The following is a 127,581-nucleotide window of genomic DNA, read 5'->3' as shown; positions in this document are numbered from 1 at the left end:
AGTTTTCTTCAAACTATCTTGCAATATTAAACATGTACAATTTTGAGCTTTGTTTAGAGCTGCTCTTTACCTGCTGCAACATCTCTCCTTCCCCACCATATAGCTTTACAGGGCAGAAGCTAAAAATCCCTCCTCTTTGCTACGCACATCTTAGCAGCCTGCCAGCCTTTGCTAGGAGCTGATCCTTTTTCATGCAGTTTCTTAACCAAAAGTGGCTCCATTGTGCAGCTGCATCTTTGCTCTGCAAGCCTCAGGGAAATGTAATTAGCCTGAGAAGACCTACAGCTTAGCTACACCAGGACTTCGTACTCCTCTCCCTTGCACAGAGCAGGACTGTGAAGTCAAGACCCATCTTTTAATGTTCACTTCATCATTAGCTGGGTGGAAAATGAAATAGCTTGCAAGAGGCAATATTCTTCTAGCAAAAAAAAACCTGTGCATGGAGGTCTAGAGAAAAGCAATCACCAAAATTTTACTAGCTGTTCCTATACAATTCTTCACCTTTAGCCTCTGATACATCCTGTGATTAAACAACTTCACGTCCAAGCACTAGGTAAGCACAGCAGTGTGTGAGAGCAGCAGAAGGGAAACCAAAGGTGTCACAAACAAAATCGCTCAACGGTGTTGCCTGTGTGTCTCAGCTAACCAAGTTCATGATTTCATCGGCAAAATGTGGGAATCAGCAGCCCCAAGCTCTCCTCCAGCCTGGGACCCTCGGGTCACCGAGTGATCCAGGCAAAACACAACTGAATAGTCATATCTAGTGGCCAGTTTTGGGTGCCCAAGCCAATATGTTCAGCCTCATTTTCAGAGATGCGGAGCCTCTGCTGTTCCTGCATATCTTCCTAACACACAGATGCTCAGTTCTTTTGAAAGAAAGTTCCCACAGAAGTTAAAAATGGCCACCCAGAAAAATAAAGCAAGAAACAAAAGCAAAAAATACAGCATCATGGATGACTTCTACTGATTTGAAAAATACGTATTTCATTTTTCCATTCGTGCAACCTCTCTGGACCTTGTAAACTGCACTATTTTACATAAATGGAGGAGCTCATTTTATGTTTCCTGGTCCATGTTACAAGTCTATTATATTAATTAACCTCCTTTGTAATATCCTTTAGAACTATAGATGATGACGACTCTGAAACTGCTAATCTTTTTCATATGTGTTATGTAAGACACATTTTCCAGTAGCTCTGAACTGACCACATACTCAGATGCACAATCATCTTTTTGTCCCAAGGATTCTGCCTGGAGCCACCCTACAGATGCACAAGGAACTTATTAGCATAAACAAGCTCTAATGATTTTGTTCAGGCAAAATTTCACTGCTGGGATCACTGGCAATTAACTTTTTTAGCAATTAATTGCCATTTTACTCATCAGAATATGGAAGACTAAAGCTGAAATAATGTATTGCTGGCCCAAGAATGCAGTGGTTCAGTGCAAGCTTTAGGGCTTAAACGAAACACATTAAAAAGGAATTTTAACAAGATCAACAGAATATGAAATGCCTCTTCATCAGTTATTGTGCATGAGAATTGGCCTTTGGCTTTTATGGCTTATATGATCATGCTGATTATGATTCAACTCGGGATGCAAAACTTCCAAGCAGCCGCTAGGTGACACTTGACATGAAAAGTTCCCACTGTAACATTTCCACAGAGTTACAAGCATTCCTGTTCTGCTGTTGCACAGAGTTCATATAAGAAAGGCAATATTCACGGTCTTATAGAAAACTGATTTTTCTTGAGCAGTTTTTTTAATGAGAAAAGAAAATGCAGAGCAATCAAGTATATTGGTGGAGTTGGAGGCTGGGGATGGAGTGGGATCGGAAGAAATGAGACTTTTTAGCTACTCATCTCCACTTTGCTCTGCTGGGTGCAGCCACATCAGGTGACTGGGAGGCAGGGTCAAAGCTTCCAGTAGGCTTGACAGCAGCATGAAAGGCAGAAAGGTGAAGGACTTCTCCAAAGTGTCCCAGAGCTCTGAACCCTTCAAACACAGTCTCCATGTATAGTTGTGGCCAAGAAAAACAGTTATTCAGGTATGTGAAGCAGCAGTTTCAGAGAACAAAACCTTTTGATAAAGTATAGAAATTCAAGCAGTGTTCACATCAAGCCTCCTCAGATACAAGCACTGTGAAACCAAATAGCTTCCAGCAGCCACAGTGAAAGTGGGAAGAGGTGGGTACCTCGCTGAAAACACCCTGAGGCTTTTTAGCAAAACCAAAGAGGCACAACATAACAAGAAGAGCTGATTCCTGTGTATAAAGGACTTTAAACCATATTTTCATAGGACTTTATAAATCAAACCCAAATATCTTTGGCACTCAGCCAGCGGTGCCTGATAAACAAGACAGAGAAGGAAGGGAAGGTGAGCGTGTGAGGGCAAGGACAGCAAAAGGACAGCAAAGCCAGCCAGGGTCAGCAGTCTGATGACAACAAGGGAGGTGAGAAGAGTAAGAGTCAATGCAGGAGGGCGATGACCTGCAATGAGCAGTCCCTCAGCAGAGATCAGCCCAGGATCCAGGCTACAGCCACATACAGGAGCCCAGAAACATGATTGTACAGCCCGGGTATTCAAGAAAAAATACACAAGAGTTGCTGAAGGATGAGGGACCTATATCTGCCCAGCTTGTAAGAGTACCACTGAAGACACCAAAATAGGGTCACTGAGAAGTCCTCTTTGCCTGATGGAGGCAAAACAATCCAGCAAGTGATAGATTTCAAATGGCTGGCAAGCTGGCCTGGAAACAAAAAATTGCAATCTGATCATAAAGGGTAGGAGAGGACACAAATGTTCGCATGGATGCTTTAAGGGGGCAGGCAGGGTATAGAGGAAAAGAAGCGATTAGCGTAGGCGAGGGTCAGACTGTCCCTTCCTTCGGCTTTAGGACATGTAGTGAGAGTTGCAGCAGCTTTGCAAGTATCTTCTGTTCTTACACAGGTAAAAGATGCATTTTGTCAAGGAGGCAATTTCCCTGGCAGAGGGCACAGGAGCGACTGCTAAGAAGCTGCACCACCATGCCCACTGCTACCCCATGAGACTGGGAAGACCCACAAACAAGGTTGTGCTCGTGAAAGTACACCCTCCTCACCACAGTGCCTCAAAATACCACCGGACAGCACCTTGAGGCTTGAGGAACAGTCACCAATTATCTGTCTGTTCATCACTGCCCTGAGGGGAAAGGTATGCAAACCATAGTGCCTGGTGCACTGCAGGAGTGTGCTGAGGAGGACTTTCTTGGCCAGAAAGGTCCATAAAGGGGTGCCAGACCCTCAGGGACAATCATGGGCAAATTAAAGTCTTCAAAATTGCAGTTTGCTGCAGCCCAACCCCTGAGGCACCAAGTGCCTTAGGCACTTATAGGCCCATCAACATTTCTGAGCGCCCTACATAATGCCTGCAGGGTTCACAGGGCTTGGAGGTGAGCACCCAGATCCAGCCCAAACCTCACTGAGAACGACCAGCAAAGTACGTTGCATCCCTCCTCACATCACCCTCCTGTAAGTGTCCTCCCAGGACAGCTACCAAACAACGTCCTGCACAAAACACAGGTGTATCGGGTGCACACTTGTCCAAAACTGAGCCTACATGCTCTGCCTACTGAAGGTTGCAGAAGAGGAACCACCAGCCAAAGGAAGACCTGAGTCCCAGTCTCTGCTTTGTTCATGTAATACACTTGTATACTCACTGGGATGAGGACTGAAGCCCAGGTGGGTACCCTGGTGAAAAAAAAGGGCATAATGCAGTACAGGAATAAATTCTTCCACACCGCATGTCAGATACTGCAGCTTTGGTGGCTAAATGAGTGCTCTGGGTTTGGTGAGAGCTCTGCAGCTCTTGAAGCTGCCTCTGATGCCTGTGGAGGGGCCTTAGCTCAAGTGCATCCTCCACACGCAATCACCCTTTGCATCCACACACCAGATTTATAAGCAAGGTCGCCTCTTTTGTTAGAGCAGCTAGGTTAGCAGGAAAAAGGAGACACGTTTTCAGTGACCAGAAGAAAGCTCTGCGTGCCTGGATGCCTGTCTCTCTCCTCCCAGTAGTACTACAGCTAACAGACCAACCGCTCTGACACAGGGTATTACCCCTCTCCCTGTGAACCGCACGTAGGACAGTGACAGCATTAACACTAGTCCCAACATGTATACCTTCATCATCTTCAGAGAAACTAACATTTTCCCAATTCAGTTTCTGGATAACATCATTATGAAGCAGCATAAGTACTTCACTGAAATACACTGAGTTCAGAACTATATTTCTTAAGGTAATCATCTATAAAAAATCTAGCATGCTGCAGAATAAAAACTGTTCCATGGGTATATAAAACGTCTTGTGGGGACTTCTACAGTAATCCTGTAACATATCTCTCCTACTTAATCATATTTAACCTCAGCCCACACTCTGCTTTGGCACACTTTTCAATCTCAAGGCTTGGTTATGATTAAAAATTTTCCAAGTGCTAATCTCTTCCTTGCAAGTAAAATGTGGATATAATTAATACTGGTTTGTTTACTTTGAGTTTGTTTTCTTTGCCAAACAAGAGTTTATTTGTTTGTTTTAAATCTCTTTTTTTTTTTTTTAATGCTTTTGGCACTTGGATCAAAAAAAGAAGCATTTATTTAATATTTTTCTTCTTGTTAATCTAAAAAAAAACCACTGGTATTTTCTAAATAGCAAAACCTATTTGATTTCAGTTTAAAGAGATAAGTCACTAGGAATATCATTCTCAGCTTGCCTGCAGTTGAGGCTTTGGACATCCATGTTCTGCAGCACTGATACTTCTTCTGGGGTCAGGCTGGAAACAGAGGACTCCCCTCCCAACAAACAGGGACATGCTTTCGCGTGGGAGCATTTTCCTCCTGTTTCTATGCAAAAGGAGCCATCTCAAGGCTGAAGAACCGGCTGCTGTTACGGTGACCTGTAAGTGTCTATACCTACGAAAGCTTTTTTGCCATGATAAATGAATGCATGAACGTAGGACAGGCCATGACAGTCTTGCAGTTAAGACAAAAAAAAAAAGCTGAGGGCCTTCTGGGGCTTGAACCTACTTCACATGAATGCAAGTCCAATTCAAGTGCGGAGTTATTTTATTTGCATAGGGACTGCAAGACTGCACCACTAAATACAATCAGCCCAGCATAAAGAGAAGGAAATCCTCTATTTAAAAAAAACCCTGAAGAAGTCAGGACATCTTTTTCAGATGTCTTCTGAAAAAGAAAAATAACAATTATTCTAGTTAACAATTATTCTAGTTAACAATTATTCTAGTTCTAGGGGTCCTAGTGGACAACAGGATGACCATGAGCCAGCAGTGTGCCCTTGTGGCCAAGAAGGCCAATGGCATCCTGGGGTGTATTAGAAGGGGTGTGGTCAGCAGGTCGAGAGAGGTTCTCCTCCCCCTCTACTCTGCCCTGGTGAGGCCGCATCTGGAGTATTGTGTCCAGTTCTGGGCCCCTCAGTTCAAGAAGGACAGGGAACTGCTAGAGAGAGTCCAGCGCAGAGCCACGAAGATGATTAAGGGAGTGGAACATCTCCCTTATGAGGAGAGGCTGAGGGAGCTGGGTCTCTTTAGCTTAGAGAAGAGGAGACTGAGGGGTGACCTCATTAATGTTTATAAATATGTAAAGGGTAAGTGTCAAGAGGATGGAGCCAGGCTCTTCTCAGTGACATCCCTTGAGAGGACAAGGGGCAATGGGTGCAAGCTGGAACACAGGAGGTTCCACATAAATATGAGGAAAAACTTCTTTACGGTGAGGGTGACTGAACACTGGAACAGGCTGCCCAGAGAGGTTGTGGAGTCTCCTTCTCTGGAGACATTCAAAACCCGCCTGGACGCGTTCCTGTGTGATATGGTCTAGGCAATCCTGCCCCGGCAGGGGGATTGGACTAGATGATCTTTCGAGGTCCCTTCCAATCCCTAACATTCTGTGATTCTGTGATTCTGTGATTCTGTGAATTATTAAAAGCTGCCTAAACTGCCTGATCTGATTCACCGAGCAGCCTCATAAACACTTATGCAGAGGAAGATACAGCAGGAACTGCACAGGCTTCTGCCCAAAGAAAAATACATAAAAGGAGGACACCGCTAACACTGTCACGCTCTTAGCCACGTCTGCAACCCTTTTTTGGGGGTACTGATTGACCTCACAGTTGAAAGACACATCACAGCTGTTGGGAAGGGTGAGGTTATTTGCATAGCTTGGAAATAACTGGATTTTCTGCCCTTTTCCTTGAGAATAGAAATAAAACTAGCAGGTAGATTCCAGATACCATCTACCAGCATCCCTGGCTAGTCCTTACCATCGCTTCCATCCCTTTAATCCCAGACAACCATTCCCAGGGTCACACCGTGAGTCAAAACAGGTTAAAAAAAAAATTCCTTTGCTTTCGCAGGTTTTGCAGTGGGATCAGTTCCCCACTCTGGTCCTCAGCCCTGAAAGCAGCGTGTCTGTGAGACACAGCGAGCTGCAAACTGCTACTGCTACTGAACCCCAAGCCGGGTACCGTAACTAAGCAGCGTGCCATGGCCAGGGCAGCGGAGGGCAGAGCACAGACAAGCTCTTCTCTTCCCCCACGTCCCGCTGCTGCTCCCAGGGAGCAGTGTCACCGCAGCGGATGCTCGGCTCTCCCCATTTCTTAACATGCATCATCTGCTGCCTGTTTTAATGGCAAAGCACAGAAGTGTAAAACAATTGCATTTTAGGTCATTTCGGACAGATGGGCTACTTTCCAAGCATCACAAATTTTCCTAAGCTGAACTGTGTCACCACCACTTTAGTCAAATGCCACCTTTTTTTTTCTGATTACAGTCAACAGCAAAGATGACAAATGTTAGTACAAAGGGAAAAACATCCTGTTGGAACAGTACTCCCTGTTTTCTTCAGGAGAGAAAAGTATAAGCGACATTTCAACAACAAAACAATGTGATCCATTGCTGGAGGTTTTTTTTTTAAACCCATATCATAATGTGTAACTGAATAAATTTCAAGCTCTGCAGAAATGCAGTATTAAAAAAAAATTAAGGAAACTGCTAGAAATCAAAAATATGCAACTCTGTGCTAGTTGGGTTTGCATAAGGATTATCAGGGGTTTTTTTTGATATAAATACTTTTTTCACCTTTTCAGCATAAAACTTTGGAACGGAATAAAGAATCATTTTTTAATGGATTAAACAAGTAGACTGTAGGGAAACTCTGGCCACTTAAATATTAATAGATTTCTTCAATATTTTAAAACAAATAATATTCCAAAGTTAAGTTTTGTTTAACTCATCTTTTTTTTTTTTCATCTAGCAATACAAGATTTTCAGAAAGAATCGGTTCCTCAGCTTAGTGATTGCTGACTGTTGTAAAACAAAAGCAGCTCTGCTTTACTCAGCCTTCACAGAAGGCTCCTCACCCCAGTAAATCTCTTTTTCACAGCACACAGGGCTAAAGTCAGCTTGAAATTATATTTGTTCAAGTTTCTCAGGGCAGGGACAGATGTTCCTGGGTATCCACAGCCTGCAAAACAGCCGGCGCTATTTAATTTAGCGTCCTTTCACTGTCTTCTGCTGCATCTTCTTTGGAGAAGATGCTCCAACCAAACACCTTTGAAAGCAACGTCTGATCCAACACAACATAAAAAGGACTTGAGTAAACTACCGCTCTGGTGAAGAGGGTGGAGACACCTCCTTTTCCAGCAACAGCTTTGCCAGCTGAAGGAAAGGCCTCCCTCCAGTGCCTGGTGTCCCCACTCAGGTCTGTGAATTCCACATTTCTTTCTGGGTGAGGAGCTGCCCAGCCCAGCTGCCTCTCCTCCTCCTCTGCACTGCACCACACTGACCACGGGAGTTTCACTGCCTGGGTGATCTTCCTCCAGCCTGGTGTTGAGGAATACTATGATTAAATCACTTTTTTTTAAAAAAAAAAAAAAAAACAAAAAACCCACAAACCCCAAAACAACAGACTTTGAGTAGGGAAGCCAGGATGGGCAACAGAGACAGGCAGGGAGCAGCAATATCTTCAGGTGACACAGCTGAAGTCATCAGAGGAGGAGCACCCCTACCCCTGGGGTGAACTGGTTTCACTTTGCATTGAGACAGAGAAGGAGCACATACCAGCTTCCTCTGTGGCAGCTTAAGCCAAAACAGCTGTTTTGAAAATGAGTATTGGACTATAACCTCATGTTCATACCCCTGCCTGTAGGCAGCCTAAGCCTGCTGAAACATCTGCTTGATTCTGCAGATAATTCAGCATTTCAGGTTTTGGAAGGTATTGGATTAAAAAAAACAACACTAGGAAAGCTTCTGCTTTCATTGCTTCCTACTCTGATGCATTGTAAATAAAACAAATAAGCCAACTCCAAAGCCCTGCTGTATAAGGGCAGGTGGAAGCGCAGTCAGACTGCAGGACAGAGGGTACAGGGCAGAGGCGTGGGAGGCTTTTGGAGAGGTGGCAGCTTCAGCAAATGAACCAGGCCTGACGGTGCCATCAGCAACTGCCAGGACAGCACAGTAGATCAAGGGCACCCAATGTCCCATGAGTGTCAGAGCCATTTCCTACTGTCTGTGGGGGATGCTGGGACAGCTGGGCAGAGCAATGGAAGGGCAGAAAAAGATACCTTAGCATTGGGGGTGCAAAAAGAGACAAAATAAATTGGGAGAACAGAGCTCTGGACACTCCAAAAGGGAATCTTGCCTTCTTGTTCTCTCTGTTGCGGGGCTTAGAGGGAGGAAACCATCCTTGTGATCTCTAGTCTATTGTTAATGCTCTGTTTCAGTTGTACCACACAAGTCCAATATACGTTAAGGGACATTAAAAAATTAGAGCCTGTTTAGATGTATTGAATTTATGTGGTCAAGCATGAATGACCTAGGCAATGAATCCTTTTTGGACTTGGCAGCCAGCTGAGATCGAGACCCTTCAAGTTGTTTCCTTTAAGAGAGGACTTAAGACTGTGGCATCAAGTGATTCTTTAGCACAACCCTGTCGTTCACAAAGAATGTACAAAAAAATGCTGTTTCCCTGAGCAGGGAAAGGAATCCTATTGTTTTGGTTATCCAAGAGGCATTTAAAGGCTTCTTACATTTATCCTGAATGAAGGGCCATCAGCTCCAAGGGAATTTCACCCAATTTTATAGCAGTGATCCCTTCCCTCTGTCCCACCCCGAAGGGGTGACCTTGTCTCCAGTTTGCCTGTTGTCTTCACTGCCACCTTAGCTGTGCAGCCTCAGCATGGAAAGAAAGGAAAGCAAGCATTTAGAGGCAATAGCAACTTAACTATTTACAAAGTGTTGTTTCATCAGGACATTTTCTTCTCGCCTTCTCGTAGTGGCCATATTTTCATCCATGGGATGTTTTTGATTGTCACAGCCAAAAATCCTTTTGGGGGTGCAAAGAGAGCCTTTGAGGAATGACTGTCCTGTCCTAAGCCACACACTCAGGCTGCACAGAGCAGCCATCGTCCTCATCTTCCAGATCCCACCATGGTCACCTGCTGCAGGTACCAGACCCCAGACACAAGCTCATACTCTTCTTTCTCCAAAGATGGCTGAAACAAGCCATATTTTCTCTTTATACAACCTATGAAATATTTGAAATTAAAGTATTTCACCCAACATTCTTCACTGATGCTGATATAGATGAGGACCAGGCTGCCTTTGGCCTCTTCCCACCACCCCACTCATGTGCAAGGCTGTGCTCACATAACAAACTGCAGACTTGAGCAACCAGAGGGGTGGCAATTTGTTACAGTCCCTGCAGCTGCAAGCAGGGTTTCTCTGTCCCAGCTTTGGTAGCCCTGACACCGAATTTGGTGCAGGGCTGATCCCCTAGTCCCTCTGTTGCTGCCACAACACTGGTTCCTCACCACCATCCTGTTCCAGCTCCGGTAACCCCCACCTGCCCTTGGTCCATTCCCTGTTCTCCTGCCATGGCCAGAAAACTTTTTCAAGCTGTCACATTCATCAACAGCACCAGACACACACAGCTAATATAACTGACAAGGTTTTCCTGCAAGGGGAAAAATGCAGCAATAAGTGAGCAAATATTCTGTTAATAACCTCTACAGATATCTGTACCTGCAGATATTCTGTAGTAACTTCTATCTTTAAATTAATTTTATTCTCTTTGCTCTTTTTACAGCTATTTGTCAAGAGTGCTGGTGCTTCCTGCTGCATCAAAATCTCCTCCTGCCTCAAGGACTAGCACTTAAATGGGGCAGTTCAGAGCAATTCTGCAGAGCTGAGCTGCTAGAGTCAAGTAATTGAAAACACAGAGTATGCCATGGAGTGTCCCTAGGCTGTATTCCTCCCCTCTGCTTTGTTATGCTGTTTGCAAAGTGCTGATGGAAGTGTTCAGATCCTGTCCCGGGGTTTGCACAGGGCTCTCCATAAAACCTGGAGTGATTCCCTGTGGAGCCCATTCAGAGATGTCCTGCCTGCACCGACTCTGACAACTTCTGCTACAGCATGGACAAAGCCGTAAAATCATCCTTTCTTCAGGTCAACATGTTTCTGCCTTGCAAATTATCCATGTCTAGCAAAAGAATGACCTGGTGGGCTGGTTTGTGTGTAAACACAAGCATGTGGACCTGTCTGGGAACATCTCCTCATGGGTTAGTCCTGGCTAAGAGCATGTGTGGGCCAGCAGCCTAAGATGCACACCCTGCCTTGTCCCTACAGCCACCTGCATTTTGACACATGCCAGTACAAAGCCAGAAGCTTGAAATTTGGCATTAGATCAAAAAGCCTGTATGAACAAAGTGGTATTGCCCAGGACAGTTAATACATCCCAAGTTCTTTGAGCACCACAGGGATGAGAGGAAGGACCTTGGCTGAACATGCTGTTTAACAACAAGCACCAAGAAATAGAGCCGTGAAGAGGATAAAATGGGAAATTGCAGTAATGGAGGATGGGAGGTAGCTCCTGTGGGTTTCAGAAGAACAGCAGGATCAACTCTGGCGATGTTCCACAAATGATGTGCAGGTTTCTACACCAAATGGCATGGGAGATAAAAATAAGGTTATGTTCAAGGATGAGTTCCTAAGAATTCCTCAAAAAAAAAAAAGCAAAAGCCAATGAAGAGGCAAGCGATAGCAAAGCCAGAGATGACTTCCAAACTGAGAAGACTTTCAGGTTAAAGTCTTTAAATAGCCAAAAAACCCATGGCAACTGAAGATCGGAGGGTGAGAGTCCAGAAACATGTAAAATTGTGCACTATTTTTGTAGATATGAGGTCAAGATTTAAGGCTTCTGTATGGGGTGTCTGTGTGCAGGCACTGGCAGCGAGGGCTGCAGGGGCAGCCTCTGCGAGGAGAGGCCGGGCTGCCCCATGCCAGACACAGCACAGAGCACAGCTGAGCCCCGCAGCCACAATGGCAGCGCCTCTGGTAAAACATATTGAGCAAGAGGTAAAAAACACTGTGCAGGTAGTGAGGAGTGAGGGAAAAAATGTGAGAAACAGCCCTGCAAACACCATGGTCATGAAGAATGAGGTGGGGAGGTGCTCCAGGTGCCAGAGCAGAGATTCGCCAGCAGTCCATGGAGGAGACCTCAGTGGAGTGGGTTTATCCTGAAGGATTGCGGCTCGTGGAAAGGGCAGATACTGGGGCAGGGAGAGTGTGAGGGGGAAGGAGCAGCAGAGAGGGGCTGTTATGGACTGATCACAACCCCTCATGCTGCCCGGGGTGTTGGGGAGGAGGTGGAGGAGTCAGAAATGAAGGACTAAAGTGAAGCCTGGGAAAAGGTGAGGGAAAGCTGCTGTGTTTTAATTTGTCTTTGCTTCTCACTGTCTAAATCTATTTTAATTGGCAATAAATTAAATTAATTTTCCCCAAGTTGAGTCTGTATTGCCCATGACGGTAATTGGTAAGTGATCTCCCTATCTTTATCTCAACCCATGAGCTTTTCTCTCTTATGTTCTCCCCCTGTCCTGTTGAGGAGGGGGAGTGAGAGAGCATCTGGGTGGACATCCGGCAGCCAGCCAAGGTCAACTCACCACAGCTTCCTACTAAAAATCTCTACAAGATATCGTGAAATTGGATAAACAAAGGAGAAAGCTTATAGGTGAAATTTTTGAGGTACTTCACAATATAAAGAGTGGAAGGAGAGCATGAAGTGTCCCACAAAAATGAAAAGAGAGTGGCTGGACAAGAATTGTATTAGAAGAGGAGGCATCTCTAGACACAATTTATGTCCCAGTCACAGATGTAAGGAAGGTCCACCTGCAATAGGAGAAAAACTCTCTCTAGCTCAGGGTGAGAATACAGGAGCTGAACATACATGCTATTATTTTGTATTTTTAATTTATTTTCATCCAATTTTTCATGTACGGCACTAGCAACTGGAACTTCTAAGCAATGGAATTTAAACAGTACACAACAGCAAAATAGTTCTCCAATGCTGATAGAGCCCATATGTATTCATTTCTATATTTACATTTCTTTGTGTACCGAATGGACAGTGACTCTGTTCTCCTTTACCCTAAATGTGTGGAGTTCACACAGTTTCATGAGTTTCGAGACAAAGAAAGCCTGTGAGATCATTTGGTCAAACACCCTGCAAATATAGTCATCATTTCACCCAGTGAAGAGCCCAAGGGAGTGTGCATCCCAGCTGGGCTGGCACGGCTGATATGGCGAGAGCAGCGCTGGGAGGTTCAAAAGCCCATGTCCCGCAAGGTGCGGCAGAGGTCAAGGATGCCTCCAGCTTTGCAAGCACATGAAAACTAGTTTGTGTTACTGGTAAGTCAGCAATAACAGGTTTTGCTCTGTTTCCATAAGCGACCCATTAATTTGGTGAAGCGCTATAAACGAGCACTTACAATAGCGAATGGGAATTCGGACGAGGTGGTGGTAGCCCCAGTGCTGCCAGGAGCAGTCTCATGCCGCCACTTTTCATTCATCTCTCAGAAATATTCATTACCTCCACTTCCAGTTCAACTAATATCAAAGGATTACATTTGGCGTCCTTGGGTAAAGGCTGCTATGCGAGCGCTGTTACTAACAGCTACAGCTTTCAAGAATGATGCTAACATATCTTTAGCTATCTGGCATTCAAACTCAGCTGGCATCCTTGATGAATAATTGGAAACCTCCCCGCTGCAGTGACTTTAAACTCATAGTTTAACCATCACATTACATCCTCTGAAATAAGGCAAGATTTTGTAGGATAAATATTGCTACACAAATGGAGCACTGTTTTGTTTTCTTAACATCCTACACAGGCCAGCCTGCTAGGAGGAAACATTTCTACAGCCTTAGACTTCATGAGAAGCCCTTTCTTAACCTAAAAACATCCGTAGCCATCCCTGAACAGTTCAGCAGGTCACCTGTGGGCAGACAATGTTAGGGGCAGAGTCAGCCTCTTCTTTCTTTTAGGTACAGGCAGCCCCCTGCTATCTCTCCCTACCCACCAGGCACAGCCAGTGCCCTCTGCCAGCCCCAGCCCACCTCCCCACCACCCCACTGCATGTCCAGCGGGGAGGGCTGGAGCACTCATGTGAGCTGAAGACAGAGCCTGGACACCGCTGCGGTAACATAGTCTTTCAAATCTGCTTCGCAACAGAAATGCCCTATTTCCCATTTTTTTTTAAATCCAACAAGTCAGCACCCCGCTTCGACTTGCAGAGCTCAGCATTTCCATCACAGACGTGGCGGCAATAAGGAGCAGCCCGCACAGCACTGACGCATGCTGACAGGAAGCTTGCGGAGATCAGTAGCAATGAGAAGCATATCATAATTAAAATCTAAGCAAATCAGAAGCAAGAGAGACTCAAAGGAGGGACCCAATGATTAATACTTCAAAATCAGAGTAATCAAAACCATTATGAGCCCAACCGTATGGAGGGGAACTACAAGGCATGCACTGTTTTATTAACTCCTTATCAATTTGCCTCTCTAATCAGCACTTTACATCTGTGGCATAGGGAGTTATGAAAAAAATTACAGATCCTTGAGGTGATACTGCCCTGATTAAAGAAATCCATGTATTTCCTTTGGAGAAAAAGGGTTAGGTAGAGCTGCCTGTAATAGGAACCTTATTTAGACAGATTGCCTTTAAGCCCAGGACTTTGCCAGTGAAGCTCCAGACACTGGAAATTTTAATATAAATCAAAAGCCAAGAGATGTGGGAGTTTTAAACTCATAATTACGTATTTGCATAATATTAATAATGTAGGAGGTAAATACAAACAAAACACAAGATACTTTGCTTGTGTGTGTGCTGGATGCCAATTTAACATTGCTATAAGGTAACAATATATACGAAAGGCAGTTTATATTAAAAAGATTAAGAGAGAAGACATCTTCAGAAGGCAAAACAAGCTATGAGAGATCTCCTATTATTTTTAAAATACATTTGCTTCTCTGTGCATTAAATAATACTTTTTATTTTACTTACGAATCAGAGCACTTCCAACAGCACCCTGGACGCATGTTGAAAGGGCTTCCAACTTGCTAAATCCCAACCCAAGCTGCACTTGGCAAAAACACATTCACGCTACTTCATAGCCTGACTTTGCTTGTAATTATATTTATTTAAGGCTACTTCAACAAGCCAGAAAAACACACGGGGCAGAAGGGGAGGGAAGATGCGCCTACCGTACCAACGGGTCTTTTTTCTCCATGACTTAAGTTTGACGTGGAAACTTCGCTTCGCCTTGGCCCCAGCAGCAGCTCCTGGCAGATGCGCTTGTCCGGGGAGGTTGTGGGCTGCCTTGGCCCTGGGCCGGCTCCCGGGGGGCTGCCTGGCCACCCTGGGCCTGGGATCCCGATGCTGCGTGGCTGAAGTCAGGGTGCCAGCTGCCCCGGCAGGACAATGGCTCCATTGGGAGATAGCTGGGGGACAAAGGCGCTGCTTTCAGGAATGATTTTATACGCACGCATGTGACCTTCGCCTGAAATGACTCTGTGGAAAGCGGCCCTGTCCTGAAGATCTGCTTTCAAATGCAGCACTCTGAGGCGCTTGCTTAATCCGTCCTTTTTTTTTCTTTTTTTCTTTTCACCACAGATGCCTCAGGAGTGGTCATGTGCAGATAACAAGGTGGTGCCGAGCTCTTTCTGATCATTTCATGGAGCTATTCAGTAATGGATAGGATTATTTTCTTCACTTTCAAAAGTCCTTCACCAGAATCTGCAAACTGGAGTGCTTTTATCTGCTTTTAGCAATTTAACTACAAAACCAGAGTACCCTAACCTCCAATCCCGTGTCCTGAGTCAGCCTACGAGCTGCTTCCAAGCTCAGGCCACCTTTGCTAGAATGCATATAGATTTAAATTCATGCATGGAGATAAGAACAGCAGAGCCTTTGGATTTTTAATGGACTGGAGGAACTATTTATTTATTTATTATAAATTCTTTCATTGTAAATGTGATTTCTAAGTATACTGAAGGCTTCCTACTTGACTGGATATAAAATAGGAGCTGTCAATATGAAATCCAAATATTGCTATAGATAGATAGGAGGTGTGGGGGGGTGAAGATGGAGTTTATTTCCCGTACATTGGGATACCGTAGTGAACACTGCAGCTATGAGGTCAAAGGAAGGTCCCTCAGAGCGGTTCTTTGTTAGGTTATGGGGAAGGTTAATAGCAGTGTGCATCTTTAAGGTTAGCCAACATTTTCCTTAGTAAGATCTTGATTTTTGCTGCTTATTACTCTGACAAACTAACATTTGCATTGACCATTTTTGTGCTGGAAAGAGTGGGGAGTTTTAATCTATTTTTAATTTAAGGAAAAATATGCCATCCATTTTTGAGAATAAAGCAAAAGATTAATACTTTGCTGTACTCCTGATGTTAAACAAAATTCTCTGTCCTGTCTATAAACACATCTCAGGCTTCCATACCCTAGAGGAACAGACTGGATTTTGGAGACCAGGAAGAATGGCCTTTGTTAAGTGAATATGTTCATCCATCCCTACCAAATTCCACCCAGATTTGGTCAAGTTATAAATCTTTAAGAGATCTTTGTGTATGCTCAGAACTGCATGCAACTTGCTCACACTTAACAGCTGAGCTCTCTGAAGTTCATCTTCTCTGGGTGTCTTTGAGCCCCTCACAGACCACACTGTAGGTTTATTTTGAGGGAAAGGAGTTTTAAAAGGTGCTCACAGTCACAATGGGATCCAGAAGTAGGGTTGTGTCCATCTGTCATACACCTCCCGCCACCAGCACAGCTGCGCACAGAGCCCACATCTCTCACGTAAAAAATTGTGTGCTTGTGCATGCTGGGGAAGAGGATTCCTTGTCCTGAAATAAATCCTGCCCCGTCCCTCAGACAAAATCAAACCCCACTGTGAAATCTCCCCATGGCCTCCCCATCCATCCTCCCTGCTCCCTACAGCCCCTTCTCTCAGCACCAGTCCTTCAAGAGAAGGAAAAGGAGAATAAAATCAAAGTTTTGAAGAGCTGCTGAATAGGTGGTGGGTCCTGTGTTGTAAATGAAACAGAGCTGCTGTTGGAAGGACAGCACAGAGTATGTGATAATGCAGAGAGAACACAGAAGTGGACAGATTTCAAGTGTTTGATTTAGAAATCCTAAAATACAATGTCAGTATTTTTGCATGTCAAGTCAAATAATTTCAGATACAAATCCAGTTAGAGTGAGTTATATAAGCACTAAATGCAAGCAATTTTTTTAAAAAAATATTCTGCAATATCTAGAAGCAAATTATCTGAGCATCTTAACACAGGGGAGCAAAAAAAGTACCGAAGAAGAAGAAACAAATTAGCAAACTCACAGATCTCCCCACCTCATAGCAGGCTGTTCCCAGTATTGTGCTCCCTCATACTTGTTTGAATTCATTTAAAAGATGTTTCTCACTTCCCTTAGAAGCCAATGTGCAGCCTGACATGCTGTTGACAATTTCTTATCCTTTGATCCCCATCCTACTTTAATATAATTTTATTTTTTTTTTAATTTCAGCTTATCACTTGTAATTATTTTGTTGCCCCAGAAGAATACATCCCTTCTACAGCAGAGGGGCTTAAACTCGTCCTTACAAGTGCTCTGCTGAATAAAGACATGTTTACATAACAAACTAAACAGTTTCTCCACATTTACAGAGTTTATGTATAATCAGTGTTTGGGGACAAGCATAAGCTTCCCCACCCAGTCTCCTTTCAGCACCATTAGCAGGAACTAGCATAATTTAGTATTTCTCGATATATTAATTGCAATCTAAAAATATTTCGGTAAGTATTTACCGCTGTTTAACACCACAGCATTCTTAGTCACATGGCTATCGACTTCTTTGAGTCATGCTCAGTTAAAATAAATCTTAGCTAGCTCTCTCTCATTCTGTATAAACAAACTCAGGCTATTTAGCAAAACAGACGCTGCTGTCTCTAGATGTTATGGGGACCAGTGGCTCTTGCTTTAGATAACGCTTTGTCAGAATTAACGCACACCAACTAGCACAGTTCAAGGCGGGGGCAGTGGCCCAGGGCAGGGCACGGTCAGAGGAGCACACAACGCTGCAAGGGGAAGCCCGTGCCCGTCTTTCAGGGCCCAAAAGGCACAGGAAGGGCTTTAGGAATGGATTTTTACTCATAAACACATCCTTTTTCCACATACGCATCAGAAGTGGTAGATCCCTGAGAGGGGGAGCCTGTGCAGTGCCACCCCTACTCTTGTACAGACTCTGGCCATCACTGCATTTTCAAACATCCTGTGACCAGAGCTGTTGGATCTGCTTTCTGGACTTGGCTTTAGGCATCAAAGAGGCACAAGCTGCTCAGATCAGGGCAGGGCTGGACGCAGCTGCTGCACGGAGGAAATTTCCAGGTGTGGCAGGCAGCTACTTCCCATTTGGAGGGAGCAGCTCAGCTGGACAGACAGAGGATTGCAAGTCTTGGATAAGGAATTAAAAATCCACCAAAGTCCTATTTTGATCATGCAAAACATCCAGTCGAATGAAAACCAAAATGACAATTTTCCAGATATGCCATGTTCAGAAATGAGGATTTGAGAATTTGAATTTTCAACAAATGCACTGGGGAGAAGACTTACTGAGGGGCATAGTTTCATGCTTTCATATGTAGCACAGACCAGGCTGTGATGGAAGGTTAATGAAAACAATAAAAAATGTTCTTTCTTTTTCAATATTCAGAATTTAAGGAGATGATAGCTGGTAAGACTGAACCTCTGCAGCCACGTTGGAGAAAGATTATACAGGCTCAGCTTTAAAGCAGCTGTCCTCATCAGAATCAGAAATCTGAACATCTCTTGGTCTTGTGCAATCAGAAGGAGTAGCTATGTACTTAAAGCAGGCCACACATTGAGCACCTATACATGGATTTGCAGAGCTAATATTAAGATCCTATTTTTAAAAGCTGTGTTTACAGATGCCTCAGCCTGCTAAAAATAAAGACCTTTTGACCATTACTCCTTTTAATCCCTTCATTTTCTGCATTCATTTTTAAACAGTATTGTTGCAAATAAATTCATCAGAAAATTATACTGGCTGTTAAATATGCCATGAGTGGTATAGCACTAAAGTCAACCATAACAAAACAGTGCTTCAAAAAAAATCGCACTGTAGATAGTCACAAATAAAAGAAGATTGTGACTTACAAGAAATATACAACCCCTCCTCCTGTTAATCTGTTCCATATTTGACGATTGAGCATGAATTACAGTTGAAAAATATCCCAGGGGATTACTTAATATACTGCCTAATCCAACCATCCACCCCCTGCAAAGTACAACCTCATGTGGTTTCGCTTCATTAGGAGTTTCTCTGCAGCTCCAATGTCCCGGCTCAGTTTTACCTCCTGCAAACAGGTCTGAGCATGAAGAAATGGCTTCTGTGGCCAGAACTGTGCAGAGATATGTAATTCTGTACAAGCCTAATTGCACAAGCTGAGCTAATGGAAAAAACATACTTTGTCCGGCTACCTTCTAGGCATGGCTGGAGTTACCCCTTCTGCAATCTGAATGGATGATGTGGTCTTGTATCTCTGGTTTTGCTTTGACATGTTTTCCTTTTGTTAACCCTTAGTTTACAGTATTTGGGCTGGATAACAGTTTTGCTCAAACTCCAAAGGTTTACCATTTCTCCTGTTCAACAACATTTTTCCTGCCATGAAATGTTTTATTTCCAATAGACTCTGGCCACCAGCAGGGATGTTATGGTATCCTTTATCCTGAGTTTATGCGAAAATATATCTTCACTTTGAAAAGTCATCAGATCCAGAACTTCTAAAGAGCCTCTGTCAAAAAATTAATCCTCTTCTCTTGAGCTCTGCCAACCACAATATACCAGGCTATGAGCAGCTATAACATAGCACAGCTTTACAAACCTGCACCAGCAGCATCCACTTCCTTGAGGGTGTCTGCCACAGGGAGCTTGGGATACAAGAGAAATGGCCATAAACTGGAATTGTGGGTAAACCTGTGCGGGGAGATGAAGCGTGGATACGTGAAGAATCATAAAGATCTTAACTAAAGTTCAATTCTCCCCGACCAGCACGAAAAGGCTCTGCATGGGCTGAAGGTTTCCACTGAGAGAGCATGAACTTGCTGAGATATAACTTAAAGCTTTATCACTTCAGCCACCACACATTGTGCTCCAGATCCTGGATAAGGCCAGAAAAGGGCCATAGGGGAGAGCAGAGTATTACCAGCATCACACAAGATCCTGCTCCTTGGCTTGAGGGCTGACACAACAACTCCTTTATCTACTTTCCATATCACTAAAACATTGCTTTCTACACCTCCGATCCTTCTCTTCTCCTACTGGTTTTCTTTCCCTAAGCCAATCCCTATGCCCTATCCCAAACAATATCTCTGTAATCTAACACAGATACAGCTCCACCTCATTTTGAAGTTCCTGGTCTTGTACAATATGTACAAGTTATGCCAAATTCCACATTCTGAACAAGATGTACAAATTTCTGAAGTGAAACGATAACTCACAAATCGTAACTAGGGACCAAGTTAATAAAATCCTTCAAGAAATTTGACATACATATGCCCCAAAAGGGAACACCACAAATTTCAAGGCTGCTCTTATCTGCTACAGAAAATCCAGTGTTGAAAGCTGGCTGTCAAGGTTTGAAAAGAGATATTTCAATAGGAATAAGGGATATGTACATAAATTTTAAAAAAATTATGAACTAATAGCATAGCTACAAACTCCCCACAAGCTGTACCCTTTTCACCACAGAGCAATGCACCAGATAACACCAATCCATAGGTGAGGGTAGCCAGCAAACACAGCCACAAATATAGCCAACATACCCTACAGAACTGGGAAGTCAGGAAACTCCAGAAAAGGCTTACAGAGGAAGGAGTGATGACTTCCAAGGGGTCCCACTGCAGGACAGTGTTTGGACACACAGAAGGATTTGCAGGTCATACAATAAGACCAACCTTTGAAGCGTGGTGAGGAATTTTGACCACCCACCAGCTGCTGTACCAGCAAGAAGCTGTTGGTCCAACAGCCGTGGCATGACTTGGGTTGTTCATGGAGAGTTTGTAATTCCAGACCAGCAGGCTGGCCACCATTACTATGGTGCCTGGATTTTCATCTTCCTGAAAAGAAGGTTCTAATCTGGAGAGTACATAAACATTTTGATCTTTTGGGGGTTGGGGAAGTTGGTTGAAAAGGAGGCTGAGGGGAGACCTTATCACTCTCTACAACTACCTGAAAGGAGGTTGTAGTGAGGTGGGTGTCAGTCACTTCTCTCAAGTAGCAAACATAGGATGAGAGGAAACGGCCTCAAGTTGCACCAGGGGAGGTTTAGATTGGATATCAGGAAAAATTTCTTCACCGAAAGGGTTATCAAGCATTGGAACAGGCTGCCCAGGGAAGTGGTGGAGTCACTATCCCTGGAGGTATTTAAAAGAAGAGTAGATGTGGTGCTTGGGGACAAGGTTTGTTGGTGGACTTGGCAGTGCTAGGTTAAGTGTTGGACTCGATCTTCAAGGTCCTTTCCAACCACAATGATTCTATGATTTTTTTTCGAAGAAAAAAATAATAATTTCTTACTTCTTATCGCCTACGATTGGGGTATAAAAGATACTTCAAGTGAATGAACAACCCATCCTTGCATTTCCAAGCACTTTGAGTGAAGCCCATAGAAAATCCCTTGTGAAAGGAAGTTACAAGCCTAACTGCGACATGGATTAGGGCCTTCTCAGTGCTAGACTGAGCAGGCATCAATCACGGTGACAGCTGTTCCTGCACCAAAATGCACTGAATTCTGGGGAAAAAACTGAGAGCAAACTGGCCTTCTCAGTTTTGGATGCTGCAGAGAGGAGCTGTTGTGCAGTGAAGATTTTGGGGCTAAACAAATGATCTCTGACTTGAATTTTACATATAACTATTTGAGACTTCTAAAATGACTCCAGTTTGTTCGCAAAGCTTGGCTTATATTCCTGCTTGTAATTTATTTTCTGCTTTTGATTCTCACAACATCTGTGTCCTTTTTCCAGACCCCCCTGCATGGTTTTATTCACTAAAGCTTTCAGAGTTTTGTTTTTGTTCTAACGTCTTTGCCTTCGAAGTTGTTTTTATTATGATGTACACCACACTGAGCGCTCTGGCAGCCTGCGAGGGGTGTTTTCTAAGAAGAATAAATTATGGGCATTAATAAAAACAAAGCACAGAGCTTTTGAACATTTGGTTTCAACGTGGAAGGATTCTCTTTCATATGAGAATCGTGTTGAGGATTTATTTCTAGGGGGACTTTTTCTGTTATTAAGATCCAACAAAGCAGTATTTTACTGAAGGCTTTTTGTTTTTTCCTTGCCTGCTCTGTCATGGTTATTGCAAAGCTCTTCTGCTGTTTCTCATTTTGCTGCAAGGTACCTATGTGCATATGAAAGGTACACTGTGCAGGGCTTGCTTTCAAGTTTTCAGTTGAGTGGGGGGGAGGGAGGTTTTAGAGGTTTTGTTTGAGCTGCTTTTGTGGAGAGGGATTAAGGTAAGGATACGGAAACCAGGGGCAAAGTAGTTCTTTAAAATAAATCCAGATCTCCTCTCTGTAAACACATGCCAACCAAATATACAAATTATGGCAAATTGGTTGGCTGTGTTCACAACTGGGTTGGATAGTGCTGAAAAACAAGAGCACTATAAGCATGAGTTACAACACCTATTTGGACCTCCTTGAAAAGTCTTCCTTTCAGTAGGCTCAATCCTGCTACATAAGCAATTTAGCTCTCCTGAGTAGTACCATTGACTAAAAGCAGGGCCTGGATTTACAGGGTCACCTAAACCAACAGAAGAGTTCTGAATGCAACATTTTCCCATAAGTCACTTCCCATTATACCCTTTTGCCACCTGGACTCCATCTCCTTAAATCTGCTTTATTGGTCCCATATGCCGTTATTCAGAAAAGTGCTCCAGCTTTGAGGGAATGGAAGGGATGTAAGCAGACACCGAATGGATCCCCTGAACCAGCGCTGCAGCCGCACTCCCGATTAATGCCTCCTTTCATAGAGCTGCGTCCCCACACTACACGCAGGGAACAGCCTCCCACTTGTAGTTCCTAAACACGCTGGCTGTCCCTTCCAAACCCGCTCGCAAAATCCACTGCCTCCTGGCTGCCTCCAGCTCGCAGCTTTGCACCGTTATCTTTTACACGATGGAGGAGCATTTTGCTAAGTGCCATTGAGTGCTCCACACCAATAACTGCTTAAACTCCCACGGGGTTGGGTCCCCGCTGGTTCCCAGGAGCGGGGTCTCACCCACAGCCCAGCAGGTCTGGGGGCTGGCAGCCCCCAGCTGGCACCGCTGCCCCCTCCTTGTACCACCTCTGGCCCTCACTCAGCCCCCAGGGGATTTCATTTAGGTCCCCAAAAGGCACAAAACACTTTCCCCCCCGATTTTGGTTGGATTTCGTTTCTGGCTATTTAGCAAGCTGACTTACCCCATCAAGGTGAGCCTCTGGGCTGACGCATGGGAATCCCCAGAAGTGGAGTGGGAGGAGGACAGGACCACCACGTTCAGCAGTACTGGATCAACTAATTGTAGAATTATACCCTAATTAGGAAAGAGACAGCAGTAGCTCCATATATCCTTCCCACAGTCTGCCTCTATGCACCTTCTCCTTTGTGTCTGCATTTTACAATACAAAAATATGAGAAAATAGTTTAGTGTAGATTTCCTGATAACAATGGCAGTTTTGGCACCTGGATGGATTTTCAGCAGCATCTAAGCATATTTTGAAGCCAGTATGTGTTAGCTATACACCTACTTTTAAGTTAAATATGCAAACAGTTTGATTACATCATACTCCAGATCAAAACGTAGGGAGTGGGAACCGTAAACTTTGCAATGTTTGACTTGAACTCAAGTGAAAACATCTGAAGACTTTTCTGGGTGTTTGTAATTCCCAGTGACAGGAATCAAGGTAAAAGTGACTTGATTGTTTCTTTTTATCACTTTCCAGCTGTGGTACAAAAACAGGAATCCGTTAATTACTTCGGACACCGATGGGGACAGATTGGCAGAAACGAGGAGCTCTGAGCATTTTCCTTGTGACTGCTGTCATGAAAAACCCCTGTGTGTTTCCTTCTTCGCCGCATGTCTCACAGAGATTTACGGCTGTGTTTTAACCATGTGTCAATGAGCCATTCAAGACTTACAGCAGCAAATTTGGAGACTTATCTGTGACCGAATTTTCCCACTCATAGGCCATAATTTATAATAAGTGCTTGCATATTTAATTAACTGTATGATGAGATGAAATACTACAGAACGGTGGCCTACACCACTTTCCTAGGAGGGTGAAGAGTAAGCAGGACCTGAGGAATGAGATCAGATTGCTTAGCTGTGCCATGCTGCTCACAAGCAGCAGCAAGTAAGTGTATAGGAATACCAAGAAATGGATGTTTATTTGCATGGCCTGAGGTTTTGCTTTAGTTCTTGCAGGATGTCTTACCATCAATGCTACTTCTGTCAATTTGTTTTCAGCTGGACTCCCAAACTTCCCAGCAGAGACAAGGACTTATACAGTGAATTTAAGCTGTTGATCATGTTGACTTGTTTAGCCACCTTTTACTAAACAAAGGGTTTGAAAGCCATTTCTCCAGGCTATTTTTTTTTTTTTTTTTTTTTTAGTCCGGGTGCACAGGACAGGGCTCTGTGAGGCTGGAACAGAGAGAGGCAATGGGCTTGTGAGAGGACGCCAAGGAAGAGGCCTGCACAGGTCAGACCTGAAAACCCATATTTTCTTTACATCATATCTCTTGACATTGTGTTTCTTGACAGCTCTCAGCCAGGTTCACAACAGGCACGCTGGAGAATGGGACAGCATGGCAAGGAGTCCCTGCAGTAGGTCTAAGCAATACAATTTCCTGTTACCAGAGATGCACTTTTTTCTCAGGTCTTCTCCCAGCTGATTTCTTTTCAGCCAATGAAAGCTCAAATCCAGCTAAAGTGGTGTCAGCTCCTCCCTTTCATTTTTTGGCATGTGACCAGAGTATAATCTTCTTCCATGTTTCAAATATCAAAGCTTCCATCAGGGCTTTGAGCATTTCCAGTTTAAGTTGTTGTAATCTCTTCTGCAACCTATCCACGTAGCCAAAAGAGCATATACATAGAATCATAGAATGGTTTGGGTTGGAAGGGACCTTAAAGATCATCTAGTTCCAACCTCCCTGCCATGGGCAGGGACACCTTTCCACTAGACCAGGTTGCTCAAAGCCCCATCCAACCTGGCCTTGAACACTGCCAGGGAGGGGGCATCCACAGCTTCTCTGGACAACCTGTGCCAGTGTCTCACCACCCTCACAGTCAAGAATTGCTTCCTAATATCTAATCTAAATCTTCCCTCTTTCAGTTTAAAACCATTCCCCCTCATCCTGTCACTACTTGCCCTTGTAAAAAGTCCCTCTCCTGCTTTCCTGTAGGCCCCCTTCAGGTACTGGAAGGCTGCTATGAGGTCTCCCCAGAGCCTTCTCTTCTCCAGGCTGAACAGCCCCAACTCTCTCAGCCTGTCTTCATAGGAGAGGTGCTCCAGCTCTCTGATCATCTTTGTGGCCCTCCTCTGGACTCGCTCCAACAGCTCCATGTCCTTCTTATGTTGAGGGCCTCAGAGCTGAATGCAGTACTCCAGGTGGGGTCTCACAAGAGCAAAGGGGCAGAATCACCTCCCTCGACCTGCTGGCCATGCTGCTTTTGATGCAGCCCAGGGTACAGTTGGCCTTCTGGGCTGCAAGCGCACATTGCCGGCTCTTTTTGAGCTTCTCATCAACCATCATCCCCAAGTCCTTCTCCTCAGGGCTGCTTTCAATCCATTCTCCACTCAGCCTGTATTTGTGCTTGGGATTGCCCTGACCCACATGCAGGACCTTGCACTTGGCCTTGTTGAACTTCATGCGGTTCGCATGGGCCCATCTCTCAAGCCTGTCAAGGTCCCTCTGGATGTCATCCTTTCCCTCCAGCATGTCAACCACACCACACAACTTGGCATTGTTGGCAAACTTGCTGAGAGCGCACTCAATCCCACTGTCCAAAGATGTTAAACAGCACCAGTCCCAATATCAGTCCCTGAGGAATGCCAGTAGTCACTGGTGTCCACTTGGACATCAAGCCCTTGACCCTAACTCTTTGAGTGTGACCATCCAGCCAATTCGTTATCCACCGAACGGCCTATCCATCAAGTCCATGTCTCTCCAATTTAGAGACAATGATGTTGTGTGGGACAGTGTCAAATGCTTTGCACATCTCAGACACCACAGCAACTTGCCAAGTTGTGTTCAGCTGAGTTTCTCACTTCCATTTGGAGGTTGCTGTTATGGATCACAATATTGAAATAAGCATATGTCAGACTTCATTAATTAAGAGCTGTTAAGCTGACTCAGAAAACTCAAAAAATCTCTCCATCACAGCCTAATTTCAGGTTAGATTTCTTTGGTTTATCTCTAAGATTCAGTAACTCCATTCCTCCAGGTCCATTATTCTTAGAACAAGTGTTGATATTCTTATCACCTCTTTTGGCTGAAAGGGTGAAAACACCTCCAGGCTCAGCCTCCTATGCCTCTTATTATCATCCCACTCATAAATTAATTACTTCAGAGAGAGAAAAAGAAGCATTTAATAAAACAAGTCTAGGGAAGCCTGACCCAAATTAACAGGTGACAGCACCAGTCCTTCTTCCACTTTCTCTTCTTCCCCACTGACATTTCCATTAGTGTTGTAATGCTTGGCATATAAACACCTCGGTGCAAACATCACATTTTACCTTTTACGAAGTGCTCACAGTACCTTCAGAAAACATTTAATTACTACGGAAGTAGAATTATGCTGTTTGAACTACCACTCCTCACACTTATTCCAGGGGACCCATATGAATTTCAAAAGTAAAATGAAACAAAAAATAACTTTTAAAAGACAACTTTTCAAGGTGCCTTCCTACATCTTAAAGGATTTGAGAGCACAATCCCATCTTGTTTCCTTCTCAAGTTACCTGCAAGACACTCCAGAATTCTTGAAGCACAACAAAAAATTTACGTATAAACACAACACAATCATAACAGAAATAAAACAAATAATCCATTTTTAAAACTTATCATTGGAGCACGTACTCTCCAGCAGTTTCACCCCTGTATTAATTCAGCCCATTCTTTACCAATAGATAAAACCAGCAGGATCAACATGGAACTGTGCAAATAAATAACAGCAGCAATAATATAATGTGCAAAGGGTTCCAAGAAGGTGTTGCCTCTCTCTTGCAAAGCAACAGTCTTCTCTCTCTGATCCTTTATGCTTTTGCCATTCATCTAAGGCTGGAAGTAAGACGAAATTGTTAAATCAGAGGCTGGGGAGTGTGCCAGGCTTCCAAGCCCGGGCTGTGAAAGGCCCCCTCTGTCCATTGCAGAGTTTTACAGGGATTGCAAACAGCAGATCTCAGACAGCTTTTCAGGCCTGTCTTTATCAGCTGAATCTCCTCTTGTGCTCTGGAGGAGCTCCCTGGAGAGGCTTCAGTCCCCCAGCTGTGCCGGTGCTCGGGCTCGGTGGTGCGCGCCCCCAGCCAGCCCGACCTCCAGCCTGCCAGACTTTCCCTCCACGCAGCCACTTGGCTCTCAAGCAGCACTGGCCTCCCTCTGATTGCAGGACTTCTCTTTCTTACACCAGTTTTGATGTATGGAAAAATAAGATACCTGTCCAGAGAAGAAATTAAGCCCTTTTCAGTTTTATTACATTCCTTCCATTTTATAGGTAGGCTGTTTCTTTCTCATTTGCTTTGCAAGACACATTGCAATAATAATTAACCAGTGGAAAGAGTTTGCTTTTGATTCCTTTGGATGAATTGCCTTAGAGAGACTGTGTCTGAAGTAGAAGAGATTAGTACTGTATTTACTAACATGTCACAGGTCAGTGAGAGAAGGGGGGGAGTAATCCCTCAAAAAGGGCTGTTGGTTATAAAACCCACCACAAGTAATCAATATACCCCAAAAGAGCAAAGACAGCGATGGAGCAAACCCTTAATGTGAACCAGACCGAATAACATGAAACAATCAGCTTGATGGGTGAAGTAGTGATTTGGCAAGTGTTCTGACACTCCTTGCCATGGGATTTCCAGACAGTCATGGTGAAAGTAAGTAAACACTCCTCATCAGAAATAACATTATCAACAGGCACAGCAGTAACGCACAGCTGGGCTGTTCATTCAGAAAAGGGATTTCTTCCTCTACCTGACACTAAATCTTACCCTCCACTTGGTACCATGAAGCAACTTGGATGTAAACTTTATGTGGGGTTCACTTCCATCAAAATACTTTTGAGCTGGAGGTGCAACAACATGATGGCAGAGTTCACACTTCATGACAAAACTGAGAGGTTGCCTGAATGAATCCATACCCATTATGAATGTTTGAGGAAACAATCCAGGAGCTGGCACTTTCTGGCTCCAAATCTCATGCTCTAACCATTACACAAAGAAATTCTGAGTTCCAGTGACAGGATTACCCAGGCCTTTCTGGGAGAGTTAAGCCAAATCAATTTCCTCACCTGGAAAACAAGAATAAGAGGGTTAAAACATGTAAAGGGTTTTAAACATTCACAGTGAAAATGCTAATTGGTATTCTCCATGTAGCAACTGAATCTTGATTTTTTTGTTTATATTTCATTGAAGGAACTCCTCCCATCCCTGGGGAGCGTGAACTCTGCAGAATGGAGAGAAGCAGAAAAGGGATGTCTCATTTTGTCAAGAGAGGGATTCAGCCCCTCCAGGAAAAGGAATATAATACATAAAATCACTTTATAAATCTTCAGCTCCAGAGCTACTAATCCAGGGTTCCTTCAATGCCTTCAAACTCAGATGTTCTCCTAATGCCCAACCCTTCTCTCTGATTAGCTGCAAAGAGATGTGAGCTTTTTTGGTGACACCAAACTTGGGCAGAATTTGAGAAAATCCTCTAGACTGGAAGTCAACAGCAACAATTGTATACAAAGGTTTGGATTTTTGGATAAAACATCAGGGCCCATGGGGAACATTTCAGCTTTAAAGTCAGCATTTGATTCCAAAATTTGACATCTTCAAGATGCTAGAGAGCTTTCCAGAAAACAAGACCATCACTCAAAGTATGACAGGGGCTTCTAATGATTACAACATCATCTCCAACAGGCATTAACACTAAGCTTTAAACATTGAGCACTGGGGTTTGATGCAGCTCCAGGAAAGTGCTTTGCTAAGCTCCATAGAGGATGTGCTAAATTTGGAATATTGTCCAAAGAGAAAACCAATTATTTTCACCAGAAGTCCATCTAATGTTTTGCAATGACCTTAAAGAAGGCAGATACAACAAGGGATGGCAAGTAGCCACTGACATGAATTATATTTCATCCCAGCTCCAAGGTCACTTGTCAAATACAAATAGTGATCAAATACTGAGAAGACACATGGTGCTCAACATGCAGCACAAGGCTGAGGGGAGGTCGCAGTATGGCTGGGGGACAGCCTCCTGCCTTCTGCAGAAGGAGCTCCCAGGTGGTTGTGTGTTTCTCTGCTACTGAGGACCTGATCAAGACAGTGACCAATTTTGTGTTGCAGAAGACACCAACGTAGGCCAACATTTCTCCTGCACTTTTTCATATATTCATGACTCTGCAACAACCAGCTTTAGCATGCTCTAGCGTATGTATCAGTGTGGTCACCTAAATGCAAAATACATCACCCAAAATGTACACCAAGTCACTCAAACCAGGGTAGATTCCCACTCCCACTGGAGTATGTCCTCTGGCAAGCCAGATTTATGGCTCTGCTGCTCTGACTCCAGTGTGTCCTGTTTATTCAGGTGCTTTCTGCACAGGTCCTGGTGCTGTCGACCTTTGTTTCAAACTACATCACCCACAGCGACAAGCAGATGTTGCCCTTGCTCCATCTGCTTCCCCAAATCAACACCACACTGCAAACCAAGTCAGGGAGCTGTTCCAGATCAGAAGTTTTGAGCCAGCTTGCTCTCAGTCAGATCCATTTTGCAATGCTAAATGCTGCTGAGAAGAAAGGGGCACAGTACCACACCCTTGCTGTTCGTACGCTGCATAACTGCATGTTGGGGCTGCAGGACCAGCTGAATCTTCCAGGTGCTGCCAGTGATACCAACAGCAACACAGAGCAGCCCATCACGGTCACTGCATACGAATTCCTGACTTCTTTATTTATGGAGCACCATTCAAAACTGTTCTCTGGACAAGAAGATCAAGAGATGTTCTTGCAGTAGTGTCCAAGCAGTTTCCAAAATATTGTGGCAACACTCCTTTGAGGTAAAGGTAGCATTATCACTGTTTTCAGATGAGACATTAACAAACTATTTCCACTAATTTTAAGAGCCTGCCTTAAGACTTCAGGAATCGCAGTTTCTAGAATTCATAGCATCATATAGCACTACTACTACAGTCTGTTACAGGCACTACCAGAGACTTGCTGTACTGGATGTGTGCAGCACAGACCCCTGTTATCCCTAGCTGAAGCCATCAAGACTCAGCAGTTCTCCTAATCAGAGCTGTGCGTCTCAAGTTGAGTGCTGAACAGAGAAGTTAAAAATGACCTTTTCTGAAAATTATAGCTGAAATGACCTGGCAGCATCCCACGATAATTCTATCTGTGGAGACACAGAAACAGGATTCAGCTCTCCAGAACAAGATTGAGCTGATCTGAGCGTGACCTGATTCCTTCTGCAGCCTTATTCCCTGCTCAAGACACTGCTTTGAGATCCTCGCATCATACTTTGATGCCAAGAAGCTGAGTAAAGTTGCCTAGATGGTCTTATGTCCACTTGAATTGCAACCTTAATCATATTCTCCAAAGAGTATACTTTGTGGGTTTTTTTAAAAAAAGATCGAATTAGAAGAGCAGCAATTTCTAGTGTGTCGATGATGTGATGCATGTTGACTCTTTTGTGGTTCAACAGCAGCACTGGCAAACATTGGACTCACACAACGTAAGAGACTGGCAACTAGAAGCTGATGTAGGTTGCCAGCCTTTTGGTAACTGATACCCACAGAGGAATAAAGCATGCATTTTAGCAAACAAACAGCTATGAAACCTAGTGCCCAGGAGCACTGAGACTCCTGAACCTCTGGTTACAACCCAGCATCTGGGGGGACTGTGATTCAAAGGGATTTTGTCTTGTCATTTTTGCCCATTGTCCCTTGATGCTCAGCTTCTCCTCATTGCTGTTCTTACTCAGATCTTCCTCTGACTTTATTCTCTGTCATTGGTTCCTTGTTCCAGTTACTGATCCATCCACTTAGTTCCCTCGCTCCCTGGGTTAGCTTAACTTTCTATTTCACGTTTGACTCGTGTTCATCAGGGGTCAGTCTAAACCACCAGACCACTCTGGAACGGCTGAGCCCGAAGTGCCCATTCCCTGCTGCTGCCTCTGCCCTCAGGGCAGCAATTTTATGAACTGCTTCAGCTGTGTATCGAAGTGGTAAGTCTCACAGAAATTCACAGGGCTTTGATTTCGCCATGCTGGAGTCTCTTCTGGAAATTGAGCAGAGACTTCTAAATCACCTGGATGGTTTGGCCAATTCTACCTCTCACATCTACTGAAAACTGCAAGTCTTTTCATTATTTCAGGCAGATGTCAGTGGATGATTCAGGGAGCAGATACACATAGTTGCCAGCCACTGAGCTGAAGAAGTCCAACAGAGAGTCCAAGGGATGATAAAGTTGAGCAGAACTGAGAGTTATCCAAAGCTTGTAGCTTGTGCTCAGCTCCCCTGGGAACACACAACACACACTGAGCAATGGATTCCAAACTATTAAGAAATAAGCTAGCATGTAAGAAAAATAAGGATCTCCTGTTGAATTAAGGAGTTAGGTCATTAATGCTTGGTCATATTACATTACTCACACTTGAGAGACAAATAACTATCTGTTGCCTCACTAACCCACATACTTATTTGAACAAATATTTCCCCAGAAGTAGGGAGAGAGAACCATTTCAACAGAAAAGTTCTATATTATGGTCTTATCATAACAAGCCACTTCACAGTATGCTGATGTGTATCGTACACAAGCATCCATTGTAAAAAGCTATTAAGTGTATCTCATTTTACGGTGCTGACATATTCGTTCATTCACAGAGGTCACTAGCTCACAACGGGGCTTCTCATTTCCATATGCCCTACTAAGGCTTTGCTATATTTCAGAATCAAACCCTAATATGAGCATTATTAACTCCAAAGGACATGATCGGTGCCACATAAAGTCAATTTATATAAAAATCCTGCAATCATTCAAAACAAATTTTATATTAAAAAATCTACAGACTCTGAGTGGAAAGGACATAGTACATGATTAGCTCAACTTCACGTGCTTAATATGTTTAACAGAAGGCTACCTTTTAAAAAGAAAAAAATACCTAATCCTAAACAAAACTACCTATTTTCCTCTAAGCTGAAAATGCTGCTCAGTTGCCTAATTACAGGCCAGCCTGTAAACATGGTGCTGGACGCAAGCGGTGTGCGGAGGTGAATCGCTGCTTACGTTGGGATCAAACAAGTCGGCTGTTGCTGCTGGAGTGCCAGCGTGACCCTCAGCCCAGGGAGCAGAGCCGTGACAGGCAGTGGTGCTGGCCCCTCTCCCCCATTGGCTCCACCACTCCAGAGCTGTTCTGGACAGCCAAGGGCACAATGCTACCCATCTGGGAAGGAGAAAACACACAGGAGAAAGTCAAAACCTCTGAAAAAGTTAAACAACACGCTACAGGAGAAGGCAGCAGCTAAGTAGCAGGCTGCCCTCACCCGCACACATGTACATACAGTTTTAACCATCTCTGTACTTGCCTCAAGGGCACAAAAGACTACTTGGTGGCATGGACTGATACCTTCTGCATGAATATACGTCCATCTTCTGGTTCTACTCCTCATCTCAATGGGGTTTGAAACCTTGACACCCTGAGCAGCTTATGTCTGAGGCTGTAGAAAAGGATAAAAAATAGCCGAGGAAAAGAAAATGGAGAGAATCACAGAATGGTTGGGGTTGGAAGGGATCTCTGGAGATCATCTAGTCCAACCCCCTGCCAAAGCAGGTTCCCCTAGAGCATGTTGCACAGGATTGTGTCCAGACGGGTTCTGAGTAACTCCAGAGAAGGAGACTCCACAGCCTCCCTGGGCAGCCTGTTCCAGTGCTCTGTCACCCTCAAAGTAAAGAAGTTTTTTTCTCATATTTAGATGGAACTTCCCATGTCTCAGTTTGTGCCTGTTGCCCGTTGTCCTGTCACTGGGCACCACTGAGAAGAGTCTGGCCGCCTCCTCTTGACACCCATCCCTAAGGTAATTGTAAGTGTTGATAAGATCCCCCCCTTCTATGATTCTATGTTTCTCAGTCTTCTCCAGGCCAAACAGACCCAGCTCCCTCAGCCTCTCCTTGTAGGAGAGATGCTCCAGTCCTCTGATCATCTTTGTAGCCCTCTGCTGGACTCTCTCCAGTAGTTCCTTATCTTTCCTGAACTGGGGGGCCCAGAACTGGACACAGTACTCCAGGTGTGGCCTCACTAGGGCAGTGTAGAGGGGGAGGATAATCTCCCTCGATCTGCTGGCCACACTCTTCCTAATGCACCCCAGGATACCATTGGCCTTCTTGGCCACAAGGGCACATTGTTGGCTCATGGTGAACTTCTTGTCCACCAGAACTCCCAGAAGGAAGGGGGGAGACACACAAGCAAGGGGAGGGGGGCGTGAAGAAGAGAAGGAGCCTGAGAACTGATGGAGTATGAGGTGGCCCTTGTCTGTGCAGTGAATTGAGCTTGTGAGAGCCAGACAACGGTTCACCTTCCAGTGTCTCCCCCTTTCCCAGCCTGGCAAAGTGCTGGTACAGCATGAGCAGGCGCATGAAATGTACTGAACAACTCACCTGAACAGCAGATGTGGCCGATGAACAGATCGGTCACTGTGCAGAAGAAGGGGTTGGAGAAAAAGTTAGTGTGGTTACAACTGCAGCTCAGGTAAGCTCAAGTATTTCTTGTCTATCTTATCCTGCCTCCCTGAATGGGCAGAGAAGTAATTTGCATGCAATTAGAGGACTTGAGCTGTAATTTGAAGGAAGAGAAGGATGTTGCCTTGACAGAGAAGAACTCTGCAGATGCAAAAAAACCCACCAGCCGGTATGATACCAGGATCCAAAATGCTGGGATAGTCATGTCCCTCCGGTGAATGTAAAAGCCCCAAGAATAGTAGGTATTAGACATGCAACAACTCACCACCTGGAGCTTCTTTTAACAGTATAAGGTATTATGGATGCCTTACACTAATTCATTTTCACTTTAAATAAGAGTTTCAAAAAACTGCCCTAAGATTTACAGCTTCTCTGCTTTTCTGTAGTAGACAGGTAACTGTCAGGAGTCGCTTTAGGAGCCCAGTGTGTGGAGTAGGATTGTCCCAGCCTGAAAGTCTGCCCAGACTGGATCTTCCCATCATCTTTGGGTGAAGACTCCATCATATTTAAGTACAAGAAAGGCAGGTGAATGAGAAAAACCAGCACTCAAACTGGGGAAGCTGGAAGGGGCTCTCAATGGTAATAACTGCTCCAACTGGTGACACTGATTACCTAAAATTGGCCCAGACTCTAGGGACAGGTACGAGTCATTGGCTTGACTCAGAACCACGACCAGAATCACAGAATCAACTAGGTTGGAAGAAATCTGGGATCATCGAGTCCAACCTTTGACCTAACACCACTGTGTCAACTAGACCATGGCACTAAGTGCCATGTCCAGTCTTTTCTTAAACACATCCAGGGGTGGAGACTCCACCACCTCCCTGGGTAGCCCATTCCAATGCCTAATAACCCTTTCTGTGAAGAAATTTTTCCTAATGTCAAACCTGACCCTCCCCTGGTGCAGCTTGAGGCTGTGTCCTCTAGTCTTGTTGCTAGTTGCCTGGGAGAAGAGGCCAACCCCCACCCCACTACAACCTCCTTTCAGGTAGTTGTAGACTGCAATAAGGTCTCCCCTCAGCCTCCTTTTCTCCAGGCTAAACAATCCCAGTTCCCCCAGCTGCTCCTCATAGGTCAGACCCTCCAGACCCTTCACCAGCTTTGTTGCCCTCCTCTGGACTTGCTCCAGCACCTCAATGTCTTTCTTGAAGTGAGGGGCCCAGAACTGGACACAGGACCCAGGGTGCGGCCTCACCAGTGCTGAGTACAGAGGGACAATTACTTCCCTAGTCCTGCTGGCCACGCTATTCCTGATACACGCCAGGATGCTGTTGGCCTTTTTGGCACCTGGGCACACTGCTGGCTCATGTTCAGCTGGCTGTGCACCAATACCCTCACGTCCTTTTCCACGGCAAATTTTTATATCGATAAAAATATAATGCTCCTCTGTGCACAAAGGCCAATTTCCAATTGTATTTCTGTGTGGCCCAAATACACATTACATATGTAATTATAGAACAGGTACATCAGGTTCAAAGTATATTTGATTTTTGTAAAACAACTGTACATCACATATTTAGACGCTTTCCCTATTCTTAATAGCATAAATCATTAATGGAAACTTAAAAGAGAAAAGCTAATCTCTTAGTTTCAGGTAGATGACAGGTATTCAGTCATGATAAATTGCTTGACTCTGGAACAGAAATGGAGCTCTTGCTATGTTCTCCATTAACAATAAGGAATACAGCACTCAAGGACAACAACAGTAAAGCAGCTGTTATATGTTATACACATTATCAGTGTCTTGTTTTCACTTTATAAATGCATTTTTCTCCAATCAAATTGTTGAACTTTTATTGAAAAAAAGAGTACTGTGTTCAACAGCCCTCTCCACACTATTTTATTTAGATTTTCACATCTTCTGCATTACAGCAGTAGTCAACAACGAATTCCTTGAAGTCCTTTATCAGTTCTCTTGTAACATAATTGCACTTCTCTCTTCCATGAAGAGACATACAAAAAAGCTTTGTTCTCTCTCTTCCTCTGTGCCTTGTCCTAGCTTGTAAGTGCTGAGCATTTTATGAAGTACCTAGATTTTCAGTGCTGTAAAAACAAACGTCTATTTTTAAAAATCTGAGTCTTAAAATTAAAGCAATTGAAAGTGTTCAGTGTTTTGAAATTAGTCAAGTACTCAGTAACAAACATACGAATTCCAACATTTTAAAATGACTGCATCCTTTGATAAGAGCCTTTGAGACAGAGAAACATTTTCTATACATGCTGCTCCAAACACAAGAAAAAGAAAGAAAGATGCTTGCGCAGACTCTGGAACTGTAAGATGTCCATAAGGGACAAGGAACATCTATGCCTGGAGGAGAAATAAGCTATAGCAGCCTCTGGCCACACAGCTGGGAACAGACCATGAAAAACCAAGACAAGAGACTCAAACGCCCATCGTGGGGCATCATCCTGCTCCAAAGCAGCTTAAAGCCCCTGCTTTGGTGGATGTCTTTGAGTGATCTTTCTTGAAGCTTAGACATCCCTCAGATGACTGTTACATCAATAAGCTGGAGTAAGAATTGAAGGTAAAGAACGAATGGAGGAAAACAAGTGAAGATGGCAGCAGCTCCATATTTTCTTTACATCATATCTCTTGACATTGTGTTTCTTGACAGCTCTCAGCCAGGTTCACAACAGGCACGCTGGAGAATGGGACAGCATGGCAAGGAGTCCCTGCAGTAGGTCTAAGCAATACAATTTCCTGTTACCAGAGATGCACTTTTTTCTCAGGTCTTCTCCCAGCTGATTTCTTTTCAGCCAATGAAAGCTCAAATCCAGCTAAAGTGGTGTCAGCTCCTCCCTCTCATTTTTTGGCATGTGACCAGAGCATAATCTTCTTCCATGTTTCAAATATCAAAGCTTCCATCAGGGCTTTGAGCATTTCCAGTTTAAGTTGTTATAATCTCTTCTGCAACGTATCCACATAGACAAAAGAGCATATACATAGAATCATAGAATGGTTTGGGTTGGAAGGGACCTTAAAGATCATCTAGTTCCAACCTCCCTGCCATGGGCAGGGACACTTTTCCACTAGACCAGGTTCATATCAACTTGAAAAGCTGTAGTTCAATATTTCCAAAACTGCTAAAAAACTTTCTTCCCATGTATACTTCAATCCGACTCCTGGGTAGGAGATGAGCAACCAGAAGACCAAAGTCTTTTCTAGAATGCCAAAGTTTAAGGCATTAAAAAACTTGGAAGATTTAGCAAAACAAGTGAGTAGAAGCTCAGCAGAACCAGCAGTGTAAGGTGAAAGAGGTCCAGGACCGCCTCTACAGACGCTGTAGCTGGGTGCTGAAGGAAGACTGTGGCCACCTTTTCGTTGCTCTCACGGTGTCCCCTTGGGTCCTGCGCTGAAACTCACAGCCACAGCAAGGCTTGTCCCAAGCCGTGCCAGCACCCACGAGAAACAGAGGGTTACTCACATGAATTCAAACAGCTTTTAAATCATGAGCGAGTTTGTGTCATCCCTCCTTTTCCTTGAAAGGTGAGGAACAGATAAGCTTTTTTTTCCTGAAGTAAGTTTTTGAAAAGGGGAAGAGTCGATCAGGTCTTGAAACGTGCTTTCATTCCTAATGTGCTTTTAAATGTGCATATTTTCATTTAGAAGTTTTATCAGCTACTTATATTTTACAGCATGATTTATTTATAAAATATAGGAACATTTAGAAAATGAAAAGTGCATTTTCAGAACAAAATGCTTCATATTAACGCTCTTCTGAAATTCAATTCTGCTGATAAAATAGAATAGAATAAAATAGAATAATAATAAATAAAAAAAATAAATAATAAATAATAATAAAAAAAATAATGTAAAAAGCCCTATTTAACCTGAAATGACCTTTGGAGTAATTTTTGGAGCGTGTTTCTTTTGCCTTTATCATTGAGACCATTCCTTTTTTTATTTTTAACACAGCAAAGAAAAAAATAACTGCCAGTCACGTAAGCTCAGCTCACTCCAGCCTTCCAAAAGTTCCAAAATGAATCCGATTCAAAACATTCACTCAGCCGATTCACAACAAAATTAAGACTCCCAAAGAGGCGCAGATGTCAAAACTTGAATTCACCCTATAGTGCTGTTTTCTCGGGGTGAAGTCGCAAAGAGCCGCGGAGCCAAACAAACCGGCTGCTGTGGCCAAAGAGGGTTTTGCTCCTGCTCGCATCCCTCCCTCCCTCTTCCCACTCCACCCTCGGCTGTGCATCAGCCTCGCTGCCTACTCAGCCTCTGCCCAACAGCTTCAGCATGCTGACGTAACACAGCAAGAATGAACTGGATTTTATTTGCAAGTTAAAAAGTTGTATCAGGTCCCAGAAGAGCCCGGTTAGCACCCAGAAAGTCCAACGTGGGACAGCGGGATCAGGAGCTGGGGGCAGAAACAGCTCCTTGCCGCAGGGGTGGGAAGCTGTTCGAGCAGCCCAAAGCATAGCCACGCAGTTTCTCTTTTACTCAGAAATGAAAAAGCTCTAGCTAAATATGCTTTCAGTTTTTCCTGTCACTTTATGGTGTTTACCACAAAAATATTCATGTTTTTCTTCCTCAGCACCACACTAGGTGCAGTACGCTTCAACACAATACTAAGGCTTTCTAATGAAATCCCGACGCACCTACAACAACAAAGGTTACTAACATTGTAGATTTATCCGGAGAAAAATAATAATAAAAAGAAAACCTTGGAAATGTGTTTAGCGAAACTATATTTAGGATATCAGGTGACTATGGAATAATGGAAACTTTATATATTAGCTGGCATGGCTTAATGTGTATGCAAATATTCTTATATTATTATTGCCATTTAAATTATAAAAGCTGGAAAGAAATATTATGAATAATATATTTTTTATACATCAATATAAATATATAAAAGCAACTAAATCTCATGCACAACTTTTATATTTACTGTGTATATTTTAAGGGCTCCTATGCAATACTGATGCTGCATAAAAAAATAATGTTCTTAATTTTCTGTGACTTAGCTGTCTTAAGGAAGTGAAAATATTGACACGACTAAAAATTCCCTATAATTTACATATCTGATGAATATGAAATCAACTGAAACTAAACAGTTTTTATACCCTAAAAAGCTAAACAGTGTAAGAATTCTTTGCTATCATTGACATGAACCCTAATGCCAGCTGGAGTACTTCACAGGACGGCACAATTTATGGTAGCAAGACAGCACCAGCTCACCAAGAACTCAGCGAAGTGGCATCCTGCTGTCCTTCCTCCACAGCACCAGGACAGACTGACAGGGCCTGGCAGTGAACCGATCACAGCTGAAACGCGTGCTCACTCAGACACCTACGGAAAGAAGCTATAAACTAATTAGATACTCAAGCATGCCCAAGAGATGCAGCAGTTAATTCATGGACGTTTTATTCTATAATTATGCTGAGAAATAAAGAAAAACAAGAAAAATGAAGTCTGCATTAAAAATGCATATAGGTCTTTTAATATTACATACTTGCCCTGCACTTATGTGTACTATAATGTTTATAATGAACAAAATAAAGGAATTCATGTTAAAAACTGAGATGTCAAAATAAATTCTTCAGACTTTGACCTCTTTGTGTGCATTTTAAACATATGCTTTTCTACTTATATATGCGTAACGCATATTCTTCCAGTATTTGGGTACTACTCCACCTAAATCAAATATTACTCCTTTTGTTTCAAGGAAAGTGCACTATAAACCAGAAGTTTTAACCCAAAATCAGAACCCAGACCAAAATCAACTGCACAGGCTACAGCCAGCCTACGAGGTTTGAAGGTGGTGGGGATAAAGAGCTTAACCCTCCGTCCAAATACAAAGTTTTAATTTGAATTGATATCAGGTTATAACTTTGAAATAGTCATCGATTTTTCCGTAGAATAAAAAGCTGAGTTAAACTGCAATCGTAAGGTCTGGAAAGGCAAAGCCCTCTGTGCCCTAAGCTTCCCACGAGTGCCCATCACAGCCAGGGAGCCACGGCAGTAATTTCGCCAACAAAAATGGAAGATTAAAGAAACGATGAAAACGAACTATAGCAGCAAGGTCCCTGCACTCTGGCAGGGCGACGCATCCCATAAACATCCCCTGCAGACATTTGCCAATCTGCTGCTTAAAAACCTACAAGAAACGAGCCTTCACATCATCATTAGGTGCCTATTGGAGTATTTTCCATCTTAACACTCAACTAAAATATCTTTTCTTAAAAATAAAGCTAATTCCCTCCTTCCCCCTGGAAATATCAAGGACAACTGATAAACATTTTTTGTTGTAGCAATCTTTAAGGTATGAGAAGGGAGAGCTCCCTCCTCAAACTTTTATTCTAGAACAGGAACACTCAGTTCCCCTTATTTTTTTCCCCTATATGCAATGTTATGTGTCGTTTCCATTTGGGGGAATTTGCCCACCTATTTCTCAAAGTGTGCTGCCCAAAACACATAGTCTATCATTGGCAGTTGATAGAATAATTACCTTCACATCTAATATAAAAAATTCCTGCTAACCCTCGAGTTTTGCTTTTTGCAATAGTATCAAGCTGCTCACCTCTACGCAACCAGATGACTTTTCCCTCGCTTCACCTTGCAAGATGGGGGAATACCTTGTTTTCATGCACTTCATTTCCCCTCAAGTTCAGTGTATTTCACATTCATTCCCACTGAATTTCAGCTTGCTGCTTCTGGATTACCTGTGCAACCTGCCTCATCCTTCTGACTTCTGAGCATACCTACTGGTTTGCGAGCGCTGCCTGTCCCTGTAGTAACCCCCGTGCACCTCAACCTTACTGTGCACTCCATCAAACATTTTAATGAAGATTCTAAATGAGGACCATGGCATAACCTAAGAAACTGCACTGGCAAAGTCTTTCCAGATTTTTTTTTTCCTTCCAATTTTCGACGGACTGTGTCTTCACCATATTTCCTTAGCATATATTCAATAGTTCACTTAAATCATGCAGCCAAACAGATGGTGGTAGAATTACCATGTTACAGCTCTGCCTCAGTTCTGTGCCCATATCACTAAACAATACGTTTCCCCTCAGCATGAGTGTAAATGCACGTCTCCAAGAGTAGAAACGACACCCACCTAAATTATCCGTGACCTCATTTTTAAACCATAAACGCATCTGCCTTCGCTCTCCCAAACAATGCCAGCTTTCATTGCTTATTAGCCCAGGTCTCCCACAAACACCTTTGGCACTGTTACCTCACTCCTTAGCCAAAGGAAAAACACCTAAAAATCTTTCCATAGCTCTTACTATAGCCTCCCGACCTCTCCCAGTGATTCACGGTTCATGATGCTAACATAACAGCTCGCTGGCTCAAGCGGGGTGGTAAGCTGAGCTGCACACACGGTGAGCCTCCCCCCAAACACGCTCACTAGCTCGTTCTACCCACGCTTTGGTGTCTTCCTGTTCCTGTTGCACCTTTAGCTCACCCAGGCTGTAAGAGCTTGCAGTCATTGCTAGAGAGAAAACAAATCACACCAAGGTGGGCTTCACCTCATGTGAAGAGCTGCTGGCGTGGCAGCAGATGGGGAGAGGCTGCGATACTGCCCAGGTCCATCATGTCCAAATCCAGCCCAAACATACCTTAACGTGTTCTGAGTACAACAATTAGCACAACTATCCACGCAGTATTAAAGAGATATGGCATTTGAATAACAAAATAAGTATACAGGTATTACAAAATACCTGAGTCCATCATCTTTCCATTCTACAGATAATTTGTTATTACAAAAACTACAGGATTCAACAGCAGGTATAGAATATAAAAGTATTTATTAACTTTCATGAAACAGAATATGGCTTAAAAAAAAATCTTCTTGGGCCCCTGTTGAGCTCTCTCTTCACCCAAAGAAGGAGAATCAGTGTCTCACAGGAATTTGGGAAAAAAATGGTAAAAAATATTTAACCCAAATACAACCATCTTCTAGAAAGTCAAATGTGAAGTGAGCTCAGGGCAACAGAAGTCAACCAGTGCATGGAAATAAAACCTCTGCCTCTACATACAAATAAAAACACATAAAAAATGGCAGAGATTATTTATCCCTATTATCAAAACTGCTAAAACCTTAAGTTTTAAAATAAAACATTTGCTGAGTGTAAACAGTACACTGCATAAAACACAGCTAAAGAAATTTAAATTTAAAGTCCCAGACCTAGACTAATCTACTAATGTATTTCTCCTGTGGATTCCTGAGCTGATCGTATAGAATACTTCCAAAAACCACCCCTCAGCAGGAGGAAATATATATTTTTCAATCCTTTAATTTTTAAGCTTTTCAAAAATATTTTTTTAATTTTAGCAAAGCCATCATCCAAAAGCATATTCCAATGTCAAGCTTGAAGAAAAAACTCTGCCTCTGTCAAAATAATTTGCAAACTTTATTGAATTTTTAAAAGCCTGATTACAGGACAAAACATGCATTAAGCATTTTGCTAAAATTCCAAAAACATAACTGCAGAATGTCATTATATTCAAAGGGTCATGTCCATAATAAATACCTGCAGCTTAAAAGCAGCTTGGAATTTTTTAAGTTTTAGTATCTGAAAAAGGCAAATGTTCTATATATGGGTCTTAAAATTCTGACATTACATTGCAACGGTTAAAGCAAGAAACAGCTCAATTGAGGACTACAGAAAATCCGCGTCTTCTCAGGAGGTCTACACTTGGTTATACAATACTCCTCTGGAAACAGCACTTCACCAAAGGTCTGGCAATTGGCTTCTGCTTAAAACATACTCTGCCTCATAACATTCTTCAAAGGATTAAAACATAATTGATTCTGGCAGTACACATGGTCAGCATGATGTGCAGGGGGTTGCCAGTAGACATGGGGCCCTTACATAAAGGGCTGTTTTCTTTGTTTAAAATGGAAAAAAGAGTGGGAGGTGTGGAGAAGAGTGAAACACAAAATGACTCAGAATCATAAAACATATTTTTTGAATCAGATTATTTCAACAACCACATATGCAAATAGAAGGCTTCAAATGAGGACGGTGGCAGAGCTTCTGAACTGCTAAGGGAATTCACATATTCTTATTTCCATAAAAAAAGATAGAAGCTATAGTTGTATACATCCTCCTAAGTATTCAGAGAATATTGCAAGTTGAACTCCAGAGAAGCCATCAATATCAGTCTGAAAGCGACGGGGAACGGATTGATCGTGCACTGGCTGGACTGTTAGAGAAAGCAAAGGGATCCTTTTCCTTTTCTTTATTATCATGTTTATGTTTATGCTTGTGCTTATGCTTGTGTTTCTTCTTCTTTTTCTTGTGCTCATGGTGGTGATGGTGATGGTGATCACTATGTTTTGAGGAGTTTGATTCTTTACTAAACACAGAGAGCGGAGCTGCTGAGACAGGGTGCATGTTCATCTCTCCTGAAGATTGTTCCTTACCTAAAAAAATGGACGCAGTGAGATTAATAAATGTTTAACTTGCATTGTTTTCAAACATAAGACGTTCTGGAATATTAGATAAAATCTACATTATCTTTTAAACATGCAGACACAGAATCTGTTACTATATTTCTACCATTAGCTTTTTGTTTTTTCCCGAAAAGGCTCTGAACATGCCATTAACGTTCCCATCCTACTGACAATTTTTACAGAGGTACTCCTTCCTCCCTCAAAAGTATAAATGTATCCCATACAATTACGAATTGTAAAGAGCTAAGAAACTGCAAGTTACACTAGCTTCTAGAAACTCATTTTTAAACAGAGTAGGAAGGCCACTGGACCATGAATAATGAAAATACAACTGCTTACGAAAACCATGATACAAAGTGCTGGCCTGGCATGCGTTAAAGTGCAGTTGTGGGATGTGAACTCCTTTTAGGCAGGAGCTAAAGCTCCCTGCAAGAACACACAAACCTTTTGATATGGAACAGAAGAATTAAATTGCTTTTTCCAAAAATTGCATCTTACAACCAGTTTAGCCTATTTGAAAGATTATACAAAGTTTTGTTATTAAACAAAAAGAAAATTCCAATGAAGACAATTACACCAGCTTTAGTAGTATATATTTCACAAATACACCAGAACTACTTACATATTGAGTACGCCTGGTATCTGAATCTGAGGAGAAAAAATCTGACCCATGACCTCTCAATTCCTGAACCACTTTCTCATTCTCTCTTTGGCTCATTTAATATTTCATTATTTCACACAAACTGCAATAGCTTCAATAGTAGAGATTAAAGTGCAATAATCTAAGAATAACATTGTTAATATAGGGAAGCACTTGGAAGGTAGGAAGGCTGAAATTCCTTTAGGCAGAAATTGAATCAAATCACTTACACTGCAAGAACATGCGTTAGCTACTAGACAAATGTAGAAAAGCACCATTAGATTTTTGAAGGCAACTACTCCTTTACATTTTACTTAAAATGGATTTTCCTAACAGGTCCTTCAAATGTGGGGTTTTTTCCCTCTCCAGTTTTTGGTGCAAATAACCCTGTTAAATAACAAGGAATTACATTATATACTTTGTAATTATCTTTTTCTGTATATTTGAAGATGGATTTTTTTTCTAGTACATCTTTTTGGTTGGTTGGTTGGTTTTGTATCTTTAAAGGCAAGAATTATTCGTTGATGATTCCTAGAAGTCTGAAGAACCATCTCCCTGTAGTACGACAAGCAAGCATTGAGAAAGATTTCCATGCAATCTTTCTAGCCTTATCCAAAAGATAAGAACTGATTCAATCAAGCATGCATATATATATATATATATATATATATATATATGAACGTTTCTAGACAGTACAGCTGTTCTGGTTTTTGGTTGTTTGTTTTTAAATATAGCTGGAAAAAACAAAATCTACATCTGCAAGCATTGTTTAGATGTCAGAACAGAAATACAAAACATTTTTTCAGTAAGGATAATGAATGACTTACTATGGGACATGGTGGAATCTCTATTGCTTAAAGTCCTAAGCAGCAAAAGTGATGTCTTTCTAGAAATATGTCTGAGCTTAACCACAAGATGTGAATATGGTGCAATACAAAATTCTGCTGATGTTACAAAGGAGGCTGTACTAGAGTACAATAGTTTCCTATAGACCTAAAATCTCTAATATGCAAGTATTTTAAAAAACTTTAATTTTTATTTCACCAGAACTATGCAGTAGGAAGCTCATGTTACCAATCCAAACATTTGTTGTCAGAACTCACAGTGACTTTACTTATTTATGTATATTATGGCAGATTGAAGATATGCACACAAATTCAAACTTCCATTTGCTGACTTCAGTGCACAGTTACTACAACTTTTTCACGTTGTTACCTGGAGCAGTTGTCGACAATGCAGACAGCATGCACGTATACTGTATTTGATGCAAAAAGGTACAAGATTGCTTCACAATTTAACTATTTCTAATTATATTTCTCTTAAGGAACTCCTACCTGTACCTCAACGTATCCCTGCAACCTGAGCTCATTCCTCTAAAGCATACAGCTTTTAGACAAGGAAGAAAATTTTCTTTAGCAGATGCAAGAATGCAAAACCAACCACCAAACAGAAGACAGAACCATGGAAAAAGAAGCGTACCTGACTCAGGCCATTAGAAAAGGAATGGTTGGGGGCTGTACATCAGAAAACCAAAGCACACAGTATTTAACACCATTAAATAGTTACAGTAGCTAAAGGTGAACTGTGGCAGTGACACAAACACAGCTTCTAGTAACACAGAAATAGAAGTTGTGGTGAAAAGCCTGAAGAAGACCGATCAGTGTTTGTCCATAAAAGATGTACAAAAGATTATCTAAGGTACGGAACACATTCTCACATGTTCTCAAGCTACAGGCACATAATGCATTAAAATATACAAGGTAAACTAAAGTCAACTTAAAAGAAAACAAAAAACCCACATACATGACACAAACCCTTAAAACTTCACAGCTCCAATAGTTCTAAATGGTGAAGTTATTTTTATGTGGAAACTGAACCTGTAAGTCTAGACACTACATTTGTAATAACCTCAAACCAAAGCTAAACCTCTGAGCTTTAAAAATTTTAACCCAGTATAACTTGTACAAGGACATGGGCTTAAGTTTGCAGGGATGATGTAGCAGTAGTGCCAAGTGCCAGGGAAGACCAAGGATGCAATCAAACAGGCCCTCTTGACTCTGCTGCACTACCTGCCACTTGTACAAATTTCCTACTGTTGACTGAGCTACCAGCTCTGCTAAGGCAACAGTCTCCATTATCACTCTTTACTTATTTCACGCAGGTTATTAAAAAAAAAAAATCTATTATTTAAAGCAGAGAAACACCATTGACTGGAGCAAGTTAGGGTCTAAGTACAACAGTAGCTTAAGCTAACAGGACTGATGGGGTGGTGATGAGCACCTGGAAAGTGAAAAAGGCAGGAAGATCTTCAGGAAGGGGAGAAATGGGATCCAACTGCAACTCAAGGGCTACTGACGCTTTGGGAGACAGTCAACATTGGTCATACGGCACAAATAAGAAATGAAAGAATGTCATTACAAAGATCTACTTTTACTGAGCCAGTACTAAGAGTACACATACACTTTCTTCATAGAGGTCAATGATAGCTATAATTTGTTGGATTTTTAAATGCAAAAAATAACAACTATCCAGAAAATTTCTTCCTACTGTTAAAGAGTGCTTTGAAATCAGGAATCAAATATATTGATCCTGGATGATGGCTCAGAAAGGCTATATGCAGACTACCGAACTCAATTGTCTGTAAAATGGAGAGACCTGTAAAAGCTCTATAAAAAATTTTACAGATCTGTACCTGTAAAATTCACCGTTAAACTTGCAGAACACATTTTCTTAATTTTAATTTCTTTTTAATTAATGTCTACTTAAAGCCCATGCCAGGAACCTGCCAAATTAGGAAAGCAAGGCTAAATAGGAATTGCTTTACAGGGCATTAATACCATCCTCCTATGAACAGGGGTTGCAGGACTGCTGCAGGGAGGCACAGAGCACTCCCTCTTCCTGCAGGGAACCCACTTCCTCCTGGCAGAGGGAACAGGACTGGAACCTGGGTTTCTCAAGTCACAGAAACACACAGTAAGTGGAGGGTGAGCCCAGGAGCTCGCTTCTGAAGTGGTTAGTAGCATTCCTTGGAAGAAAATGCACGTACATGTGTCTATCCACTTGGATCTCTCTCTGTTTGGGATGTGGAGATTCCAATGTAATTACTGGCTTTGCGGTGTTCCAGCTAGCTGGGTGTTTAAAATTAGACAGGATTACTGTCCCATGGGAGGAAGATCAGAAACTCTGTGCACACCTTGTCACGGGGATCGATACAAATGCTGTAGGTATTGTGAGAGAGAATAAAATATGAAGACACAGATCTTGTAGTTTTGTTTTAGAATGAAAGGGATTTAGGTCTTGATAAGCTTTAAAGTAACATTTTCTGTCATAATAAAAATTGCTGTCAGATAATTATAACATCTTGTTCATCAATTATCTAGGGTAAGTTTTCTTCTTTTTAAGAATCATTGGTGCATGAACATTGAACAATGTTGTTGGGTACAGTGTTTTACCTATTTTACTCTTATTTTGTTATTGAACCTTTACAATTTGGGAGCATGTAACTTGAGACTTTAACATGCCAACACACTTTCATTAAGATCTTCCACATGGTCTCTCCTATATTTCTGATTTTGTGTGAAGAAGGTGGGACATCACAGACTTACAGTCTCTGTTTCTTTGCATGTACAATCTATTTAGAACAGCTGGCTTACGTAGGACTTCTCCAAATTGACACTTGACAAAAACGACCCCATCTGCACCCTGATTTATTCAAACGTCAGAGAGGTCGAAACCAACTTCACAAATCACAGCAAAGGGTAAGGCCCATGGGTCCAGTGTTTCAGCTGAGGACAAGTGGGTGCTCCAGAACCTGACACTGAGCACCTCTGTGGAGAAGGGGACATCAACACAAGCATGCGAGCACTCAATACTTTTCTTCCAGCACCCAAAGGAAGATTGCTAATTAGAAAAATAATGCACTCTCTTTGCCTAACAGTCGAACTGCAGCTCTGGCTAGCATTTTCTCTAAAGAGAGAACACTAAAAAAGCTGAAAAGATCTTGAAAACTGTTTTGACAATCACCTTGTTTTTCCTTATTTCTACTTTTCTTTTTTAGTATTACCCTGGAAACATCCAAGACACACTATTTTTTAATTTAATGCTGTGTTTATGCATCTGTTGAACCATCAATAAAGCACATAGAGAAAGTTACCAAGCATAAATAATTCCAAGCTTCCAGAATGCAAGTGTCTTGTCATTTGTGTGAAGAAGCAGAATTTTCAAATTAGATATCTCTGAAAAAAAAAAGTTACTGATTTTCTGTCTAGTAGAGTGTTCTTTTAAGGACCATGTGACAAAATCTAAAGTTTGAGAGCGAGAAGTAAAGGTCTAGTTAAAAAAAAAAAAAAAAAACACCACACAAAAAAAACCCCAAAACCCACTCAAAAGTTTTCTGAGGATGTGCTAAACAAATCAGTTAATTTGGCTCCAACATAAAAATTTTAACTATTTCCAATTTACAGATTCACTTGACTTCATACTTTTTAGTAGGATGTATATACAGAGAGATAATTCCTTATACCTATACCAAAGGAAAGCCTCTGCTAAAGTGCTGTAAAGATGAGCTGGTGATTTAACTAAAATATACTTTTAACTGGTAACTGTTTTATTAATTTCCTCATTTGACTGTCATTTAACAACTATATTGCTTTGTCCTTACATTAAAATAATAGCTTAACTGTGTTTTTTTACTACATTTACTTTAATATTCTAGAAAATTCTAGAATATTCCCTACTCTAGACAAAAAGAACATTTCAATCAGTAAGTCAATTCAGAACAATTTGTGCCTCTAATAGTTTTAGGTAGTTCACTTGAAAATTTAGTTTCTAGCCTTATCCATCTTCTAGGTTTGAGAGTGATCAGTTGTTTTCTCAGAGTCAGTCACAGCTACAATATTATGTTGTTTTTATTAAATCATGTAGTTGACACACTGCAGCCACACACTGATGCAATTCTCATTTATGTTGTCACTTTATCTGCAGGGCTTGTGTTTCTATTCAAGCTGCTTTCACACACTTTAGGATAAAGCACTTGAAAACACCTTTCCTTTGTGAAGCGTACAATTAACCACACACTATTTCAGTGAGGCAAAATTACCCACAGAACCTCAAAGCCTACGAGTTACCAGTTTGGAAGCAGTTATATTTTGGGTAAGAAAGTCAACATATGTGTGACAGATACTATAAAAACAGATACTATATTAATATTATATGTTATTAAAGGGTAGTCTAACAGAACAGTTGTAACAGCTTTTCCCCCCTTAAAAAGTAAAGCAAAGATCTGTCATTGTCAGTGGTGTCCTTGTATCCAAGAAGTGTTCATTTATATATTTGTCTGTGTGCTGATGTTTCGGTAACCCTTTTTGGGAGAGAGACACTAACTAATGGCTGAACTTTGAGGTATTGGTGCTCTTATAGCTAACTCTGGTAACTCCGCTGAGCTGGAGAGTCTGGGCTTTTTACACAGTTCAGACTGAACTCCTATTACCTACAGTATCCACACTGGAAATGCAGTGATTTGCACCACAGGCTCAAATCTACTGTTGTAAATGTACTGTTTAAACACAATGACTACACTAGTTTCCCTCTACGCTTTACTGCAGTATGTGCTGTATCCAGTTTCAAAGCATTCCAGAAACAGTTCAATGTAGCTAAATCATTATTTCCTGAAACTGCAGACAATAACTGTGATAAACAAGACCACAATCCAATCAACACGTATGAGTGTGGCCTAGACCTTCAAAGTTTCAAGTACATTTGCACGGTAAACAGAGTGACCTACGAGGTCAGCAGTGGAAATTTCCCGTTTGATTATCCTGGAAAACAGAAAATGGCCAGAGGATTTTTCTGCTCTGAGTTCGAATGCTCAGGATATGTCCTCAAAGCCCAATGCTCCCGAATGTGATCAGAAAAAGGACTGCCAGTACACAAAGAGAACATTACTGTACTTTTTTTTTCTTTTGTAGAGATAAAGATAAGAGAGACTTGGATACTGCTTTGTATCAACCATCAAACTACCAAAAATAGTTGAGAAAATTCTAATTAAATGTTATGACCTGCTGAGCCATAACAATGTGCTACTTCACTGGTAGATCACGCAGGCTACAGCCGGGCATTTATTTCGGAAGCAGAAAAGAACAGGCCAATCAATAACCACTGACACATACAGCAGAACTTTTTCAAGGTTAATTTTGAAGTATTGTGCTTTCAGATGAGTGAAATATTAAAGTAAACAAAGAAGCGTATCTTAATCTGATTTCACTGAAGTCAACAACGCATGATAAGTCACATTAGAGTCTGAAATGAGAGTTCAAACCTACTGCCTACACAAAATCTGATCTTGAAATTCTTTTGATCTTAAGATAAGAGTAGGGAGTGTTACTACTATTCTTGATGATTCAGAAGTAAATAAAAATCTGTTCTCGCATTAGAAACGTGACCTTGCACAGCTTTAGAGGCTCAAAGAAGGCTACCATGTTTCTAGTCCTTAGGGCAGATGAATAATCAACACCACAGCATTCTTCAGACAGTTCACAACTGATGTTTTGTTTGTTTTAATAACTTACTGAAAAATGCTCAGAATCCCTTGTAACTACCAGAGTCCACAGTTCTTTTATCATAGACAGGATGCTGTAGTAGCATTTAAAACATTTTCTATATGAACACTGACAAAAGGTGCTGTAATTATAGTACTGAAACCTGTAATTCTGCAAGAGTTGTAGTACAAGACTTCTTTTATTGCCCTTGCAGCATGTCTCAACCCTAACCTTTCATATCCATGAGCAGATGCATACAGGAAAAAAAAAGCTTTTTAAAGGAAAATAATATTTTCCTGGCTTTATGGGGGTTACATCAACTTGAACTAATCCAAATTATCATTTGGGTTGGTGCAGGGAGTATTAAAAAAAAAAAAAAAAAAAAAAAGAAAGAAAGAAAGAATACAGATACGGCAGGACCTAGACCCAACATGAACTTCCTCCTGGCAGCGGCTGTTCGCAGGCTGTGTTTGGCTGATGACCTAACACTTCATGTGACATGTGGGGACATAACCCACAGCTGTGAGAGGAAAACAGTATGGATAAGAGCTCACTGCCTTCCAAGTAAGAGTCACAGCACTGAGGCAGACACAAGATCTCAGAGATTTACTAACAACATACTGAGACCATTTCAGAACCTGCTGTCAATCTGTTTCACAATAACCACTCACGGAAGTGAACCCATCCTCTGTCATTGCTGCAAAAACTCAAAGGCCCTCAGGAAATAATATCTGTGATTCTTTTGTAAAAAAGAACACTCCTATCTGTGAACAATTTTATTTACATATGCTTGTATTTTTCCCCATCTGTTTGGCATTTCTTCTCAGAAGTATGCCATTTCCTAAAGATTGAACTGTCTTTATTTACTCAGTCTGAAATTCATACATCTCTGCTTCTAAGAAAAATGCTATGAATAAGAAACAGGTGAAATTTTAGAAGCAAAGAATATCTGAAGTGGAACTGTTTCTAACTGCACAAACCAAAGAAAATGAAATTAATCTGAAGTGTTTTAAAATAATGCTTTTCAAAGGCTTATTATTTAAAATGAATTCTGTGGCAAAACCCACCATTTGTCTCATTTATTACCTAGGAAATGTATTCCAGTGTGCTGAATGCCTAAACGGCAGAGGTGAGAAGGTCATTCAGCACACAAGCAAAACTCGAAGTAGTTTTTGTCTGCTGTAGGTCTACAAAAGCAGCAGTCAACTAGTCATTATTCCACTCATGGTCAGACTTTACCCTTTCTGAACTCTAGTGTAAACTTAATATGCACCACTCCTGGAGCACAGAGCTGGCGTACAGAGGGTCCCGTAAGTCCTATTTGTGAAGTATTGGCAGAGTTTTGTTTATGACTTTATATTCCGTAGAGTGTGTAAATCCAGTAAAAAAATTTGTTGCAAAATACCATGTAAGAGTTATAAATACTAATTCTCAGTGGATCAGCTTCGCACTTGCGTGCCCTGGATGTGTCATTCTTTGCCGTAACAGAAATGTGATGGTTGACCATAACACTGGGGACAAAATTCAAAGCACCTACTGAGTTCAAAGTAAAGGCTGTGCAGAATTAAACTCCTAAGTTCATGAGAGCAATCTATATGCAGCCTTCCCCTTTGCTGAAATGCCTATGATTTAGGCAAAAAGTTGTGAGTTTTGCTATTCTATGTATCTAACAACAAATCCATCCTGGTGGAGCTAGCTGTACAGGCACATGTCATTAACCAAAGGCCATCTGGAATCCAGAAACTAGACCTCCCTGTGTTTTATGTCCCCATATGAACTTAATTTGTTAGCTGAGCAATGACAGCAGTTACCCTTTTTTTTTAAAAATAAAACAACAACAAAACCCCTTAGTGGCTAGAGCATCTGCCAAGGAAGTAAAAACGTAAGTCCTAGGCCCTTAGGGAGTATGAGCCTACAGCTTCCACACACCCAGCCAGCACCAAGGCACTGGCCGCAGCAGGACACTCAGAGCAGGAACATCCACCAGCCCTTCTCTTAAATGGAGCCACTAAATTGCCAGGTCACAGGGAAAGCAGATGAGGTCGCCTGTTAGACCTAGGACACTCAAGATGGAACCACCGTTCCGGATCCTGCTGCTAAGGTTTACTTGTGTTTTACATTAGGCAACCACTGGATAAAAACAGAAAACCAAGCAAGATGGTAATTACTCTGAATCTTACTTCTAAGGCCAAATACTTCACTTTTACACATTGCAGTACTACAACCTTAAAACCTTGTTTTGGATGTGCCGAAGATCTCTCAAAATGCTTGTTACATAGTCACACTACCTTAGCTTAGCTCCACTGGCACATTCTGGAACTAAACTTAAGAAATGTGGTTAAAATACTTTGAGAAAATGAGACTAATCACAGAATTTCTTTGCTAGTGATGGTTAAGCAAAGAAGGTGGAAGTTCATCAGTAAAATTCACCCTCCCTTAAGGTTTTTAAGAAACACTATTCTTTAAGAAGTAATTTTGCCAGATATTTTATGAAAAAGATACTACGCGAAGTAGTAAAGTGCTTGAAATGAAACCATTTTACTCATAGATGCAATCTTTTCACCTTTGAAAAGCTCTTCTAAGGATCTTTGAGGCTTGCATGTTTTTTAATTACTGATGTTAAGTTATAAATCATTAAGATTAGAGATTTTTTTTTACCTGAATAGTCTTGCTATTTTTTTTAAAGTTAATCTTCAAAATTACTATTTTTTAAATGACAACTACGGCAAAATAAATTTTACCTAACTCCTTATGGGGTTCTACTTCAGCTTTATATTAGTTTATTCATTCCTTAGCTTTTGACTTTACAAGCACGATACATACTTGCTTTACTTAGATATGTACGAAAATACACATGTCCACAGTTCTCTATAAATATACTGGAAGCTAAAGAAATGTTCTTATGCACCCTTTACATACTTCCTTGAATTCAGTGAACATTTAACACTTACAAGCACTGTATGTATGGGAATAAGCAGTAGCAAAAAAACCCCCACAACTGAAACAGTTGAAAAATTCATACTATCATTTTGCCAATAAGTGTACTCGTACCTGGTGTGGACGGTCTCTCCAACATATTCAAATGATGGTAAATAAAGGCTTGACTGTCATGAACTGTGTCCATATCAATTTCCTCCTCTTCTTGAGAGTTTGAGAACTAAGATATCAGGAAAAAAATAAGCAGATGCTAATAATTCATAGGAATATCACTAAATAGAACTTAAAATATTTTATTTTTGAGGTAAACTGGGGGTGAGAGGGAAAGGAAGTGATATCTACCACTGCAAAGGAATAAAAATTCAATAAAATTAAAAAGGGTCAGTGTCTTTTCTTCTTTCTCATTTACCATGAAGCTGTGTGAACAAGAGCATTAACTGTCAACTTTAGTTCTTGCCAGCCAATAAAGAATCTGATGGGAAATGATTTTGCCAAAGTAAGCGTAACAACTACTGTTCACATACACACAACACGTCTTTTGTTTGAACACAGCTTTAAGGGAAGTCAGCAGAAGCCACTGCTGTTATTCTGAATACCCTACATACTGTGCAAGTTGAATTTCCATTTCTTACTCTGATTTTGAGTTTGACTTTACTGTCTTCATTCTTCTCTAGTATTTGCCCTGGCTCCAATGGAGACCCGAGTGGCATATCAGCCTTCCTCTTCACCCCCTGCTGATGACCAGAAATGCTGGATGCTGTTTCCTTAATAAGATGATCATCCTCCTGAAGCAGCATTAAAAGATCAAAATTAGAAGACAGCAAGAGCCATGTTTCAGCCTAAAAGAGACCTGATAGCTGAAAACACTTCTGAGTAAAGTGGGTGATTTGAACAACATTTTCTCTGTAGTTCTGGCAAAAAGTATTTTCTAAAACCCTGTACGGATTTGTGCCAATCTCTCCTACAAACATAGTTTCTCTTCTGTCCCTGCTCCCTCTGCATATCTAGCATTGGCATCTTTTCTGTCCCTTCTCACAATCATGGTACTGTTGGTGTGCAACAACATTCGCTGCCTCTGAATAGCCTTTCTATAAATCTGTGCCTCGCAGACTCTCCTCAGTCCAAATCTCAGTCGAAAAACTGTGATAGCCTCTGATCTACACATGGGATTTAGGTAAATCTTCTTTCAGTTAGCCTTAAAAGCTAATGCTTACTTTGTTGAATACAAATCATAACGAGCACTTGTAACTTGGGGTGGTTTTTTTTTGGTTTCACAATAACATTTACTAAAAAGAGTTAAACTGTTTTGTAAATTACTGCTTAAATTACAAAAAAAACAGGGTCAAAGGAATATAAAAATAGCAGGAGACTCTACTACGCTACACAGATAGTCATTAAAACAGGAGATAGGTGTTCCAACAAGTCCAATACACAAAATATATAAGGAAAAATACAGTACCCACAGGAGCAAACATAATTAAAAGCCCACTAAAAACTTGATAAAAGCCATATCATGGACTCTCAAGATCATATGCTGCTCCACTGAACTGCTCTTCCTCTATCCTACAAACGGCACTCCAGCCCCACAAACTCTTGCCCTGAAAAATTCAAATTCAATTTTATGAAGTGGGTAGCTTTCACTGTCCTCAGCAAATTCAGTGTCAAAAGTCTATCAGTACTGATTTTAATGTGTTTATGCTCTCAGAATATAGTCTGCTTTAAAAAAATCTAGTTAATGTGATGTATTTTATCACCTATTCTTTTTTCCCCTCAAATACATATTTCCCTTTTTTGATCCTTATTATTTAACCCAACACCCTGCTGTTGTGAAACACTTTTGGATAAACCTTGCTGATGTGAGAGGCAGCCTTTGTTTTACAATATTGGTTTGGGTTTTTTACAAGGAAAATCAGTTCCCTGAATTTTGGGGGAGTTACAATGAAAATGGTAACCTTAACAAAGTAAGGGGTAGGAAAATGGAGATGAGGCATAGGAGAAGATATGAGGGATGAAATGTGAATTGAGGCTTATACTAATGCTGTATTTTCAGACTAGTGTAAGCCAGTACCACTGCTAAAAGAAGCAGCCTCTTCCCCTTCCTCATGCACTTCTGTCCTGGGCACAAGCATTTGTGTAACTACATGATGAACTGGACCAGGAAGCTGACCCAGCAGGAAATACTTGTTCATCAAAAAAGGGATTTTTCAACCAGATCCTCCCCTGATCCAGCTCACTATGCAGCAACAACAACTGTGCTAGCACAAGGGAGAGGACAGTATAGGAAAAAGAAGAGTTAAGAAGAAATTTTTTGATTAAAATAGTCTGGTTGCTAAAAAAGTTTGGATGTTCATGGAACTGCAGCCTAAAAATCTACCCACAGAATGCCTCCTGCTATTTAATTCTAGTGTCTGTGCGCAGCAAATTAGGACTTATTACATGTTCTGTAAATATGTAGGACAGCTCTAATGATATTTGACTCCATCATAATTTTCTCCCCCTACTGTAAATAGCCTGCAAGGTACTGTGATAATTTGCACTCTCAGTATACTTCTGAATAAAAATGTTTTAGAAATTAACTATGGGATTGATAAAGTAACAGTAAACCTTTCCATTCAAAAGGGTGGATACAGTTTCAAACATGCTAACCACATATTCACATTCTCTTTCAGGATTTACTCCTAAGCAGTTTCAATCAAATATAGTTTTTGAAACTGTTAAGAAAATTATTCATTATTTCCATGTTTGTTGAGTTTTTCCCCTCATAATTAAATTTGTCCAACTAAAAGACTGAGCCTTGCAGCAGCAGCAGTTATTCTTAAGAAAAGTATGACGTAAATAGCTTGTAAGATCCATTTTCTAACTGCACAATGGATTATGTGTTAGGACTGAAGCCTCCGAAGCCAGAAAAATATCGAACTTAACGTATGCGATTTTTCAGAAGTTGCAACAAATCCTTCAGAGCGCAGTGCTAAGCAGTCAGATTCAAGTGTTCAGTGAAGATGTGTTAATGTTTCAACTTTCACATCTCAAAGTGGTTTAAAAAGAGATATATCTATGTATTTTAAGATGTAATAAATTTACTGATAAAAGGTTTTGTTTTGGAAAATTGAATAACTTGCCTATAAGCAATATTCTTAGTCTAATAAAAAAAAGTTTTCATCACAGCATCAAACATTTCTGTGAATCACTTCACATCTCATAAGCAATATACAAAAAGTAAAGTTTTATAAAGAACAGAAATGATGAGACTAGAAACAACAAGTAAAAAGCTTGCACACTCTATGCAAAACAGTTTAAAAAGTCAAAAAAGTTATGGTATATGCCAGCTTTTCAAGTGGAAGGAATAAAGAGTAACAAGGCATAAAGGTAGCTTAGGTAAAGCATAAGAAGCTTGAACACAATACAAAATTAAATCAGCAACCAAGGCAAGGACTCAGAGCCAGCTGAATGGGATGTATGCAGATGGCTTGTGCTTACGGTGTTCTGAAATCCTACTAACTGTCCGTGATTGTTAGTAGTATTCACAGGTTCCTGATTACTTGCAACTGATTCAGGGATAATCGTTGGATTAAGTACAGCCTTCTTTTCTTTCAGATTAAGAACAAGTCCAAGCTCTGGTAATGGTAAACAAGAAGGTCTGCTGAGGCCAAAAAGTGTAAAATAGAGGTCCACAGCACCACATCGTAATCTCCAGTCATGTGAAGTACCTAAAATCCAAAAGAGATTATTGTTAACACAGAGATATAATCTACTCCTCTTCCACAAATAACACAGTTTAAATGATCTGGATCCACCAGAGCATGACATTTTCTGTGCTTAAGATACACTTCCCTCATTATTGCTGCCTCTTATTGACTCAAACTCATCTGCCACATCCTATTTGAAAGGAAGGCTTTAAGTTGTTTGGGTTGTAAACTGGACACGTTTAGTAGAACAAGACTGGGAAACTAAGTGCTATAACAACATAATGAAAAATAAAAGCGAAATAATCACTCCCTTATGCTTTTATTTTTAAAGTTTCACTTTAAGTTTTATGATTGGACAATTAAATAGAACATTTTGTTACCGAACTGGATTCCTGTATCAGTGGATTTGGTCACACTTGCCTATGTATTCCATGAAATGTAGTCGGAGCCTTAGGCATGAATGATATCTGTACCCTCTGGAAACCACACTGATAGAGAACACAAACCAGCGATCCATAAACATGCTTTGTGATGTCACTACTATGTCATGCACTTCACTGGATACTCAGTACTTTAATTTGTATTCATACTGGAGATATGTATTCTTATTGCACAAAGGAACGCTCCATCGATTTTATTTTTCACTGCAAACTGTGTACTGCTTTTATATGTTCATACACAAATGGTCAAAGCACATTTGGCACCAATCACAACAGAAAGACATCTAACATCTGGTGCAACACTGCAAATACAGTAACTCTGGTGTTAACTCAGCCCAGCTCTTGCTGATTGCAAGTTTATTGAACATATTGTTCCACAGCAGGAATAGAACTATATCTGGTAAACAAGACACAGATGTGCCAACTGCCATGTTAATGTGGCTGTGCAAGACTTAGCACAAAATAAAATTACAAGGTCTGTCCCTGTAAATACTAAGTTTCATGGGGCTAAATAGTGTTTTGAGTAAGCTTAGCTGCACATACACTTACCCAGTTACAAGTAACTGACGAGTTTCATGAACAGCTGGGTAAGGAGAAAGTGATATGAATATTAATCTGAACATTTCTAACATTAGAATACTCTCCAGAGAATGATACATTCACAAATATTAATTTCAAAACTATTCTAATGTTTTAACAATAAATAATTTACTCGAATTCTTAAACTAGTACATCTTAAAATGATATGACGAATTCCCATGCAGTATCTCTCTCCTTTTCCAGTGGAACAGCTAAGCTTAAATACAACTGGTTGCTGAATTTCTCCGCAATCTTTGGAACTTGGGAGCATTATCAATTTAATGCAGACTAAGACATAAGAAAAAAAAAGATTACATATATCAATAAGAGTCTGTTTTCTATTGCATGTGCTTATGTTAAATGAAAGCAACTCATGATTCTAGAATCATGCAGCTTTAAACCTGGTTACTAACTTGTCTCACATTAACAAACATTTTTTCAAGGCACCCTGGAATGATAGTTATCCCTTACAGAAAATAAATTGAAACATTATGTCATCTTGATGAATAGAATTTTAAGTACTTGGAGCTCCATGAATCATAATAAGAATGTATACCCTATTTGTTACTTGCAAAAAAAGGTAATGGTTGTAAGTAACACTGTGCACACACTTCTCTCAAGAAAAAGGAAAAACAAACTCTCTGATGAGAACATCAAAATTGCTTATTTTTTGTGCTTGACACTTGGCAAATCCTACAAAACTGAACTACTAAGTCTCCTCACTTAAACCCCTAGAGTGTAGCTCTAAACTTTTAAACACTAAAAATAATGATACACAGAGAACAGACAGCCTTCAATGACCTAAAAAGCTATATAAATGTTTATATGTAATCTATGTAGTAATGTGCCAGATGTTAAAGGGCAGTTTGTCAGGTCTGGATAAAACTGCTTCAGTAATGAAAAACAGGTCAATAGCAAAGATGCAAGCCCTTCTCTCATTAGGATCTTTCCTAATCACACGTGGCAAATTGAGTCTTAGGTTTATAAGACTTCTAAAAATCTCATTTAAATTATCTATACAAATGTTATCCTCTCATATTCTCTCAGAGTTTAGTAAAAGAGGACAAAGAGAGACTATCTAATCTAAAGCGAACTATAAAGAAAAAGGTTACGCAGACACCATCAATTTGAGGAAGCATTTGCTTTGAACGTCTGGGTCAAAGAATCATTCTATGCCAAAGTACATCAAAGAACACTACAGTAGTAGACAAAAGAAAACCAAGGTTTTTTCCTGTATCACTGAGAAAGTTCTGGAGGCATGTACATATCATGGCACTTCTGAGACTGAATTTTCAATTTCTAACTATCGAAACTAAAAGAGCTCTTGGCATATTCTGAAGCAAGTCTTTAACACTTATTTCAAAAAACCTTACAATAAAAAAAAAAAAAACCAACCAAAAAAAACCCCAACCTGAATTCATCAGTTTCCAAAGTTGATCTACCAATGCTTCATTACATAAAGGTGACTCCATGTTCTTGGTAAAAGGTGGATTCTTAGTCAGCATATCCAGAATCTTATGCCTGAAAAAGAAATAAAAAAACACCTTTATTAAATCCAAATGAATACACTAAGAATACAGTCTGTTCAGTTTGCAATATTCTTACAAACTTATTCAAATACAGGATTTCTTCCAAACTTTTAACCAACGTTTTATGCTTTTAGCTTTTCCTTCCATCCACAATATGCATGGACACAGATTTACCATCAGCAATATAACTTAAAGATAAAAAGTAAGGTGCAAAGCAGCAGGATGTTATTAGACATCATTTTAACAGTTCGGTACAAAACTGCGGGCTACATTATGCTCTTCTGTTTAGTAACAATCTTATTTGCACACTGACTTGACAATTACAAAGAAGGAGCACCACTGGCAAATAAATTCCCTACATACTGACACAAAAGAATTTTTAAATAATTTCAAACTTTTATGACTCATACAAAATGGCAGGACCAAAACCAGTGACTTGCACATTTTTCTGAAAAGGAACGCAGTCACCTTTTAAGTTACACTGCTGTATAAAAATTCTGCAGTTACTGTGTTTGCTTACAATATTTACACACTGAGCTTAAAGTAGATACATTTTTCCCCACTTTCTTTCTTTAAATTTGGCCTTGAAAACATTTTATGAATGAGAATAATTATTTGTTCCGTTACTTAGTATTTTAACTATATTTCCTGTACAGCCAGCTTTCCCCTTGCTGTCTTACACATTTGGGACAAGAAAACTCTTTTAGATATTTTTTTTCTTTTCTTTTAGAAGACGCTTACATATAGCACTCAATTCAAAATTTAAACTCCTCTTTAAAAAGATACAAATCAAACTAAATCTCCTTTCCAGACTGAAGCTAAACTTCCTCTAGTGAGTCTAACTGCATCTACTTTCATTAACAAGAACCACAGAAATAAAACAGAGAAAAATCTTGCAGCTATGATCTTTGTAAGAAATTACCTATAGAGAGAGAATAAAAGTAATATTATTAATCTTTGAAACTCAGTATTTTAATGATGGCCATAAGAAGAAAGTGTTGGGGAAAACCAATCATTATGAATCTCAGTGTTCAAAATTTTATAACGAATGTGCTAAAATATCCAATTGGTGAAAACAAAATTGAAAAAGGCAATAGAAATTACACCATATTTTCACGTTATCCTTTTACCCCATCTACAGTCTAACAATTGCTTTACACTCCTTGCTGGCAAAACATTGTGTGCAAAATATTGTGTCTCAACCTTTGTCTTTTCTAAGTATCAAAAAGTCTTTCTGCCATATGCAACATCAGATTTATATACTTTATTTATGATCAGGAAACAACCTCTAACGTCAGACTTCCACCACAGGGGTAGAACATTAAAGACAAAAATAATATAATGGAGAATAAGAACAGAGTATATAAATTGTTGAGATGTGAACTGTTGAAGCATCAAAACATGTTTCAATTTATATAAAATAATAAGAAGGAAAGACAGTTTTGTGATTCTAGCAACTCCGGGCCAAGAATTTACTTAGTAGTTCCAGCATTTTGTTAACTCACCTTATGTAAGGTACAGGATCATTCTGAACCATAGTAAGCAGCCATTGTAGTTCTTCATAGCTCCTATCAACTGCAAAGAAAAATATAATAAAATGCCTATAAATATACATAAACTGGAAGGATTTTCACCAAGAAAATCACAAGTTCCTGAGTTATCACACAAAGAGCTTGAATCACTGCAACTAAAGAGGACTTTCATTAATCATAGTGCAAATTCAAAGTAAAAGGTGGTTTACTTTACACTGAAATAAAAACGTGCACGAAACTCCTTCATGCCTCAATTGTTCAATAACCACCATTTTGACTATTAGCAGGTAACTCTGTCACTTGTGAGCATTGATTGGGAAGATCACAGAGTAAACCATCATCTTGATATTGTGTGCTTCCTAAAGTGAACGTATTCAAATATCCTTTCAACAATCAGAAGTGTAATATTTTCTATAGGGAACAGAGAATATACAATTGTCATACACAGGAATCTGTGACAGATTATTATCTATAAATAGGATAGAAAGAGGAAAACTACAGGGCTTACACAAAACTGCAATCATACTCCTCTCAGTAGCCTTCCTTAGTTTTTTAAATCAGTATACTTTGCAATTAAAAAGTATTTTGAAACTTATCAGGACATGCTTCTAGAAAATTGCTGCCTGACATCGTTGGAAACAAAATAATCTTGTTAGTTTAGAATTTAAATAACATTACAAAATTCCTTTGATTGTCAGAGCACCACTGCAAAACAGGAAACAACACAGGATATCATCATCGTTTACACAAAAAATGAAAGAATTTTTATGTAATCTTTTCCCAAGGTGCATAATTGTAAGATTTTACAGCATTATTCTCTTCTCATTTCTTCAAAACAATGAAGAGCGTGCTTAGGCTTTGCTTTACTTCAGAATTTGGGGTGTATTAATCATTCCTGTATAGATAGCTCCAAAACCATTTCTGTCGCTTTCCATTTTGTGGTCCTAGCAATGTATTTCTTTCTTCCCCAAGCCTACTGTATTTTCGGTTCTAAATACCTCAGTTCAACTTTGCTTCCTGACCTCCATCAGTTTTCAGTCAACAATTTTTAAAGATTATCTTTTTAGTCCAATCAATTCTAATGCCTATTATTCCCTTGTTATTTCACTAGGATAAGTTGCTTTTAAAGGGAGTGGAAATCATTTAAATTACACTAGGACAATCAGCACTTCAGTTCTATTAGAAGTTCTTTAAATACCTTGGACTAGAGCATAGTATCTCTTCCTGGGTTGGGAGGAGGCAGCCAAGAAATTAAAAACTACATTAATCTATTGCTTAGAAAATGGCTGAATAGTCTTTTGCAGGCCACTTACAAGTCAGCTGTGCTCTTAACTACAATCCAACCAGAACAGAACTGGTTATACTTGTGAGGAACTGAACTGGGCTGATAAGCCCTGTTTAGAGGCAGAATGTATTAGTTCACATTCTGTACCATTTAGACCACGGCTACACAGTTCTGGATGATGTCAGAGCATTTGTATCCATACACACCAGAACTGCCATCTCAGATTTGCCTTAAAAATAGGAGAAACCTTTTAAAAGCTATGCCTAGGACGTACTTTTAAGGGATTAGTGACTGCCTGTGCACAACTCCATGCACAGCTGCTTTTCCTGGCAGCTCCCTTGCCCAGGATAGAAGGCAGCTAGAACTCTGCATACAAAAGTTGTTTTGCGTGGAAGAAAAATAATATTGTATAACCACGCAGCAAAGACTCACAACATGGCGAAGACATTAAGTCACAATCATAAGCAAGATACAATTATTTTGACTGCTAACAAAAGGGATTTTAAAATGGTTTTTGATTAGACAGTAAGTCTAGGAGATAAATCCTTTAGGCTGATAGTATTGTATAACAGAACCAAGAAACATCATACTTTTGTGGTAAAAAAAAAAGTCTTTTTGGCTTCTTAAACTCATTTGTGCTTGAAATAAAGTAAGTTTTCCCTGCTATTTGCCTTCTAGTGTAAACTAGGCCTGCTAGACTTCCAAAGCTTTGCTACTAATGCATTTAACCTGCTCTTCACATTTATACAGCAACTACGAAACACTCTGGGGAGCAATGACAAATTAAACCTGACCTTAGGCAGAACAAGTCTTACTGGCCAGATGAATCATAGAATCATAGAACAGCCCAGTTTGCAAGGGACCTCAGAAGATCATCTGGTCCAACCTTTCATGGGAAAGGGAGCCTAGATGAGATTATCTAGCACCCTGTCTAATTGCATCTTGAAAACCTCCAGCGAAGGGGACTCCACCATGTCCCTGGGGAGGCTGTTCCACTGACTGATTGTTGCCACTGTAAAAAATTTCTTTCTTATATCAAGATGAAATCTCTCCTGGTGCAACTTGTACCTGTTGCCTCTTATCCTCTCCACCTGTCTCCTTGTGAAGAGAAAGACTTCACCCTCTTTGTAGCCACCCTTTAAGTACTGGAGTACTGTGATGAGGTCCTCCCGAGCCTTCTCTTCTCCAGGTAGAAAAGATCTAACTCCTTCAGTCTTCCCTCACAGGACAGGTTCTCCAGCCCTCTGATCATCTTCGTGGCCCTCCTTTGGACTCTCTCCAGTCTGCCCATGTCTTTCTTGAATTGTGGGGACCAGAACTAGACACAGTACTCCAGGTGTGGCCTGACAAGTACTCCAGGTGTGGCCTGACAAGCACTAAGTAGAGTGAGATGATCATGTCTCTATCTCTGCTAGCAATACCCCTGCAGATGCAGCCCAGGATCCGATTTGCCATCGTTGCTGCAGGAGCTCACTGCTGACTCACGTTCTGCTTGTTGTCCACCAGGACCCCCAGGTTCCCTTTCAGCGACGCTGCTCCCCAGCCACACAGATCCTAGCCTGTACTGGCCTCTTGGTTATGTTGTCCCAGGTGCAGGACCTTGCACTTGCCTTTGTTGAACTTCATACAGTTTTTGCTTGACCACTCTTCCACCCTGTCCAGGTCACTCTGTAAGATGGCTCTCCCTTCTGACATGTCTACCTCACCATCCAGTTTAGCGTCATCAGCAAACTTGGTGAGGCTGCTTTCAATGTTGTTGTACAGATCACTTATGAAGACGTTCCCTGGGGGACCCTACTTGTGACAGGCTGCCATCCTGAGCAAAAACTACTGATTGCCATCCTCCAAGTGTGTCCCATGAGCCAATTTCCTACCCACCTCACAGACCACCCCTCCTATCTGTATCTTGTCAGTTTGTCTAGGAGAAGGCTGTGGGAAAAGAAAGATGTGTAGATTTTCATACTTCTGGTAGACGTAAAAACAAGTGATTGCTTTCTGAAGTAAAAATCCTCTTGAGATATTTTCAAGTTACAAGAGATGCTATATCAGTTCTCAACTATAGCAGAGCACCTCTGAGACCCTAAACTTTAACATTCATGAGATTAGATAATCGTGGATATTTATTCAGAATGGTTTGCTGTTACCTCTTATAAAATATGCAACTGCTTTGTTGTATACATATATCTACTAACAGTCATATAACTATCAGAAGCTAACTTTAAAAACTTAATAAACTCTGTTCCCTTCAAGCCAGTTTAGATCAACTGTCCAAGTCCTTATATGCTGCCTCAAGCATTTTACAGAGTTACTGTGTCTCAAAAAAAGCCTTACTATTAACAGCAAAGAAAACAACTTACTCAGTTCCACGAAGAAATTACTTCTTTTAAAGTAACTTAAAAAAAGGCAGTGCTATTCCCACCCTGAGAGTTGATAGAAAAACATGGGAGTTCCACACTGCCCCAGAAAACACAGACTTTCCTTTTTATGGAAATTACAAAATCTGTCAGCTTCCTTTACAAGAACTGTTAAAAAGCCAGCTTTGGCACAAGCAACAGGCATTTGATAGCTGCTGGTTTACATCCAGTATGAACTGGAAACCAGGTAACCGGGAATAAGGAGAATTAGACCTCTTGGCAACAGATGGCCAATCCTTTCTCCTTCCAAAGCCAGGTTTAGGGCTCTGCGAGACAAGCACTGCTAACGTCTATATTGGTAGCTGAAGAAGTCAGCGCACTGAGCTTCTAGATTTACCCCTCCACCAAAAACGTATTAGTCTTACAGCAGAAGCAGAAGCTAATGTGTTCAGTGCTTGAAAGGTGAATTTGAGAAATGATCATAGAATCACAAAATGGTTTGGGTTGGAAGGGACCTTAAAGATCATTTAGTTCCAACTCCCCTGCCATGGGCAGGGACACCTTCCACTAGACCAGGTTGCTCAAAGCCCCATCCAACCTGGCCTTGAACACTGACAGGGAGGGAGCAGCCACAACATCTGTGGGCAACCTGGTCTAGTGTCTCACCACCCTCACAGTCAAGAATTTCTTCCTAATATCTAATCTAAATCTACTCTCAGTTTAAAATCGTTCCGCCTCGTTCTATCACTGCTTGCCCTTGTAAAAAGCCCCTCTCCCGCTTTCCTGTAGGCCCCTTCAGATACTGGAAGGCTGCTAGAAAGTCTCCTCGGAGCCTTCTCTTCTCCAGGCTGAACAGCCCCAACTCTCTCAGCCTGTCTTCATAGGAGAGGTGCTCCAGCCCTCTCATTATATCCATGGCCCTCCTCTGGACTCGTTCCAACAGCTCCATGTCCTTATGTTGGGGCCCCCAGAGCTGGATGCAGTTCTCCAGGTGGGGTCACACGAGAGCAGAGTAGAGGGGCAGAATCACCTCCCTCGACCTGCTGGCCATGCTGCTTTTGATGCAGCCCAGGGTACAGTTGGCCTTCTGGGCTGCAAGCGCACATTGCCGGCTCATGTTGAGCTTCTCATCCACCATCACCCCCAAGTCGTTCTCCTCAGGGCTGCTCTCAATCTCTTCTCTGCCCAGCCTGTATCTGTGCTTGGGATTGCCCCAACCCACATGCAGGACCTTGCACTTGGCCTTGTTGAACTTCATGTGGTTCGCACAGGCCCAGCTCTCAAGCCTCTCAAGATCCCTCTGGATGGCATCCCTTCCCTCCAGCATGTTGACCACACTGGGTGGTGAGGCTAGAGCACTTGCCCCTGAAGACTGAGGCAAAAAAGTCATTGAGTACCTCAGCTTTCTCCATATCCCGGGTAACCAGGTCTCCCATTTACTTCCGGAGAGGGCGCACGTTTTCCCTAGTCTTCCCTTCATCACTGACATACCTATAGAAGCATTTCTTGTTGTCCTTGACATCCCTGGCCAGATTTAATTCTATCAGGGCTTTAGCTTTCCTAACCAGGTCCCTGGCTGCTCAGACAATTTCCCTGTATTCCTCCCATGCTACCTGCCCTTGCTTCCACCCTCTTTAGGCTTCCTACTTGTGCCTTAGTTTATCCAGGAGCTCCTTGTTCATCCATGCAGGCCTCCTGACGTTTTTGCCTGCCTTCCTCTTTGTCGGGATGCATTGCTCCTGAGCCTGGAGGAGGTCATCCTTGAATACTAAACAGCTTTCTTGGGCCCCTCTTCCCTCCAGGGCTTTATTCCAAGGGACTCTCCCAAGCAGGTCCCTGAAGAGGCCAAAGTCTGCTCTCCTGAAGTCCAGGGTGGTGAGCTGGCTGCACGCCCTCCTTGCTTCCCTATGGATCTTGAACTCCACCATTTCATGGTCACTGCAGCCAAGGATGCCCTTGAGCTTCACATCCCCCACCAGCCCCTCCTTTTTGGTGAGAACAAGGTCCAGCATGGCACCTCTCCTCGTCAGCTCCTCTATCACTTGGACAAGGAAGTTGTCATCCATGCATTCCAGGAACCTCCTGGCTTGCTTGTGCCCAGCTGTGTTGTCCTTCCAAAAGATATCGGGGTGGTTGAAGTCCTCCATGAGGGCCAGGGCCTGTGAATGTGAGGCTACATCTATCTGTCTGTAGAGGGCCTTATCCGCTTGGTCTTCCTGGTCAGGTGGCCTGTAGCAGACGCGCACTATAACATCACCCGTCCCTGCCCTCCCTTTAATCCTGACCCATAAGATGTCCGTCAGCTCCTCCTGCATCCCCAGGCAGAGCTCCATGCACTCGAACTGGTCACTGACATAGAGCGCAACACCCCCTCCTCGTCTCTCCTGCCCGTCCTTCCTAAAAAGCCTGTAACCATCCATTCCAACGCTCCAGTCATCAGAGCCACCCCACCACGTCTCTGTGATGCCAATAAGGTCGTAGCCTTGCAGGTATGCGCATGTCTCTAGTTCCTCTTGTTTGTTCCCCATGCTCCGTGCATTTGCACAGAGGCATTTCAGTTGGACCCCCGACGAAGGTGACTTACTGCCTGAAATTCCTTTCCACTGCTCTTCCGGTGCTCTCCTGCTGACCTGCCATCCATCTCCAGTCTCTGGGCACCTGTTTCTGGCCCTGGCATCAGACTGGCTGAATTGGGATGGACTGAGCTTCCCCTCCCCCAGCAACTCTAGTTTAAAGCCCTCTTCACCAGCTTGGCAAGCCTAATATACTAATGATACTAATAACCAGTTAGATGGTAGGCTGGGTTGTGAATTGTAGTGACTTTATAGCAGACAGATATTTGCATCTGCTACCTCTGCATCAGAGAAAAAGTCGTGGGCAAGGCAGTTAGGTACAGTAAAATTCTAATCCATCTTTTCCAGATCTCACAGTGAGCTCAGTCAAAAAATATGTTCAGCTCAATCACTGATTTCTTCAAGTAATCTTTCTACTGCTTTTTACCATTCAAATTGTACCTTCCTGTAGAGTATTTCGAGCAACTTACCCTATCTTGCTTATACAGCAATCCATTTGATCAGCTGTTTTAAAGATGTACTATACTACTTTGCAGTACAAACACTTTCTTATCCCAGACAGTTATTAACTATACACACCATCCATAAAAGGTCAAAAATTTAATGAGAAAACATTATTTCTATCAGTTTGTCTTTCCAAAGGGTGGGATGAATTAGTGAGGAGATCATTCTAAAGGAAGTAGGCTGATGAGTAAGCTTTCCATTCTCCAGCAAATCTTTCCACTAACACTCTATGAAGGGAGGAACAAAATGAGCAGCCTAACAGAGAGATGCACAGCACCAGCAGAGTTCTGAATTCTGGCTGGGTATCACTCACAGTGTCACCAAACGGTACATGTGCAGTGGGCTATGAATCCAGAATGCCTGGTGAATTACAAGACTGAGGACTGAGCCTCAGAGTGACGCTCAGTGCACAGCCTCCCTTGAAGTTACTAGTTTTTCTGTATGACAGTCTGGTTTCAGTCTGTAAGCGCACGTCTGAATTCCACCAGAGGTATTCACTCAAAGACTCCAATTGCCTTAACACTTCCCATTGCCTATCTACTTTGAGAAGTCTTTGGACAGAATGACAGCAGTAAGATCAAAGTAATAAAGCCCTCATAAAAAAAAAAAAAGAGAAAACAATTATTCATGCAGAAATTCAAAGGAAACTCTCCATTACCCTGAAAATGAAAACATGAAATTTGAGGCAGAATAATTAAAAGTTCAGAATCACCAGACTGCGCACAGAGGAAGAACTGAAGGATGTGGCCACTTTGACAGAGGTAACACTTCAAACACAAGGACTGTCACAAATCTGCTGAACAGAGAAACGCTAACCCAAATAAATGAACAGGGCAATGCATTAGTAAATTAATTTTATAAAATGCAAATCATTAAAGCTATACTTTCTAACTGTCTCTAGAAAATCTGTCAGGATTGAATTTCAACTTCAAATGGCATTTAAGAAAGGACCTGCAACAGTCAACTGACATAAAGACAATATTAAAAGAATGGAAACATCTCACAAACATAAGCTATGTATAAGGAATGGCAAAGCAGAATCAACCAATAACCATTAATATAATCTAAGTTTCCAAAATTTATAACCATAAAATGCATGCAATAAGCAAAATAAAGAGATTAGCAAGGAGGTAAAGCAAAACCAAGAACTTTGACTAGCAATTATGGCTGAACTCAACTGAATCAAAATCACTGAAAATGAAGTGTTAAAAGAAATTACCAAAACCCCTTACGACTACTCATTGTGCTGTCTACTCATTATTTCAAAACTTAGGTATCTGATTTAATTTGCAAGACACTGAGAAACAACGTTCACTGCATCTTCATAAAACTTGCATTCTGCATTCTCTAGGATAAAGCATTAATAGCAATCTCAGCTTCTTATCAACACATCTGTCATCATACAAGCTCTTCTGGTGGACAGTATTTCAACCTAATACGAATGAGGTAACTATTACACTTTTCTACTATATCAAAAGTGTTACAAAGCGTCAAAATACTTGAAAAAAGTACCTTTTGTATAATCAACAACAGCCTCCAACGCTGCTATTCGGACATCTACGAAGTGCCCATATTCTGCATATGACTTGAAGAGAGCAGGATCACTTGGGACATGACCATTTTTCTGAAGCACTCGAATAGCTTTCAAACAGCTAGACGGGGTAGAAAGAGGAAAATTTACATTAGGTTTCTGGAATGCCAGACAAGAAGAATAAAATTACTTTCTTCAAAAACCAAATACTGCAATTTTCCTAGAATTATATTATCCAAATTAACATGTTACAGTTACTTTCACAGCATTAACACATAGCTCTCATTAACTCTGAATTAGGCAGAAACAAACAAAATTCCTCACCGTGTCAAATCCATTGTTTGGTTTCAGAACTGTACTAACTTAGAAAGCACAGCTCAGATTATGTTGTGTACTCTACACATATTGTTACAAGGCTACCTTTTGCAAAACTTTCACAAATGCTGTTCTTAAAGAGGCATAAGCACGATCAACTAAGACCCGACATTAAAAGTCTACACTGATAGAAATTAATGTTGAAAAATAAAGCAATCAAGACAAACTTGCACTATCAGCTTTTGAAAACTGGAAGGAATTTGACATTTAAGATTAAGACAATCAAGCTAAAATCTCAAATACTAACTACAGAAGGGTACATAAAAACTAAAAAAGTAGCATTAATGTGTCTGCTCTCTTCACGTGTACAACAATTATTAAACCACACCTGACTGTAATGGTATGCCTGTAACTGGGAAGAAGCTTCTCCATATTTAGGAAACGGGTAATTTCCTCAAGAATAAGTCGAACATCAGGATTTAAGTTATCCAATGTTCGAACTTCGTTGTTCACACTGACTGCAGGAGTTACAGAGTTGGCTAGGGCATCAATCAGCTCAGCACGGTAGTAGTTGTCTGAAAACTAAATAAAAACAGCATTTAAACACAAGCAAATATAACAACATACATTCTCTAAAAGCTACGAAATACTGAAGCACTGTTAGAGAATAAGATCTTAAAATAAAAACCATGTGAGAAACTGCACGAGAGAACAAAACAGGAATAAATTTGTTCTGAAACTGGATTTGAGAGTGATTGAGTAAGCAGACATACTATCAATCATTAATCTTCACTCTGTAATAAGAGCATATCAATAGTAAAATGAGCCTATTAACAGCAATACATTGTTTTATAAAAATGCAAAAATCAGGCACAGATATGGAAAATAAAAGCCATTATTTCTAAATGTGAACATCTAAAACTACCTGTCTGTTTCTGTATTCAGTACCAAGGCTAATGGGTGCTTAGCACCTCAGATAATCAGACAGTTTATCTAGACAGCAACTTCACAAGCTGCTGAAGTGAACTAATGGGCTCACTGCTGCTTAGTGAGGAAAATCTTGCTTCTTCATTCACTTCTTTTACTTGGGCTCACAGTTACACCCCTTCCATTGTGCTGGCTGTTGCATTTGTTGGTCGTGTTAATTTAGTAAGCAGCAAAAAGTATAAAAATAAAATTCAAAAAGCAGAAAAAAGTACCGGATTTTAATATTAGTTAATTTAATCTAAACAAACCCAGCAGCTGTCAGATCCAGCAGAAGATGTCAACTAAATGCATGGAAGGGACATGTGGAAAAGTGAGGCGGGATCTCTCCTTTGGTGGTGGGCAGATGTTAGCACAACTCACCACATTCTGAGACTACTGGTGCTTGCATTCACATGTCTAACTCTCTACCTCTCCACCCTCTGTCATCCTCTTATTTCAGTAATCTTGCAACAAGTGTCTTGTTACACTATGTGTTTCTACACACAAGGAAGTGAGGCTTAAGAGGCTCTAGATTTGTTCCACTTAACTTTGGGTACTTAATTGGGAAGATTATGCTAGGATCCTTGCAGTTCTAGACTTCCTCTGTAGCTAGGGAGATGGAATTTTGTATCATCTCAGGATCTTAAAGGTCCTCTAATCATCCTTCAGAGGTGGTTCTGTGTGGGAAGGAACTTAGATGACACTTCCAACTCAGATGCTTCAATTTAGTGATGAACGATATTAAACTGGGTTTCAGCTTTTACTTAGGTAGATGAAGACAATCTAGTTCCATGAGCTAGAGCTGACATTCAGAACCCAGAATCCCAGAGACTCGTCTATCGTTAAAAAAAAAAGATTATTTCCTTTCCTTGCTCTTTCAAATACTCTTCTCAAGGTGAAAAAAACCCCAACAAACCAGTGCTTAACTTTGCATGCTACACGTTAGCCTCATTCACATTTTCTCAGAACACATGGGTCTTCTGAATGAAAAAGAGTAAAGCAATAAAAGTATCTGTGCAAATGAAGACAGGCAGGTCCTTAGTAAGTCAACAAGTACAAAGAGCTTTGAAACATCCAAGAAATGCTGCCACAGAAATGTCAGCTACAGAACATTCTGTAACAACTACTGTTTAGTTTAGTATATCACCTTTTCATCAATTCTCCTAGCAGATATTTACATTACTGGCATAAAACATCATGCAGTATATTACTAAGACTTTTTTCAACAAAAAAGCGAGAAAGTAAAGTAAACACATTCTTTACCTTATTCTTCCTGTTATCGTTATACTTGATCAAATCCAAAATAAACATTAAAACCTCCTTAGGACAGAGGTTGTGAACATCTCTCAGTAGGGCCATGGCAACAGGCATAGTCTGTGTAATAAAATTAATAGTAACATCATTCTTATATTAGTGAAATGATAGTTACACCCTGAAAAGAGCTACATCCTGAAAATGAGCAATTAACAATTTTACAATAGCAAATCTCTGAAAAGTTGTGTTTAAATGCTTTCTGAAAGTCATACCATGTTATATAATTTTCAGATCAAATAAACCATGTAATTATTGCTCAATAATTAGTCATAGTGCAGACATTTGAAAAAACTGTATATCCAAGAAAAGACTCTCAAGTCAAGGCACTATCAAAAACATAACAAATGAAAAATAATGAAACACAGAAAATGATGATGGCACTAATTCTGAGACAGACACTGAATTTGGGTGTTTCCCTGTGAACATGGTGTCTAAGTTTCCATTACCATTGAGAGGTAAAGATCCAATACAGTCAGTGAGGCCTAAAGAATTATTAGCCAGACAGGTATTAGCCTGATTAGGTATTTATTTCAGAATGAGCTAAGCACCTCTCTTAGGCTTCACTCACATAGATTCAGGAATCTTACTCTAGATCTATGAACTTGGAACACGGGATTAAAAGAGAGAAAAGTGTAAGATTTAGTGGGAAAGAATGAACAATGACAAAAACAGCAGAAAAATACAAAAGAAGGTCCAAGAGAGAGACTGGTGGGCACAAGGATGAAGCAGTTTTGGACAGAGTAAGAAAACAAAATTTGGTTTTTCTCCATAATCAGGAATGCAAAATCTGTGAAATAAGAACTCAATCATCCAATAATTATAAAATGAACCTTGAGAGAAAACAACTGTCGTCCATTTTGTTATCCACGGTACAACTAACAACTACAGGTTCCAGTAAAAAACCCTGCATTAACATCAAAATAAGCTGCAGCAACACATGATTTTGACAACTAATAGAAAGGAGAGGGCAAGAAGGATTATGCAGTGCCTTGAACTAAAAAGACCACCAATTAAAGACAAGATTTATGAGATTTTATTTGCAGTATATCATTGCCATTAATGAATACAGCTGCTGAATTTACTTAAAAGATAAAATTAGTGGCTTTGTTACTGTGCAATAAATTCTATTTTAGAATAAGCTCACAAATATTTACAAGTAATTATTATATGTACTCCATTCTTCTGAAGAAACTGCTAATCTACCTTCAGCTACACAGAAGAAATTGCTAAAATTTTGTTAAATCATTTTTGACTAAGATAGAACAAACTGATGCCATATAAGAAAGAACTAGTTATTTTGGATTTTCATGAAGGGGTAAAGGAGGACTGTGCTATCCATGTTTCTGTAGCTGTCAACCGTAGGAACATTTTTGTATTTTGACATTTCTTTTGAAATGTTTGGTGAAAAAAAGAAATTTTACCTTTTGCAGAAAGTAGCTTTGAAAGTTCATGAAGTTGTTCGTCTTCACAATGTTTGGACAAGTCTTACAACAAAACATTCGGGTAAAGAGTGACTTCATGGCTGGTGGTCCTGTCCACGTACTTACCATGGAATTTGCAATCTGTACAGTTAGGGGGGAAGGGAAATCGTATTAACATCACTACTGCAAGTTTAGCTTGGCTGTAGAAAAATACACATTTCCCATAATCAAAAAGGATAACTGCCAAGAATGTACTGTCCTTCAAATAGATACATATTTTCATCAATGTTAGCTTATGTTAGCTAAGCTTTCACTGCCAAAAAACCTGCTTTTGTGCCTTCCCAGCATCCTGGGTTTCATACATTGCTGTATGGAGCAATGAAAGCCTGCAGGCAAGAACACTTATGCCTGATGATGGATTAAGCCTGATGACAGACTATGTATGTGTACGTGTGTGCAAATGGGGCCAATGCACCCTACAACGTAGCAGGAGTTGCCATTGTTACAGACCCACCACAAACTGAGGAAAAAATGTGGTTTCACACAGAAGAAAATGAATTTTATTATTTCCTCCCAAATTATTTAGCTTGTTTCAAAGGGTATTACGTATGCAATAAGAGAAAGAAAAGCAAGAGGCTATCTGAAGATGAGTAGCAATGCATTTCACCATTGCTCTGACATAAAATGGGTCCTTTATTATTGAAAACCATCTTCCCACCAAGTCAGACTTCAAAGCAAAGTCAGAGAGAGAAAATACTGTGGTCAGACTAGATGTTCCCTTTGTAATAAACTGATATAAACTAATAGAGTCTTCGAACTAAAGATGCAGGTATAGCTTTTTCTGTAAGCTACATAACGACGCTTCCTGCAGAGGAAGCTTAATCCCAAAGACTGCTTAGAAACCATGATGATGAACTTAAAACTGCAAATGTGAAATTTATGTAGCAGTGTAAAATAAAACCCAACCCCCCAAAATATTATCAAAGGTTACTATACTTACAAGATATTCACTATTCCATTAATATTGGGGTGTAAATTTTAAAATCTTTTTTAACTTCTGCTTATTTTAAGCATTTTATTTTGCAAAATCTATAGGTATGCAACAGTGTTTTCAAATTAAATCAACAGTAGTTAAATCATCATCTTTTCAATATGTGTTCTGACTCATTTGAATTTCTCTTTAAATACTGACAGAATCCAAGTTTTCTATTTATTCTACTGATATGCTATAGACTCTGCATTAAATGCATTTGCACATTGCCCACACCATAACACAAGTAGCCTGTCTTGAATTATTTCTGTTTAAAAGGCAGCAGGTATACTCTATTTCTGCATCCTTCAATTCAGTATAGCACAAAAAACTGGCTTAAGATCTAACTGTCATGCACATCTACGAAACTCCTCAATGTTTGGGGCAGGGAGTTTCTGTTGTTGCTTTTTTAAACCCTACAGCACATCACCAACACTGCAATGGATTTGAATGGAAAAATCAGCCTGCATACTCCAAGGAATTAATATTGTGACATTGTTTTTTCCTTTCTCTGTAGGGTTATTTGTGATGAACTACTCAGCAAAGCGTGTGTGTGTGCGCACACACACACATTTATTAACTTCTTTATCAATGAAGATTTAATATGTTACCTGGATACTTACGCCTGAGAGACTGAAGTGTTGTTTTATGACTAAGTATACTGTACATTTAGAAAGCGTAGTAAATTCAGTTTTGTAATTGCATTATCACCTATCATTTCTCTGTATCAACACGAGTACACCAAGAATGTTTTACAATAGTAACCGCAATCCAGCTAGAAGTTGCAAATCAACAAAAAAGAACCCTCCCCCTAATAAACGTGAGGGACTTGGCCTTTTTCCAATAAAGAATACAAATCCTGAGTATCTACAAGCTGTGAAAATAAAACTGAGTTAGGGACAACAGGAAGTGATTCTTACTAACACCCTGATGTTGGAACTAGTAACGGAATATATTACACTTTCCTCCTAGGTAACTTACTTAAACATATCACAACTCTGTCCTGCCATTCTCCTTCACCTTGATTCAATGTCACAGCCATACTTTTTGCTTAGCTTGGTTATGATTATCTGCAGCCCAACTGCCTGAGAATTCAAAGTAAAGACAGAAAAAACTATTGCCTTTAACATTGTAACAACTGCTTTTTCAATATTTACCTGTGGAATATACACTTTTAAATATTCCAAGTGAATTTATTATGAAACATGCATATTTTAAGTCAGCTACTGGCAGTACCAATACTAGCACACACACTGGCAGTATTATATCAGTGTTTCATACTATTAAAATACTTTGTCACAAACATTTCTTGGATTTTGATTTTCCAAATATGGTCAAGGGATTTATTTCTGTACAGGTACTGAATTATTCTCAACAGGTACACAGCAGAAAACAAGCTATATGCCAATAATCTCAACTCTACAATTGTCAATAAGTATGCCTTTATGTCCATAAAAGTATGTCAATAACATCCCTTTTCAGAAACTCTCATTCTTCTGTGTTTCCACCCAGTTGTTTCACAGGGTTCTCTAATTTTCACTGTTAATGCTAATTTTGTGCCTAAACAAAAAAGATCTTCCCTTTTCAAGGCAATTAATTGGGTTTTTAATATTTTATTGAAGACCAACATGATGTTTATTTTTTGCCCCTATTCAACCTGAAACAATATTGAGCAGCAATCTGAATTCACAGTAGACATACAGATGAATTTCAGCACTTCAGAGTTCTCAACAGACAGGCCAAGGAACTTCCCAGTAAAATAAAAAAATACATTTTGGCTCTGAAAAAGATTAAACAAAAGTCTTTTATTTCTGCCACTTAATGAAATCTGGAAAAATCCCTTGTGGTTTTCATGTCTGACATCTCAGTTTTGACAATTATGAAAGCCTTCTGCAGTCTCCATTTACAGACTAAAATAATACAGCTTTCCTTTCAAATCAGTCATGTTAAAAATACTTGGCAAACACTTTTAAGAGGCTAAATATCAAGCCAGTTTAAGAACTGTGATGAATTTTGACCCACTTTCAAACGTTTACAACGTCTAGTGGATTTCTTCCCTTACTCCCATCCACACAACCTCACCTTTGCAAGGCAGAAGCAGGCCAGCATTCTCACTCGGTAGAAACATTGTTCTTGTTCTAGTATATCAGTCAATGCAAGCCGTGATGCTGGAGTAGGGAACTTTTCCAATGCCAGAATGGCTTCTTCTTGTGCAACCACATCTCTCTCATATCGAAGCTGATACTGCCACATGAAATCAGATTGTTCAAATTCTACCTTCCTCAGTACTGACATATCAGGGTCTATTCTTATCCAGAGCAAAGGGGAATCAGCACTAAGACAGATACGAAAAACATTAATAGCTTACGACATTTCAAGACTACAGAAATTCAAAAGATGTTCTAACTTGTTATGAGTTATTTTAAAAAGTATTTAGAGTCAAAGAACCATAAAAGAATCTAAGTTAGAGGGAACTTTTGAAAGTCACCTGGTCCAATCTCCTGCTTCTACGATGGCAATTCTATAGCCTCCCAGGGTAATCTGTCCAAACCTCTAATATGTCAAAGTGAATACAGTGTGTTAGTATTTTTAACCTACACACCTGAGTTCATGGTAAACTACTGAATAATCTCAATATACTTAATTCTACTTCCTCAGACACCATAACTTTCATAGGTGAGCAGCACTTTATCACCTTCTACAGTTTGACTACCAAAAAAAAAAAAAAAAACCAACAAAGAAAATCTGGTGGTAAACATCCAGCTTCTTATATACTATTTTTCATCAATAGATGTGAAAGTGCTTTACAAACACACACATGCTATGATGTTGAAAGCTGACAAGGGTAACCACAAAATGCACAGAACAGTCAAGCCAAATGACAATAAAAGTGAAAGTATCAACAGACAGGATTAAAGTTTTAGTCCTACAGATAAAATTACTCAGTTGTATTCCACCCAAAGAAGCACTTTATACTTTGGTATTCACACAGCACCATGACTGCAGAAGCCATTTATGGGAGCAACAAGCACAAACTACATAATAAATTCTCTTACTCAGTTTTCCACATAAAACTGGTAACAGCAAAATACAGATATGGAATTAGGAGAGAGTTTGGAATAATGAAAAGACCATCATGAATATGATGCGTATTTCTATATACATTTGTAGAATATCTAGAATTACTGTCAAGATAGTAGCTAAAAAGAAAGGATAGTGAAAAGACGAGAGCATACACAGAATTTACAAGTACAGAAAAGAACGAACATTATGGTGTATGCTTAGAGCAGAGGAGTCCAAACTGAACAAAAGAATGACAGCATCGCAGATCAGAGGGTTAGCAGATAAACAAAGCATAAGTGACTTGCATATAATCATATACAAGTTCAATGGTAGTTCTAAGAAGATCATTATGGTCTCAGCTCAGTGTAATGCAATAGCCACCTGAACATAAGTGATCAGAACTACTCACAAATATTTATGCTAACTGCTCTCAAATACAATTAAAACCCTATTTATTCATATGTCAACTATCACTCAGAAATGATAATAATTACTTGCTCAATGAAAATATCCCTTATAAAATTATTTCTCATCATATTTTAGATGATGTTGAATTTACAGGAATCTCCAACACTTATACGGTGACAAGCAATTTATCCTTCAAAGAGGCACCATCAGTTTTCAAGAGTAGATTATTTACTTCCCTCAACCAGCACAAGGTACCAACACCTTCAGTATTTCTGAGAGCACCACCAGCTCCAACTCAAGGAGAGTAAAGCAGGTATTTACATTAAGCAAGAATTTTCTTCCAAAGAGCTAAATAGTTCCAACTGAAATTAATGCCAGTATGAATTTCAGTATGAAGCATTTTGTCACTTATTTTCAATCTAAAAGGATTCTTTTGGAATTAACCACAGATTTCAGGAACTTGTCTGGCTTAGTGCTAGTTAAATGGTCTTCATCGAGGTCCAACAAAAATTGCTCTTACTTTGTTTCAAGCAAATTCTTGTTTACATTTTACCTATAAACTCAGCTGAAAGGTATAATTAGAAATGTGTCAGAAAGAATCAAGTAATTTATTCTATCACCTTATCATGCCTAAGATTTTTTTAAAACTGATTATAGTAGTTAAGCCACACATTTTACACTTTGCTAGCATTTTCCCAGCTACAGAAGAAAAGTCTCAAAGAAGGCAAAGAAATGTGGTATAGTCTTGAGATTTGCCAGTCATATAATGAAGTACAACATTACTATCAAATCCTTCAAAATAGCATGCTTCAGACACGGGGAACATGGCTCACTTTCACACTGATAAACTCCACCAAGCTAACTTACTCCATGGCAGAAAGGTCCATGTCCACCTCTTCTCCATTCATCAGTGGAATCTTTTTCTTCTTATTTCTATCAAAAAAAAGAGAAAACAGAATCATAGAATGGTTTGGGTTGGAAGGGACCTTAAAGATCATCTAGTTCCAACCCCCCTGCCATGGGCAGGGACACCTTCCACTACACCAGGTTGCTCAAAGCCCCATCCAACCTGGCCTTGAACACTTCCAGGGAGGGGGCATCCACAGCTTCTCTGGGCAACCTGTTCCAGTGTCTCACCACCCCCTATTTTTAGAAAAAAGTAGGCATTTTAAAAATTTCCATATTAGTAAAGATATGTTTATAAATGGAGCTTAAGCCTGCAAAAGTACTTTGTGTATTACACCCACCAAAAAATACTGCTCTCTTCAGCAATATTCACAAGTCGAGCTGTGCATCAGTTTTGTTCAAATAATAATCACCAACACTTTACATTGGTTTAAACTTGACTCCCACCATTTTTACAATTACACATAAACATACAACTTTGAGAAGTAGAGGCCAAAGTAGTTATTAAAATGCATTAGGAAACTGAGAGAATCTATTCAGGAAGTATGTTACTTCTCTTGCTCATTAGGTTTAGTAAACAGCCCTGGCACTCTTAACAGAAAAGGAAAACTATGCGAGTACTTCATTCATATATCTTCACTTGAAGTATTCCTCTGCCCTACATTTGTCTTCCCTCTAATTTGTCTTTCCCGTTCAAAGGCATTTTGAATAATTTGATTAATTAGAGTCTTCGTTCAACTCATTCTATATAAATAAGCTGTTTATATAAGTTTCATACATTTTAAGACCTTTACTTATAATTAAGAACTGCATATAAAATGTAAGGTCTCTTGCCATCCACAAACAGTAGTAAATTCTATTTTCTCCCCTTACATCACAGGTAAATCGTATTCAGCAAGATCAACAAAATATAAACACAAAATTTAAAAAGCACATATTTATCATCAATGCACAATATGTTTCCATATATCCACACTAAAAATACTTGCAGTTTGTATTTTAACTCTTACCTTCTGCTTTTAGAATGGCAAGGTATATCATGTTTAAGACTGTTTTCTTCAATCTGCAATGTATGATTGAATGATCCATCAAGTTCTTGCACCGTCACTTTAAGAGGACCCTTCAAGTTCACAAGACTTTGTTATTAACATTAAAATTATGCTTATTACTGTATACATCATACTTGTACGTGTATGTAAAATATGGAAAATTGACCTTACCACATATTTCTGAGTCCCAGGAGATGTGTAGTCTTGTTTTATTTCCAATTCCAATACATTCCGTTTTCTATTAAATGCAAAGCTGCCATAAAATTTTACCACTCCACTCTGATCCCTAGTAAGTAGTATAGGAATTCTAGTGCACAATGCAGTAGTTATAAACAAACGTATTTCTCAATGTTTTCACTCTTTACACTTGCTTTATGCCTCTTTATTCCTAGAATTTCCTATCCCAAGAAAATCAGGAAATGAAAACACTTATTGCAGTTTTTCAAACTGGGTCATTGTGAGCGCTCACGTGTGTGTATATCTATATCACAGAATCACAGAATGGCTGGGGCTGCAAGGAACCTCTGGAGATCATCTAGTCCAACCCCCTGCCAGAGCAGGTTGCACAGAGTCACTTCCAGGTGGGTTCTGAATATCTCCAGAGAAGGAGACTCCATGACCTCCCTGGGCAGCCTGTTCTAGTGTTCTGCCATCCTCAAAGTAAAGAAGTTTTTCCTCATATTCCTCATTTCCTCATATATGAGTTCACATATACATGAGAGTATACAATATGACTGATAAAAAGTATCAGTCTTTAAGATCATTACTTAGATCATTATTAATGATCTAAGTAAGATCATTATCTTACTCTGCATTTTTATCCCAGGCAACGGTTTCTTCAAGTCAGCTGGTTCCTGTGAGTAACTTCATCATTCATTACTTGTATGACAGTCATTACTACACTTTATTTCTAGTAAAACTAAAACACTAGAATGAAGTCTTTCAGTCTAGTGCATGCTCCCAACAATATAAGTGCATGCTCTGACAAAATAAGACAAAAGCAGGGAAGGAAAACCTGTTCTTTCATGTCCTGATATTTAAGGGAGAAGCTGCCAGATTCAAAGAGGCTTCTTATCATACATGCATTATTAACTTTTCTCCCAAAATATGGTCATCTGGCTCAATACCTCAGACTGGTTCTGTTCACGGCGGCTGCCTTCATAAAGATCTGTGACTTTGTCATCAGCTACAGCTTAAGACATTTTTAGCAGTTTCTTCAGCACAAGGTTTAAACTCAGCATCAACACAGCACTCATTAATAGCATAAGATAGTGCTAGTTAATAGTAATAAGATATCCTCCCAAACAATACAAAGACCTGCTGTGGTCTTACAAGGTGGAAAATCTACTATCACAGGTGCAACAGTGTTTGAAACGAGGTAAGGGGGTTACAACCACAGGCTTAAACACAAGTTACAGTCAACAGGATCAGCCTTGGGGCCAAATTCCAGAGAAGCTGAAAAATCCCCAGATCTGAGACTTACAATTCTTCCTTGCTTACAGAACAGACTGAATTAAGATTCACCCAGCTCAGACAGTAATGCTGACATTTAGGTATAGCTGCAGTGTGAATATATGTACATATAGAACCCCAGTTTTCCTCAAGAGCTTGGCACAGTTAAGTATGGAAATTAGAATTATGCGTATTTATACTTTATGAATACTTTTGATGCAGATAAAATACTAACTTCTCATATTACTCTATAAATATTAACTATACAGTGTTTTTAGTTAGATATTGAGATGCATGAGCATTATCAAGTCAGCTCAAATAAATAACATCTAAATATAAATACCTACTTTTGTTTTCTGTTAGAACAGTAAGGTACGGCTTTGCTGCAGGCAGTCATATTCATTAAAACTACCAATTAAACCTGTTAAATGGAGCAAATTCAAATTTACCCTCATATCAATCAAAAATAAGAAATCCTATTTCTTGACTAATATCACTGAAATTTGAAGAATCAACACACAGAGGTTTATTTTACCTGAAATTGTAATATTAACACAAGCTACCAAACTATTAAATGTTAGTGTATTCTAAACTATCGATCTGTGGTTTAGGTTACTTATTTCATGGTGATTTACTGGAAATCACATCTTAAAATGCACCAGACTATAGCATTTTCCATGTCAGACTTCAACATATTTCTATGGGCAGTGTCCTCTGGAATCCCTTTAGTATAATTTGGCCTTAAATTCCAGCAGAGTTCTTGTGCTTTTTTCAAAGTAAAACTTAAAATCATGAAATCCCTTCTAGTAAAGAACACCCAAAAAAGCTAGCATACTCTAAATGACTATGAAAGGAGTGTGAACCTGCGGCTCACATCTATTTCTAATTTAAAGAATAATGTACTTAACTGTTTTAAGAAAAGATATTTCATACCTTTCTTCACATTCCTTTAATAGTGCCAATTAAAAAAACAAATTCATTCTCCATATTAACAACCCAGACCAAGAATAAAAAGGATACACCCACTGTTTTATTAAAGGTTGGATGTCTTTGCCAGAGACATTTGAGATAGATTTCAAAAACCCAGATGTGGAAACCAACATCTGACTCCACATGTGTGACTGGAACTTCTGAGATGAAGCAGTGCTGGCCAGACTCAACAACTTGTTGAAAACCTAAAATGATAAAAAGTTATTACTTTGTCTAAATACTTCAACATACAAAATAAGCTCTTTGTTTCTTTGCAGCTGAATTGCAACTAAAGGCCAATAAAATCAATCTCTGATAACTGGCCTCAAAAAAAAGTCTTTCAAAACAAAAACATTTCAGAAAATTATTTGCTTGTCCATATCAGAAATTATGATCTGCAGAAACAATTTTTTTTACTTAAGGCAAACCATCCACGATGTTGAGAAAGCTCTGAACTTCCAGCTTCTGAACATGAGAAATGTTTAGTGGTAACAAAATTAAACTAAAAATGTCTTCTTTGCTTATCACTGCTACGGGTACAACTTAGCATGCAAAAAGAGTTGAATTCGAAGTGGAATATAGAAACAATTTCTCGCATCCATTTTCTAGTTCTAATCACCTCTATGCTTCAAAATCATGTAATTTGTGAGGTTAGTCACTGCAAGCAGGTGTGGCCTTTATTTACCAAACTATAATGCAGAGGGTGCTTTCTTAATCAGTTCTTTCCACATGAGTTTCTTCAAAGAACCAGCTTCCTCAAAGTTACATATACATACACAAAATCCATTAAAAGACCATTAGCTTTCAAAAATTATCTACAGTAAAACAGATCACTGACTATATCTGCTTTTTAAAAATAAAACAGTCATCAAGTTCTCAGCTTTGCTATTCCTTTTTAAAAGCAGCAAAGAATAATTAAAATTTATGGAAGGAAAGCTTTAAATAATGTGCATCTGCTGTATTTTCAACCTGACAACTGTTTGTAATAGCTCTAGCACAAGCACATACACGTTATCCTTCAAAACCAAACCAAACCAACCCAACCAAACAAACCAAAAGCCATCCAAAAACCTGAAGCTGATAGGAAAAGGTATCACTCAGTTTCTAACTCTGTTTATTTATAGCACCCTATCTTTTTTAAGGCAAATCACAAAACATATTTAGTAAGGAAGAAAAACTACAACTCTGCAGAAGTTCAGTATTTCAGAATAAAATTACAATCTTCTATTCGACTGCTTCTTCTAATATAAAGATCTATGCTCCCTCTAGCACTGAAAATTTTATACAGTGGAGAGAGCAGAAGCTGGATTCCCATTACTTTCATTATTTATAATTTGATTAGATTAGCTCACAGCAACACCAGTTACGGTAAGTAAAACAGGTCGTCAGTGTTAACAACAAATCACAATAACCCAAAGCAAACACTACAAAGAACATGCAACATATAAAAAGTATTAGAAGTTACATGTAAGAACAATAGCTAACCTTATCCTAACACAAATGACCTACATTTTATGGTTGTTTTATCCTGCTAAAACTGAAAATACAAATGGAATCCTGTGAGGACCTGTTTTGTTCTTTCTTAAACACCACAATGAATAGAAATGAAACTAAAGACAAAAAGTTGTCTATATTCCACATAATCATTTAAATACCTACCTGTAACATGAACTCCATGCTAATCCTGTTCTCAATCAGTCTCATAACAAGATGTGCTTTACACTGGAACATAGTGTAATATTCCCAGGACAGTGTATGAGGGTGTTTGATAGAAAAATGCAAATGTGATGCAGGGCTGAAAAAATAAAAATAAATAAAACCAGCTCTCTATTTTGCATTTTATGGAATGAAACTTAAAATACACCTTAGCAACCAAGATTATAGCTGCACTGACAATTATTTAGGATCTCTTCGACTGCTTTAAAGTTATAACTTGTGACATGCTTAAAATGATGGCATGCTTGTACAGAAAGGTGACACAGGTGTATGTACCGGGCATACAGCAAGTACTGTATGGAGAATAATGTATAGAGAATACATGCTGTGCATTCCTGTAAAGACAGGGGTAGCAGTAGCAACCAGAGCAAGGAATCTGGGACTTGAGTCTGGAAACTAGTCCTGAACTGACATTCCTCCTCTTCCACTTTTCAAAGTGATTGTACATAGCGAATATTTTATTTTTAAATAAATAATTGTTGCTATTAAAGAAGAGTTTTAAAATTCAGAGCAGACTTTCATGTGATGAGCCAAAGGAATTGCTTGTTTTTTATTTTAGTTAGCAACTTTATGCTTTCAATACTTTGGCAAACCGATGTCTTCTAAATCAGGTAACATGCCAAGGAAGACTAGGCAGAGCATCATGTTACAGCCACCACACTGTTTCCATAACTTGAACGATCTATGGTGCTCCTTCACGCATATCCTTCATGTCTACAAGCAAAATATTTTAAATGGTTTAATTTCATTCCATATCAGAAGACAAACAAATAGTGAAACCCTGAAACTTTCAAAACCAGAACTGATTTCTGAGTAGCCTTCGTGGCTGTACAGCAATAAAACACCAAAAGACTTAATTTTGATGAGCTTTAAAATTAATTTTCTCCACCAAGCTTTACATTTCAGAACACAAACGTTCTGACCTATAGCCCAGTTTCAAAGTAGAAACGTAGCTGTAATATGGTAATTCTTGAGAAAATTAAGACCTTTTTGCCCCCTTTCAATTACTTGAGAAGTAGAGATAATTAGAAATCTGACTTTATTTTATTGATGAACCAAGTCTGTGACAAGTGTATTTTGCTGCGCTATGTTTTTTCTTTTAGTTCTTTTCACAGGACATTTGAGTTTTCCATGAACGAATAACAAACATCTTAAGAAACTGGACCCCCACCATGTCAGGTCAACTTCTTAAGAAGTGGGAATCAAGACTTATTTTCTGCTGTTTGGCAGAGAAACACAAATTGGCCATTGCGACTTAGAAAATGACAGCTACTTAAAATTTCTGGGCTCAAATTGGATTCCTCCCCTGTGATTCTCACTTACAGATAATTTAACTAAAACATTTCCAGATGGACCAAACACCTGATTTGTCCAAAGACTTTAGAAGAAGACACAGCAAGACAGAATGAACTAATTCATTAATTGTAACAATCAAAGATAAGTGCTATAAGCCTGATCTTTCATGCCAGCTATGTCAGGAAAAGACTGGTCTTGCAGAGCTTTCAAAGACCTATGAAACAAACCATTTTAACTTTGACTAATCTTTCGATTCTGTTGAAAAACGTACGCCAGCAAGAAGCGTTCTACCAGGACAGGATCAGCACTTAGCTCCATATCTGCAGCTCTTAAGATTTCAGGAGATGGCAAGAACCAAAGTAGCTGCAAGACCCTTAACATTTCACAGAATCACAGAATGTTAGGGATTGGAAGGGACCTCGAAAGATCATCTAGTCCAATCCCCCTGCCGGAGCAGGATTGCCTAGATCATATCACACAGGAACGCGTCCAGGTGGGTTTTGAATGTCTCCAGAGAAGGAGACTCCACAACCTCTCTGGGCAGCCCGTTCCAGTGTTCAGTCACCCTCACCGTAAAGAAGTTTTTCCTCATATTTATGCGGAACCTCCTGTGTTCCAGCTTGCACCCATTGCCCCTTGTCCTGTCAAGGGATGTCACTGAGAAGAGCCTGGCTCCATCCTCATGACACTTGCCCTTTACAGATTTATAAACATTAATGAGGTCACCCCTCAATCTCCTCTTCTCTAAGCTAAAGAGACCCAGCTCCCTCAGCCTCTCCTCATAAGGGAGATGTTCCACCCCCTTAATCATCTTCGTGGCTCTACACTGGACTCTCTCCAGCAGTTCCCTGTTCTTCTTGAACCAAGGGGCCCAGAACTGGACACAATATTCCAGATGTGGCCTCACCAGGGCAGAGTAGAGAGGGAGAAGAACCTCTCTTGACCTACTAACCACACCCCTTCTAATACACCCCAGGATGCCATTGGCCTTCTTGGCCACAAGGGCACACTGCTGGCTCATGGTCATCCTGCTGCCTTTTTTTCCATCCTTCTATTTACTAGGAGACTCCCTTGACTTTACTCATGAATGTCTGTTTAAACATCTTAAGAAGATACAAAAAGAAAAGTATTTCTAAATTTAAGCAAGTACTACCCTTCTGAGGCATACTGTGTATATAATAAGAATGTACTTAGGTTTGCTACTTGCTGTTTCTAGTTGATAGGCAATTGCTAAAGTTCTCCTTATTGAAATTGTCCTCTTATTTTGGATACTTCTCTATTCCGAGGTAGGGATGGGTTAGCAACCATGAAAGAATTGAAATGCAAGGAGGAAACTGAGGTTGTGGCTCAGACATCATATAATAATTTGGTCTCACTATAAAACTATTTATCCAGCTTCAAATTATACAGTTGATTGATTTTGGTAAAATTCTTTTCTTGAAAATTACAACCAAGCCAGGACCCACATTCTTAGCCTTCTTAAATTTACTAAGTGTCGACTGATTTTGGTACTGGTTACATTATTTAACTGCAAATCAAAACTGAGACAAGTTTGCATTTCACAGTTACGTTTTGTAGTTCATTCGATATTAATACATTTCTTCCAAATATATTTTTCTTCAATCATTATACTTCTAAAACTTATTGAATTGGCACCAAATGAGAATTAAAACTAGCAATATAGACCTAGGACCTTTGTCAAAGTGAAAATCGAACAAGCTCTTCCATAGAAATTTGTAATGCTCATGCTCTTGAACACACTGTGGTCATTCAACAGAAACCCATCAATATGCTTCTTCCATTTGAAATACATCTGTATAAATTTCTTGAGGTTTTTAACTTTTACAGCAGGGTGGTGCCAGCACAATCAAAGACTGAAGAGAACCAAAATCTAAGAGGGAAGAACACAAAATGAAAACATAACACACGAAGCTTTGTTTTGAAGCTTTCATCCATACAGCAGTTAACCTGCAGTTTTCTTTCTTTCATTTTCCCAGGCTCTGGAATTTTTTCTTTTCAAATAAGTGCTCTGGAGAGCAGTTTTTGTGTTTCACCATACATAAACAGGAAGAATCTGAGACACCTGTGTTTTGCACAGAAATTAATTCATGTGTCTGAAAGAAGGGTTTTTTTTCCCAATGATTTATTTCCATATTATATTTCTAATTTAGTTGAAAAATGAGATTATTAATTAACCTAATTTTTTCTTCATATTATTATTAATTGGGACTGCTGTAATGCAAATATGCTTGGCAGGAAACTATATCATAACAAGCAGAACAAAGAAATGCAAAAAATATATTGGAGAGAAATGTACTAGACATCATTATGAAAATACTTCCCTAAATACAAATAATTTCCCACGGTCAGGAACACATACTTAATTTACATACAAGGGAACTTTGCAGTCTACAAGAAACAGCAAGTTGTAATTTGTATTTAAGTGATGTTATGATTATCATGAACAAGCTGTAATACAATGAAGTAGTGAAACAGCTGCAGAAACATCAGAGTATCTAACAGTGACACATCACATAGAGGAGACATACATTAAAGAGCATTAGAACAGGATTTTCTCAACTATTTGTGTCCAAATCTAGAATAAATACAATAAACCTAACAAAATTAACAGTTACAAGACTTTTATTTTAGTGAATTTCCTTTTTCAAAAATGTGCCCTTTTTCTCTAGTTTCATCTGATCCTATTAGAATTTAGTTTCTTTGTCTAGGAGAGTATGTCGCCAAACTGTAACGCTGCCAATTAAAAAGTCTGCCAAGACCTAATACAGTACCCCGATTTTCCTTAATAAAGACATCATCACCAACAGGATGCCTAAAATGACTGCAGCCAGCTGTAACCTGCTTTTCAGAGGTATATGTAAACAAAAGTATCTAGGTACTTGGTCTGCTTCACTACTTGAAAGAACAGGGCAGTGAACTAAATCAAAATCCACCATGAGCAGGCAAGCAAAACTGAGTAATGGCTTGGCATGCATGCACATACACAAGCTGCATCTGTGATTATAACATCCAGAAAACACGATAGTTGTTGAGGATTCACCTGGCTGGGAAATTAGCCAATATGTCCTATTCCTGATTTCAGAAAACACTTTCTTCTTTTTTCATCTCTCAAAAAAAGATCACTATTCAAATTTTCAGTGGGTTATTTGTATACTTCATTCAGTTATAAATCCAGAGTTTTAATTTAAAATGAACAAAACTTGGATTTGCACACACTCAAAAGCAAGAGAACCACCACTGCAGACAATTTAGGTTATATTGTCATAATACGAGGGCTTCTGCTGCAGTAAAGACTTAAGAAAGTCACATATTCTCCCACTCCACCTGCACTGCTCAACCTCACAGTTTCGCACATGCTGCTCATGAGTTTCCAAAGACCAACTCTTTGTGAGGCTGTGTCATAACTAGATTAATTTATCCAAGAAAAGAAAAACCCAGCAAAAGGTTGTCATTGAAACCTGGATTAACTTTCTGATCTGGTAATTCTAGTAATACTTTTCTATCTCCAGTGGTTAGCACTACTCAGCGGGTACTACAGGAGTATCACAAAAGAGGTAAAGGGAAAATTCCTAAGCTACCAATACTGAAGCTACAGTTATTAGGAAACTGCAAACCCAGCCAGTTCACAGTTACCAGTGGTACTTCACAGATGACTGATCTAATACTTTTTTTTTCCAATTGATAAGAAATCTCAGTGTAAGACTGCAAGGTGGTAACTGAGAGTGGAAAGAAAAAGAGCAAAGAAAACCGATGGTACTGTAAAAAGCCTAAAGATTACTAACCACTCCAGAAATAGCTCAGGAGAAAATTCTGGCTCCATATTCTCTCTCATCCTCTTACTAAAAAGTAGTTTCATGACAGCATTAAAAACATTCATTATACTTAATTGCCTTCAAGATTTAAAGTGAAAGAAAAATAAAACAACAGTGATATAGAGTACATCTTGAGTATATTGTGAGACTGGTAATACATGCCTTGGGCAGCTGAAGTTCTTCAGCCTTTGGCCTTGTGCTACACAACACACCCAAGGCATATATTAATGGCCCCATAAAAACATACCCTGTAATGACTTGCGGCTTAAATAAACATACTTGTCTTTCTCTTTTCCTCCTCCGAATATTGGATGCAGTAAAACTCCACCAGTCTTCAGTTCATATGCCACTATTTGATCTAACTCCTAAAAAGTATAACATACTTTTTTACATACAAAGCATAACTTTGAAAAGTAGAGAAATTATTTAAAGACAACAGGAAAGCTTTTCCTATCATTGTTCAAGCCACACCTCCTAATTAAACTTGTTTACAAACACAAAGAACATTTTAAAATCACAGATGATCCTCAGCATAGGAAACAATAATAAAGCAGTAGAAATTAGCAGTTAATACTTGTTCTGGGTCTGGATTCTGGGTCAACCCACAACAACATTTAACTATAATATATCTAAAGAGTATTATTGTTTAATAAATAAGTTGTCTCTGACCAAATGAAATAAAGGTGATCACAACTTCCTTGCAGTGGGAAGTAATACTCGGTATACCTACACAGTAGACTGCAGCATATAGAAGCTCACCTTGACCCATGCCCAAACCAGACTGCAGCTGGCTCTGAACTGAAACATGAGCTTGAATTTGTGTAGTGCTATGCCCATGTTAACAAGAACACTTCAAGGCAGGATGTTTGCATGGGCTTACTATCACCCAACAGTCAACATGGCTTTTGAACCAAATTGGGTCAGCTTGAGCATAGGGAGAGTAAATTGATGCCTGTCTGCAATTCAATGTTAGTCAAGGAATTTGCAAATGTTGATATATATTGATATTTACTGATTCATATCAACATACACACTTGCATATATTGATAATGCATTCAAAGCAGTAAGGGCAGAACTGGAGGCTGTGACAGCAGCACCTCTTAGTTCTATGTGGAAGCACTTGACTAACTCATAGGAAGAACATTAGCAACTAATATCTAGAAGCAACTTCTGCTGCACACACCAGTGAACTCAGGTAGACCTTCATCCAGTTCTGCTGTTCTCTGTAGCACCCACATCTTTAGTACAGACAGTACACAACTGGTGAGCTGAATGTACATTAGGCAGATAAGGATACGGTATTGGGTCCCCATGTGAATAAGGAATGTAAACGGAGCCCACGGAGTTAGTAACCCAGTTTTTGGAAGAGGAAGGGTAAGAGAATGTGATGAGAGGAAAAGGAAGGAGATACACATCTTTCTGTGAATGAATGTTACTGGCAAAGAATGAAGAGTCACTGCTGCTGTCACTAGCAAGTACCTGTCTAAAAACATTACATTTGGAAATGTAAGGTATAGACAGAAATTTATTTTCCAAGAAAGGAAATCCCTTCAACAGCGATTTTTTACTGTTTCATTATTTCATTTAGTACTTAAATGATACTAAAAGATACCTGATCCACTATTGATCCAAGCTAACACGGGAGCCCTTCTGTGCCATATCGATGGCCATCACAGTATAACAAATTCACCAAATATATCTCCTTATGAATCCCATATTCTATTCTAAGCGTTTAAAAGAAGTACAATCTTTTTTGACTTATTCTTTCTGGTTTTGTGCAAAAGCCCAAACAAAAAGAGGAAAACTAATTGCACAGAGAGACAATGAAAATTATTCATAAGGCAGTCCCAGAAATGTATTTCGGTTAATATGTTTGGTGTTTTTCCTTGCAGCAAATGGTAGAAATATTTTAGCTGTAAGTTTTGTCACTACTAAAAATTTCTCTAGATTGCAGTGCAAAACTATACTATATTTTGGTTTTATATTGCATCTTCTTTGATGTAAAATATCCAAAAGATATAGAAAATACTACTATTATGTTGTTACCTGCTTAATCCAGTGGCGATACTCATTAACACCAAAGGTTTTTTTCATCCAAAGGCCATAAATATAACCAGAGATTCCCTTTAGCACCCATTCATCTGACCTATAATAAGAAAGAGGCATGAATTATAGCACTTCAGAAGGTATTTTGTAAGGAGTGGTATTTTGACCAGCTCAAAATAGCCACAAATTTCAGCAGGTTATATAACTTCTCTAAGTCAAGAGGAGTCTGATGAGCTGTGAACCAATTTATGTAACTTGGCACCTGGAGGGGACTGATGAAACTGAAAAGCCAGTGAAAACTGAACTTTTACCACAGAAACCCAGATTAAAATATAAAACCAAACTCTTTTAGCTGAAACAGTAACAATAAAACAGAGGATATGGACACTAAAGCTAAAACAACTGCTAATCTATATGATCTTTATTTCATGATTAACATTTCAATGCAATGCAAAAGATTTGGATAACAAGTAGACAAAATACCTATCTCACAATTTGTTGGACACTCATTTAAACACCTCTTGAGAGTTATGTTCTAAGAGGGAAAAATATGGCCAAAACCTACAAACTTATCATGAAATAGAATTCTGAACATAAGAACGACATACAGAGTATGATGAAGTGAATAAAATAAAGGCACAAACAAAGGGAACCGTTACAAGGGAGGAAAAAATTGTCTTCACAATGGAAGTTGACTAGAAATAAGGAAGAGAGCAAGAGAAATTACAATAGTACAAACATCAATTTAAAAACATGTTGGTTTCTTTTTTTTTTAAGCCAAGGATACTCTGGGACATAAAATTTTGCCATGAAAAAAGTAATGGGCTCCTTGTCCCTGAATATAAAGTGTATGCAAAAGTCTTTAAAATAAACACTGATCAGAACTGCAAGAGCCAGTTGGTGGACATTTTCTGAGGAATGGATTTATAGGCAGCTTACCACCCCAATGAATTTGCCCATTTTACACTAATTTCTGCATTTCCCTGTCTGGACTTCATAATTTATTAGTTCCATGCTCCACAAGTACCTCCCACGCAGGCTACACTTCTTCATCCAAAATATCTGACAGAAATTTACTGATGATACAAAAGAGTCTCCCCTCTAAATTTCCAGCTGCCAAAGCACACTATAACATTCAGTAGCAACAATTTCTGAGAGAAGACACGTTCAATCTCTGCAGTCTTTGGAACCTTATATCTCATATTCCCCTCTCAAACAAAGAAAAAAATCTCATGGATTTTCATTTATTGAGCTGGCTTTATTATTCTTCCTTTTCTGCTTTCTTCTACACTTACTGTTTCATTTATTCTTCTGATAAAATGCAACATGCAAATTAAAATTTGAGTTTCCTAGATTTTCCCCATTTTCCAGAGAGTACAATGGTAAATTACTTACCAGGACATTCTGGATATAAAACATCCAAAGAACTGCTGGGCCAGGGCCTGTGCTAAGCACCTCCTTGTCAGTGGAGTTTCATCTATAATCATTGCACTGTGTAAGAGATTGGTGCTGGACCACCACAAAAAGAAAATAACACAATATGAGCACAAGCTCCAAAGAAACAAAATAGAGACCTTGTTTTAAAAGCCAAAACAAATACAATAATTCCTTCACTGTTTTTTCCAATGAGATAGTAACATCTTCCTTTTAATACCCTTAAGCCAGGCAGATCTCCTGGTATTATCATCTATATGCAACTCTCTGAGTAAAGCCAAAGTAGTTTGTTTTATCTGCTGAAACTCTTTTGGATTCCTGGTGATGAAAAATAAAACATCACCAAACTTCTGCACTTAATTTGATCTTAAATATTTCATGCATGGTGTTTCTAATTCGGAAAGAAAACCACTGCCATTTTTTTCTTAAAGTAGAATCAAATCCAACATCTTTATAACAGATAAAATCAGAAATGGTGTTAAAAGCCTGTAATGTCAACAGAAGACAGCCTTTTCAAACTAGAGAGCCCAAAACTCAAGCTATAAAAATTGTAAGAGTTTCATGTATTTCTCAATAGCCTTGGATCTAGAGCTTCTAAGCTTGTGGATTTAGAAGGTGTTATTTTCTCAAATACTAACCTGAAAATACTCATGGATGCATAAGCAGCTACTTCAACATAAGCTTCATCTATAAAAACAGTCTTGAAACAGGAGTACGGATAGCGGCACGTAAGAATCTCCTCATAAAATTCAAACACCTCATGAAGGTATGACGTGGTATGTTTGAGTAATGGGAGAAGTTGTGGTAAGCAAAAATGAGTCACCTACAAACAAAGGAAAATTTGGTACAAAACTAAGACATTTAAATCCATAAATATTAAATATATTACATAACAGAAAAAAAACCACAACAAAACAAAAATATACATGCTGTAAATTTAACAGAAAAAAAGCATTTTCAAGCTGTGATAATAACTATCGTGGCAGAAAGTCCACCAAGATGTCCATTTTAATTGTGAGAGCAACAACAGGAAAATAATTTTAGCAGACAATGCACAATAACAATGTCTACCTAGTGATGTCTATCATCTAAAAACACATGACATTTTTCTTTGATTTTGAAATCCAATGTCTTTTGGAGATAATATTTCTCTTTTATGCACTAAATAATTAGCTATTTTCAAATCAGTCAAGCAATGCTACTGTTTAGAAGACTTGTTACAGCTAAAACCACAAGTAACCTTCAATATTATTGTTTTTTCCACAAACTTATGATGCAGCCAGTGACACTGACTTCAGTAGTGACACAGGAACCAAGCTGAGAACGATAAATAACTTCAAGTCGGCTCTATAGAAGTCAAACTCTACAGAAATTTATCAGTTTGGGTTTTTCAAATATCAACAACTGTTTGTTTTTTTAACAGCTATTACCTTTCACAAGTGAGTATGGCCCATGAGTAAAAGTCAACAGAATACCATTGCTGATGAGTAAAATCTGATGTTTGCCCTTGGATCAAGTAGAACAGCTATTTCCCAGTATTTTCCTATCATGCTTTCAAAAGAAGAATATACAGGCCAGTCTTCATGCTGAACTGGTAACTTAACCTGCCTGCCAAGTCCATCCTTACTCAAGCTGAAACTACAGATGTAAATACAAACAGGTGGACTTCAATATTATGTCAACAATCTATTTAAAATGAAAACTCAATGTCAGATTTAGTTCAGAAGACCACTTAATTGTGTAGCAATAATTTTCACCTACTACCAGCAACAGGATGGGTTTAAAGATATTTTGAGAAATATGCTGTTACCATCTCCAACTAAATTAGCACCATAAGTTCAGGCATAAATAGAATTATTGCTCATTCAAAGGCTTTACTTTGGAGATAAACCTAAACACAGGCATTACTAGACAAGTTTTATCATATAACTGCACTAATGCAAGTCGTATCCAGACATATCCATATCTGACCAATATATATTGGTTGCAACATAAAAATAGTCACTAGTTCTTTACAAAAAAAAGGAGGCCCCTATGAAGATTATTACCTCATGCATGTATGGATCAACAAGGATTTCAAAAGGTCCTATTGCCAAGGAGATATTAGAAGCTGCAGTTGGAATAGTCAGCATGTAATGAAAAGTCTTCTTCCTCATATCGTGGGTATATACAGTTTCCACCAAATCTCCGTTTGAAACAGCCACCATTGCAGCATCTACAGTATACTCAAGCTTCCAGGTACACAACTCCGAATACGAATCAACACAAGGAAACCAAAATCTAGGGAAGTTAGGATTGGCAGAAAAATGGTTAACAATTATATTTCTCTTTTTCACAGATGATTCTTCTCTCAAGTTCCAAACTATATTCTTAAATACTTTGCATGTTGACAGACTGACTCCTTATACATTAATTTTATAAAGCACTACAAGTTTCTTTGCCATTACCTCCTGCTGAGCTATAAACACTAGAAATCCTAATTACTAATCATCAGATGCTAGTTCACATCGTTAAGCTCCTTTCAAGCACAAATTAAGTTTTAGAATTTTTCAAACTTACAAGAATTCAGAGAAATTATTTGTATTTCCTACTCTTTGAGCTTAAAGAGGAAATACCATCTAACATTCAAAGATAGTTTTCTTACCTTGTAGAATTTTGATAGCCACATGAAAAGACATGAGCCCCTCTTTCTGCCATGCTGCCCTCCATGTTGGGTACCACAAAATGAAGGCCTCCTTTTGGCTGGTCCAGAGAAAAGTTTATATGCACCTTCAGGACTTTTAACTCTGTTGTACCAAGACCAAAATTAGAGTAAATATATACAACTTACATGAAAGTTATTTCAGAAAAATCATTCAGTTTTGGACTCTTGGTCTTTCAAGATAATGTGTTTGCTTCATTCTCATGGATGTCCAGATCCACTTACAAAGCACAACTCAAAAGCTTATAAACATAAGCTTAACTTACAGGATATGAATTTATAGGAACCTTTATTAATTAAATGTAACTCGAATTGCAGTTTTTATTAATCTTCCAACTCCTCAATAGTAAAGAATCTTTATACAGTGACTGTACCCTGACCATGATCTTTGTACCTTGCTGAAATAATTTTCTACAAAAACTGCATGTAACAGGTACGTTCTTAAAAGACGTTGTTGTCGTTTGCAGCTTCTTTAAACCTCTTATTATAGTTAAAACTTTTCCTGTAACTGAAACAACTTTGCTTTGGTTTAGTTTCACAGAAATCTCACCTATGAATAGGCTGGCTAGAAAAGAAATACAGGCATATTGTGAAATTTATCCAACAAGTCTCACCATATTTTGGCATTCAAACTTTGAAAAGAAAAATTATACCTGTTTGAATTTTTTCCCTTCTGGGCTTGCAAGTAACACAACAGGAACTTAAGCAAAAATTAAAATAAACAAAAGTGTCCTTCCCATTAAGGCGTATCTGACAACACTGTGTGAGTCAGTATCATGATACAGTTGGGTTTTTGTCTCGCAGGTCTCAGAAATCCACAGGAAAAACTAATAAAACCGTGTAAGAAAACCACTACAAGAAACTAATAAAATCCATGTAAGAAAATAATCAATGTTGGACAGTAATTTATTAAAAAAATTACTTGTTTCAGCATCTAGAGTACCAGCTTATAAAGTAGTCTACTTTTCACTATCAGATTGGTTTTAAACCAACCATTCTTCAAAGTGAGATGGGAAAAAAATTAATATAGCCTTTTAAACAACACATACACAAGCATATCCTTGTAAATTCTTTTCTCTGTTATCTCATGTATATTGTAAGCAGCTTCAAATAGTTGTAATTTAGCACCCAAAATACTCCATTACACCCACATCCTTATGTATACTTCTGGGCTCATGACCACCCAAGAGTTTGTTTGTAAAGGCTGTTGAGAAACCTTGCAACCAGTTCTCCATATTACCAAGAAGTGTGCAGGTATTTTTCAGACTTCAGCTGGAAAGACATAGGTGAAGAAAAGGGAAACAGTAACCACCAATTCACAATGTAATGCTATTTCTATTTATTTAAATCTACTATCTTCCTATGCAAACTTGTAGCTAACAACTTTATTGCATCTTAATTTAAGTTTTCAGTATGGTCTCTTTACTTTACCATCAACATGTTTCCACAGCTCCGAGGGAACCTTAATGCAGAGTTCTCCATTCCCAGCATCTGGGTCCACAGCACTGACTGCGGCAGCATAGGCATTGGAAAAATAGTTGAGATTCCTCCTGTCAGAAATACCCAGTTAATTCTTAAAGTACATGATGAACTAAAAAAAACAACTTCTGAAGTTACAAGATTTCTATACTGAATTTCATGGTGCATGTTCAAACAAGTATTTTGTTCTGTTTTTAAAGGAGTGAAGGGGAAAAGGAGGAGTAAAGATTAGATTTCAAAAACCAGGATTTAAAACTATGCTCTTATAGAAGTGATCCACAATCAAAAAGACTTAAGCAGTAATAATCCCCAGTAAATTAAATAAGAAATGCTCAATTCTCTTTAATTCCCAGGAAGAGTAATATTTATGCTTATTGGAATAGCAATTAAAAATTCTTGTTTTGGAAAATTTTGGATTAAGTTTGTATGTTTATTCTAAAGATATGTCTTGAAGATCTGCCTCCTCAAATATTGCAGTTTTGCTTTTACGTTGCTTTTCCAAACGTAGTAAGATTTTAGTTTGGCAATGGTATTTTTCCCCCTCTTAGCTTGATGGATAGGAATAGTTTTATTTTATGCTCTTTTAAATATCACATAAAATACTAGATGCTAGAGTTCTGGCTTTAATACAATAAACCACAGAAATATGTATTATACTTTTTAGTCCCTAGAAACAATTTTTTGTAAATGTTACCATCATTCATTTATTTAGGATACAGACACAATTTTTTCTAATCAGGTTTGAGCTGTTCAAGCTACTATATATTAGCTACTAATTGACTGCACATTTCATTCCAAAGTAATAGCATTACTTCAGTTATGGCTTAGATGAACTGTTTTCTACTGAAACGTGCAGGAACACACATGTGTCTGCTGTTACAGTATCTTCTTATTATTTAATGCGATTATGTTCAGATACTGGAGGACTGACCAGTCAAGTTCAAAAATAACCTTGGTTTTGCATCTTTACACTACAGCTTTTATACTTTTTCAAAATGGATTTTTAAACTCTGTAAAACATGGAAGCAACACCTTTCTTAATTCTAATCCACTAGCACACAGAGTTCTTCAAAACCTTGCACAATTCGATACCTGAAGAGAAAGTGCTTGAATTACTGATCACCTTTTTTTTCCAGAATTTCGAGCATTTAGGTGTGTACCACTGATGAATCCAACCACTGTGGGGGCAGAGCCGCAATCAAGCATAAAGCTACCTGCAGTGTTACTGCACCACAATGGAGTAAATTAAGTTTTGGCTGTGGACTCCACTCTTCCATGGAATCTGAAGTCCACACAAAGCAGACATGATCTCATTTGAGGATTTTATGTTCATCTAACCATTCCCTATTCACCACCCACACAGAAAACAGCATTCAACCCAAATTACAGTACCTAACTTGGAAGAATGAAGGGTAATTAACCATGCCACAATCATCCTATAAGTCTAGGTATGTCAAGCACATGCTTATACTCCTAGTCTTCCACATCTAAAAAACTCTGCTAAAACACTGAAATATATTGAGAACATACTTTCATGCAGTTCTTGACCTTTGGCAATAACAGCACACAAATTCCCTGGCACCACTATGAAGACTGAGAATGTCAGGAGCAGTAAACTCATCTACTTTGCTTGGAAGCTTCTGAAAATAGGACATGAATAGTAAATGGGAGCATATGAGCACAGAAACACCCAAATCCCAAGTTTTAATACATAATCATTTTTCCTTTTTCATAGCTGAAGTGTACCTAAAGATAGGACATAATGCCAACAAGTTTTAAAAGCACAAGTTTGAATTTGTACACTGAAATATACTATAACTTCGGCTATGGTTCCAGAACAATTCAAACCAAGTTCAACTCCAGCTGATGTGCTGTCTCCTAGTCACAGCCAAACATTCCTACTCCCTCACTAAGGAGACTACTGTTATCTGACCCTGCAATGCCAAATGGGAAGAAAAAAAAAAAGGTCCTTTTTTTTTTTTGAGACAGCTTTCAGTTGGTTTAGCTCCCTGATGTGACACACTGAGGGGTCAAAGAAGTGCTACTACTGAGGCATGGGAGACTGTCAATGGGATGATAACCACCCCAACCAATGTTGCTTTAAGTTGTCTTCAAATGGCATCCTAGGAAGGCAAGCAAATACCAGTGGAAAAGCTCTCTTTAAAAAAACGATTGCATGACTAAAAGCTGTCTTAGTAATTAAAGAAATTAGCAACAGAAACAACAGTAACATTCTGTTTGTAAAGTCTCAAAGTTTTTCATTTTAATCTGAACTGGTTCTGAAAATTCAAAATTACTGATAGGGGATCCCTTTCCAACACATCAGTGAGAAGTTGTTGCAAGTTTGAGGATCATGATGAGCTTGTGGTTACATTTAAACATCATTACCTTCATAGACAGGAAAAGGCTATGATTTTATAGCAAGAAAGGTAGACTCCACAGGGCTTAACATTTTATGGAAAACAGTCTATTCTAATATTTCTGTTTTTGTGAAGTGTTCCAATGCAAATAGGTGATGCATTGTAAAAGGAATCCATTAAAGGGTTAGTACCACAGATTAATTTTTTCATAGGTTAAACTATTCCCAATAAAGTGGATATGGCCATTTTAACAAAAACAAGTATGGGCCAAAAGTTACAGCCCAAGAAACAAAGATAAATTTTCCTAATGCTAAGTGTATATTGACAATGAAAAAGCAATATGCATTCATGTTTCTTCCTGGCAGAGACACATTTTATTAGCAGAATTCACCTAAAACACTTAATTGCAGCCCAAGTGCATGCTTGTCAACTGACTAGAAATAAGCGATCCAGTAGAGACTTATTTTTCAAAGCTACTCATTGATTCCAACACCTCCATGTCAATTTTCCATAGCATCTCTCACTACTAGCTGCAGCAGTGCTGCTTAACTGTTACACAGCCCAAACGTATAGTCTATAAACCACTTTCTTCCTACAGTATTTAACATCAACTTAGCAAAATAAGTTCTTTGATCCACATGTAATTCACTACCCTCCATTACCTGTAATTCATTTACTATTCTACTTCACCTCCCAGCTACAATTAGCACTTAGTTTTGGAGTCCAATCCCAAAATTATGATATCGCATATTTTTATATATATAAAACATGTACACATACCAGTCATTTATTCATAAGGCAACGATCTGAATCTTTGGCACACTGAAAAACCTAATTTTCATTCTTGCTCAAGGTTAAAGGCTTCGCCATCTCTTTCTTCAAAAGCTCTCTACACCGCTGTTTATTTCTGTTCTATCTATTATACCTACTTACAACTAGATAAGCATCATACCAGTGGAAATGAAGGCTATTCATTGCAGCAAAACAACACACGTTCAGTCCACCAGTAATTTTTCTATTTTGTGCATAGGCTAAAGGCTTGATCACTGACTTCTCAGAAGAAAGAATATTGCAAGACACGCCCTGAAGGCTACCACGGTGCTTCTCTCACAGCTTACTGCTGCTTGTAACTAAAGCAACAGTGAAGCTGGAGAATATCAGAACATCTTCATATTTTTAATCTGTAAAAACCACAGGCTTCAAGTTAAAAAAAAAAAAAAAAGCTGAATTAGTGAATGAACAGGTAGGCATTGTCAAAGGTTAAAATTACACTGAATAGGGTACCTATGCACAGGAAAGCATTATGTGCATGTTAGCTAACTGTACAAAAACGTATCTTCCTTTACACAGAAGTAATAATAAAATGCAATAGGTTCTCAACCCTGCCCTGCACCATAGTTAGCACACAAACATGTGAAGCACATAAACAGATCACAGCAGGATCATCACAAACTTCACTTAGTACAGCTCAAACCACTGCATCAAAACTCCTAACTTTTGCTGAGGCTATTTAACAGTTTACAATCCTACCCATAGGATTAAGAAAACAGAGATCTCCTTTGCCCGTTTTAACATAAAAGGGGCTGAGATACAAGCAGTTGTCTCAGTAGTCAGAATACGCACCATGGGATTTCTGCATACCATAGCCCAGAAAAATAAATCCCACTTCCCTTATATTGACAGAATCGAGAAAGCAACAATTTACAAGGAAAAGAGGGAAGATGAGGAGGACAGAGGTGGCTGTAACACTCAACAACAACAGCCCTAAGACAAGACACAGACATTCCCCAACGCTATTTGCAGTCTTCGCAAGATTTCAAACTCTACCTTAAAAGTATGAGCAAAATGGGATTCTCTGCCACCTTGTGTACACATGGTGAAACTATGTGAATTGTTTTATACCTTACAGCACTGTTCAGATGTTTGCTCAGTCAGGGAGGAAGTGACTGCGTTACACAAGTTCATCCATCTATTCTGATATGAGAAAGTTATGATGTCCTGAAGACTCAAGAGGAAATTACAAGATGGAAGACCAAATTTATTTCTAGATAAAACTTTAAAAATTCTTTCAGCTGTTACCTGAAATTATGGTTTGGGACTGATGGATAAACTGGCAATGGCATCAAAGCTGAAAATACATTTAATGCCTTAACTAAAGATTTCTAACATTTCCTACAAAATGCATCAATTTTTAATTACCTTTTTATTGAAGAGTTTTTTGTCACTCAGCAGAAGTGACAATATACAAGACAAAAAAAAATTGTTCCACCTTCTGCGACACTGAAATGTGAAATGACAGAGACCACATGTCAATGATGTCTTCATCAATAGATGACAAAATCCAGAAGTATTACTTGAATTGAAAACAAGTTGAATGTCCAAATTCAGAACACAAAGAGCTGATCTGACAGAAGATGTCACCCAAGAAGTAGCAGAGGACATCACGGTGAGACAGAAACAATTTCAGCTGTGCTGCTTGTATTTCACAGATAAAGCTCTCTTTGATCTTGACTTTCTCAAGTCTCTTTTTTAACTACGTTTTCTTGCATGCCAAAATTTGCACAACATAAATAAGAAACAATTAACTACTTCACTTGACCTTCACCTCATATCAGCAAACATAACCTCTCAAGTCATGGATGCTGTAGTAAGTCTTCACAAAGAAATAATTACAGTGGCTTTAAATACAGAATTTTCCATTTTCAGTTGAATTTTGTTGCTAAGGGAGTAAAAATTCTTTAAAATATTTTAACTTTGATAAAAAAGGTAGGAAAGAGTCCATGAAATTAACAACTTTTTCTACATACTTTATGTATTCTTTTAGAAATCAACATTTAAGAAAAACAAAAGCATTATCAAAACCGATAAAATTTTTGTATACAAAACCTTAAAACTTGAACTAATTTTTTATTTGCTAAACACCACAGGAAAGAGTAAAGATATAAAACAACTTATTTTAAATAAACAGTTTGCCAAGAACCATCTTAATTTCACATTTACTAGTTCAATAGACTACTAAAGAAAACCATGCAAAAGGTAACGATCCCTGTAACACTAGAAACAAAACCTGATGACTAATCTGTGTCCCGTTCAGAATAATTGATACACCTAGTTCAGCTGCAAGGGTACAAAGGACATCATCACTAAATCTGCCATAACAAACAAGAATTTGGAAGAGAGAACCAGCAGAGCAAGGACTGATTAGATATAAAGACTACTGCAAACCACGACCGGTTCTAGAAGCAGTTCTTTGTAAACAAGGGCAGGGGAAACCCACTTACGAATTTTTTCTTGAGGTATTAATTCTAGAGTTTTTAGATTTCTAGCATTTCTGCTTGTAATCCTGCCTTAAGAGCAGAGATGCTGTATTTAATCAAAACTTAGCTACCATCATGCTTGATACCAGGTATTTAAATGGAAAAAATACACATCTCATGTAATACTTTGTAATCCATGTTAGCCTTTGACTTCTGAGATAAAGAAGAAAGGCACACTAGGTTTTTGTTAAGAATATTTGGTGATGTCTGTCTTTCGTAACTATGAATAACACAGAAGCTATGAAATCCAGAGACTTTCTATTAAGTTTGAATAGCAATGTGAAAACCTGCAGCAATGAAAACCACAGGCTACTGCAGCCCTGTGTGAAACAGGATTTCACTTTGCATGCATTGTCCTCAATTTCATTCACTGCTCTTAAACAGAATAATATGAAAAAAAGGATGATGTTCCACTATAGCACCAGGACTCTAAACAAAGAAACTCACTTTCTCCACAAAATTATAGTTTTCTCTCTCCTGATCCCTTTCTCAACATAATGGAGTGCTCCCTCTGATCATTTTAAGTGCTGCTCCTTTTTCGCATCTTCCAGAGGTTATTCAGGATTCAGTTATTACAGAATCGCAGAAGGGTTGAGGTTGGATGGGACCTCCAGAGGTCCTTTGGTCCAACCCTTCTGCTCAAGCAGGGACACCTAGAGTTGGTTGCCCAGGACCATGTCCAGACAGCTTTTGAATATCTCCAAGGATGGAGACTCCACAACCTCTATGGGCAAAGTGTCCGAGTGCTCAGTCACCTTTACAGTAAAAAAGTGTTTCCTGATGTTCAGAGGGAACCTGCTGTGTTTCAGTTTGTGCCCACTGCCTCTGGTCCTGTCAGTGGACACAAGTTAAAACACATGAAATTCCACCTGAATACAAGAAAATGCTTTTCTACTGTGAAGGTCATCAAACACCGGAGCAGGTTGCCAAGAGAGACTGAAGAGTTTCCATCCTTGGAGATACTCAAAACCCAACTGGACGCAGCCCTGTGCAACCTGCTCTAGCTGACCCTGCTTGAGCAAGGGAGTTGAACTAGGTTATCTCAATAGGTTCTTTCCAACCTAAAGGAATCTGTGATTTTGTATCAGCCTCTGTTAAACATATATAGCACTTTCATTAGAATTTCTTTAACAATTCAGCAAACTGTAAATTCAACCAAGCCCCCAAAAGAAGGTGTGAAAACATGAATGTAAGGTTCCATAAAATCAAAAGAGAATACTTAGTGAAACATTTGCCCATGTACCTAGGGAGGAATAACCCCATGCACCAGTACAGGTTGGGGTCGACCTGCTGGAAAGCAGCTCTGCAGAGAAGGACCTGGGAGTTCTGGTGGACAAGAAGTTCACCATGAGCCAACAATGTGCCCTTGGGGCCAAGAAGGCCAATGGTGTCCTGGGGTGCATTAGGAACAGCGTGTCCAGCAGGTCGAGGGAGGTTATCCTCCCCCTCTACACTGCCCTAGTGAGGCCACACCTGGAGTACTGTGTGCAGTTCTGGGCCCCCCAGTTCAAGAAAGGTAAGGAGCTACTGGAGAAGAGTCCAGTGGAGGGCTACAAAGACGATTAGAGGACTGGAGCATCTCCCTTATGAGAAGAGGCTGAGGGAGCTCGGCCTGTTTAGCCTGGAGAAGAGAAGACTGAGAGGGGATCTTATCAATACCTACAAGTATCTTAGGGGCGGGTGTCAAGAAGATGGGGCCAGACTCTTCTCAGTGGTGCTCAGCGACAGGACAAGGGGCAATGGGCACAAACTGAAACATGGGAGTTCCATCTCCATATGAGGAAAAACTTCTTTACGGTGAGGGTGACAGAGCACTGGAACAGACTGCCCAGGGAGGCTGTGGAGTCTCCTTCTCTGGAGTTACTCAAAACCCGCCTGGACAAGACCCTGTGCAACATGCTCTAGGGGAACCTGCTTTGGCAGGGGGTTGGACTAGATGATCCCCAGAGGTTCCTTCCAACCCCAACCATTCTGTGATTCTGTGGTGCTTCTCTTACTAAACACCAAACAAGTATGAGATTTTTACCAAAGTCTCTTCCTGTATCATTTCCCCAAAACGTGTGGGAAGCTACATGTTTTTAAACTTGCTCTTCAGTATCAGTTGGTGAACAAATTTGAAACTTTTCCTTTCAAATTTCAAAGTGAGTTTAGATAACATTCTAGGACTCAGACCCTAATCTATGATCCTAATAAATAATGAAAGTTTGATTCCTTAGAAAAGACCAAAAGGTTTGCTTTCTGGCTCTTCAGAACAATTAGAATTCCCCCCATGAGGATTCTGAATTTTTGACTTACTGAGCAATGGCAACAACAACAAAAAAATCAAGTCAAAAAACAGACAGGAATTACGGAATCAATAGACTCGAGTGGTTCAGTGTCAGGACTCAAACAAAATTTCAGAACTCTGACATCCAATTCAGCATCCTATATAAATGATCATTGTATTTGCAAACTGAATTATGGAAACTCTTGCATAAGCGATGAATAAAAGAATATAGAGTGCCTGTCATAAACAAACAGTTCAAATCCAACAATGCATAACTTAAGATAAAAAGTAGCACTTGAATCTCAGTAACCGAACAAGAGAAGTTCTCTTTAATACTCTAGTTTTCAGACAATAGTCAGAGAAGTTAAGTCAGGTTTAACCTGAAAACTGAGATGGGCTAAGAAACATCTCAAAGGCTCTAGTCATTAAGGTAATGGGTAGACAACCTCTTACAGATCTAGCTAAATCATTTGAGAATGCCACTATTCTCACAAATGTAACCAGCAGGACTGTATGAACCCTCTGCAGTTTGCTTCAGAATAAGTCTAGCTACTTCCCATCTGCCTTCATCAGCTATATGAGTTAATCAAGGTGATATCACCTCTGAAGCTCTTACTAAGCCCCCCTCCATCTTTTCAGCTAGCAAATCTCTCAGAGCAATCACTGTCCACAGGGACACAACAAATAGCTGAACGACAGTAATAAGCATCTTAATTTAGTAGCCCAATAGTTAACCTGATACAGTCACATGATATGCCTTATTCCTATTAATTGTTTCAAAGTAATAAGCTAATTATATATAAGGCTATCTAGAAATACTTACTAAAATCAGAAACAAATCTTACATAATCTTATTAGGAAAATGGGAAATATCCCCAAGAACTTTGATCAATATGAATATTCTTAGTTTTAAAAATAGGACGAACAAAAATGATCATCCAATCTGATAACATCATAAAAATCGGGACAATTTTTGCAGGACAAATTATCAGAACATAATAGTTTTGGTCTACATAATATTATACTGATGCAACCAAATGGATTTAGCCAACTAAGCTGGAGTAAAGAACAAACAAAAAAGAAATTCCCCAACACCCCAGAAAACCCAAAACTAAGGGCAATCCTCTCATGTGGAACTCTCATATGAACGTAGTTGCACCACTGTAAGATGTTCTCTGCAACAATATAAACAAAATGCTATTGCCACAATAATGTAACCAAATTTTCTTTAAATAAATGAGCATAAAAGTTGGGCACAGATAAACCTGAAGTCCATCAAAGACAGAACATTTTAGCCAAAGGTATCTTCCTACCAGGGAAAAAACACATGAGAAGGACAGAACACTACTGGCATCCACCACTTTTTTCCCCATAAGGTACTTTTTTTAAAGTTTCTGATACTTTTACAAAACAATAGTTAGTAAAAGAAATTCTAAACAATAGCATGAGTGAAAATTATTGCCAAAATACTTTCCCAAAATTAAGCCACCATACCAAAAGTTAACTGTTTCTGTCTGAAACTTACGTTACCATTAGGAAATGACCAGGTAAAACTTGCCAGTAAAATAAAATAGGCCATGCTTAACAGCAACAGAAGACACTACACCTGCAGAGTTTTAAACCCATCACTTACTGCTTTGACTCGTGGTGACAAACCTCCAGCGTTGGATCATTATAGATGAAAGCTGCTTCTAAATCGTTGACTCTTACTCTGTAAATCCGGCATTGTTTACTGTTCAGTTTGATTCTATTCAGATTTGCAACTGTGGGAAATATTGTCAGTTCCACATAACCCTATGAAAACACAAATCAAAAGCTTTTGTAAAATCTTTACCAACTCACAAAATAGAGATATACAAAGAAAATTCTTATTAATGCCTTTCAAAAGAAAATCATAGGTAAAAAAATGTTATTTTTTTATTTAAAAAGGAAATTGGATTGCACTTTTAGATGTCTAGAATACATTTTCTTTCATATCATTTAACAGGTCAGTTTTCCCAGCTGTGAAATAAAACAAAACAAAAACTTCAAAGTGGATGACAATCATCCTTGTTTTACTGGAAATTATCTGCCTGTATTGACCAGATTTCAAGTTACTGGCATCACTATGTTTTTAATCACTGTGTTTTAGGTTTTGGTATCTGAGCTTGAGATAATGATTTTTCAACCCTTAGCAGAATCCATTTAGGTAGATATCTAAATTCACAAAAAGCCTCAATGACTTCAGGCCTGAAATTGTGAAAGTCTCTTCAAAGCCCCAGCAAACCCACATATAAGCTAGAAAACTCTATAACCCTATCCCTAACGCACCAGCTAACACTGTGTTGAAGGTCAATTTTGAATTGCAGATTGCTTTATAATATTATCTACAGTGCATTGACACTTTTAGAAGGCTTTTCCTTAGAGAGACTGAAGTGTTCACAGTTAGAAGGTATTTTATTTGACACATCTCAAGGAATGACAGACTTACGAGAGGCATCAGATTAGAAAATATAAAATATAAAGAAGCTGAAGAACATAATTAACTTGTGTGTGCAGTTGTTTCCTCTAAAAGCATGAAGAAAACCCAGACTTTCAACTTCTACTTTCACATTAAAAAATACTTACTACAACAGATTTTCTCTGAAAATTTATGTTGTTGATACAAACTACCTGGTGAGTTGTGCTGGAAAAAAAATAATAATTTAAAGTAAGGTTTTGCACTAATGCCAGCATTTAAAATAATATTTTAACCCATTTTTTTTTTAAAAAAGAGAGCTCATACAGGATGTATGTACATATAGATAAATACGGCATATAGCATATATTTACGTAAGCAGAATTCATGATGGTCTAAATTTCTTACATGGTCCAAACCAAATAATGAACAGAAGTTGCAGTCGAGGTCAGAAAAGTTCCAATAAAATCAAAGTATAGTACCATACCAGTACGAATATTACTAGTAACACAGGAAGATAACATCACTTTTGAACATCACACAATAGTATGTAAAAATATAGTATTACTAATGGCATAGAATCAAGTTCTAACACTTTAGTGATGTGCAGTATTAGAAATGGTATGCACCTGTAATACTTACACTCAGACCTGTGGAAAATTTACCTGGTGAGCTGATGCTCCCACATAATTTATGTAAGCAGGTACTATACATGAAAGAAGATACTGCAGGTGCTTTTACAATTAGTATGTCATAAGAATTTGTTATTTTATAAAAGGATTATATGTCAATCAAGATAGGTATTTTAAACAAGTCAAATGCATTTGCTTAAATTTTGAATGATGTATTAGAACTCCTGGTAAATAAAACTCTGATTTAAAAAAAGGAAGAAAAAAATAATAATTCCAACTTTTTTTAAATTCAGAAGTTATTTCTACATTTTTTCTGTAGTAGGCGGCATCTTCACCACACTTTACAGTTGTGCTATTCTCAACTCAAGATACAACCTTATAATAATTCAACTTTTATGCCACATCACACATTATATGCCCAAACTCATGTACCCTGTGCATTAAAAAGTGACTTTGCTTCAGTTGAGCAAGTTCAATAGAAATTCCTAGAAGAGAACGATAACATCTAGTATCCAATGATGCATTCAAACACTACCTACACATTAAAATGTATATGACAACAAGAGTGATTCTATCTAGAAATACATGTGTCACAGATTCATCAAGAAATCAAGGAGGTATAAACAGAAATACATAAAGACCCACTGAAATCCACAACCAACTGCTTTACAGCTGGTTACAAGCAAAATAATGAACGTGTAAAAAGACAATTTGCTTCACAAAGCTGCTTGCCACAAATGCAAGCTTTTTTAATATATAAAAAAGCCCTTAAGTCAAAAGGGTTTGACACAGCCCTGAGAATGAAACATGGTAGAACAGTCTGTATTTAGCTGATACTGTGCGGAGAGATCTCCAACGTTTGGAGAGCACAGTGTAAATGTCTTTATAAGGTGAGACTGCATCGCTAACAGACTCACTGTCCATGAGTCCATTTACACAATAAAACATACACCTACAACACACATTTTCTGAGTGCAAGCTACACCATAAGCAACAGTTCCAGCCATCTCAGGTAAATAATTACTGATCAGCCTGTGGTCTGTTTCAAATGTGCATTGGTCTCAAGTATAGCAACTTAAAAAAAAATGGATACTTATAATTTATATGGTCTTGGGCTCTCAAATCCTTTGTCTCCTTTCTTCCTATTCATCCTGAACAGCAGCACTAAACACACACTGCTGACCGTCAGACTGGCATCAACATCATCCTCGCTGACAGGTCCTTGGATTTTTCCCTGTGTCAGATAGTATTTGATCACTCATCTCCCCAGTGGATCTGAGACTCCCAACAGTCAGGCATCTTCAGCTCGAATAAGCACCATAGTTATAACACAAACAACATTCACTCTTTCCACATAACCTTTTATGAGTGCAGCGCACAACCCCTCTCTCCACTGGGGGTACAATACCAGTTCAGAGGCGCTGCGTGTTGCCTTTCAGCAGAAGCCACGTAAATTAACCGGCTCGACGGTCAGTGGAGGTGGGAGCGACTGAATCAGGAAGGCCGCGGCCGGGGCGGCTGGGCAGGCACGGCCGAGGGGTCCCCGCCCCTAGGACAGCCGGCGAGGGCAGCCCGCTCCGCTGACAGGTGGGAGAGGCGGTGCCGGGAGGTGTGAGTGGGCCAGGAGGGGGGAGCGCAGGCGGCGCCACAGAACCCCCCGCGGCCCGGCCTTATCGTCGCTGCGGAGGCAGGCGCTGCTCCGGGCGGCGGCTGGGCTGGGGGCTCCCGCGGCTCGTTCTCGCCCGGGGCAGCCGACTGGGGCCGGCCGGCATATAGGGCAGGGGCGGCCCAGCGGCACGGCGCGGGCTCTCCGGGCCGCGCGGGGCTCGCACTCAGCAGGACGCCCGTCGCACCCCGCCAGCGCGCTCCCCCTCAGCAGCGGCCGCCATTTTGTTAGTAACCTTTGACCCCGGCAGTTGAAAGGTCACGGCCCGCTTAACGGAGCTTTATTTCTTTAAGGATGGAAAGTTTTTTGGAATTTTGTTTTTCAGAAGGTGCACCGATGTCAGAGGCGGCCATAGGCAAAAATAAAGAAGAAAAAAAAACCCTATAAAATAATCCAGAGGACGTTTACGGTGCCGGGTCATGTCCTCGTGCGCATGCGCCCTGCGGGCCTCCGGCAGGCAGGCGCGGGGCACAGATGCCGCGAGTCGCGCATGCGCAGGCCGTGCCTATGATGGGGGCGGGGCCTCAGGGCGGCGGGAAGGTGGCGGCGGTGCCGTGGGGCCGCCTCCGTCCCTCCGTGCGCGGGGGAGCCGGCTCCTCCCCTCCCGCCCCTCGGTCTGAAAACCTCGGGTAGTTCGTGAAATAACCGTTTGGGTCGGGCTTAGAGGCTGGGGTTTATTTCACTTGTAATAGTGCCCTTAGCTGTCGTCTCCCCTGTGGGCGGGGGCTGCCCGCGTGCCGGCCTAGGCCGCAGCTCAGGCCTCACAGGCCGCGGCAGGCTGCCACCTCGAGCGTGTCCGTGCCGCTGCGGCCAACGAGCTGGGGCAGCGTGGGGCTGCTGCAAAGGGGATAGTAACATGCGCAGCTGCTGCTGCTAAACTCCCTGGGGCCTTCAGGCAGGTCTCCAGCTGTGCCCATTACTGACACGTGAGCGTTTTGCTACCTGGGTTAGGTTAGTAAAGCTCCAGTGACTGACAAACGCTTAAATTTGCTTGAATGCACCAACTAAGTACACCTGAACTTATTTAGGGGCTGGACTCAAGGGCACACCCAACACAGACTCACAGGAGGATACTAAAACATACCAGTCTTCACTTAACAATGCTGCTAGAAACATGGCAAGAGCCACAAAATGAGACTGGATCCAATGACCTCTTGCCTCTGGCCCCGAGTGTGCTGTGGAGCATCTTTAGTTACAGTACCAGGAGGACACAATACAAAGTTCTTCATAACTAAAATTTGTTCTATTATAAGCATTTTGATTAATCTATTTTAAGTTAAAATAAACGCATGCGTCAAAGCAGCTAATGGAGTTAGCCCTTTCGGCATCAGCAGTTCTTGAAATCTAGAAAGCAGCATTTCGAATGTCTGATCAGAAGCAATGTGAACATGCAGAATAATTACACATGCAAAAAATATTTAGATAAACCTGAATCATTACTTCAATATTATGATACAGCTCTATGCATGTAATACTTAAATTCTTACTTGTTTCACAAACAAAACCCAATTAAATAGACACTGTTGTATCCCAGATTACAAGACTATGAATTGTCTTTTGTATTTCAACTAAGGAACCTTCTATAATGCAATGGAACTTTTTCCAAGGCTTTGCCATTCATGTTACCATCGATCTCCCTGAGAGGGAACCTTCTGGTGCTATTAAAAGGACCACAGCTGCTGAAACCAGACAGTGAACCAAGCAGCTCTTCCCAGCAGAGAGCCGTTAGAAGCCAGCTGAGTCTCTACACAACCATGTCAGACACCATGCTTATACACTTCAGAAACATGGAGCACAGGGAACTGATCTTGCATCAGCAGGCAAGAATAAGCAGAGCTCAGGAAGTAGTTTTTATTCAGCTTTTTATCTATAACAAAATTCCCAGGATGCACACATTAATCTTAACCGTTAAATTTGATTTAGAGTTTCTTTCCTCTCTCCACTCACCCTACATTTAGCATGCTAGCAATTCCAAAGTTTTTCATACCTTACATCTGAGTTTGATGCAGCAAATACTTTTTCTATAAAAAACCCTACAATTGCTAAGTTTAAAAAAAAAATCTGAAAAATGTCTAATACTAAACTCTGGTTCACTGACAAATGGAAACAATCCTACAAAACTTCAATTTCAGGCACTCCGCTTTATGACAATATAATAAAAATATCCTGTTTCATTGCTCTACACAGAATCATATTCCACCCTCAGTTTTCAAGGCACAATTTCTATGTGCAGTTATTTACTATAACAAAGTTTTAAAAAAAATAATCGTATTACAAAGTTTTATAAGTTCTGTTTAAAAATCAAAGGTAGTCTACTGTAAAACTTTAATTTTACATCAGCCACATTCTAATGGCAGTTTATAGGAAGTTCATAACACAATGTCCAGCTGTTCTCTCACACTTGATTGCAATTTGGGTTTTTGTAATATTTAAAAGGCAATTCTGCCAAGTGTTAAAAGTGTAAAAAGAGCTTGTGCCAATTTTTTCCACAGACATGACCGTAAAAAGAACCACCTTCCAAAATTAAGGCTAGTGTAGTCTCAGTCAGGAATAGTTTATTCATGAGCTTCTCAAGGTCTGCAGTATTCAAAATGTCAACATTGCAATAAAATATTAATCTTTAAGAATGCTCATTAATAGGGAAAAGACTAAGCATTCCATTTTGCTGTTGAAATCAATTCAATTGACTCAGTTATAATCAAGGAGGTTTTAATTTTTAATGTCAGACTTCAGTTTATGGATAGACAGCTAAAGTGTATGCCAGAAGTAGCTTGACTCCTGGCATAACTGCAGACACTAAAGGAAAAGGCGGCGAGCAAAGGCAGGTGGGCAAAGGCAGGCGGGCATGGGCTGCTGACACGATGGTTTCTTAGAAGAGGCAAGTGCCCTCACATTTTACTTAGCTTGAGCAGAAAACAAAACCTGTTCAAGCAGCTTAGCTGCTTATACTCCAGAACACTGTATAATATAGGTTGATGATTCCTTTCCCCAGAAAGCAGGAAAAAGCAACATTCATTGTTAATCCATTCAGTATTCTCAGTTCTTAAAACAATACGTGTTACGAGATGGGTCTTCTAGAATTATAAACTTTAACACCATTCTGCATTGAGGAGCGAGCGTATTTTGTCAGAAGAGCACCAACCGTCTGCTTCTCTGCACATAAGTCTCTACAGAGGAAACAAAGCAGATGACATTGGCATCGGAGATCTTCTCATACAAAATGAATTCATGAAATACTCGTAAATATAGCAATAAATGGGATTAGGATAGTGGGAGAAACAAAAAAATACTACTGTAGCTGTTGCATAATGCTTTAAATTACCTAAAATTTACAACTTAGCTTGACATTTAAGCAACAGGCAAAACTACATTATTTACTTCAGAAACAAGGATTTTGGTTTTTAGGGGGAGTTGGTTGGGTTGTATTATTACTGTTCTCTAAAGGGTTTTCAATCTAGCAAAACAGTTAGCTTTGAACTACTGAATTATATTACAGTAAATTTAGAGCCACCCGTAAAGGTTTGACGCAGTTACTTCTGGTTTACCATCTATACCTGCTCATGTGTATCCTGGCTGGGCCTTCCAGATAGCACTGGAGCCTAAGTGTTAACCACCACAAGAACAAAGGACGCGGTACAGGAAGCACTATTGCTCTATAGTTCTTGTGCTGTAAATATGGAGATGGATTCTAAATGTCAGGAGGTTTATCCTTTGAGTTAAGTCTGCTTCAATCAAATAAGGCAGAGTTATCGCCCATTTAAATTCAGTAGGATCAGCTTTTTACACAAGTTTAAATCCAATGAATACATCTACAGTTCCCAGGGGTCGGGATTCTATTCGGATAGAATTTGTTTTCATTTAAAATGGAAAGTACAGTATTTGAGGCAATCATAGCTGATAAGAAGTCAGCTATGCAAAAAGGGAAGAATATAACACTAATTATATTTTAATAAAAAGAAACATATCCTTACTGTATATAAGGGGTAATATCCACTTCTGTCCACTTTTCCCATATGCTGAATAAGCTGTTGAATCTTTCCTGATTGCTTTCAGGTAAGTCTTCTACTTTTAGCAAAAAGATGGTCTCTGGTCTTGAGCTTTTATCCACAAGAGCCAAGCCCTGTAGATCAGCATCAGAGAGAAAATGTTAAGTAAAGCCAAAACCATCACACTTCCTTCCTTCTGGCAATAATCCATACAAGTTGCCCTTTGCACATCCAAAGCTTTCTAAAACTGCACTACTAGAGGCAAAGTGAAAAAGTATCATAAAGGCACTGTTTTACAGTATTTATCATTGCCTTTATGACAAGAAGGGAGGGGGAAACCCATTGAGTCCCAACACCTCTCTCCTTCCTTTGAGCACAAGGATTCCACAGTGCTTGCTACTCTACTGGCTGTCACTGCAGTCTGCTCCACAATAGCTTCAGCTTCTGTTCTAGTTACAAGTATCAACTGCTCAGCTGCAACTTTTCTTCAAACAGCGAAAGGTGCCAGGCTTGCAGAAACCTGAATTGTCATGATTCCAGACTGCTGATGCTCACAGAGGATGCCATAAGAAGTACTTCAACTCAAAAGCTGACAGAAATGACACAACCAATACCCATTAATCGATAAAATCTACATATGACACAAGTCAGTTAACAGTCTACTCATGAAAGAATCCATACTTCTTTATTTTTACCTTAAGCTGATCAAGCCGTGTTGTCATCCCTTCAGGGACACTTTGTTGCCAGACTTCTTGGAACTCTGATAGATTAAATTTAACTGCATTTTGCAAAAGCATTTGTGCTATAGCTCTGCATATTTTATCTTCATGCATTTCAAAGTAAACCTCCCCTGCTGAGAAATAAAAAGCAGGTTATCTTGGGTTCTTGGTTTTTGATAAAAGAACAGAGAACAGCCTCCTATTTCCATTCTGTTCTACAGTCTCCTACAAACCAAGCATCCTGTTTTTTATTTTCCTCGGGGAGTAACCCGACTTGTTATTATTTTGGATAAATGACGGTATCTTCTCATTCTCAAGAACAAATTAAGCAGAATATTATGTGTGTGTGCAGCACTGTCTGAGCTACAGTATTCATTCATACCAATAAATGTATTTGCCTCCCATCTTTTCCCCTTTCACAGTAATGCTGTTTCTCCTACAGCTTTCATTCCGATTTCTGAATGGCTTCTATTAGTGTTTGCTGTCTGTGGTTGAACAATTAAACAAAACTTGCGCTTCCTTAATCATACTTATAATATGAGATGATGAGGGGAATAATGAGAATTTATTTTCTTTCACTTTTGACTTGGCTAAAATTCTCTGAACAACGTCAGGCATAAACACTTCCTTCCACTTTTTCAGTCATCTGGACTTCCTGCAATTCAAACTTGTTCCTTGTGCAACCTGCCTAAATGTGCAAAGACGATCTGCATCACTCCCAACTACTTTCCTATGTCCTTTAAGGTTGAGTGCAACTCCTACTTCAGCCAAAGGTGAGACGAAAGCAGCTGTGGGAAAGAATTCAGATTGAGATTAAGGCACTGAAACACGTCTATATGTGAGATGGACAACGGAGATTTAATCAATACAATCAATGGATCTTCTGGTGCAGTTCAAAGGACCAAAGGCAGCTGTCTACATTAGTAGGCAATCTGAATTCAGGGAGATCTCCATGCCATTGACTATTCACAAGAGCACAATTAATTGCTTAAACACATGATATCCGAGACCTCCTAGGGTATCTAAAGAGAGATTCCATCTAAATTTTACAAGTGATCTGTCTTTAGTTACAAAATTATGGCTTGTAGACACCTAATAAATCACTTCAGGTACCTCTGATTGATAGTTCCTGATTTATCCCTAGTGTCTTGTACAGTTTAATAGTCCTTTTTCCTACGAAACTTTCCCTAACAATTGTACTGATTTTTAGCTCACTGTTTGCTCCCTCCTTTTACTGGCATTGTAGAAAATTAATTTGTTTGGGCCATCCTCACAACATCTGCATTTATTCATGAATAACTGTGTCCTTTATGCAAAATTAAAATATGCATGCTTTCCCAAACTTACCATCATCAATGTATTTCCTTCCATAGCTTAAAAGAATATGTTCTATCATCTCTCTGGAAAAAAAAAAATCAGAAATCAAGGTTTAAAACTATTAATTAGGACATTAGAGAAACAGTTACCAAGAAGAAAATAAAGGAACAGGTAAAGTAAAAATTCAAGGAGAATGGAGGATGGGACACGTCTTCGTGGCTGAAATAAACAAACTGATAAAAAACTTAGAAGTTAAAAGGGGACAAAAGGGGACAAAAAGGATAGATGGGAGTTAATTCAGCATGTCCTCCCCAAAAGTCTCTTCCACTTTCTAGTTACAACTAGCAAAGACTAAAAGCCATAAGGAGAATAAGGAAAAGAGACCCTTCTAATGTCAATTCTTCCCAATTAGAAGTGACGCAAGTCACAAATTTGACAGTTAATTATCCCTTACTGAATAGCAGGCATTTTCCTACACCTCTGGCATAAAATTACAACCTAACTGCAGACACTAATAGTAAAGCAAGGTTTCTTTTTGAGCCAAAAGCCAAATAAATGGAAAATGCTACATATTGTAAACTTAAGACTTTATTTGAATGGTGTTCTTTAATTATTTTATGACTCCAAACTGGCAGTACAATAAACTCAACTCTTAAGATCTGAATTCAGTATTATACCAGAAAATATACCACCATCTCAGACATTACACAAGAGATGATAAACTAAACATTTTTGGCTAGCTTTTTGTCTAGCTTTTTGGCTAGCTTCACAACAAGTATTTCAGTCTACAACTACCTGAAGGGAGGTTGTAGTGAAGTGGGAGTCAGCCTCTTCTCCCGGGCAACTAGCGATAGGACAAGAGGACACAGCCTCAAGCTTCGCCAGGGGAGGTTCAGGTTGGACATTAGGAAGAATTTCTTTTCAGAAAGGGTTATTAGACATTGGAATCGGCTGCCCAGGGAGGTGGTGCAGTCACCATCTCTGGATGTGTTTAAGAAAAGACTGGACATGGCACTTAGTGCCATGATCTAGTTGACAGGGTGGTGTCAGGGCAACGGTTGGACTCGATGATCCCTGGGGTCTCTTCCAACCTGGTTGATTCTGTGATTCTGTGATTCTATTTCAAGATGTTCAGCACTTTACAGCTTAAGTACATGCTACTTCCATCATTTACAATTCAGCAGTAATGTTTCTACTATGGAATCAATGGAAATATTACCAATAGACACTAAAATCAGTTTACTAACCTGTCTGTCTAACCTACTAATGCCCTTGTATATTTTAGAGCCAAAGAAAATACATCATTAACACCATGGTAACTGGAATCTAGAGTTATAAGACTACAATTCTAAAAAATAGAAGTTATGGCAATTAGTAATAATTAATAATGGTTGTAGACAATTTTAAGTACTAAAAGCAATTGCTTACTTGGGCTCTAGAGATCCAAGTTCCTCAAGGCAGGTACATAAAGGAACCTTACTTAAAGACCAGGACTCTGAGTCTATTAGCTGAGTCACGTGATTCAAGAGTTTCATCTCATAGTCAAATTCAAGAATCCTCCAATATCCTGTCAAATAGAAAACCACAAAACAGTGTTGGAAGGAAAACATTAACACCTTAATTCTGTTCCCCTGAAGATACATTACAGGAGTCTGGACATTTAGGTCACACCTTTACAAAGTACAGCGATGACAGCATTCTGTCCTTTTCAGGATTAAAACTGAGAAAGAGAACAGAATAGTAAGAGAAAATGTAAAGGAGAAAGAAATCAAATAATCCCAATTATTCATAACTGTTTATGTAGATTAACTGCCACAGATACAAAGACACTACAAATCCCATCCCAAGATGAACCAGACCTGGAAAAACTAATAATTCAGGCAGAAGACTGCATGAACAGAACTGGCTGCACTGGCGCTGCAAAGTGGCAGTTCAGGTCCAGCCAAGTTCACAGAAATCCAGATGTGACAAAGCACAGATCTGGTACTGGTGCCAGACAATAACAAGGAAAGTCATCTGTGAGATCCTCACCTATCTAATGGGATGGTATAGAGAAGATGGAGCAGGAGTCTTCCCAGTGGTGCTCAGTGATGGGACAGGAGGCAACAAGCACAAGTTGCAACAAGGCAAATCCCAGCTGGGTATTAGCAGAATTTTTTTCCCATGTGGATAATCAAACGCTGGAACAGCCTGGACAGAGGTTGTGCAATCTCCATCCTTGGAAATACTTAGAACTTGACCAGCCGAGGCCCTGAGCAGCCAGCTCCAAGTTGGCCCTGTTCTAAAGCAGGGGTTTGGATCTGATAACCTCTAGAGCTCAGTTCTGCCCTACATTATTCTATGACTCTAGGACTGCTGTCACTTGGCATCCAGGTGAGGGTTTGGGCTTGGCCAAGTATGGGATGAGTAGGATCTGCCCCAAGGTGAGACACTTGCTCCATCCTTGCCTCACATGGTAGGAAGACTTCTGAGATAAACCCAGTCTGGAAGGAAGAAAGGAATATGAAAGGGCTGGGGTTACCTAAGGATCAGCTATTTTTGTCTCTAGAACTGCAGAAAGCAGTACCCACTCATCCATGAAGAGGGCAACCAGCCAAAAAATATTCATGCTATGGGTGGGATACTCTGATGCCAGTGTTTGTAGAAGCAAAGAAGGAATGACCCTGGGAAGAGCCAGACTGGTCGATGCCTGCTCAGTTTAATCTTTTTGATCAGCTTCATAGCAGCAGAGGATATAGGAAATGCGGAAGCAGATCTTAGTACTTTGAAGTCACTGGCACCTTGAAAGACAAGGATGTGGAATGGGCCTTAGAAAAAGGAGACGCAGCTATTTTTGGGGAAAAAGAAGGGTTATTTCCTCATAAGCAATAATATTCTTTAGAGACAAATACCTTCAATTTTGCAGGCATCTATAACCTGCAATTGGTGCAGTATTTCTTCTTCACTTGCTTGAATCAGACTTAACAAATCTTCTGTTGTATACTACAACAAGGGAAAAAAAAGGAGATAAAACAGGTTATCCTTACTCCTCCTTTGCTTCAGCAAGCATGCTAAATGCATTATAAGATATAAAAAAAGGAAGACTTAGAAGATGGATTTTTTTCCCCAAACTCTGAATTTTCTAAGGTTTACCACACTCTCTGAAACTTTTCCTGTAACTTACAACATTTTCTCAAAGGGTTATTCAATACAGAATCAGTCTAACTACAGGGAAGTCTTTGTGCCATGCGTAAGTAATATACCTGTATTCCCAGGACGTCAAACTAGCCCAAGCAGGCATTGTAAGTAAAGTGTCACAGCAATAATGAAAAGTGAATGTGTTCTGTCTTTCCTAAATCATGTATTTTAACCTATGAGATTCAAAGAAAAGCCAAAACAAAAATCAATTATCACTTCTGGATAGAGTCAGAACTCCAACTTAGTACCTCTACTGAGGGAAAGCCTCCTCCAGCACAACCTCAACAGTTATATGTTGTGTTATGGTGCCTGCTAACCAATTAGGAGACACGTAACACAGACCCAGCTGCAGTACATGCAGCTCCTCGCAGAACAGGTACTTGGTGAGACGGGAAGGTGCTGTGGACACTGTGGTAAAGATTTAGGAGACATGTGATGAACAGAAGGTATCATGAGGAGTGAAGTAAAAGGAAGGAACACCAGACTTAAATTCATAGGAAATAGGGCTTCATCAATTCCTATATTCGCCTTACAACCTTTTTAATCAAGTTGATTATAGGATAAGAATATTTCCTATCAGAACAGAAAAAAATTGGATTAAGCACTTGAGATCTGTTAGACTATAGGAACACAAATGGAACAAACCAACACTAAGTTTGGAACATCCACATGTTAAAAAAGCATTGAATAAATGCAGAAAGGTCTCCTCTTCCTGCTATGCCATTCCTATTAGACTGTATGTTGAAACAACAGGCTAAGCAGCACTGAACTGCTTAGTGTAGCCAGCCGGTCTAGGGAAGTGATCGTCCCTCTGTACTCGGCACTGGTGAGGCCGCACCTTGAATACTGTGTCCAGGTCTGGGCCCCGCACTTCAAGAAAGATGTTGAGGTGTTGGAGCGAGTCAAGAGGAGGGCAACAAAGCTGGTGAAGGGTCTGGAGGGTCTAACCTACGAGGAACGGCTGAGGGAGCTGGGTTGTTTAGCCTGGAGAAGAGAAGGCTCAGAGGTGACCTTATTGCAGTCTACAACTACCTGAAGGGAGGTTGTAGTGAAGTGGGAGTTGGCCTCTTCTCCCGGGCAACTAGCGATAGGACAAGAGGACACAGCCTCAAGCTTCGCCAGGGGAGGTTCAGGTTGGACATCAGGAAGAATTTCTTTTCAGAAGGGGTTATTAGACATTGGAATGGGCTGCCCAGGGAGGTGGTGGAGTCACCATCTCTGGATGTGTTTAAGAAAAGACTGGACATGGCACTTAGTGCCATGGTCTAGTTGACAGGGTGGTGTCAGGGCAACGGTTGGACTCGATGATCCCTGAGGTCTCTTCCAACCTGGTTGATTCTGTGATTCTGTGAACTCACAGCAGTATTTCAGCAACAGATGACCATATTGTACAGTACTTTCAAAAACACTGCTCGCAATTTTGAGCAAATATATCCTCAGGTCAATATGTAAGCATGTTTGCGAGTTAGATACTGACATTCAGATAAGACCCTGCACAGGAGTCCTTGGTATTTGCTCCCTCCGAGGCCTGGCTAGCACTCCAACAGCTTTTTTTAAGAAATCACTGCTCTCAGCTATGGTGCTTTATTTATGCATCACCCTTGCAAACATGAAATGGAATGGGCTGACTTGCACGTTGGCCACACCAGCAATTTCCAGATAATGTATTTAATAAGCTGCTTATCCTTAACTCAGACGCGTGCAATCATTTGAGTATGCCTTGCCATTTCACTGTAAAATCCAGGATTTTAGTTTGGTGCATCCTGAGCAAGCTGTGTTATTAGCCCATTTATAAGTTTTCCTCTAGTTTGCTAAATCACATCACTATGCAACAGGCTTCTTCACAGTACTTCCTTACAGTGCTGTAGTTCGTTATGGCTCTTTTGCAATGGTTCTCTGTGAAGCTTACAGGAAACCACTAGAAGAGAGTAATTTGTTTTCAAACAGATTAGAGGTGGCTTATTAGTTGCCAGCACATGGTAAGTATTAAGTGTAAGCAAACAACACAGTGGAAATCTTTACTACACATGTATTGTTTGGGATTCCAGTGAGAATTAGTCCCACACGAAAGAGAGCTTTCCCCTGGACAGCTTTCAGATTAATTTAAAGTTCCACCAGTGGCAAGGTAAGATTTATTCATATTTATCAGATATACCTAGCTGTTCTCCAGCAAGCTGATATAGCAAATACATTCTCCTTCAAAATAAAACGAGAAGATCAGTCCTCAAACTAGGCACTAATGTCTGGGGAGACACTGACATGTTTTTATAATATTCATTCAATATTATCAATAAATATTATTGCATATGACATTTTTTTATGTTGCTAGCCTTTTGTCAATGCTTATAATTTCTAGACAATTTAAGTCCTTTTCCCTCTGCCATCCCCTATTTTGCTTCTATGCTTAGACCAGAATAGGTAGGAAGAATGAAAGGAGGAAAAGATAATGCTGGGGGAAAGATTCCAAAACTTATCAGAAGTTAGTCTGTTAATCATTCAGAAAGAGAGCGGCAGCATTTCTCTCCAAGGGAGAAGGGTAACGTCTATGTTTGTACATGCAAACACACACAGATGGTTTGTTAATATCAGCTTCAGCCAAGCCTCAGTGTAAAATACTCTGGAGCAACCATTTCTGTTTTTTAAAGTCAAAAGGAAAAACAACTGAACTAACAAAACTCCAGGATTTTTATCAGCCTTTTATCTGAGATCACATGCTACACAGTCCAGGTCTTTCCATTACTAATTAGATCCTAAGGGATTTCCTGGAAACATAAAGGGGCAGCAGGACAGGATTTTATTTGTGTTTTCCCTTCTTGTAGTGTCAGTCTTATTCTCTGCCTCATATCATCCTCATCATTCTCTGCAACTCCCTGCTTTTCCTTGTCTTCATAAATTACTGATTGGCAAATGATGTGCACATGGGTGTCCTCTGACCTCATACGTGACATGTCATACATGACAGCCCCAAAGAAGGAAGAAAGGCTGCATTACACCTTAGTAGTCATATAGCTCTCAAGGAATTTACAAAAGATTCTGAAGATTGTCTTCAAGAAACTCCCCACATGAAAAGGGAAATCTCCAGTCTCTTTCAGTGTCCTTCTTTTTCCTCTTTTTACTAAAAAAAAGGTTGCTTACCTACTACTCAGTGGAAGTGCTAATAATTACCAACTTGTTTAGAATAATAGGCTTAAAAAATTAACTCAAAGCAGCACTGTGAAACATGGGAGCAAAGGTATTTCTCTAGTTAAGAATGCATCTTTGCTTTAATTTGCCCATTACCAATTACAAGAAAGCAATTTACGTAGCTGGTTTACCTTTGAAAACGTCAAAGACTTATCTTTCTGACTATCTGGCCCTTCATATGGATCTTCCATTAAAAGCTTCCTCAGTTTCTTCAGTTTAGGTCGGCATCTCCGTAATTCCCAGTAGTTATTGGAGAAGCCAGCAATCTAGAAGAAAAAACAGTGACTCTTAGAACATTTTAATCTACCATTTGGATTCAAAGCAGCTTCCAAAAATTATCAGCAAAAAGTGTTAATCTAGTCACTGAGAATGAGAATGTATTAACAGGGTAATTACTTTAAAGATGAAACAATCATTGTAATATTTTCAATAAAAAAATTTACTGCAGGCAATGAAGAATAAAAATCCACTGTTGGGTTGATAAAAATACGTTCATAGTGCATGTGACAAAGGGAACAACTCATCTCTACATGCAAATGATACAGTACCATCATAGGATATATTCCTATCATAGACTATCATCACAGGATATATTTCTGTACTATCCTCGTCAACATTTCTTTTCCTCTTAATACTGAGTTATATTATTGCCATAAAACCTGTCCTGTATTATGCTGTTTCCATCTTCCCCACTTCTTCCCGTGCTTGGGATCTACTTCATGGTCTTTTTACACCTTAATGAATTATCATATCACTAAGCTCAAGTAAAACAGACATTAACAAGACAGTAAGCTACACTTGCACACAACTAACAAGACATCTCTGTTCCTTACTCTGATTCAGCACAGAAATTAAAAGCGTGCAACAGGAAGCTCAGGTGTAATTGATTCAACAACACTAATCTAACAAAACTTCACTTTCAGAGTAATCCTGAGGTATTTCACGGGGTACAGCTTGGACTTCCTAGAAGATTCTTTGAAGAAGACAGAGTATAGGAGACCTTTCAACATTATTTCTGCTATTTACCAAACCAACAGATGTGGGTACAGAATGGCAGAGGCAAAACAGGCTCTGGGTTCATGACTCCTGACCCAACCACTAGCCCCTTGTAAAAAAAACTCCACGAAAAAAGCCTCCAGATAGTACTTTAAAATACCCTAAATGCTTTAACAGGCTACTTTTTTTTTTTTAAGGTCATCCATTAAAAAACCCACAAAACTTTAAAATTATGTTCCATTTAAATCAACTATAAGAAAACCACCTACATGTAGAAGTCCTATCCAAATTCTAATACAGAGAAATCTCTCAGTTTTAATCTAACTGTTCTGTAGCTTGCTTGGCACAAAATTCAGGTAACTACTAATTTCCTGATAAACTTCTATGCTTCAAATAGCATTTACTTAAGTGCTAGATTTTTTTTTCCTGCCAAGTTCTTTTCTGAGCAATTTGGTAACGAACAAGAAGGTACTCTGCATAGAAAATAAAATAATTCTAATTTATAATCCAAAGCTCATAACTGGAGCTGGTCTGTGTGAGGTGAGTAAAATGGCAGATGCTTTGGCTATGAGTATCAGCCTTGCAAGTGGTACAAAGAGCAGCACCGAGACTGCAGGAGACGGGCAGTGAAACCCCAAAATACTGAGTAAACACAGTATCTTGTGCTATGTTCACAATTTGCAGTGTCAATACACCGTGTAACGTTTATGAAAACATTAAGAAAGCTCTTAGAAATAAAACTCTAAAAATAAGTCCTAAGCAAACCACATTTATATTATGTTGACATGTGTGACTTCAGAGGACTAGTGAGATCATTAAACATAGCAAGAAAAGAATATGGAAGAATATTACTTTCTCATTAATCTACTTTAGTTTGAATTAACTTTTTCTATTAGCTGAACTGCTGACTTCACAGAAGAAAAGATGTTGTTTTGATTATTATGTTCATCTAAGGACAAGCAGGATTACTCCTCAGTGATGTCATTATATCCATTACAGCAAATAATGACCTAGTAACAATATTTGCCTAACTATTTTTAGTAGAATTTTATTAACCATGCTTCAGAAGAGCAGAGAACAATGAATTCTTTAAACTGAGAACTCTGAAATCATTCACTCCAACAAATCTTTCCAGATGCTAGTTGAAAGAGAGTCACCTTTGAATATATTTCTGTATTTAAAAAATAATATTCAGGCATGACATAATCTGCCTTTTGGGGAAAGCACTCCTAAGAATCAATTTGCAAACAGCTTATTTTAAAACTAGGTGCTAACACTGAGGAATTAGATTTCCTTTGAAAGCTTTTAATACCTACCACAAGTAATTACTATCCACTGAAAATAAACCAAAGTTTTAACTTCTTAGAAACAATAATTATCATACATTATGGATAAGGTTCAGTTGCCTAAAGAAGGGCCCTAGAGCCATTTTGGACACCCTAAAGTATAGCATCCTCCCTGTGTATAAAGCACATGTATAAAGACATCCTCCTGGGGCTGTTCAATATACAAAGAACCTACAGGAGACTCACGTCCTTCTGCAGTGGCAGCTCTACCTAGACCAATACCACAAGCCATCTAAACCGGCATTAGAAGCCTATGTTTAGGCAACTGAATCCCAGCTGGGTTTCACATATGCATCTTGGATAAAATATAAGAAATTATAGAGAATAAGAAAGTAGAGAATAAAAGTAAACAAACAAGAACCCAGAAAGACATACCTGTGAATGAATAATATCACAAGATGCTTGATCTGCATTCAGTTGTTCTGGAGTTTTGCAACCAGGAATAAACAGCAGCATATTTGAGGTATCTGCTATTTTCATGGCGTAAGTTTTATCTTTGCTGCACAACACTGCTTGTTCATCCTTTTCACCACGGATTACTAGGCTGGGAAAAAAAAAAAGCACAAAAATAAAGATGTATTTTTACCTCTATTTCAGGATGAACACCTATGAAACTTGTCAGATATTTTTTCACATTTATACATTGGTAAAGAAGTTATAAACTGCAGTTCTATTTGGTAGCAGCAGTCACAGTATACCAAAATATAAAGTTGTAGCTGTCAATTAATCTAAAATATCTTCACACTATGCTTTTTCCTCTCCTTTTTGAATTTTCCCACTCTGAAAGATAAGTATTCAAAGTTTTTATGCAGATCACAGTCAAACCTCCTCACCTGCCTTTTCACACAAAACTCCCTAAAACACTGATGAGGTGATGCTTAAAGCCTGAACTAGTTCACTAATCTTAGAAATGAGATTACAACTAGAATTGTTCTTTAATAACATGCTTTAACTTGGTCAGCCCTGAATTGGTCAGGCACTTAGACTAGATGATCATTGTAGGTCCCTTCCAACTGAAACAGTCTATTCTATTCTTAATGAAGACTGAAACTGGCCCATTGTGAAACAAGAAAGCAAACAGAAATTGTCTCTATGGTGCAGCGCCCTTCAGATAATTCCCTCTCAAAAACATGCACATTTTCTTGCAGGAAAAAAAAACATCTTCTAGAGCATTTCAGGACAAAGAATCAACGCAAACCCCCCTCCTCAGCTCACATACTTGATTAAATAGAGATTCTTAGCAAGGACGTGATAATACCAAAGCAGGACCACAACAGGGGAACATTCAGTTCCTCCCAGGCTCCACTAAAGTAAGTGCTCAGATTCAATTTAATCAAACTGCTCATCTTGCTTCCAAAAGCTTGCATGCATGATCAAAGCTCATCTGTGCCCCAAGTGGTCCTCAGCACGATTCAGGCCTCTAACCAATGACACTTTATCAATATTGCACTGAGTATGGACAGGCTTAATAACACATCTCTGAGGACTATTTTCTTTGGAGAGAGTTCTAATGTTGTATAATTTTAAACATTTTTTATTATGTTATGTCACTGGCATTGCAGAAAAGGCATAAATTTTAAAACAGTATCAAAAACTTATCCAGGATCTGTTCTTGGTCCAGAGTTAGATGTCACGTAACCAAAGCCTGTGCTAGTACTGTACATCCTTTGCTGTCCTGTTTGTCAAACTCGCAGGCACCCTGCCATCTGCCTGAGCTCAAGAGTTCCAGTGGGAAAATCTCAAAAGACAGTGGGATTCTTTGAAGATGTAAAGTCCTTTCCTAAACCCAAATTTTTAGGCACTTCTATTCATATGCCTGATGATGACACCAGACAGTTTAGTAAAAGTAAGCCTCAAAATAGGCCCTAAAAGGCCTACCTCTGTGTAACCTTTAGACAGAATAAACTTTTCCTTCAGCAATGTACCTTTTAGCTAAAATAATAGTACGTTCTGATGCTAACAGCATGTTTTGAAGACAGGGTCTGTTTCTGGGACTGATAACACTTATAGTCATCACTGATTCTTGCTTGCGCTTAGTCTTAGAGAATCCAGGGTCTCTGTTAAATTCCTCACTAATTACAAAGGGCCAGAGATAAGCAAGACTGTGAACAACATCTTTGTAGTGTCTTAAATGACTTGATTCATAGCTCTGGTGCCAGGAATAGGGATAAATCCTGTAAGAACCAGAACAGGATCTTCTCCTTGGAGCCACCTACATGCATCAACAAAAAGGCCTCGACCACGCTTGCGCAGAAGCGGGGTCATACAGCAGACAGCATCACTATGGCAGAATTACGACCACTAGAGCCCACCTAAGACCCCTTCCCCGATTTAGTAAGCATGCGCAAAGACAATTACATAATATATTAGCATATGCATAAGGTTTCTTGGAATAGGTGGGCTTTACTCAGAATTGTATTAATATTAATTTTTCTATAATGTATATAATGAGTGTGCTTTTGTCCCTCAGTGTGCATGCCAGGACGAGAGATCCCCCAGGCAGCCAGCGCTGCAATAAACCAAAGTTTAGAAAGCCGACAATCATTTGGTTTAAGAGTTTTCTTGGTTACTATTTTCCAGGAACAATGAGAAACTCTTCTCAGTTTTGGCCAGAAGTCTCCTCAGAAGAAATTTTTCCATATAAAAAAAAAAAAAAAAAAGTTTCTTGTAGGTGTTACTAGTTTTTAGTTTCCAATGTAACTGAGCCAGGTTTAAGGGACAGTTACATTTTCACGCAAAACCGTGTTAGAAGAATAAAAAATCTGGAAAAAAAGCCACACTTAAGAGCCATGTCAGCTACTTGACACTAAAGGCGGGACAGCGCAGGCCTGACAGCAGGCAGCCCCGGGAGGAGCCCGCCTCCGACTGCCCCGCACACACGGCGGGGCGAGCTCTAAGGGTGGAAAACTCCAACCGCCCGCCGCGGGGCGGGCCTGCCCCGGTCCCTCAGCTTGCTTCGAGTCGCCGTTCCGTCCATCACGTCCCAGAAGCGACGAGGCGGGGGGTGTCGCCGCGGTCCGGGTCGTGCCTCGCCTCGGGAGACGCGACCCGGACCGCGGCGACACCCCCCGCCCTCTAGGGGGCGCCCCATCCCGCACCGTACCTCCGTCCCTCCTCCAGCTCGGCGCAGAGGCCCGGCTCCAGCTGCAACAGGCAGCACTCGCCGGTACCGGTTTGCGGAGCGAAGCTGAGGCAATGCGCGACAGGCAGCAGCTCTGCCGGGTTCAGTTTAGCCGTCTGCAATGTGGCGTCCACCTCCGCGCGGCTCCGCATAGCGCCCGCCGGCTCGGCCCGCTCCGAAAAGCAGCGCTACAGCATCCACCCGCCCAAGGCCGAGGCGGTGCCGGTGGCGGCAAGGGGCGGGACGGCGCGGGAGGCGGGCGCCGGCTGGGTTGATTCTCTGTTTGACTGCGATGCGCCCGCCCGTGGCAGGTGGGGCGGGCGGCAACGCTTCGGGGTTACGCTTCGGGGAATGGCTCCTCCTCAGCGGGGGCCGGTTCCCGCCGGGCGAGGGCCGGCCCAGCCCGCAGGGCTGTTGCTCCGCCGCCGGGTCTCATCTGGGACAAAACTCCCGATTTCTGTCCAGCTGCTGTAGAGCCAGGCTGGGCCGCAATAAAATCTATATGCCAATAAGATGCCATAAAAACCCAGAAAATGCCCTAAATGAAAATATATATATAAACCACAACAAAACCAGACCCAATACGGGAGTCCCTGCCCAGCTCTGAGTGAGACAGCACGCTCCAGCTATTTCCTTGACACCAGAGACTGAGAGGAAGGCCAACCGTTACGGTGCCTGGCTGTGGGCGGGAAGACACGGGGCGAGGCAGCTGCAGGTGGGCACCCACC

At 39.8% G+C, this 127,581-nt stretch overlaps 2 protein-coding genes across 5 annotated transcripts; both read right to left on the bottom strand.

Annotated features, from left to right (window-relative positions):
- Positions 1-41,137: 41,137 nt before the first annotated feature.
- TAF2 (TATA-box binding protein associated factor 2) lies at positions 41,138-109,228 on the bottom strand. Of its 3 annotated transcripts, none has more exons than XM_068396525.1 (27): positions 108,702-109,228; positions 108,440-108,576; positions 106,881-106,935; positions 105,907-106,067; positions 96,283-96,401; positions 94,795-94,936; positions 94,199-94,430; positions 92,789-92,973; positions 92,112-92,225; positions 90,717-90,816; positions 88,950-89,035; positions 83,485-83,620; positions 81,877-82,031; positions 79,576-79,690; positions 79,366-79,475; positions 78,317-78,382; positions 76,061-76,313; positions 72,949-73,089; positions 71,477-71,587; positions 69,636-69,829; positions 68,914-69,053; positions 60,659-60,728; positions 59,036-59,145; positions 56,397-56,626; positions 53,552-53,704; positions 53,034-53,139; positions 41,138-42,776 (listed from the first exon to the last, which is right to left on the bottom strand). In XM_068396525.1, exons 2-27 carry the CDS (start codon positions 108,490-108,492, stop codon positions 42,511-42,513), a joined length of 3,603 nt encoding a protein of 1,200 aa, XP_068252626.1. In that variant the 5' UTR covers positions 108,493-108,576; positions 108,702-109,228; the 3' UTR covers positions 41,138-42,510. The 3 variants fall into 3 exon arrangements, with proteins under 3 accessions (XP_068252626.1, XP_068252627.1, XP_068252628.1); XM_068396526.1 differs by having other exon boundaries at positions 108,751-109,228; XM_068396527.1 differs by lacking the exon at positions 53,552-53,704 and having other exon boundaries at positions 108,440-109,228.
- Positions 109,229-111,700: 2,472 nt separating this feature from the next.
- DSCC1 (DNA replication and sister chromatid cohesion 1) lies at positions 111,701-127,083 on the bottom strand. 2 transcript variants are annotated; one of them, XM_068396542.1, is made up of 9 exons: positions 126,836-127,083; positions 124,108-124,276; positions 121,522-121,656; positions 117,922-118,012; positions 116,459-116,597; positions 115,061-115,113; positions 113,690-113,847; positions 112,980-113,128; positions 111,701-112,175 (listed from the first exon to the last, which is right to left on the bottom strand). In XM_068396542.1, the coding sequence occupies exons 1-9, from the start codon at positions 127,003-127,005 to the stop codon at positions 112,067-112,069; spliced, it is 1,173 nt and encodes a 390-aa protein (XP_068252643.1). In that variant the 5' UTR covers positions 127,006-127,083; the 3' UTR covers positions 111,701-112,066. The 2 variants fall into 2 exon arrangements, with proteins under 2 accessions (XP_068252643.1, XP_068252644.1); XM_068396543.1 differs by having other exon boundaries at positions 113,690-113,844.
- Between the last annotated feature and the right edge of the window lie 498 nt (positions 127,084-127,581).

The sequence above is a fragment of the Nyctibius grandis genome, chromosome 3 (genome assembly GCF_013368605.1).
Source record: "Nyctibius grandis isolate bNycGra1 chromosome 3, bNycGra1.pri, whole genome shotgun sequence".
Lineage (NCBI taxonomy): Eukaryota > Metazoa > Chordata > Aves > Nyctibiiformes > Nyctibiidae > Nyctibius > Nyctibius grandis.
This window is presented reverse-complemented; position numbering and strand designations above follow the sequence as displayed.

Coding starts and splice junctions, on each gene's coding strand:
- TAF2 (XM_068396525.1), bottom strand. CDS start 108,492: ATGAATAGGAAGAAAGGAGACAAAGGATTTGAGAGCCCAAGACCATAT. Junction 96,402..105,906: donor TGTCACCACGAGTCAAAGCA/GTAAGTGATGGG, acceptor TATTTCTGACAG/GAGGAATCTCAACTATTTTT. Junction 94,431..94,794: donor GGCTATCAAAATTCTACAAG/GTAAGAAAACTA, acceptor TAACTTCCCTAG/ATTTTGGTTTCCTTGTGTTG.
- DSCC1 (XM_068396542.1), bottom strand. CDS start 127,005: ATGCGGAGCCGCGCGGAGGTGGACGCCACATTGCAGACGGCTAAACTG. Junction 121,657..124,107: donor GTGATATTATTCATTCACAG/GTATGTCTTTCT, acceptor TTTTTCTTCTAG/ATTGCTGGCTTCTCCAATAA. Junction 112,176..112,979: donor GATATTACCCCTTATATACA/GTAAGGATATGT, acceptor TTTCCTCTGTAG/AGACTTATGTGCAGAGAAGC.